This window comes from Rhopalosiphum padi, chromosome 2 (genome assembly GCF_020882245.1).
Source record: "Rhopalosiphum padi isolate XX-2018 chromosome 2, ASM2088224v1, whole genome shotgun sequence".
NCBI lineage: Eukaryota > Metazoa > Arthropoda > Insecta > Hemiptera > Aphididae > Rhopalosiphum > Rhopalosiphum padi.
In genome coordinates this window covers 88112803-88226919 of record NC_083598.1, presented here as the reverse complement: position 1 = coordinate 88226919, position 114117 = coordinate 88112803, and the positions used below count along the sequence as shown (strand labels likewise).

The 114117-nt window shown below is 26.5% G+C and overlaps 7 protein-coding genes across 13 annotated transcripts; 2 read left to right on the top strand and 5 right to left on the bottom strand.

The window, feature by feature from the left end:
* Window positions 1-1131: 1131 nt before the first annotated feature.
* On the top strand, window positions 1132-4388 carry LOC132920872 (uncharacterized). Its single transcript, XM_060983594.1, has 4 exons — window positions 1132-1153; window positions 1859-1978; window positions 3446-3619; window positions 3745-4388. The coding sequence occupies exons 1-4, from the start codon at window positions 1141-1143 to the stop codon at window positions 4125-4127; spliced, it is 690 nt and encodes a 229-aa protein (XP_060839577.1). The 5' UTR covers window positions 1132-1140; the 3' UTR covers window positions 4128-4388.
* A 1782-nt stretch (window positions 4389-6170) lies between these two features.
* On the bottom strand, window positions 6171-8869 carry LOC132920871 (replication termination factor 2). The gene is made up of 4 exons (XM_060983593.1): window positions 8663-8869; window positions 7150-7329; window positions 6606-7083; window positions 6171-6535 (listed from the first exon to the last, which is right to left on the bottom strand). Exons 1-4 carry the CDS (start codon window positions 8729-8731, stop codon window positions 6321-6323), a joined length of 942 nt encoding a protein of 313 aa, XP_060839576.1. The 5' UTR covers window positions 8732-8869; the 3' UTR covers window positions 6171-6320.
* A 5277-nt stretch (window positions 8870-14146) lies between these two features.
* LOC132921266 (DNA topoisomerase 2-binding protein 1) lies at window positions 14147-27874 on the bottom strand. Its single transcript, XM_060984194.1, has 26 exons — window positions 27633-27874; window positions 27403-27557; window positions 26223-26355; window positions 25872-25979; window positions 25608-25809; window positions 25248-25469; window positions 25028-25180; window positions 24810-24901; window positions 24577-24740; window positions 23895-24027; window positions 23191-23317; window positions 22832-22930; window positions 22552-22742; window positions 22238-22401; window positions 21977-22179; window positions 21513-21915; window positions 17767-17836; window positions 17617-17697; window positions 17219-17377; window positions 17116-17156; window positions 16960-17054; window positions 15507-15598; window positions 15385-15441; window positions 15106-15306; window positions 14820-15028; window positions 14147-14480 (listed from the first exon to the last, which is right to left on the bottom strand). Exons 1-26 carry the CDS (start codon window positions 27732-27734, stop codon window positions 14273-14275), a joined length of 3864 nt encoding a protein of 1287 aa, XP_060840177.1. The 5' UTR covers window positions 27735-27874; the 3' UTR covers window positions 14147-14272.
* Window positions 27875-34443: 6569 nt separating this feature from the next.
* Window positions 34444-85195, top strand: LOC132920232 (uncharacterized). 4 transcript variants are annotated; one of them, XM_060982462.1, is made up of 20 exons: window positions 34444-34840; window positions 34913-35125; window positions 72341-72423; window positions 72619-72726; window positions 72805-72879; window positions 73168-73256; window positions 74687-74776; window positions 75023-75101; window positions 75193-75263; window positions 75461-75665; window positions 76510-76767; window positions 76887-77060; window positions 77189-77264; window positions 77396-77496; window positions 78095-78230; window positions 78345-78419; window positions 79105-79162; window positions 80391-80696; window positions 81132-81167; window positions 84470-85195. In XM_060982462.1, exons 2-20 carry the CDS (start codon window positions 35004-35006, stop codon window positions 84638-84640), a joined length of 2313 nt encoding a protein of 770 aa, XP_060838445.1. In that variant the 5' UTR covers window positions 34444-34840; window positions 34913-35003; the 3' UTR covers window positions 84641-85195. The 4 variants fall into 4 exon arrangements, with proteins under 4 accessions (XP_060838445.1, XP_060838444.1, XP_060838447.1 ...); XM_060982461.1 differs by having other exon boundaries at window positions 34444-35125; XM_060982464.1 differs by lacking the exons at window positions 34444-34840; window positions 34913-35125 and adding an exon at window positions 48114-48323.
* Window positions 63949-69430, bottom strand: LOC132922276 (defense protein l(2)34Fc-like). Its single transcript, XM_060985708.1, has 4 exons — window positions 69273-69430; window positions 67416-67857; window positions 66512-66603; window positions 63949-64692 (listed from the first exon to the last, which is right to left on the bottom strand). The coding sequence occupies exons 2-4, from the start codon at window positions 67824-67826 to the stop codon at window positions 64536-64538; spliced, it is 660 nt and encodes a 219-aa protein (XP_060841691.1). The 5' UTR covers window positions 67827-67857; window positions 69273-69430; the 3' UTR covers window positions 63949-64535.
* A 2700-nt stretch (window positions 85196-87895) lies between the features above and the next one.
* LOC132918892 (egalitarian protein homolog) lies at window positions 87896-99414 on the bottom strand. The gene is made up of 7 exons (XM_060980237.1): window positions 97811-99414; window positions 92647-92727; window positions 91221-91465; window positions 90214-90411; window positions 90056-90145; window positions 89903-89997; window positions 87896-89827 (listed from the first exon to the last, which is right to left on the bottom strand). Exons 1-7 carry the CDS (start codon window positions 99032-99034, stop codon window positions 89571-89573), a joined length of 2190 nt encoding a protein of 729 aa, XP_060836220.1. The 5' UTR covers window positions 99035-99414; the 3' UTR covers window positions 87896-89570.
* Window positions 99415-102509: 3095 nt separating this feature from the next.
* On the bottom strand, window positions 102510-113902 carry LOC132918893 (ninjurin-A-like). Of its 4 annotated transcripts, none has more exons than XM_060980238.1 (4): window positions 113602-113902; window positions 104788-105202; window positions 103321-103518; window positions 102510-103256 (listed from the first exon to the last, which is right to left on the bottom strand). In XM_060980238.1, the coding sequence occupies exons 2-4, from the start codon at window positions 105115-105117 to the stop codon at window positions 103038-103040; spliced, it is 747 nt and encodes a 248-aa protein (XP_060836221.1). In that variant the 5' UTR covers window positions 105118-105202; window positions 113602-113902; the 3' UTR covers window positions 102510-103037. The 4 variants fall into 4 exon arrangements, with proteins under 4 accessions (XP_060836221.1, XP_060836223.1, XP_060836224.1 ...); XM_060980240.1 differs by lacking the exon at window positions 113602-113902 and adding an exon at window positions 107887-108006; XM_060980241.1 differs by lacking the exon at window positions 113602-113902 and adding an exon at window positions 105947-106107.
* Window positions 113903-114117: the final 215 nt, after the last annotated feature.

Sequence of the window (114117 nt, the reverse complement as noted above, 5' to 3'; positions counted from 1 at the left end):
ATTCCTACAAATAAATATTTTGTTATTTTGGATACCAAAACAAGGTATTATACTTGAATTATATATTTAAGGATGGGGAAAAATGTAATTGGCTAAAATAATATATTTTCATTAATAAAATGAAGATAAACTATAATTATTTTAGAATTAGAATGTTTTCAAAAAATAAACTTATTTTAAATTACATTAAAAGCTCTACTAATTAGCAGATTTAATTGTGCATATTATCAACAATAAATTCACACTACAATGCAATTCATTTAGTAAAATTAGTTTTTCTTTAGTTTTTTGTTAGGTAATAAATACTTATTATTTTCAAAAAATATATCAACAACTTTAACTAATCTAATTTTTCAATCGATTTTCAATAATGTATGTCATTCTATTGGGGGCGCTCAACATAATATACTCGAACACTATATAATGTATTTTTAGTATTATATTTAAAAATATTTAAAAAATAATAAGAATAAATTACCTACTATAATATTATTTGATATATGTGATTTTATTAAAACGATAATTTACTCAGATAGTTAATATTTGTATTTTGTATATATTATGTAAATGTAACTATATTGCAATTTTTATTTTTACTAAAACAAATACCTACTATTTGTAAAATTAATTAATACTAATATTTCATTTTCTTCTTAGAAATTATCGAACATTAAAACTATCCTGTCATGCATGATCAATCCTCCAATTTTCCTTGTCCTGTTATTTTGCAATACAAATTTGTACACTATCAGGTAAATGTGGTTTCCTAACAATTTTTGGCAAAAATGGAAATCAAACCTGTTTTAGTTTTGGAACAAACTGTTTACTTTATATAGATGCAGCATAAAGAATTTCGAATTTCTGAAGTAAATAGGTACTAAAAAAAACTATGGGTACGTGATATGAAATAAAAACTTTTTATTTATTGAAAGCACATAAAATATTTATGGTTTTATTTGGTTAACTTTTAAAAATAATATTTTCAAATAAGGATGATTCGAGAAAGATGATTAAAAATCTCAAATTTAGGTATGTAGTCCCGTACTCAACAATACGGGGACTTAAATTAAAGGATCAAGGAGGCCATCGAACGACTTCCTGTAAAGAGATCAAGCGGTCGGGGAACTTGTGCATTGTAAAATGAGAATGACGGGTATCGGCTGAAAAGTAAAATATGAAAATCTTTTATTATTCACGCAACCTAACGCGACTAACCACCTAACCTCGATTAATGATACCAAAATTATTTTTTGAAATATGAAACTCCATTATGCCGCACTATATAACCGTACCTATGTAATATTACATTATAACGTGTGTATTCAACTAAATTATCAATATTTTCAATTATCATTCTAATGTTTTTATCGTATTAGATAGTAGTATTAGTATACGAGTAGTATGTTATATTATTATAATAGTACTCGTATTAAAATGATATTAATTATATTTATTATTATATTAGACATTAGTATACTTATATTAAATCATAATGTCGTATAGTATATACAATTTGTTTATTAAAATATATTTATACATCCGCATTACAAAAAAAAAAAAATTCAAGTACATTTCAAGAATTAAAGTTTTATATTTTGTAAGTAACTAAAAATATTAGGTTATAATTAAGTAACTATATATATGCTTTGAGTATATTAAAAACACAGAATGTCATCAAAATAAACGTGATATTGTCTTTTGGTAACATTAAGTCATTAAATATATTATTGTTCGGTTCAACGATAAAAGTGGGTTTTATCAGAGTTCAAATTCAATAATAATTGTAGTTCATATGATTAAAATTAAGGCAATTAAGATTTTTTTTGTTTCACGATTTATTCATTTCACTGTATTGTAGAACTACTTATGACACAGTCTAAATTGACAAAACTATTTGAATGTGGAAGATCTGAAGCAAAAATGAAGGAAGCTACAGTCGTTTGGGCCAATTTATTATTTCTTATACTCATAATTTCAGGTGAGTTCACGGCCACTTTTTTTTAAAAATAAAATAGTTAATTTTTCTTTAAAAAAAATAGTATTAAAGAGTGTTCAAACACTATAAAAGAAACGTTCTGTCATTTGTATTCATATCCCAGATTCTGATTTCTGTAAAATAAAAACCTACTTCGTCATTTGGACATTTGGTTACGATTGATAATACGAATTTATATTTTCACAACAATAATTTCAAATCATTCAAAAATAAGTTGTAGTTTCAGTGTTCGATATGTGAAAATTGAGTGTTAAATTTGAAGTGATGAGTGGGTGCCGGGTGGGACTGTAGGAGTTGCAACTTTTTTTTAAGTAAACCATATTATATTTTTACCGTAACAGTAAATTCCCGTTACAACGAATACCAATACAACGAAAAATCCCGTTATAACGAAAGTCATAGAAGTCCTCTGCCAAAAAAATCAGGGCTTATAAAGAGCTTATTCAAATTTTCGTTATAACGAAAAAAAATTCGATTCCCTGGAATTTGTTGTAACGGGATTTTACTGTATTTTTTTTATAATATAAAATATGATAGATATAGTAGCCATCTATCGCTTAGTCTAGTTTTTTATTTTATATAATTTATTGCAATTAATAATTTATGTATTTATGTAATATCTTTTATTAAAAGCCATTATTTTATTGAAATATTTTATATTGTAATGTATACATGTATAGGAATTGATTTGATTTGCACAAATAGATGAAAGATTGCCTATATATGACTAACTTTAATGCTTAGGATTTTTGTATATTTATTTTGAACGCCTGAACAAAAGGTTAGGTTAGATCTGATCTGCCTATGTGTTTATTATGCTAATATGAAAATATCTGCAATCTATTATCATTATCACTCCAACACTTACCTCAGTTTGTCTAAAATTAGGTAATTATTCGTATAGCTAATGTTTTTATTATAATGTTTTTTTCATTATATTTAGATGTTCTCGCTAATTAACTTGTTTGAAAATTTAATGATCTGGAAGGGGGAGAGGTGAAATCCTTAGCCCGACCACTTTAAATATGCCCCTGTATTTAACATCAACGTTCGTATAAAACAAACGAAATTGAATACATACTTAACTTGGATATCTATACTCAGTACAGTATAATACGACTAATAGAAACTCCAATAGGTATAATGGATATCAATAATATATTATGAATTATATAGAGGCGAATAATGAACCATTAACCCGCTTTTTAGGTAATGTTTTGATTTTGATTAAGTCAATCAATAACTGCGCGACTATGTAATACCCAATGGAGTAATTAAATTAAAAACCAAAGGTTGGGTACGTTTATATACGCTATTATATCTTGTTTTATCACATCACAGTGTTGTACTGTACAATAAATAATAATTATACTTTATTCAAAAATTGCTGAGTACTGTATAACTATACTGGTATTATATATTATAATATGTTACTTTGTTTATTTACAGCTAAACCTCTCGGTCTTAACGGTCACAGCAGATGTAAGCACCTCGGAAACAATTCATGTTTAAGCAACACCGAATGTTGTTCTGGTTATTGTTATAAAGAACCCGGTTGGGGAATGGGAGTGTGTAAAAGACCAAAGTTTTCCAACGATGATGGTTCAGATACCGATAACGTTTGTAATTATCCATACTATTTTTAATTATTGAAAGGCTTTTACTTAATTATTAATAGAATAATAAATATAATATAGATAAATAACATAGTAAACATGATATTATGTACTGTCGTGTTTTTAATTCAGTCGAAAAAGGCGTTTGTTCATATTACAAAGGAGGCGAAATAACTGCAAACGGTGACGTATATGACGAATACGAGTTGACTGCCGCTCACCGGACGTTGCCGTTCAACACGAAGGTCAACGTGGAGATCATGGGTGCCAGTGTCGTGGTCAGGATCAACGACCGCCAGAATACATCGAGCGGGCATATGTTGGACATGTCTTTTGCGGCGGCCGATAATGTAGATATCACGAAAAAAGGCGCGGTACCGTGTCAAATAACAGTTATGAACGATGTGGGATGCACTCCAAATTTGGCAGACACGTGTCAGCTGGATCACGAATGCTGTTCAAATTACTGTTTCAAACAAATGTTCGCTGCAGCAGGGTTTTGCATACCGAAATAATGAATCGAAATCCGAGCGCAGTCCGGTCTATGATTAGCCGGTGGAAATGAAACAGAACTGCAGCGTTATAATGCACTGGTTCAATTTCCACATTTGGATAATTCTATACCATCGTAATAATTATAATATAGAGAGTAGATAATATCATATTTGTTTTAGAAATAATTGATAAATATATATATTTGTTCGAAAATCATCATAAAATATATATAATGTAATCATTTCGTATTTTCATTTGAAATAAAAACTTGGTATATTCAATTTCTTGTCAAGTACAAATATTTCAAATATTTAAGTCTTGCATTAATGAGACGCGACACTCGTCACTGCAGCTTGGCCACCCCAAATATATCTTAATTTTACGTACTTATAATTTTAAAGATATCGATTCAAGAAAATGAGTGAAACCGGTTGTAAATTATTCAGAATAATTACTCTACATGTAATATGTATACTTATTTTTATGAGTCATTTATAATAATTTTCAAAACAACGTAATTGGTGAAATAAATAGTTACCAAGTTCTACATGGAATGGTTTTCGAATGTAGAATACTCCAATAGGTTACTACTTTTAGTTAGCAAAGCCAGACAAGTCTTATTTTTTAACATAAAGCGTTAAACGGCGCGTTGTATAGGCAATAAAAGTACATTAATACTGTTTTTGTTATTAATGCGAATTGCAATATAGAAAGTACAATATTTATATTAAACCAAATAATATTTTTATTTTTATTCGATATTAGGTAGCTACCTCATACTGGATAAGGTAGTTAATTGTATACATTTATTATTTTTACTTCGAATTTTATTTTAAACATAAAAACGTAAATTGATAATTTGAATAGATATGGGTAAATCTGGTAAATCAACTATATTATTATGGTGTTTAAAGCTTATAGATTTAATTACATACCCGATTTTCGATGTTCAAATAAATCATTGTTTATGTCCACTAGAGTATTGATAGAAGTTAATATTCCATATCAATTGGTAGTTGGTAGGTTTTACTTAACCACAGGAAAACAATAAGTCAAGTTACTTTACAATTAAGGTAAACCTAACATCATACAAGTTAAGGCTTTAGGTGTTGTTTAAATTTATTTGGAGTAACTTAATAACAATAAGCATGCAAATATTATTTTATACGCTTAAATATTATGTAAATTGTATACATAATTATGGCATTCATTCGCTATTATTTGGTGCTGTTTGAAAACCTTGTTCTTGGTTCAAAGGGATACTAAGGGATTATTTTAACATTGGTACCACTGTGGTCTCAGCTGTTATCTAGAATTTTATTTTCTCAGCGGAGTCCATCATCGTTTTCTTATAGACTATAGAATTTCATCCCTGCGCGGTGGAACACACGTTTGTGCACTTAAAAGTACAAGTCTAAGCCAAAATATGATCGCCTCAAGGGGACTTCAACTAATGAGAAACTTTTCAACAACAGCAGCTCGAAATGGTCATGCATATGGTGGACCTGGATCTAATTTGCCATTTGATGTAAACAGCAAGTATAAATTTACAGCTCTACTAGCAGTGTTTTTCAGTACTGGATTTGGACTTCCATTTCTGATGGTCCGATTTGTTAAGCACAGGGCCCTATAAAAGATCTAAAGAGAACTATATATAATTGACAATGTAGATTGTTTATGAAAAAAAAAAATTCTAACACTAGTCAGTAGTTTTAAGTAATGTAATTTTCATGTTTTGTTTGTATTTTTAATAATTTCTTCTTTAATGATGATCAACTGAAGAAAATTGTACTTAATAATTTTGTTAAATAAAGTGATTGAAAGATGTTATTTACGTAGTTATTATTTAATAGACAAAATTATTTAAAAAACAAAAATGATTTGATACCTCAATTTTAAATTACCAGAAAAACACTTCACTTATTTATGTTTTGATGGTGACACACTAATATTGAGATGAAAATTAATTCCATGTTTTAAACAATATATCACATGTAATTATTATTACCTATTGTTAAATATTTATTTTTTAATAATATATAATATAATTTAAAAACAAGGTATACTAGAAAGAAATTTTCATTTTAAATGTATATTTTTAGTTAATAAATTGAATTATTAAATTAAAAAAAGAATTAGAATATCATAAAAGTAAATATTTAAAAAAAAAAAATATGATATACAAATAAAAATACAAAACACAGCTTTCATGTTTAGTTATAGAACGGATTGTAAGTAATCCAATGAGCTCGAGTTTGATTCTTGTCATCCTCGTGACTTGTAAATAATGATTTATATACATTGGTTGCAGTTTGGTCTTTAGAAATGCTGTGTGCAAGTTTTGCTTTTTTATACACAGGATCTTCTAATTTGCGACAGTTAGCAGAGGCAACGGAGGAACTTGATCCTGCAGCGCTAGAGATTGGTCCTAAATCAAATTTAATATAATTAATATTAATAATTTTAACAAAAACAAATTATTTTAAAAATTGTTATACTTTTTATTTGTTCTTTCTTTATTTGTTCCTTTTTTATTTCCTTTTTAACATCAATATTTTCTGTTTTAACAGGTATGATTGATGGAATAATTGGTTTTTCATCTTCATCAACTGGTTCTTCTTTAACTACAACTTCTTGTTTGACTTTATTTTTCTTACTCTTAATCTTATCTTTGCGTTTAGCTAATTTAGTTTTCATCAATGTTACATCTTCTTCGGTCGGATTTAATATAACAATATCATCATCTTCATATTCCATTACACAATTAACACACTTGTTATCAGCACCGAGTTTAAGACCTCTCTCTGACATAACACATCCACATTTCCATAAGAAACAGAATTTTGATCTGTCGTTCATTTCAAGACCAACTAGAGGACATATATAAGGTGAACAATTATCATCAATATATCCTCCTACACTTTGAGCTTTTCCGTTGAATGCTGGATTGGGAGTCAATTTCAAAGCTTTTATATCCTACAAAAATATCAATACAATTTAAATTATTACATATACATAAAACAATAGACAAACCAAACATACTTTTAAGCTTTTGATGTGTGCTGAAGCTTCAGGAAATGGAGTTTTATTTACTAAATGCTGTAAAACTGATTCTTTATTGTACAAGAGACCCATGCCACAAGCGACTATTGGTGGTCGAAGTGGTCCTTGAGTCAAGTGACAATTACGCCAACGGTATAACTGCATGGACGATTTGTCTTTCTAAAATTTCAATAACAAAACAACAAAAATATAAATCAAATGATACAAACAATAACTTTTATTATAAATAGAAAAAAAATAAAGTATTTCATTTTATCTACCAATATTATTATATAACATTTTAATTTAAAGGATTTTAACTCTTTCTGAGACATGTACTTCTATAGTAAATTAATAATAGCTCTAAATCCTTTACTCTAATTATTTTTATGTTTATTTCATAATTTAATGTTAATTTAAATTTCAATGTAACAACATTTTGTTGTTTTGATTGTATGACTATATTATTTGCATAAAATATGGAACCATTATGGAAAAAGGATGATCATCTTTAATTTCCTATCTTTTTTATGATTTATTTTTTATCACGACTAATGTAGAATATTTAGTGGCAAATTGAACAAATTTTGTTTAGCTTTTTAGCTTGTGTATAAGTATTTAATGTACACCAAATTCAGTGTCTTACATGTTTTTAACTCGGCCAATTCTTGGACTTCCTATATCTCCGTGAACCAGCAGTTAAGAGTCCCAGAATATAATATAAAAACATACTTTATTATACTTGAATACATAAGTACTATCTTTTTACATATGTTTATCATGCAAGTAAAATCAATAGAATTTCTGTTTTAGTGATTTATAATGTTTTTTATTGATTATTATTTACATTTTATAAATGTATGATGAAACGGGCAGGGCTGTTTATTAATTATACACATATCGTTATAAATTATTAATTAAAAGTTTATTGGACAAAAAAAAATTAATATTTACAATCTTCCAGACCTTCATTTTATTACTTATCTACTAAAATCTAAATGGCTCATTATATATTAGTATATTACCAACCTTTAACGCAGTAAAAGTTTCATTGTTTCTGAATGCTATTTTAATTTTTTCCTAATCTAAGTTTCTGCTCTAGCATATGGACCTAACTACATAAGGCACTACAATCAATTTATGCACAGAAAATACAAAGTTACACTAATTCTATGAATTTGAATTTTTAGCCATATTCTGTGGTTCTAACTTATTAGTTATGATTCAAATTGATATATTTTAGTATAATATCTATAATCTATAGACAATATTATACAGTATTACAGTATTACACTAGGTATTTGTAATGTAAACATACTATGTACATGTACTAATAAATTGAGGATTGACTTAGTTGGTTACAAAAAATTGTAACGACTACTGGAGTAACGTTGACATTTGGAAATAATAACCCAAGTGTATGACCATTGAATCATTTATTACAAAATGTACAATAAAAGACGTTACATAAACATTGGCTATGAATTAACTCTTGATGAAGTACAGTACGTACCTGTTCGGGTTTCTTTTTGGTCCGTACTAGCTCGTCCCTCTTGGGTATAGTTCCACCGTCGCATCCCATCCTAAACGATACTAATTCTTCTTGTGTCAGGAAAATATACTATTATTCGTAGTGGTCAATTAATATTCATATATACGAGTCAGACACGAAGACGAAACTCAAAAACTATATTAAATTTTTATCATTTATCATAAAATAAACATAGTCTAATGTTTTCACGTCCTGCCCCCTGATTTGTCTTAATATTGATAATGACAATAATGATTTTATGATATCACATAGTTCGTTTACTATATAAAGAATGCGCTGCGGTCGCATAGAAAAAAGCTCATGTCATAATGTCTATTACCTACCTATTAGTTATTCTTATTACTAAGGCACTAAAGAGTTATATTATTATTATTATTATTAATATAGTAATATATATTATGTAAAGTGGCGTAACCATGGGATGGCAAGACTTAAAGTAAGGCACTATAAAGGTACATCTCTAGTGCTCTACTTAGTCATGTATTGCGCCTTGAATGCATTGAAACGCAACCGAGTATACGATGTTTCTTTTCACTTGCCGTCTGAAAAATAGTCACCTACCTATAGCTTTAGTTACCCAACTTTACGCTCGTAAATAAACGAATACCTTTCCTGCGGGAATTTGTACAGTTTACTGCCGTACATTCACCCATTTTTATTTAATTTTAATTGTGAATTTAAATTTTATTAACTTAGAATTTAGATCAAAACTAAATCAAAATTAATAAAAAAAAAAAATACACTGAAAAGATTAAACTATTAAGTATGACAATGACAACTCAATTGAATTCATATTCGTTATTTTGCCTAAACCGAAAAGTGATAGCTGATGAGCCGTGTCGCAAAATGTCGGGTGATTATATTTCTATAGTGACCTATTATTACTCTATAGTCTATATATGGCTTATGTGCGGTCCATCTTATTGATTATTATTATATATTATTATTTCTACTACTGACGTGATTTTTCGAATATTTTTCACTTTTTACATTATTTTAAGACTTTTCTCGAGTTTTTCCAACCCGTTTGTTCTACTACAATTGGTATTGTCAATCCGCAAATACTATTGGAAATTGAGCCATTATTGAGTTGTAACAATTTGCTAGAATACTGAAATTAATTAATCTAAAATTACAGCATTACCTATATTGAATCTTGCTTATGTTATTACCTAATTTAATATATTTTTGTAGAAACAAAATATTTTTATAGGGGTAGGTACCTATAGAAACATTTAAATTCTATACACTGATCAAAAGTGAGAGACTTATTTTTCTGTAATAAAATATTATATTTTCAACAAAATTGAAATTATGTTCTATATTAACAAGGGGAGTCTGCTTGCTGCACAACAATGCCAGACCCCACACAGCCAATGTCGTGAAGCAATTTTTAGACTCATTTGGATGGGATGTTTTGAACCGCCCTCCGTATTCCTTGACCGGGCGCCTTCAGATTACCATTTGTTCACTTCCCCGAAGAAGCACATAGGTGGAAAAAAATTTCTACTGACGAGGAGGTGAAGGGTCAGTCGAGAAGTGGACAAAGGAGGTGGCGGCAGACTCGATCGACATTTTTCATGAGAAAAATTCTTGTGACCACAGTTTTTAACGTACCTACTGAACTTGTTGTGGTCTTGTTATAAAGAAGAGGAGTAAAGCTATATACAGCAGTGTAGACGTGTAGTGAACATAGTAAAAAAATATTCCTTACGGTCGTGAGAGCCTCAGTACTCTTACTTTCTGCGGTTCCGCGCTTGTTGGGCTATCTTTGGCTTAAATACTGGTGACGAAGGAATCTCTGATGCCGTGGGTACCAGTGCCGAGGGTAACTCTAACGCCTAGCGTACTGGTGCCAAGGGTGTCTGTGATGCCTTGCCAGGCATCACAAGGCTGGATCTACTCACCGTTTTTGGTGTTGCCTGTTGCTGCAGAATTTTTTTTACTAATAGTAATGACTGTGACCTGTTCGGTCGCAGCTGTTGTATTTGGTGGACGTCCACCGAACGGTCTACCAAGCCTCGGCGGTATACGGCCGCACACAACGGGTCTTAAAGCAGTTGATAGGTGGACATGAGGTCCACCTGAGCTGCCGTCCGCACATCCTGCTGGTTACCGGAATACCGGATGCCAGTCCTAGCTGGGAAAAGAGATCCACCACATAATTGATGTTCAATTGTTTTGCCTCCTCGTCACTGTCGGCTGATTTATCTGGAAAGGATGGTCAGTAAAGTGCAATTTTATTTATTAAAATAGAATGCGGTGACGGTAAACATTTTCGTAGCTAGCTGTTCGTTGTGTTGAATTACCGAACTACACACGCGTTCATTGAGTAATTTTTTCCGTGTAATCGACACCCGTTCACAAACCCCCGGCCGGGCCAACCTACACAACCCAAATCGTCTATAAAAATAAATAAAATTACTACAGTCTATAAAAGTTATAAGATAGTTAAATTAAAAATTATCCAAACAGTCATATCTATAGTCTAGTAGTCTAGTCCTACCATACTATGGTTATAAACTGATGTATACCTATTGTTTAATTTAATTTTAGATGTGTGGTCGTAGACCGTAGTACATAGTTACATACCTAAAATTCTGATTTATGAATTCGAAAAATAATAAGAATAACATGTTTTAAATAAAAAAACTAATACTAATTTTATACTAAGGGTAGAAACTTACAGAGGTTAAATATATTTTTGCATTTTTTTTATAAACCATTACATTTTTTTATAAAATATTCAAATTAAACCCCGATATTCCTAATATTCTAAAAATAAATTATTTACCAGATATTTTTTCATGTTCCACTAAGTGTGCATCGGCTATCTTGCTGGAGCAATCAACCGTTGAAAACAAATAGTTTTTCGCAGCGATTACGTATGGGAGTGATATAAAACCTATTGTCAGCATTGTTGTAAAGGTACGGGGTTTCCTTGCAGCGTCAAAGAGTGGAACAGCACGGCGTCATGAGTCATGACGCCGTGTCTGGACGCTGCAGGGAAACCGTACCTTAAGATATCGGAAGATTTGTACACGACCAGTATTGTTGTAATTGTTACTTCAAAAAGGTATATGCCCTTCTTGCGTTTTTAATTTTCAAGGGCCTTTTTGATTTCAGTATTTTGTCATGACTTAAGCCCTTCTTGTGTTTTAAATTTCTAAAAGCACCTTTTATTGAAATTATTTTTCGAAATTTTGTTTTTATATATTTTTTATAGTCTATTAAAAAAGGTTTGACATTAACAATATTTAGATTTGTATAAAAAAATAAATCAAATAATACAATTATAATACTAAATAAAAACTCAACATTATTAGAGTAAAACATAAATAAGTGAACAAAAAATCTCTTACTGGATAGTGATGTAACAAAATAAATGTTGTAGGAACTCCCATTTTGATTGTATTTCATTTTTTGAACATTAAAACATCATATTATTTTTAAATAAAAATGTATACTTTAACAATGTTTTGTTATTTAAAACATAGATTTATATAAAAAAAAAAATCAAACATAGGTAATAATAATAAAAGTAAATAATTTTTCAACATTAATAAAGTTAAACATAAATAAATAAATAAAAAATAAATATAAAATAAAAATATTTTTAAATTGAATGAAATATGGTTTCAATTTTTTTATAACATATAAATAAAAATTATTCAGTTTTAAAATTAATTTTAATTATTTAAAATATGAGCTTTTTCATAAAATGTAATTTAATAGGTGATATAAAAGAAAATTAATTGAGCACACCTAATATACCTACTAAGAATAAAAATGTAATAATTTGATTTTTTTTTAAATAATAGGTAAAAGGTTTATAGTAGATAATAATATTGAGATCATGTTTTGATTAATCATCTTCATCTGTTTCGGTTAACTGATCAATAATTGTAGTTTTGAAAGGAAGACTAAAATATTCCTCATAGTAAACTTCTGGAATATTTTTTTTTCACATAAATTTCTTAAGTCTTTATACTTTTGTGCTGAAAGCTGAAATAGGAAGTTTTGATGTATATAGTTGCTTAGGTTTTGAAATATTTAACACTGAAGTTGTAGATCTCAATCTATTCTGATTATTTATGTTCACAGATAAAAGCTCTAAATAATTGTCTTCATTAAGTTTGAATGTATAAGCTATTTTAAAAACATCAATGTTCTGTTTGGAAAACTCAACTCTTCTTATTGATTTAGACCTAATCGTTATTTGAACCCTTCAATTTTTGTTTCTTAAACATGGCACTTGATACAGCACTCCAGTCCAAAAAATGAGTAGGTATATTTAAAAATTATAGAGTTATAAGAACTTTGTCCTGGATTTACATTATTCCTGAATTTCTTATTATAGTGGTCAGTGGACTATTCAGATGGAACCCAGACAGTTTTATTTTTAATATTTTTGTCTATACATGCATGCACAGAATCGACTGGTATGTATGTATGACCTGGTAATAAATAATTTATGGTTACACACTTGATATTTTTTGAACTAGAAACAAAACGATGCAACATCGATAACATAAAATGATTTTTGTTTTGGCCAGGACAATTATCACAATATAGAGCAATTTCTTGGAATAGACTTTTATCATCAATACTTTTAAAATAATCATGTAAAATAGAACAAATTTCATAAGCTCCTCGCTTACTGTCAACTTCAGACCATAAGTAACAGTGACTAACTTTGGTCTTACTTTCATAAATACTTAAATTATAGTAAGCCAGTTTCTTTGAGTAAAATAACAACATGCTATTACCCATGGTGAATTTAAGACTTTTTCCAAGTCAAAAGAACAGCAAAAAAATCCATTTTGGCCACTTCTTTCTTGGTCTTTCATAAACATTTTATTAGTAAATTCCTTCTCTTCTACAAGCAATTGATAATTTCTTCTATCTTTTTCACTTTTATTTTGCATATTTTTAAATGCCTCACAAAAGCTACACTTATCTTTTTTTGGAACATGAATTTCAATATTTTATTCAGTGTTCCACCTGTTTTTGAAAACACCACTAGTAACAGCTATTTAATTTACAATCTTCTACATAAACCCTGTATACATGTTCTAAGCTTTGAAAATCATTAGTTATGTATTTTTTATGACTAGAACTTCTAGAGTAATGTGATGGGACAGCTGGTCACTTTTCGATAAATTTATCAACATATTCCATTTAGATAAGTGGGGTTTTGTTTTTTGAAGGTTTTTGACCTCTATTATCTGACTTAGAAGAAAATAAGTCACACTTATTATCTCGAGTATACTACCTTAGTAGCTTTTCAGATATATTCAATGTGTTTAGAATACATTTTCTATAAACTTTTAGTTGCACATTATCAACAGCAACATAGTAACTATAAGTACATGAGTAAGAACATAAATGTTTTTTATAACATTGCCCCTTACTTTGATTTAATTTATTAATAATACAACTATATAACTTATATAATTTTTATTAGATTAAAAATTTACAAATAATAGTATTTATAAAAATAAATAATGCATGTCTGATATAGATAAAAAAATGACAATGTTACAATATATTTAATGATCACAATACATATTACGTATTGGGCGCTAATCTGTTATAGAAAGCTTGGTACTCGGGTATTAGACATTTTTTAGGATCTGGTGATGGATCTTTAATAAGAAAATCAGCCAGAAATAAAGCTGGTAATAGTAATATACCCTTGACAGCAAGTTCATTTAGAGGAACAGGAATATTACCATACCCATGGTCAATGATACAATGAGTAGACTGCAATAGATCTCTAAATAAAAATAAAAATTGCAATCAAACCAAAAATTCAACAATAAGTGTTAACAGTTATACTCAGTGGCTATCCTATAATAGAGGTGTAACGCCTGCTACACTTTTAATTAGAGTTGGGTGAAGTGGGTTGTTTATGTCATTTTTCGTAAGCGAATAATAAAATAATACTTTGGAATATTTTAATAGTATAATATTAATTATTATTTTTTTAACATGTTGAATAAACTATTCAGAAGATGTGATTTTATATGGATGAATATTATTGAGAGTGGGTGGTTACTTTTTATGTTTCACTACACCTATATTTTTAAGGATAGCCACCACTGGTTATACTTACTTTTTATCTAATATCATCCCACCACCTGCTTGTATGAGACGCAATAAAGCTTGATATCTATTATCAGAAGTCATTAGTACAGCTTTCATACCACTGAATGCACCAGCTCTACTAGAACGAATTTTAGAACGCCATCGATATCCAGCTCCGTGTAATGGTGTTGATAAACTTAAGTCGGATAAAGGATTTCCCCATTCATACTTGTCTTCCTACAAAAATAAACAAATTAAAACACATACTAATTATTCAACTATCTTTTTAAAGTTATATATTAAATTTTACTTACTGGTAAAAAACAATTTTCCTCTAAACAATCATCAATATAGCTTGGATGTAATATCCATTTTCCAGAAGCGAGTGAACATAAATATTTTTCGCTTCTACTGGGCTGGTGCATAAGAACATGAGTAACGTCTTCACAAAAAATTGCACTTCTCAATACTTGAGCACCAAGTTTTTCAATAGCATTTTCATACTTTTGTCGTTCCTATTGGAAGAAATTGATATTTTATCATTTTTTAAATAAACTTTAAAATAGTAAGTATAAAAAAATTTATTAAATTACACTGCTATTCACACTGGTCAATATAAACTTTTTATTGCACTCGGACAGTCTTTTTAGCTGAAATATATTAAACATATTATAAATAAATATTTCCATGTGTATTCATTAATTATTTAACTTACTCTGGCTTTTTCTTGTTGTTCAGTTGGATCTTCCCATCCAACAGAACATTGTTGTGATGACTCTACAACTCGTTCTTTAAATAAAGAGTTTCCTAAAAAATAAACATTTTAATGCTACAGAAAAATAAAAAATGATTTGCAATATTTGGAGTTAAGTAAACACTATTTTAAATTTATAAGAATATGTGTTTTATTAAACAATTGGTCAATTAATCCAAAATATTATTTTATTATTTATTAAGTTTAGTAATGATAGGTTGATTGAAAAATAAAAAAAAACATACAATATAACAACATAATTATAATACAAAATTAAATATCAACAAAATAATTTTGTAAAGGGTGAGTAGTAAAAGGGATACCAAACTATTTTTAGCCTACAGGCACTATAATCTTTAATTCGGGGATACATACTATAATATATTATTAATAGTGAACGGATTTAAACTTACAAAAAAAACAAGAAAAATGCACTAAAAATGTCAAAAAATGCAAAATAAAAGTTACATTTTTTAATTCCTTGATGTATAAAATGAACTTTGTACTTGAAAAGCAATGAAAAAATTCATTTTATATTTAAATCTATTCCCTAACTATTAACATTGTAAAGTATAAATATTGTTCGAAGTAAAAGTGTTTTTCTAGAATCTAGATTAGACACTCATTTAAAATACCACTTAACTAATGTCGTTATATAAACCACCTCCATAACAATATAATTCAATAACTCATGGCACAAATTCAACACTTTCAACTTCTGCTATTAGTTGATAATTATTGTGTTATAGACTTATAGTTTAGTTAAATTGTGCTCGTGTAAAAAAATAGATATTCATCTCAATCAAAGGAAGCGTATAATCATAACAACGATTAAATCTACCTATCAAATAGTTACCCATCTTCAGTAACATTGCCTCTCTACAAGCTTTGATGTAAAATGTATTGCTCAAATAATGGATTACATTTTAAATACAATAACTCCACTTTATTGACCTATGATCACTCCAAATTCAGCCATGATTCAAATAGGTATATCTCTAAAACTGCTATAGCACTCAACAACTACAAAAATGCTCCAAGAAAAACTCCAAAGAAAATATTGAGGAGATTAACCACTGGACCTTATCTGAAGCATTTAAATATTTAAAATAAATCTAAACATTACTTATAATTTATACTAATATTACTTAATTTACTGTTTAGCTCTATTTAAAGTTATATATTTTGTATTAAGTTTTAATTTATTGTTCACATATGAATAAATAAAATGGATTGTTCAAGTACAAGATTACTAAGATTAGTTTTTTATTATTATGTATTTATTCGATGATTATTATAAGTATTATAATACAATTTAAATAAATTCTTGGAACATTATAAAAACTAACACATTTATATGTTAATTTTTGTTTTACCCTAATCTCTGAATAGAAATTTCAAACTAAGCACTTACTTGCATAATCATCTTGACTTTCAGACTCTGATCGGGAAAGAGGAATTTCTGGTTCTCTTGATGCACATAGATCTTGTTGGAGTTCTTCTATTGTTCTGAAATAAGCAAAAAGCATTTAAGAATAAAAAAATATATGGTTTAAAATAAAAAACAAACCTTCTAAATTCTTGTTTATCTAACGATTGCTGCTTAATATCCTAAAAATTATAAATTATTTAATTTTTACTGTTATACTAAGTAAATTTTATTATTTTCTCACAATATTTGGTGATACAGTATTAGATTTATTATTTTGAGCTTTTGATATCTGTGATGAGTTATGCAAGATCTTAGACACACCTGGAGATTGGTATGACAAACTTAAACTTTTCAATGTATCATTTGAATTAGCGTTAATTGAACTTATTTCATTTGGTTCCTAAACATAAAAATAGTTATACAATTATAATAAAACAAATTACAAAATGGCTATGAATTATTATAATATTAAATAGCTTTTGAAACTGTACAATCTTAGAAAAATATAATTGGCAATTTTTTACATTTATTATAATACTTTATTATGTAATAAATATATATTATAAAAATATTAATTATTGTAAGTAAATATGCAATTCTATTGATTTAATTTTAAAATTATATATCATGAATATTTACTTCTTGTTGATTAGTATTAGCATGTGGATATCGTGGATGTAAAGATTTATTCCATAATTGGCGCTTAAGCTCAGTCAGTGGCTAATAAAAAACATAAAATATTAAACAAAAAAAAAATAATAAAAAACATTCTTAGAAAAAAGAACTTACAGTGCTTTTTCGGTTTTCTAACTTGGGTTGTGATGGTTCATCTGAACTATCTGGAAAAGTGTCCACCCATCTAAAAAAATCAAAATATATCTTTACATATATGTAAAAATGTGATATTATAAGTTTTCTAAATAAAAACTTAATATTGTATTATACCATAAAAAGAGAAATCATAACTATTGCATAAAGTAAAAACATGTTATTTCTATGTCATAAACTATAAAAAGCCACAAAATTAATAACTATAAAACAGTGCTTCTCAACGGGGGCGATATCGCCCCCCGGTAGGCGGTGAAGGAGTACTGATGGGTGGTGAGTTCGTTTTGGGCGGTGAACTTTTTTTCTGTTCAAAGCAACGCACCAAGATTTATCTTGGTAAATTTTTTCGTTTTTATCGATTACTAAAATAAACTCGTGATTATGAAACGTTTTGAAGATATTTTGTCCCTGGAAGTTCCTCAATGGGTCATAAACCCTTTTATAAATATTGAATCAGCAAAACTACAGTATCAAGAAGAATTGATCGAAATTTCCACTAACGAGATGTTAAAAGCAAGTTTTAAGAATGGTGAAAACCTCACAGAATTTTGGCTCCAGTCTACTATCAGTCGAATTTATCCTGGGCTGTGGACTGTCGTACAAAAATTAATAATTGCCTTCCCTTCCTCTTACCTCGTTGAGCGAGGATTTAGTGCGGTAACAAATCTAATAACTAAAAAGAGAAATCGACTCGACATCGTAAAAAGAGGAGACTTACGCCTTTATCTCACAAACTTTGAACCAAACGTAAAAAAATTGGCTTTGGATTACCAAGCACAACCATCTCACTGATAAATACATTTAAAAACATTAATTTTTCATTATATTCACATTTACATACATATATATATATATTATATTTATTAATTATTCAATATTAAACTTTTCATGTATATTATTTTTATTTTTATTTTAATGAAGTGAGGGGGGGCGTTAAAAAATATATTGCTTCTTAGGGGGGCAGCCGTTATAAAAAGGTTGAGAAGCACTGCTATAAAACATGCCAGCATAGGTATATTATGACAATAATAATATATGTTTATGTAACATTATTTGTAAGAGTACTAAATAAAAAATTATATTGGTGAGTTAGAAGATATTGTAACACCAGAGCTATGTCATTCGGCACTTTTGGAATCTCCTAGTTTTAACTGTACAGTTTAGTATTTATCAGGGTACTAAATCTTATTTAATCTTAAACTAAAATTTATAATGTTTAATAGACATTAATATTAATAATATTATATAATATTTTATTTTATAATTTTCAGATATATAACTAGAAAACTCTTAAAAAAAAAAACTAAATGTGAATTATGTAGAGCTGGTTTAAATGTAAGTAATAGTTCATCTCCAGAAGCAGAACTTGTTAATTTAAAGTCAAAAGGATATTTAACACATCCTAATTAAAATTTATTTCTCATTCTTAAAAGTTGAGCTTTGTGAAACATGCTGACTCCATTGATGTGTTTAATGAAACATTGTCAGATTTTTTAAGTACAAATAATTCTTTGACATTTGAATGTAATATGCGTCAAACTGATATGCTCATAGATTTATGTAGTACGTTTGTCATAATGAGAATGAAACAGTATACGTATATTCAAAATCAAATGAATAAAAAACTAAATAAAACTAAAACAAAATTATCAAAACTCGTAGGTAGTTAACTAAAATTATAATTTACACTGAAAGTGACTTATAATATATTATACTTTATTTAATCATTAAAAATATGTTATTTAATATTTTTAATTTGAGTTAGAACACTTAAAACAATATTATTTAAATATCATTATCATTTATTAAATTATAAGAATTATATAATGCAACAATGCACTATGCAAAATTATAAGATATAAATTTAATAAATAAATAATTTTATAAATTGGCCTAGAGGACGTCCTAGACAGAGATGGAAGGATATAGTGGTCAAGGACTTGAGGGAACTTGGAATAGAGGATGGGGAAGAATTGGCAAGAGACCGAGACAGGTGGAGGCAAGTGGTTGTTGCGGCAATGGGCCTGAATGGCCTGTAAACACCTAAGAAGAAGAAGAAGAAATTTATAATTTGTTATTCTGTGTTTTTTTTATAACGTAAATTCATGAAAGATTAAAGATTAAAGAATAAAGATAGTATTTTATTATTATTCAAATTTGTGATTCAATATTTAAACGATTGAAGCGCCAATGCTCGGTTTTGCTAGTCATTGTGATAACAAGGAAACTCGGAGAGTCTCATTATTATGGTTCGTTGTGCAAGCATACTATCTTTAATCGCGATGAAAACGTATATTATATTAATATTGTACATATTATTATAATCTTCATAACTATTATTATATTATTATATTTTACATAAACGCATTATAAATTTAATTTTAATATTTATCAGCATGTTTATGAATAAATAAACCGTTAAGACTTTTTATAACAAAAAATGTTCACTTTTTGTTTTAACTTGAAAGATTTACACGGTATGGTAAGTGCCATTGTTAAGAAAAATATGTAAACTCTGAGTGCGAACTAATAGAAACTGAATAAAAACATTAGAATTACTTATGGTTTTCTTTTATATGTATTATTACAATTTATTTCTATTTAATTATATCTCAACTTCATAAATTCAATAGGTACTCGAAATTAACATTATCGAAATCGGCGATAATAGGATCAGTCGTAATCTGTGTTTTTACACTTAGGTACTTAATTGCACTGTGTATTGAAGCTGTTTTATGTAGTTTATATTTACATAATATGATATTACATTTAGATTTGAACTAGGATTTTTGTCCGTTATGAAATTTTTGGGATAAAATATTAGTGTCCGTGTCTGTAATACAAAGAGTTTGTTATGGACAGATCGAAATACATTGGAATGCCTATCTTTTTATCGAGACCGGGTCATTTTGTCTGTTAAGTCAGGTTTCACTGTATTGTGTTCTGTTTTTTGGTAGTAATGGTATCATATACAAAATTTATATAAAATAAAAATATTTATTATAAAACTATTTTGTGTGGGAAGAATACGAATAATAATAACTATGTTTGTCATTTATACACATTATAGAAAAGAATACAATTGCATTGTTCCCATAGGTGGATATTTAGTTAAATTTTTAAAGGGGGGGAGTAGAATAATCAAAATACAAATAATAGTAACAATAAAATTGCATTTTTTTTTTAGAGATGATATTGAAATTTCTGGGAGGCTAAGTGATAAAATAAAATAAAACTTATAATCTACAACATAATGAATATTATCATCTTATAATATATCGACATGCGCAACAAATAAGGCAGTAACTCAACTTCACAACTTTTCAGGAAAAGCAAAATAAACTTTGAATTTTGATTATATATTTCTTTGAAAGGCCTTATTTGTTGCGCATATCGATATTATTGGATACAAATTTGGTCTTTGTTAGAAATATAGAATAGTAATCATGCAGAATGGTATTTTATAAATAATTGATATGAACAACCTAGTTAATAATCCAATCATTAATCACCATCATTACGTAATTTAACTTTGATTAGATATAATAATAAATAAATATTTATTTTTTAAATTTGTTAATTTAACCAAGAAGTGATTATTAATATTAAAATTATTAATTAAAACTTATTTTATACAATAAGTAGATGAATAAACAATCAATTTAATTAGAAAGAGTATTTTAAATAACTAATGGTTAGGTACATACTTTTTCCATTTTTTTTTCGTTTCTGGCGTAACAGGATCATTACAAAATATTTGTCCATATGGAGTATCTGGAGTTTTTAAATTTTCAATGAAACTTTTAGAAGCAACAGGCGTGGAACAACTTGATTTCAAGCGAGCTATTGCTGGCTTAAATTTGTTTGAAGGCGAATCTAAAACTTGAGAGGTAGGATTCATAATTTCCATTGAACATTTCTTTTTTAGTGGTGGTTCAATATCATCCTCAGTATCTTTAAGTGGTACTGCTAATTCAGAATCAACATCATTTTCTTGCATTGCAAGTATTGTTAATTTTTGAGTAAATGATGAAGAGCTATCATTATGAATATCATCTTTAACTTTAGAAGATGAAACAACTGTAGAATCCAGCGATGAAGATTTATTAGCTAATATAAATTTAATTATTTTAATAAATATTTTAGAAACAATAATAAAATTAGTATCTACCATTGGAAATAATTGGAAATTTATCTTCTGGTAAGCGACGTTTACATGTAACACAATTAAGTAGCCATTCTTTAGATACAACTGGTACACCCCATTTAACTGAGGCTTCATATTTAGGCCCTTCTGGTGTAGAACAAATAAGATGAGTAGTCATCATAATGTTATCATCTGGTTTTGATTTTCTTGACAATGCATCTTGAAAACTAAAATATGAGTAAGTATTGAAATTAATTTATGATTGCAAAAAATTAAAGTTTTTACTTTGCTCCAAGAAGTAGTGAAATTTCTTTTAAGAAATACCGTTCAGACCCTGTATAATTAGTGATGCTAATAACACAGTTTTTTAAAGGAGTAGACCCACTAAAAATTACTGGTTTATGATAGTATTCAACAGGAATTTGTTCAACATTATTATAACAATCTTCCTAATAATAACAAAAAAAAAAATTAATTACAATTTAATAAAGGTTAAATATTTATAGGTATATTAAATTGTGTCTACACAAGAAGGGTTCAGAGTATAGTGATCAGACAAAATGTTGTCATGTTTGGATTTAACTTGACAATGTACTTACTATCCAAAGACAACTAACTATGGTGGCTTTAATATTTAAAGATTTTTCATTGAATACAATAGGAACAACAACATAATTAATTTTTCCTCGATAACTACGCGTATTAACTGCTACACCACCCATAGATATTATTTTACTTTTTATGGATGGCAATTGATGAGAATCCAAATCATGTAAAAGGATAGTTAACCCTATAAAAAAAATATAGGAGATAATTATATATAAACATTATTTTGTAATATAGTTAGTGGTAATTAATTGTTATAATAATTATTACAACCTTCTAGTACAGATTCAAGTTTACTATCTTGAGTAGACATAGTATCTTGTGTCGTACAAGAAGATTTTTCACTCTGGGTATCATTAAAATTGGTGTTTTCTAAAAATAATAATAAAATTATTAATACTATATATTATTTTATGAGTATAATGCATGTGAAATATACAATAATTTTAAATTTGTAATAATGTAGCTGCTAAAATCAATTAAATAAAACTTGAAATTATTTGCTTTTGTGAAATAATTGTAAAATATTTAGTTGTTGAGAGTTTTAATACATTTAATGAACTTTACTTAAAAAATACGTTCAAAATTTTAGTAGACAAACTGAAAAATTGTAAGCTGTATTGTATACTAACCAACATTTAAATATTGATCAATAAAATTATCCAATGGCAGATTATTGGTTACAGTTGAAGTTTGTAGTTTAGGTTTATCTACTACTTTTGGTTGAGAGAGTGTTGAATTTTTCATCATATACAATCCCTAGAATAATAATTATAAAAATTATATATAATTTACAACAGTATTATAAAACAAGCTAAAACTAGTAAGTACTAAATAATTGAAACATTTTAAGCTACTTTTGGCTAAATGTTAAGATCTGTTTGTTTAATTTTTAAATTTTAAATTAATTAACCTTTTAGCAAATAAAACAATTAGTGAAAACAATTATAACATTAAAAAATGATTAGCTTGTGAAATTGAATGTATCAAAATTAAATGAATTAATTACGAATGTAATAATTTAAAATAAAAACTTAAAAATTATAAAATATAAGTTGAAAATGTCAATCATATGCATAAACAACCCACAGAAGTTCCATTTTACATAATAATTTAAATTTTGAGGTAACCAGTACATTTATACATAATACTTTTATAAATATAATTTGAATTGTGATACTATTAAAAATTTATTTCAAAATATATTAATAACTGAACTAAACATAATGAATCTACTTCTATTGAAATTATATTTTTACCTTTTTTTTTGTGTTTAATAAGTATATATATTAGCTGCTTTAACTGTAAGCATTTTAAGTATGAATTAAAATAATACCTTTTTACTGAGAGGAGATGGAGACTCTGGTGTAAATGAATGAGATGAATCCATAGCTAGGAACTGTTCTTCTGGAGCCGTGCATTTTAAATTTATACTTTCAAGTAACCAATTAAAATTTACTACATGAGGTCTAAAATATAATGTATGCATTTTAAATAACAGTACAAAAATATAACGTTTTTAAGTTGTAATTGTGTTTATTAAGAGAACACCACACTTTTAATAGATTTGATATAGGCAATTGTAAGAATAAATAAGGAACTTATGATTGGTTCCACCCATATACTAGTTATTTTTTTGAATGGTTATAAAATTATAAAACTTGGACTACAATGTTGTTTTTACATTTTGATATCCATTTAACTAAAATAGTTACTTATGTTAATAAATAATAAAACCAACAAATTTTAAAATTATCATAACTTTTTATATATTAGTCATTGATTAAATATAATAGTATATTTAATCAATGTATTAGTAATACAAAAAATAAAATATAAAAGTAATTTGGCAGTCCTAATTATTTTCTGTTATGATGAAAATGTAGTTTCTTATAACAAGGATTAAAGACAAAATAGTTCTTACCCACTAGAAAAAGTTTTAAACAAATAATTAGTGGAAGTGAAGTGTTTTTTTAATTACAACTAATTACTACATTAAGCATGGAAAGTATATTTACTTTTCTTGAATAGAGTGTAATAATTTTGCAAGTGATGCAGAAAAATCACCAACTAAAATATGGGTTATAGACGCATTTAGCTCTGTATATCTAATTCCACCAGTAGAAATTACGATACGTTTTAATTTTTCTTCTTCACTTAAACTAAATCCACTAAAATAAATCTAATATACACAAAATAAATTTTCAATCAACTATAAAATATTTAAAAAGCATTATTTATTATAACTTACTTTACAACCATCCAATATTGTGCCTGCTTTTTTAACTTCTGCCAAACTTAAATTATTTAAAATATCTTTATAATTTATTTGTTTTGAATGATCTGTACAATATATATCATATATTATGTATCATTTTAAGATATCAATATAATTTTTAATTTTAAAAAAGTGACAATTTAAAGTACCAATTACTTAATTATAATGGTTCAATAAAATAATATACTCACATTGCCCATTATTTTTTTTCGGAGTAGTACAATTTTCTTGTGATCTATGATTATTATTTTGGCGTTTTAGCATTTCACTGTTATTTATTGTTTCTTCAATTGTAGATTTTGGTTCGGCAACAATTTCACTTATATCATTTTGAGAAAAGTTAGCTAAAATGAAAATAAATTAAAGAATTATAAATGATATTACAATAGTTTTATTTCTTTAAGGTTATACGTTTAACATTTGATAAGGCAGGAGTTGAACTTAGCATTGTATTTTTGACAATATAATCTTGAGTATCAACTATGTAACCCTTTTCAACACTGTCATAAATCCAAGATGGCTTTAAACAAAATAATCCCCATTGTTGTGCATAAGTAAACTTTTGCCCTGTAGGTTTCATTAAGATCAATATGTTGGTTTCATCTTTTTTCATTTGGGGGGTATATTTGCCACCTAAATAATAATAAAAACAATCTATGAGCACGGGATAAAAATAAACAGTGAAATCTTGATAACTCGTACATGTATTAGACAAATTTTAGATAGCTAAAAAGAATTTCTTGATTAAATAAATTATGTAATTTTTATTACCATTTTCATCAATTAGAGTGATGATTTTTTCTCTATCTTTTCCTTCTAGTCCAGAAGTAGTTATTTCAAGTTTATAAAATGGAGGACATTTGTATTTATCAAACTTAGTATCTGTAGCTACTATATTACATATTAAGCTTTCTTCCCAAACAGCATCAACCCAATCTTCAGTCATAATATTTATTCCATTTTCAATAGCTTTCTAAACAAAATCATACAATTTTAAATTGATTTAAATTTGTGCTAATATTAACGTTTACTTACAATATGTTTTTGAGATCCCGCTTTGCCGACCATTAAATGAGTAGTACTGTCTCGTAAATTATGAGAGAAAATTCCACCCATATATTCAACTTTTTCCTTTACTCTTTCCTAAACATTATAATAATTATTAATTTATTAAAAAGGAAAAGCACAATTTGAGGGGGGCTTGTGGGCTAAGCTCCCTTAAAATCAATCATAGCCCCCCCAAATGGTTTGTATATCCCCTTCCACCTTTATATATCTCAAGTACATGTGCATACACACAGTACATACATGCAAATTATAATAGCCCTCCCAAATTTAAAACTCAAATTGTGCCTATGAAAATAATGATGGTGAACTATTATTTACTTTTTCTTTAGGACTAAGATTTGAAATACTTAGTACAATGTCTCGCATTGCCATCGTATAAATTGGTGAATTATTTTCTGGTATGGAAATTGCTTCAATGAAACATGTTCTTAAGCATATTGGGCTAACAATTCTGAAAACAAATAATTTAATAATTTAATTAAAACTTCATAAAAAAACATTAAGGTAATGGAAGTTCTCTTCATGCTTAAAATGTAATAATCTATAAATTATAATAAATTATTACATTTTAAAATAATATAAGAATAAATATTACTTAACATTTGAAACTATTGTATAATAGAATTAGTATAAAAATATTTTAAGATTAAGCAATGCAGCAGATGATAATAATAAAAATAGTAATAGAAAATAACAGTATTTTAGTTAGTGACATTTAAATTAGGATTCTGCAGCACAACCAAACATTTTTTGTGTGGCCCATAATATATAGATATTTTTTTATACAAATACATTATTATTACAGTTTTGCATCAATACAAAATAAAATTGATCAATTGTTATGATTAATCATATATGGCTAAAATGGATGTCCAGATCTAGGGACCATATTGGTTGCACAGCTGTTTGAATTTACTTTACTTTGAGTATAAACTTCATCATAATACCATTATATAATGCATATTATGATATCAAATAAATAGTAAATACTATGTTAATTTTAAAATCTGAAAAATACTTTATTTATCTTTTTTTGTTTCAATTTAAACTGGTAATTCAATAAGTACAACAAGTACATGAAAATACATTAAAAGAATGAGCAAAACTACAAACAAAAATATTAATATTAAAATTATTTTGAATGACATAAATCTAATAAAGAGAAATTCTTATTATATAAAATGCATAGGAATGACACATAAAAAGTAAAAACTCATCTACTTGTATGATCCAAGACTAAAAGTGTTAGTTTAGATAACAGATCTGGATAGTAATTAATATAATATGTATTTATTAATCGCAGTAATTGATGTTTTTTATTTTTAAGAAAAAGTTGTATAAAATTAATGAAATCTCAGAATTGAAAAATTTAAATATGGTTATACTAACGAGTATAAATAAATTTTTTTTTGAACAACAAATCATAATAGGATTAATATTATAAATAACTATTGATTGATTTATAATATAAAAAAATTAATCAAAATGTTGTACTAACACAGCTTTATTTTGTTTAGCAGCCACTAAAATGTGTCGAAAAGCAGGTCCTTCAAATTTGTCGTAAACAAAAACTTGACTTTTTTTCAATGATTTCATACTACAAACATCTGATTCACTGATCACATTAGTGGTGAGTTCATGATTAATGCAATCCTATAATATAAATAAGATCTATATATTTTATATTCTTGATTTGTGAATACCAAAAATACAAACGTCACCACTTACTTGTAATGCCAGCTGCATAGTTTCAGACATATTTTCAATGTCTGTCCTGTCTTCAGTAAGGACAAAAAATACTCGAATGGTACTTTTTTTTGATGACCACATTGTTATATGAATTTAAAGAATACAATAACGTTAAATACTATTTAAAGATACCCATAGTTAAACAACACTTAAAACTAAAATATTTAATAATTTTAGATTTTTCAAATGAACAATAAACGACATTTAGCGGGAGCAGGATTGACTTCTTTTATCATAATACTATATTCATATTGTGTGATAACGTTTCTGATTATTTTGATAAATTAAATTTCCTCACCATGGTTACCAAACTATTACCGCTGTACAGTAAAAAAGTACGGCCAAATTTTTTTTTTTTTTTTTTTGTACGTTATTAATGTTTTTATTATAAAATATTTAAAAATGTTTTTGTTAAACATTACGTATACATAACGTATGGTTACTGGTTAGGTTACCTAACTTAGGTATATTGATGCTGTTTTAATTTAAATATTATGTTCTGGTCATAATTAAGAAGGGAACTTAAAAAAAAGACTATATTTTTAATTAAGAGTAAAAATTTTAATTTTTTATATTTTTGTATTATTTTACTCTGTTATACGTTTATTATTCAATTAAACTCATCTATCTCTTCTATCTTAAATCATAGTGCCTTTATTGGTGACATTTTTATAATTTATCATAAAATATAACTAGTCGTAAAATATAAAATAACATTTTATTATTGGAAATTTCTCATGTAGACTTTTCATACTTTCTTTATAATCAATAAATATATTTAAAATTTTTAAAAATTGTTCTTTTTTTCTGGGTCTTTTTTTTCTGGGATTCGAATAATTGTTGTACTATTTGTTTTGATTCATTGAATATTGTATAAAAATCTACGCTCTACTGTCTAATTTAAATAAGTCCTGTGTAGTGGTTCATAGATTCGTATCAGAATTCTATTAGCCACTTAGTTTATAAAATGGAATTTGGCAGAAAATGAATATTGCGTATGAATAAACTTTTGGAAAAGGAAGAAGTTAAATTATTTATAAATGATTTCATTATTAAAGCTGCAACTTTAGTTTGTAAAAAAGTTCCAGAAGGTAAGATAGTAAATTAAATTGAAAACTATCTAAGATATCATTATATAATTAAGTACAATTATTGTTATTTATAGATATGATGTTGTTGATGTAAGTGTGGTTGTGAGACGTGAGTACTAAAACAGGATTGATCTTATTATTTGTCAATTGTCATAACTTGGCAAATTTTCGTTCCGTAGAATTAATTTTGTGTGTTTAGCTTAAATATTAGAGTGAAATAACCTATTATTAAATTTAAAAGTGAGAACATTATCTGTGCTTTCTTGTCAGTTTTTTAAGGTATATTAATTTTTAAGCTAGTCGTGAGTATGAAAATGCTCATAATTTGCTTAAAAATAAAAATATATTAAAAACCCGTCGAGAGAACATATATATTGTTATACATTATATTGTTCTCACCTTTACACTGGATATTTAAAGGAGTTACCTATCACTGGGCGACATTAAAAAAAAATTCAAGCTACATGTCATAAAAATTAGCATATTATGAGTCTTAAAATACTTTCCACACCTTCATCTTACACCTTCCCGTCATCATACTCGTCCAAATTATTGTTGTCAATTAATGAAAACAATAATAACCAGTTTTTTATTTATCGTGTATTTTAATAATTTTTTCGATCATACGTCGCATAAATGAATCATCGGCCGTACAATAAAATAATTTACTTACTGGATCTATTTATTTAGAATTATAAAAGATTTTTTTGTCTGAAATAATTATTAATCCTCAGTTATTAAAATGTAAATTTTTTCCAAACAACACTGTTTGGAGCATAATATTAATAATGACGGTATAAAAAAATTAAATTTTTCCATTTAACACTATCTTTGTCTTTTACTCTGTGATTTTTGATAAAAATTCTTCGACATTTCGTAAAAGTATGGACACTATGGACTTAGACGCTCACTTATTGCGTGACACTACAATTTATATTTAAAAGTGTAGAAAGTAGAAGTGATATGAATTTGTACGTACGTAAGAAAAAGGGTAAAGAAAGGAGAGTTTTACGTTGCTTTTTTGTCTTTTGAAAGATATGTCGGAAGTTTTTATGGAATAATGTGTATACTTACTACTTAGAGCAATTGCTACACAAATCAACAAAAAATAACACAATATTCTAAATTCTTGACAACAATTTAGATATCTACAATTACTTAAAATTACCTATATAGTTTATAACCTAAGTACTATATTTTTTTTAGTTTTCAAATTTTTTTGAATATTCCTTCCGAAGTTTGCTATTAACGTTTTTATATGGATGCGCACAACGCTGTATTTTATTGCCACGCGCCGTGTCTATAACGTATTTTGCTATGTAAAATGTAAATGTACTTAATATATATTATATAAATTATAAACAATAAACATAATATAAAATATGCAATTTAAATAATATAAATCGATGGCCAAATAAAAATGTACATTATACAGGTAAGTATAAAATATACTAAACAACGTATTCTGTGAGTATAATGAGTATATAATTAACATTAAGCTTATAATTAATGAAATTAGGTTATTATCCTACCGAAAATATCAGGTAAACAAATATTAATTAAATCGTGCGTAATTATCGCAATTCTCAATATTCTGTGATTGTGCGAATCTCCAGTATAGGTACTCTCGCTTTCAAATTTGATCCGTAAAGAATAGAATTTAATGGTACAATTTTTATTTTGCATTTTTAAGGAATTTTATGCTTTACGGTTTAGTATTTTTAGTGCATTTTATTCATTTCTGTATTTTTTTTTTTACATATATTTGTATTTTTCTTGTTGAAAGTTATATTTTATTGTAATATATTCAGTTTCCATTAGCTTGTCGATTATCGACGTTCATTATCTTTATCGTTTATTGTCGCGATCTACGATTATTTATTTAATAAACTGTAGGCAGATACTATATTTTAGGCCCGATGCACACGCGTGTTAAAATTTAATTAATAATAAATGATTATTAATAAAATTATTTATGATAAATGATTTGTATAAAACGAAAAATTTTTTAAAAATTTTAAGTCATTATAAAGGCATTTTTGGTATTTTTGTGGTAATTTTTTAAGTCATTTTTTGATGTTTATAAGTCATTTTAACATTTTTTTTGTGTGCATTTTTTAAAGATTTTTAGGTCATTAAGTCTTGAGACCTAGTTATTTGTTTTATTAAAATATTTTTCATTTTAGTAATAGACGTGTTATTATTATTATACAGTGGCGTAGATAGGGGGGGGGATCTAAAGGGGCTATAGCCTCCCCCATTAGCCGTATTTTTTATATTGTTTTGATATATTTAAATTTAAATATGGAAATTGTCTAACAAATTTTAATTATTTAAAATAGTAAATACGTTAATGGGTAATCAACGTTAGCTAGTATGCTATCAGTATTTTTGATTTTCAGCAATAATTCAAGTTAAAAGTATTTAGCCCCCCCCCCATAAAAAAATCCCGGCTACGCCACTGTTATTATATATTATTTTTATTAAATGTATGCGAATAGGCGAGAAAAAATATTGTGTTATATAATATTACTCAAATGAATATAATATTTTATAGGTATTTGAACAGGGGGTGTAGGAGCAGAGCATCCTACTAGTCTGTTTCATTTAAATACAAGTCAAAAACTGAATTGCACCTATGGCCAACATTGTAAGAAAAAGAGGTATAGTTAACATTTGTGGATATAATATGGACCCAAAGTGTACCTGTATAGTATATATTATAGTGCTTCTAATACGAGAGAGTGATTTGTCCACCCAATGCCACACAATAACAAGTAAGATTAAAAATCTACTATATTTAATGCTAATAGTCACAAACTATATATGAAAGTCATATACCTATAGTAATACATACTATGTATGTGGTTACTATTATATTATGTAAGATTTGATGGATATTATGTATTGTTTTACAATGTATTATAATCTGTCAGTGTCATTTCCTCATACGTTACACATACTCGTATATGTTTAGTAAAACTAATGGGTAATTTAAAAGATGATATGATTAAACTTACATCTGGGTGCTGTTTACGCAATAAACTATACAATTATTAAAATGTACAGACGATGAAAATATGTCCGCTTAGCCAGCACTGCCACTTTCGAATTTTAATATCAAACTTCGGTTCTCGGCAGTATTATGTACATTTTTGAGTTTTTTTTGTACAATTTTGTACAAGTAAAACAAAAATTTTTACACCCCCATAAACACGACCAAAACCGTTTTCTTATGCACATGCATGGGGAAACGTAAATAGGTATATACACCAGGTAGCACGATTGTAAATTGTCCGTGTCAATTATATCAATTATACCTGCAATGGTTAAAACGGCGGAAAACGATATTGGCCATTGGGCGATTGTAAACTCTCCCGATGGTAAACTTCCATGGTGGTAAACTTTCCCGGGTCTACTCCAGTACTACTTATTAGCTATTTATAAATTTAAATTTATAATAATATAAATAAATGCCTTTAATCTGCTATGAGCTATAATATTATAGTCAAAATACAATAAAAAATAAAAATTCATAAAATAAATCTAATATACCAAATAAATACAAAATATATAATAAAATTAAAATGTTTAAATTTATTTATTTTTTTGATAATAGAAACACACAGATTTTAAATACTATCTATTTCTTTGTCTTTATAATCTAATATTTTTTTAGATATAGGTTTTTAATTATTTTTTGAATTACAGTTTTTACTTGTTTTGTTTAATTTATTGCAGCTTTGAATTTTAATGTATATTTCAGTTTGAAAATGTTGACCCGGAATAGTTTACCATTGGGAGAGTTTACTATTTTTAAAAATTGGGAGAGTTTACCCACTACTTTATCAGCACTAGGCACGACTAACTATTAGTCTTATAAAAAAATTGTATTTTTACATTTTTCAAACAATTAAGAAAACTACTATTATCGAAGACTATTGTAGGATATAGATTATAGTATTATTATAACTTATAATATGTATATAATTATAGTTGATAGATTTACAACTTATAAAAAGTTTTTTTGGCGTATACTATTTTTTAATTTTTCAATTTTTGTTATTTTAACGTAATGAATTTTATTTCAAATTTTGAGCGAAGTGATCTTACAATCATAGGTTTTTTATATGTAGTCATACATTCATGATATGTATAGTTGATAAAATGCATCAATTTTTAACTTTGTGAGTGATTTTGGATCTAGATTTTCTTTTAATAGATCAAAATTAAAAATTCTTTGTACATTTTTTTGTAATTGTAAAAAACAAACAAAAAATAAAATAAAAATGGAAATTTTTGTGCTAAACTAGTTTCTTTCGACTTAATTGATTTTTATATTGTTGAAGATACCTTCCTTATTTATTTTATAGTACATAATAAAAATATATATTATATTATATTTTAAACGAAAACGACATAACGAGTTTAATTTCAACTTGATTTTAAAACGAGTATAAAAACAATGACAACAAGCAGACCACGCCACACAGGTATAATATTATATTGGTAGGTACCTACGACTTACGAAATAATATATATTTGAGCATGTAATATAAGACTGGTTTAAAATTGTATACGCGCGTAATACCTGTATTATACACACGTTTTAATATTTATACTTTATAGGTACGTGTTTAATAAATTGTCATTGTTATGAAATTATACTGGAGAGTGAATTCTGTTTTTAATCTCATTATTCATTAAACATAGGTAATATCACATAATCATATTATATTTTTACTACCTTTAGGTATAATAGGTAGGTATAATATGCGTGATTTAAAATTACGGAAATTAAATCGTTTTGATGGACGGCATAACATTTTGTAAGTAATGCAAAAAACAAAAGTTCGGTTAGTTTCGGATTATTTTTAATCAAAATTTGCAATAATACAAATTTTTTTTTACTGCCTTACATTCAAACTTGATTTAGTTATTAATATGGATTATAATAGAGTAATTATAATTGTTATATACTTTTATTCAAATTATAAGTACGTGGGAAAATTGCATATTGTTTAATAATACATTACCTACTATACATATTACTGTATAATACCTCTATATATGTATATAATATATTATGATTTAGAATATTTCAGATACCTAAGCGTGAACTTTAATTATCTCATCGTGAACTGAAAAACAGCAAAAAACTTATTGTTATGATAAATTGTGGAACGTTCAAAAAGAGTTCAGAAATATTATGCTTATCTATTATTATAATATATTTATGTATGTAGATCGGTAAGTGTACTGGCGTACTGCTTTATGTAGTTGCAGCGGAAATAATTTTGCAGAGTAGTTGCCCTTAATTTTTTCTTCGTGTAGTAAACGAAGTATCGTGCTGTTTAAATATAGAATTTTTTTTTTATTGACTTTAATCGTTGAAAAATGAATAAAGACAAATACAAATGTAGAAACATTATCGATCAGTTTAGGTGTGCATACGTATATGTGAATCATCGTAGTGGCTGTGGTGGTGGCGCTAATTAGCAATTAATGTCAATTTTTTTTTAATGTTTTCAAGGTATCCCAAACACGTTTATTTTACAATCGCCAGCGCGCGTGTATATTCATAATCATAATGCATGTGTATATATTATTATATACACATAAATAATGATGATGGCCAGTAGGGGGCAAAAAGGGCAACTGCAGGTATTATGTATACTTATACTGTCAGTTGCGAATGAAAACAAGTGGCGAGCGCTTCTAAAAAAAAAAAATAATAATAATAAATAATAAATTATTCAAAACAAAATGTAAGAATAATCTAAAATACAGTACAGTTCGCGTAAATCGTGTTCGGACTTTCGATCGAATATTTTTAATTCTATGCACAATTACAGTTCATGCGTCATATATGAAATATATTATTAATAAAGCTTATTATCTATACCTACATAAATTGTGATCGGGTTTCGTATGTGCCGTTAAAGAATAAAAATAACAATTAAAATTTCGATAATATTGTGTTAGTGACAGCAACCTATACTTGTCAGTATGCACATTACTATATATGTCTACCTAGGTTGATATTATTTATCATCAAAATTGTCGGTTATCTCGAGTGTCGCCGCCGCCACCGCCGTTCGTGACTTAACGTTCTACCTCTTATATCATATTATACCGGCTATTGTACCAATCTACTTCTTTATATAGGTACTTCAAAACAACGGCTTTACGACCGCGCGACGTAAATATAATAATTACTATAATCCTACGAACGATCATCGTCACCACCTCCGCCGTCATGTTGATCACCGCCGCGATCGAATACGCCATGGTGTCCGTATGCATGTTCGCGTCCAGCGCCGGTGTAGCGATCGCCGTTGTCGCCGTCATCGCGTACACGGTATACGGCAGGATCAACAGGTGAGTGCTTTTTTTAAACTTAATTTTCAATATAAAATGCAAGCATATGTTGTATCTCAAGTCAAAATTATATGTTTGTAATAGCCCTATGGAAAAGAAGTTTTTAAATATCTACTTTTTGCGGAATTTGAATGAATTTATATCATATAGGTAGCTACACGTATACTAAGCATTTTCATAAAATACTTGCACAAAAATAGGGATTGATGTATGATATATATAGCGCAGTGGCGTATCCACGGGGGCCATGGACTCCCCTATCGGCTGTATCAACTTAATATAAAAATTAACTGTTATTGTTAATTGTTGACCATGCTATTTTAGTATTTTGGATTTGTTTCCGTCATTTTAAAATCCTAGTTACGTCACTGATATAGCGTATATACTATATATAGTAGGTACATTGGACAGTGGGCACTCAATTTAATCAAGATTTACGACACATATAAAAATGTATCTAGTTACGAGGAATATCTGGAACTAATTTTTTAGATCTAACTAAGAGTAGAATTTCAGGGACCATCTTATGAAATCACCCTCTCACCAGCCACCTCAAAAAGAAAAATTGAAATTTGGTTTTGAATTAATTTAAATTAATAGCCTATCAGACCTTATAAACATGAAAACATGTCTATGGATTATTAGCTGTAATAGCAAACATTAAATATGTATAAATGACTATAAGTGAACACGGTCGTTGGTTTCAATATTAAACATAATTATTATTATTGTTGTAACTTGTCGCGAATTGGACTCTAACCAATAACTTCCGAGTCCCCCACGCGTACAAATTGTCCAAATAATAACAATAATATTGTACGTATAAATCTATAAAATTATATTTATTCAGCTGTGTTCGTCTACCACTCGTCTTTATAGAAAAAATATAATTAACTAAATATTTTAAATTATATTTTAAGATGGAAACTTTGAAATTGGTTTATTTAAATTTTTCGATATTTTTTAAGATTTATTTACAATTTACATGACGTGTTAAATAACGGAAAACTAAGAATACAAAAAAAAAAGTTCAGACATTTTTTTTATCATACAACGTATTGTTTAAAAAAAAATGATTAATGATATAAATTGTGCATATACTTATACCTTATTTCTCTATTAAAGTTCATGTTAGAGAATAAACTTTTGAAATACCTACCTGGGCTACTAGATACTAATCTAAGTTGATGAGTAATTACGAAACTGACTGTTCTTTTCCTAGTGTTTTGTCGATTTCGCCGGACATTTGTTTATGTTGGTTCCAATGATTATCAATCCCGTGTACATAAAAAATGGTAGAAAAAAAACAATAAAATATTCAATAATTATAACAACGTACAATAATTAATACTGTGGGGGTTATTATTTTATTGTAATTTTTTAATATATAGAGACTTTATATCAGTTTACCTAATAATTCAAATAATTGTGATCCATTTTTTTTTTTAAATAATTGTCAAAAATTATTATATATATTCTTAATTTCATAATTTTGGTTTTGCTAATTTTAAATATGATTCGTCCTCTTATTATTACATTTGAGTTAGTTTGTATTTTTTTTAAATTGTTGTCACATGAACAAAAATATAATAGAATGGGCTTTAGTGAATTTTGATTTTTTGAATTAAATGTTGAATGAAACGTTTTACTTATTACTTCTGTTATTGTTCGTTCGATAATATTGAAGACGATGCTAATATTTTCGGATTAAACTTATATGTTTCATCAATGTAATTATCACGTAAATAATCACAGATATTTTTGCCTCTCATTATCAATTTCTAGTGAGAGCGTATAATAATATACGAGGCAACGAATCAACATATAACAAGTTTCAACGGAGTCTGTAGTTATTAGCGGGCGCGATAAGTTTCTTAAAAGTTAAAAGTTTATTTCGTTAGGATAGATATAATATGCCTTTTTTCCTCTCTACTTACATAATATTATATTGTACCTTTATGTAGACGGCATTTTCCGATTGTAAACTTTGGGTTCCTCTGCACTGTTACAGGCTTGCAGTTGTCCATTTCAATGCAATTCATTGGCTTTGCTATGTCCGCGTGTCACGTGTACACTGTACAATGTACATGCATTGCACGCTGTACATAATTATAATAGTTGGTATATTAATTATATAATGTGTAAAATTGAAAACACCTTAGAACGCGGTTTGTATACGCGTATAATATATTTTGATATACCTTCATAGTTCTTAAAAAGTACAGTTAGATTTAATGTTAAACATTTTTCCCACGTCTCGTCTGTTATAAACACGATTTGACGCGTCTTCGGTGTAGTGGTATTTTACTATTTGAGGTCTCTAAACTGATTAAACTAGAACCTATAAAATATATTCAATGAATTAGGTATATAATTTATGACATTTAATACCTCCGTACATCTAATTACCTTGCTTAAAGTACTTTTTATTCATTAGGTAACATGAATTATACTATTTTATTTCTCAAAATTAAAATAATAATGCATACTTACAAACTTAAGATAAATCAATTATCAAGTTTCAAATATTTATCATTTGTATGGAATGAATACGAATTAATTCCTCAAATTTTCAATTGATCTTAAAATATATACTAACTTTAACTTAATAATTTATATTTTTTAGAATACATACCTTTAATAAATAACGTAGTATACTAGTATAATGGATTGATTCATGTATCGTTTTCATGTCTTTTATTTCGATAATACTTGATTTCATTATTAGCAAAATGGTGAATTTTGTTTTTGATTTTAAGTGGTTTAATGTTCTTTCATTGGGAGGATTACTTATTTCGTGAGAAATATCTTTTTTTCTTCATAAAGTGTCTTACTCAATTATATTTTTAATTATTTATAAATATATTATTGCAACGCATAGATTGTAACAATAAAATATTTTGAGTAAAGTGGAGAACGTATTTTTAAATTAATATATATATATTTATTATCTATAATAAATTATTAAGCTATTTAATATTTTTATTTCTATGGACTATATTTTTAACAAAATAAAACATTTAGAATTCTCAAAAATGTATATACATATAAGTTTAGGAAATGTATAGGTATATAGCAAATTAAACATTTGGTGTATATTTATTTTGATGTTGTATGATTCACAGTAATAAAATCACTTTTATTTGTTAATTTCTATTTTATTTAAATATATACTCGTTCATATTATTTAAACTGAAATATATAAAATCTATGACCTAATTACCTAAATATAATTAATGAGGATACGATTCAATATGATTGGGGGCTACTTAAAATTACACAAAATTAATTTTTTATTTTATAATGTTACATCAATAAAATATATGACTTTAATTCTAAATAATTGTTTATTTATACTTTAATTCAAATACAATAGTAACGCATATATTAAGCTAATTTCTGTTAAAAATATACAACTTAGAAAATGTAGGTTAAGTAGAACATATGTTGTGTTGTTAGTTTTAATACTAGAGTTTACCTATTATCAAATTTAAAGGTAAGAATATTATATTCGTTTTTATATAGGTTTTTAGGATATTTTAATTTTTAAGTTAATTAGGAGCACTTATGTAAAATATTATAATTTAAAACGATTATAACTCGCTTAAAATTTTAAATAAAAAAACAATGTTTAAACACATTTTATTATCTCGAAGTTTGGTAATAAATAATCTCACTTAAATATTATTAAATCTAATTATTTACATACAATGAATAATGATTTCAGTGTATTCAGATGAACGAATTGTTTGTTGTACGTTTTTAATACCGAAACAGCGTATACGGCTATCGCGTCCTCTTTAGTTTATATTAGATCTTATAATTATAAGATATTTAAATCATTATATAATATTTTATATTTTTATTGATGAATATTTAAATTTTTAAATGGGCAGATGTGTTGCGACGATCTTATTTCAATAAATTAATAAGAAAGTAATAAATAGATGTAAGGTGTACCTATTTAAATAATATTGTTATATTTTTTTGTAAATATATTAGGTGTAGTTGCGTGTCCTATGTAGTTTTAACGTTTTCAAGTATAATAAAATAATGCGATATGATATGTTTATTTTACGCGAAAATAAGAGATAAGTTTTGATGATATTATCCCCTACTATACAAGGCTGCAGTGTTGCGTTATTAATGTTACCTAACTTGTTAACGATAAGCCAAATAGGTACAAATACAAATTAGGACCATTTGTTATTAAACTTATAGTTACTAAATCATTTTTTTTTTAAATTGCATGATTAAGCAAAATTATTTCAACTTTATAAATTATAACTTTTAATTATTAGTTAAGACTTTTGTTGTTGATGAGTAATTTTTCTGCTTATTATAATAATATAGTTTTAAAATTATGTGATGCGGTGTCGATATATCTTAAAAATAAAATTATAGGATTGGAATCATTAATAATTAGTTTAAATTGCAGTTTTTCAATACTCACATAGAATCTATAAATTGTTAATTTAATAAGTGTTAAAATAATTTATTCATAATATATAATATGTATATATATATATATCACATAAAATAGTCTGAGAATTTATTTAATATATAACTTATAAAGGTACTTATATAATGATAATTGATAGCTTTATAAATAAATTTGTTACACTACGAAATTAGACAAATAATATAATAATAAAGATGGTCTAAACTTTAAATATTATAATAAAGATAATTATTTAAGAATATCAAAAACAATAATTTATTTTAAAAATAGTTTTTAATGTTTTATTTGTCTTCGTATTATTTTATAAGTACTATTTTCTTATTTTGTACGGTATTCTATAATATTATATTATGGTGTTTGTAATAAGACATGTATCTCTCATATATTCGATATATAATAATTTATATTAAAACATAAATGTATTAAAAATATAGTGTATATTATGTCTTATAAAATTATAAGCTTAATATTATGTACGTGCCAGGTACCTATTGCATATTAATATATTATAACTACTTTATGATATAATTCAGTGGTGCCCAACCCGCGGGCCATATGTGGCCTGTCACAAATTTAAAAATCAGTTTTTTTTCATATATTGATATACTGATCTTTGTACTTTTATATTTGGTGGCCCGTTCAGAGATGATTTTTTACCAAAGTGGCACACTGAATAAAAAAGGTTGGGCATCACTGTGATATATTATATATTAAGATTTCTAATGACTAAAAAGTTTCTTTCGTGATATTTGACAAAATAAAAAGTCCCTAGATAAAATGTGTTTCTGTTTTTACCGTGTGGCATGTGTAATACGCATGAAGCACAAATATAAAAATATTAAATTACGGTTTACAAACAAAGTTAGCATCTTGTATCATCGTGAAGGTTTGGTGTTACCGTTTCGTTCCGGGTATCCGGGTATCAGTAACCTTCGCGGGGCCAACCGTAAAGACCCAGTTAGACAAGTTTTGTGATAGTTATTAGTTCCTATAATATATTAATTTTTTCAGGGTAAAATATGTTTATTCTGTACATCGTAATATTTAACCGGAAATTCAGAAACAAAATTAGCATACTACTTATATTAATATTATACGTACCAATACAAAAAATATATTTTAAATATGATGTAAATTTGAGAAAAAAATTGTCCCTTAAAAATGATAATTTTTTCATAAAAGATTCAATATTTTACAATGTATTATCAATTAGTAATTTTCAAAAATTATCTAAAGATTTTTTTTTAAACCTAAACAATTTTTTTTTATTTAAAACATATAAATAGATAATTATTTATAATAGTTGATTGTAAGTTGTAAATTTGATAATTTAAATAACAAAACAGCATAAAGTTATATGCGGAATGAGTGTGGAAATTCTTAAATTTTGTGGAGAAACGTTAATATTAAAACATTATATTTTAATAATAGTGAAATTATTATGTTATTTTCAAGGAGAACCATGAACTAAATTCAATATAATATTTTATAGTAATATAGTTACTATATTATTTTGTGTATTATCATAATACCCCAAATTTAAATTTAATTGTGAATTTTAGTGTCATACATATTTTTATACTATCATATATTTTTCAAATCAATTTTTTTTTTTAATTCAAACGTCAACATAATATTTTCTCAGATAAGCAAAATAACTAAAAGCTTTTTACAATCTTGAAATTTATTTTGAAAAAGTATTCAACTATAACATGTTTATTTATTCTTATTTTTCTTTGCCCTTCACAGCTATATACCTAGTGTTAGATACACTTATTTTACACTGCATTGATTGCATATTCTAAAACATTTTATAATTGATGTTTTTAAATGATAATTTAAAATTTTACGGAGGATAGTGTATATAAATATTTATTAATTATATAATACCGTCAATACCGAGTATCTCCAGATATGTATACCATATTATGCAATTTTTATTGTTTTCGATGAGAATTCAATTAAAACAGAAATTAATATTTATACAATTAGTTCATAAGTATTAAATAGTAACTATGAACTATGTAATTTAGGTTTTGATTTATCAAGGTATAATAAAAATATGAATGAAAATCGGCGTTAAATTAATATTTATGTTTTTATGGTTATCAGTGTTATCACTTATCATGATAAATGATAATTAATCATGTGTTGATAACTACCTAATTTATTATGTAAGCACATAAAACATGAAGAAGAATGTAAATTCATAATGATCTTATTTTATTGAAGAAATATATTATATAGTCTTAGTGACTCAATTTAAGACTAAATTATTGTTAACATCTATAACAGAAAGATTTTATGATAGCTATATTATTTTAAAGCCGTTACACCTATGTATAAATTATACTTATTGTGTACAAAATACAAAAAAATAAAACTAAAGTAAGTAGGTAGTATAATTATTTTAGTAATTATAAAATTAAATTAACATTTAACATTAAACTAAAGAATATAACTTTAATTGATTTACATAATATGTAACTATAAAACCTAAAAATGATAAGTTATATACTTAATTGTATTAAATTTTATTTTTTCTTTCATTTTGAAACCTATTAATAAAAATATCATAAAAACAATAATAATTAAATACCTACTTGAAAAGTTAACATTACAAAAAATATTTATCAAATTGTTCAAAAACATGCACGAAGATGAAATATCGAATTTAAATAGTATAACTTGAAAACTTTATCAGTGAAATAATGTTGGTTGAATTAATTTAAACAAGAAAATCGGCTTTTTGTAGTTTCAATAATTAAATTAAACATAAAACACACACACACATATTATATATATTAATTCCTGTATTATACTCGATTTATTACAGAATGTATACCAATTTGTATAGTAAACGTGGTAATGCGCATTAAATCAATCAGTACATACAATGTCCATCTAGGAGGTAAAAATCAGAAAATATAGAAGTGTTAAAATATCAGGGAGACTGTTAAATTGTAAAATAAGTAAAAAAAATAAAAATAACTTAGAAATATAATATCCATGATTGTCTTTTGTTGGATTTTGAACATCCAACTCTAGGTTTAAAAACAATTTATCTAAGTCAAAAAGTCATCATTTTTATTCGTGTGATAAACGCAAGTACACACGATATTGGATTAATTTAAATAATTAAAACTTGCAAATCATGTTACAGTAAAATATTTATTTACAATAATAAATATTAAAATTATTGAATCAAATTATATATTCAGTTTATAAATTTATTTTTTAACTTTTAATTAGAATGCGAACTGAAAAGTAACTAAGTTATGTTTAATGTTTAGAGAATCTATCAGTATGGAATTTGTTTTAAATATATTTAATTCTTTAATAACCTTTAAATGTATGATAGGTAATTAATGAATGGTATTCATTCTTTAAAAATTGAGTACTTATATCCAATATTTATTGTTTATGTATTATTATTCATTATTTTTATATTTTATTTTAATAAATAAGTTTATTTATTTTTAATTTTAATTATGAAATCGAAAATATACGTTACCGCTTAAAAATTTAAAGTTTTTAGTGATTTCACGTGTTATACTCGTAAAATGGTAAAATACTAAAATAATAATTAGATTATAACTAATAAAGAAGTGTTAAATGTTGATAACAGATTTTTATAATATTATAATAAATACATAATATGGTTACATTTAGTTTTTAAATATTATTGTATCGTGATATTATCATCAATATTTTTCTTAAATAATTAAATAATGTTTCAATTTTTGATGTTTGGTAAAAAACTGAAAACAAATTTGTTAATTTTAATAGTATTTTAATAGTACGTTATAATATTAACTTTTATTAAGCAACCAGTTAAAATAATTCATGTTTATTCTTATTTATTTAATATTTAATATTTAAACTTTAAACTACACTGCACAGAGAAATTAAAAATATGGTAATGATCTTTTCTAGGAATTATACATTTAGTAAATTTAACTGCTGGAAAATACTTTTTAAGAAATATTTAAAGGAATTTATTATTTAGAAATTATGTAAGTTATAAGTACCATAATATTATCATTGTTAAAAATGTATTAAACACCTATAACATTAGAATTTATAATATTTTTGTTACTCCTTATTATTGATAGATGATATTATACATTATGATAAATTTACAAGTTGTAAATTAGATATAGATGAAATTAATATATTTTTATTGTCTATAATTTATAACATAGATAAACATAAATAATATTTTTTATTGATAATTTGATATACAAATCGTGGTGAAAAATATTTTGAAATAACACTATTTTTGACTTTCACACGTGACAATGCTGTTAAATTACGGCATATAGTTTTGTTTTTTCCCGCAGTGAAGGGAATGTTAATGTTGAAATTGCAGTTATTTCTACCACGATTTTGATAATGAAAAGTGAAAGGTGAATGTCCCGAGCACGATCGTTATTGTTGCCGCATGCATGCGGTCATCAATTTTGATTTTTGATTCTGAGGGTTCTTATAAATATAAACATTAAACTTTTAATCTGACACATCTTATTATTTCAATTCTCCAGTAAAATTAATAGTTACGTGTATTATACATTACATGTTATTATATATACCTACTGTAATTTCGTTGAATATTCGTGATAAACTTATAGAACAAGTAAGAATATCTAGTATATTTGCAAGGTCAAAACAATAATAATAGTATCATTGATATAGTATATTACATATTAAGTAGAACACATTTTGGGGTTGTTGTGTAACATAAATAAATACATACAGGCAAATTGAAAAATAAAACTTAAAACCGAATATTATTTAATTTTTAATAAATAAAAATTGTTTAAATAAATTCGTCTACAAGTTGGTAATAAATAATAATAAATTAGTTTCAGTACCATTTAATTTGAAAATGTAAATGTTTATAATTTAATTAACACTAGTATCTATTGCTAATCAATTTGACGTTACATAGACTACATATGTATACAAAAGTGAATTTTGAATGCGATATTTATATTGTTTAATTTCATACATCTTAAACCTATAAGGAAATAAATACTATATCAACTTTCTTATACATAATATTATATAAAATAATATAATATGTATTATGTATGGCCGTATGGGATGCATAGTAGATTGTAGTATTGTACATATGTAATTCCAATGACGGTTTTGTCAAGATTTACTAAATATTTATTGTAGATACATATTTATTATAATAAATATTAATTATATGTATTTAAATGTTTTTAATGATTTACAATTTTATTGTAATGACTTACGGTTGTTATATGATTATAATAATTAGTTCAAGTGGTATAATTTAATTTTACAGTTATATTTATTAATTATTTCTAAGTGCTTTTAAAATTGCACTATTAATCAATAAAATATTTTAATGCATCGAATATTAAGCTTAAAGTGATAATAATATTTAAATCATTTATTGTTGAAAACTGCAGTCTTTGAATTTTTATATTTTATTTACATACTTTTAGCTATGATTCGTAAATTAAAAAGACATATGTACTTAGAGTATTCGAGTATACTAAATTACTAACTGTAGTTTATGATGCGCATTTATGGTGTTTCCACACCCATTTCTTTAACATTGTTCATCAACTTGAAGTCTTCTGCCCTGAATTGTAGAACGAACGTGTACAAATAATTTAACAACTGTTTACTTAGGTCTTAGACCCACGTTTATAGGCGAGGCCTATTTCAGTACAATGGTTGGAAATATTATGTATATTTATATAGTGTCATAGACTCATAGCTACGTAATAATAATAATATGTTTAGGTAAGTTGAATAACATAATAATTGTTTAGGGAAAAGTACATATACCAAATATATTATTTTATATATATATTTAAGTACAAATAAGTTTACTTGAAAAATGTCTGCTTAGCATAGCAATGTGATGAAAACTTCCAAATGCAATAAAGCAATAATGAGGCGCAATCCGCCGTTTCATTTTACATTGATATATATCCTGCTATATTACTTATATAGACATATAGTACATACATGTACCTGTTGTTTTCGGATGATATGATATTATAACGAATTGAATTACAATATTGAATATACTATCGATACTTACTGTGTTATTTACTTTATAGTTTCAATTTTTGTCTTTTCTAAATAAAATTCAATACAATAAAATTAAAGCAAATTAATCATGCTTATATACTAATAAAATCTAGGTGAAATTTTGAAATATGATACCAAAATACAATGTTCAGTATACTAATACGTTGTATAATATATTTCTATATTGCCCTATATATAAATGTAAATTGGAATTTCACAAATTAATGTTTTAAAATCATAATTTATATAGGTTTATTCGCCTAGCCCATTCATGAGAATTTTGCCATTTAATAATAAATTTATTCAAATTATAATTATTGGAATATTTAAATTTACTTTTCAAATTCTTAAATAAAAAAATAAATATTTCTGGTTTTCAAATGAGACAAGAACCTATTTTTCACTTTTAATAATTTAGTGGATAATTTTTTTTTTGAATGGAGTGATGAATGTATTGATTTTACAACGATTTGTATTTTTTTTTTTTCATTTTTGTGTCTATCATCACATTTTGGAGTAGTAATAAATAGTGCTTTGATTTTTGACTTCAGCCCCGTTTTGAAAAGGAAAGTAAATCTAGTTTGTACTTTGGGGGTCAAAAGTAAAAAATTAGTTTTCAAAATCGTCAGGAAAAACTAAACAAGCGTAATGGAAAAACGGAAATTTTTACACATAACCAGTTTTCGATTAAATCAATTTTTTTATTTTGCTGTAACTCAAAAACGAATCATTATAAATATTTGAAAATTTTAACAAATGTTTATATTAGCATTATCTATTTACGATTATATTTTAAAAATATTTTGAATTTTTTAAGCTATTTATAGATAATTGAAATATTCGATTTTTCTAAATTTTTTTCTTGAAATGCCGATAAAAAATTTTTTTTTTCCAAAATATCTTTAAAATTTATTACAAGGTTTATTGTTAGTTGTACTTATCGTAGTAAAAAAAAATCAAAAATCGTTAGTCACAATTTTTATGGGACATAACTTATTAAGTGGTAGAAAAATCATATTTTGATAACTGCTTAATAAACTGAGGTAAACTTATTTGATGAATTGTCCTGTATAAAATATATATCTTAAAAGTTTATTCTTAGTTTCTTATTAGTTATTTTAATTAAAGTTTAAAAATATTTTAAACTTAAATTGGATAGATAATATTATTTATTTATTTTTATTAAAAAAGGGGGAAAGAATATAATATATATAAGATAAAAAGTATGGTTTTATACTCTTATTATAGAACTAGCTTTCTTCCACAAATACTTATTTTTATTTTTATTTCCCATTGCCCACAAAATAATTTAAACATTTTTACTTTAATAGATATACTTGAGACTATAGGTACATCATATATTTTTTAAACATTTACCTTTAAAACGCAATAAAATAAGATATCCCTTTTTCAAATCGTGTTTGTCTAATGCTTACAACAAATTTTTTGTTTGGAAAACATCATAATAGGGGTGTCTTGTTATATAAGAATACTATAGGAGCGACGGCTCTTGCCCCAAAAATGGGAAAAATGTTATAAATTGAACAGGTTTAATCAGAATTTATCACAGAAAATTGATTATTCAAGTAAAAAATAAGTGTATCTATACTATATCATAAATTGTAAAAGTCAATGAAAAATTTAACTAAAGAAAAATCTAAAAATATTACATTAGTCCTAGTAAATTTAGTTTGTGGGTGGGTGGGTTGTTTTGAAACTTGCTCCTTGAGTTGTAAAGACTTAAGCCGCTACTAGGCATCAACAAAATTCAATATTTTTTTCAAACGTAAATTTTGGTCTCTATAATTTAAAAGCTAAAGAATTAATAATATCTACGTCTCACATATAGCTATGCATAAAAAACAAAATATTCAAATTTATATTCACACAAACTGACACGGTAAACACTACGTGTAATTATGTGTATAATTTTAATATTATAAATTTTATTAAATATATTGTTATATATTAAACCATTCATTTGTCTAATTTAATGTTAGTAAAATAATATATATTTAAAAAAAAATAATATTATCATTATATAATAGTGGATATAAAAGCGTATGCAAAAAATACCATAGTATAGTATATTTTTATAATATAATTCGTATTAACGTCTCAACATCTATAAATTATTTTTAAAGGTGTCGATTTTACATAAAATATAAAAAAAAACAATCGTATACTTTAAATGTGCGTTTTGCGACTATATCATACAATAGGTACTTAAATATGTTTATATACATATTATAATATATCTGTATGCACTGTCATCATCGCATCACGCACCATTTGTTACCGTTATTATTATTATTCATTTTTTTCGTGCTATCCCTCCGCATCGATATTATATTATTATTATGTATCGTATAACTTTACCACTGCTACTGGTCATCATTAAATGTGAATGCACTCGGCTGTACATATGGCGTGTGACGGTGTAGGTACCGGAGATTGTCTGCAGTAGTCCGCATCACCACAGCCTGTTCAGAAGGAATGAGTATTCGGTCAGTTCCTGAAATAATGTTTTATCATTAAATTATGTTGTGTAATCAATTTTCAAATATTTTGGGTGAATTATCTGTTTGAATAAACGTGCGTGTTATAAATAACTTTTTCGCCAATCTTATTTCCGTTTGGAATATCCTTCCACGAGACGTAAGTTGATTTTTGAAAATTCACTTAAATATAGTTTACGTATAGAATAAATGCTTAAAAATACATCAATTTGATTACGACTGTGTTGCATATGTATTTCAAACATTTTATTAAATAAATAAGTATTTGGTACCATATTTAAATATTAAACAATATATTTACATTATGTTACGACTTTACGAGTTGTTTATTCTAATTAGTCATAAGTTTTAACAAAAAATATATTGCAGTGCACATTGCACATCTTATTAATAAGTTTAAAATAATAATAAAACTAATACATTTAAAAACAAATACATATACCTAATGGACTTAATGTTTAAAAATTGAACGATATAAGATACATTGTATAAGTTTTATTTTAAAGTTATTGAACGTGCATATATATATTATTATTAATAATTAGATTATTGTTTTTATATAAATACTTACGTAATTTTTAACTAAAATTTCGATTGATGTACCTACAACTTTTTAAAAAAAATACCATAAGTATATTATTCGTTTGATTGTAATATAATTGTATATTACATTATTACGATTTACGCATAATCTACTAGTATCTATATTAATATAAATATCACGTTATATTAAGCCTATGCACGCGTAACAATTTAGGGTATGGTTTCCTGTATCCGGTGTTCCGGTTTCAGAGATGAAAATATAGTGTTAGTATATTTATTGGTTGGTTAATGTTAATTTAAGTGAGGTAAACAAAATGCATCAAGGAAAATGTGTAGGTAGCCACTAGCTACGGTGTACTTTAATTTTATTATTAATAATAAAAGGTGAATATAACTAATGAAATAAATACAGTTATATTTATTTTATTTACCTATAATTTATTATACAGATACTATAATTAATTCATCTAAAATTAATTGGTAAATCAATAATCTGCGATATTATAACATTTAAAAAATAATCCACACGCAAACACTAATTGAAGAATACCTATAATTATATTATATTTAAATAATATTTTTGTAAACGGTTTTTGTAAATAGCTTACATACTTTTCCGATTTATTTTTTCGATGTTGTTGTTTGTTATTTAAATATATAATTGTCAATTGATTTCTCGAATTTGACCATAATAATTTCCATACGTGTATGTGAGCGTACGTGTGTGAGAATATGATATATCGAGGAAATATTGGGCGATTAGTTGCGAACTACAGTAATAGTCTTATGCGGTCGTCGTCCGAAATAGAAAAAAAAATATACAAGAATGATTTCCTCTCTTGATCGGTCTGGGAAAGGAATAGTAGCGCATAACAATGAAAGTCAATTTGAGCGAGTTATTATAATAATAACGATGTTTACGGATAGAAAATTGTAATAATACGTATAGAATATAGATGGAATATAACCACCATGCAATTCAAAGTACGATATTAATTGTGTTATAAAATCGCGTCTATGTGGTTAGTCTGCAGGTGGTTACTCAACGACGACGACTGAATCCTGCTAAAAATTAATCGCCGAGAAAATCGTTTTGTTAATTTCTCGGTGTAATTGTATTAAATCGTAACATTATATGTTATACAATATGTAATATTTTTAAATGCTTTTCGTTATACCTATATTATAATTTTTGTAATTACTTACTACAATCTTGATATTCCTTATATTGCGTTAAATATTTTCCTAACAAGTTTTTTTTTTAAATTATATGATTATTTAAAAATGTTAGTACCACAAAAATAAGTAAGTGTCATACTGTCATTGCATATCCCCCTTCACACCTGACACACCTCCTTTAAAAATTTACTGATTAATAAAAATACATATTAAACCAAAAGAAAACCTATAAACCTAATATTTGTTTTATTTACAAACAGTTTACACTGATGAAAAGTATACAAATAAACAATTAAGTTTAAGTAAACTGCAACTTGCATATTTTAAATAACAAAAATATTGTATGAAAATATTCAAGTTATTCAAAAACAAGAAAGAAAATTAAACTGTGGAGACATTTTTCTAAGGTACAATTAATAACAAACTAAACTGTATAATTTTCTTTTACTTTAAGCATATATGTGGAACTTAAAATTTAAACCCGAGAAGTTGCTCTGTTATATAGTATAGATTTTGTGTACTTATACATCAGTACATCACCATGGAATAAGTCATTGTAATGGATAAATTTAAATTCAATAATAAACTGTTGCACATGAAAAACGATATTGAGCGGTAACGGTGAGTAGCTTTTGCTTCTAAGGATATTTTATGATTTAATTTTATTTCTATTACTACATAACTTATTTATTTTCTGCTAGTAATAACTAATTGATGCCATAGGTTAAAATTATTTTAGCCCAAAACATACTTGAATAACTTTTTAGTCAATACGTATCGAATGAATGGGATGGTAGACGGTAGTAAAAATATTAAATAGTTTAAAATATTTTGATAATTATATATATAAATAAAATATGTATATGTGTTATGTATACAATGTATATAATAATATTTGTAATAGCAATCAGTTTTGAAACTCTACGATTAATATTTATTGAATAATAATTTACAACATAATAACTAAAGTTAGTGGTTTTTCATTTTAATATCCAATTTCACTAAACTTTAATCATAAATATATAAAAAAAAAAAAAATTTGTGTCTTTGTTTCTTAAAAAAAACTTACGAGGAGAATGCTATTAAATTATTAATATAATTGAAAAATGTATATAAGAGCAATTTAGAAAATATTCGTGTACTAAATTTTCACTCATAGAAAAAAAAAAATTCTAAAATTTAAAATATTTATAAATAGCTCAAAATTAGATGATATATTGATGTATTATGAAAATTTTATTGTGACACTGTGTATATAAAATAAAACGATAATATAAGTAAGTAATAGTTGAATATTTTAAGTTTTAATAGTTAATATTTCTTTTTTACTGCTTAATAAGAATAACAAAAATTGCCTGAGAAAGAATCGTTATAATAACTTATGAGAAATCATGTATTATACATTTTAAAGCTTAGGTAAGTATGATATTAAGATTGAAAATATTATGCATTTTTTCACTAGATAGGTACATAATTATTCAAAAATGTCCGTGATATAAAAGAATATCAACAAATTATATAGTTTTAAAGTTTAAAAAAAAAGTTGTGACTACATTTTCAAATACTTTTATTTGTTATAAGAATAACTTATAACTTATTAGAAACCTTGAATTGTATTATTTTCAAGCTTTTTATTAAGAAAAAAATGTGATAAACATAAATCTAAAAAAAAAGCTAAAACAATCTATAAATAAATCAAAAAGATTTAAAATATTTGGAAAATTATATTAATTCTAAAATATGCTAATTTAAATATTTAAAGAAAATGTAATGTCTTTATGGTTAATGGTTATACATTTTTCAATTAAAATTAAGAAAATTTGAAAACTAGTGTTATTGGATACCTAATTATTCCTTTTTATCATTAATTTTATTTTAGTTTTTAATTATTTTAAAAAGTCCCTGTGATTTTTACTTTTTACCTCATAAAAAAAATACTTACTTATGATTCAATATTACTAGAAAGACACACAAAAAAAAAAAAAAAAATAAAATGAGAAAAGCTCATCTTTGTAAAACTATACATTAACTTTTGCTCTATTTAGAATCTATAATACGAGTATTATAAATAATTATAAATATAAATATATCGTATACTTAATACTTACATTATTTTCTTTTAAGAATACCTAAATAATTTTTGTTGTTTAATTCTCACTGAACAATCTTTATAAAGTGTTATACATTTTCATAATTAATTAATTACAATTTTTATTACTATAAACAATTAATAAGATATATAGTAATAATAATAGTTATGAATTTTTTTATTTAAAATTTTGGAGCTGACCTGATATAGGGGTATTAAAATTAAATTATTAGGTAACTTATTTTCATCAATCATCAAATCTTAGAAGAGAACTAAAACAATATTTGGTTATGTTAGGTTCAATAATAGGTTCAATAATAGGTATACATGTAAGACGTAGGTAGTAGGTACACAAATAAATTAAATTTTGTAGGTATACATATAGTTTTATTTTAGTTTTAAAGTTTTTTAATCATTGTCACTTGTATTTAATCAAATCATTTAAAAACTCAGTATCAGGTATGTTTACCTATCTAATAATAAATTAGATAATACGTATTATCAATAATATTCAATATTAAACATTTATTTACACATATTTAATTATACGCAACGTCAAAAATCATTAGTTCAACTATTATCGCTATTAAGTTATAACTTATAAGATATAAGTAATAATTATTAACAATATTTTTTTGATTGTGCAACTAATATTAAACTAATAACAAATATGGACGTATAAATAATATAAAAAGTGTGCAATATTATCTAATTTAAAATTTTGCTACCTATCTAATTAAACGTAAATATTACTAAATACATTTAATTGTTATGTTTTATCAGCGCTCGTCGATTATAATATATAGTTATTATCTATCTATAAAAAAAACTAATAGTTTTTTAAACTATTATTATGTATTACTCTTCCAACAAAATTTTAATGAATTTTAAAATAACATTTTTAAATGGCAATTTTTTTTTTTTTAATTTCAAGGTCGCTCGTATTTGTAGTAAATTACACGTGTCTGTTATAATACGCATAGCCGCATATAGGTGCATTCAGCCAAAGGTGTATACACAGATGTGTAATAAATACATATATAATATAATATTTGTGTGTAATACATGACGTATCTATATAGCATTAAATCCACCGACCGCCACACTGACCTATAGAAATGACCCATTGTAACGATTGTTTAGGCCGTCGCAGCCGTCGAAACAATAACCGTGTAATTAGGTATACATGTTTAAATTAACATTTGAATAAAACGTAAGTATATAATATGTATATTTTTGTGTGTACTACTATATATATAGGTACCCCCGCATTTATCCGTGTCCTTTTACAAACGCGTGGCTCGTGCGCAGCAGTGATCTGCTGCAGGCTCATTCTAGCGTATATATACATGCATAAATTATTATAATATACTCGTATATTGACATATATCGAGTTGTTTTAACGACCCGCTAGTTGCAATGGCAGCGATCACGCTGTATGCAATTACAACGCATAGTGTCAATCGTGAATTCACGAAGGGGGACAATTTAAGGCAATAACTTTTGTATATTATAATATAAAAATTTTTGCAAAATATACTATCTATATTGATAAATAATAATTTTAAACTGCGGACTATAAAATATTATAGTATTTTATTCATTACGTAAGTGTATATTATTTATATAAAACTCTATTCCTTCGTCTATAACAGTATCAAATCAGAAAATCTATTTTTGTTTATTTATAACTATACGGCATATATATATATATATATATACACACATTATTATGACTTGTATGATCTAGGTACTTGATACATATATTTTAATAATAATAATAATATATACATATCCTTTACATGTATGTATTAGCCTTGAATTTTCTTATTAGCTCACATTGTAAATTATATAGTACGTATAATAAAACTCAATAATATAATAATATCATTAATATCATTGACGCAATAGAAAGATGATCACGAGAATCGCTTAAATATTCGTCAAATATAAAAGGAATACATAGAGGTATTTTCTATATAGTAAAATAAGATTAATTAATAAAAAGTCCTCAAGCGTACTATGGTATCATCAAATTTAACAGTCATTTAATATTTGCTTGAATCGATATTATATGACGATTTCTAAATTTTAAAATGGTCAAAGAGGTTATGGGATTTTGAAAGCACTCTCTATATTCATATTATACACTTTCCGGATATGTATTGTTTTCTATATATGCTGGATAGAAACCACGGCTTTATATGAAAATATAAATCATAAATAAATATAATATGCATTATCGCTAATATATATATACTATCATGAGACTGAAGAGTTTGTACTATGTTTGAACGCGCTAACCTTAGAAACGATAGAGAACCGATTTCAATACAAGTTTATCAAGATATAGATTTATTGAGACTAGGAGCGTGTTTTTAGCTTTTTTCTTCTCGAACCCTATAGGTTAGTGGTTTTTATGGGGTGACACACTGATATACACACGTGCACTTTTTTTTATTGCTCACAAAAATTGAATAATTTGTTGATTATTTATATAAATATATAATATATATAGAGTTGTTATAGGTTACGGGAATAAAACTAATAAAAAAATCGTATTAATTAGCCATTCGTTGCTATGTGGGATTTTTTTTTTAAATAAATTCAAATATTTAATTGTTGTTTGGTATTCAAATTTACAACTTTAACTAAAAACAATAATGTTTTTATTATATTTTATCTTATATTTTGAAATACACAAAAACCATTTGATCTATTTTGACTAAAGTTTCAGAGATATCCTTAAAGATACCATGCAAGTTTTCATGATATCTTCAAAGAGATTTTTAGCAATTTTTTAAATATATCAAGTGTTTTTTTTTTTAGTACATTAGTTCACAAAACGAGGTATGCTCATGTTGTTTTTCTTATAAGCTAAGGTACACTAAAATGTAGACGAGATAGCGCCGTATTTTATGTTAATTAATTTTTTTTCGGATGAAATCTGGTTACACAACTGGTATAGTATAAAATAAATAAAAACAATAAAACATTTAGGACGATTAGGATGTTAAAAATAAATGTTTATACATTATACTTGGATCAAAAAAAAAGTTGTAATGTTTTCAATTATAATATTATATACTACTTACTACTTACCAACTCGGGCTACAGGTTAACCAATTAAATAATAAAAAGCTATCAGAGTTAAATAAAAAAACCGCAACAATCTATTTCAAATATAATCTATTTAAAAAAAAATCTTCGTTTGGAACTACTAAGGTCGACGTACCAGCCCATGCAGTTCTGGTTGTGGTTAACCAATTTTATAAAAGTTACTATAAATAAAAAATAAGAATAATACAATATTTAAAGTTGTACAAAATATTAATACAGTTCTATGTAATGTTGAATATATTGATTTTATAATGATGTTTGTTTGTTTTTGTAAATGCGTACGCGGCTTATTGTAAAAAAAATTCTCAAATTTTAATTTAAATATCTTTTCTGCCAGAAAAATGTTCTTATTTTATCGTAATTACAAAAAAAAATTAATACCATAATAGATATTTGACATTTTCATCAAATATTTATTTTAGTATTTTATATACATTCTTATACATTTTTAAATAACACATTTTTTCTTTTTAATTACATTTTACATTTTCAAATTTTTTTGAATAGTTAAGTAAGTAGGAATATTGATAAAATAATTTTCGCTTATTCAAAATGTATGAAAATTTTAAACAAGGTTCCTTATAAATTGTTCTTTTATAATATTATTTTAATCAATAGATCCAAAGTGATAGTTTTAAAATTGTATTAGAAATTACGTTAAATAAAATAAAAATATCTTTTGGTAGAATTTATCAATGGTAAAGTTATAAAAAAACCTTTTTCTTAATTAGTTAAATAAGTGATTTATTGATAAATCACTAAATAATAAATATTATTACAGCCTATACGGTATTTCACTTGGTAGTTGCCACTATTTTCAGTTAGGGTAGATAGTCATAAAATGTATAGGTAATTTAAAATTAAAGTCTTCACGTTCTTATGGATAAATAATTATTTTATGTAATGTAATTAATAATTGTAATATTAGAATTTACAACAATAGAAAGTACTTGGTAGTTAATCTTAATTCATACTTGAAATTGAAATGAAGTATCTCAAAATTAATTTTATTATGTTGTGAATTTTATGGAAATAATATTTGAATGTATATATCATTAATCATTATACGTAGATAAAATGATTAAGTGAGAGTAATAAGTATCAACAAGCTATAGTTGAAGTATTGAAAACAAAAATATCTATTATTGCTCTAAGTTATAACAATATTTCAATTTTACTAGTTTAACTATCTAAAAATCAACTCGATTAATTTTTAAATGATAATATATATTTTTAATTTTAATTTTATATTTCGAAGTAGTATAGTATTATTTCTATACATTAAAATTATTTATTTGAAGTTTAGATGAGTTGAGCGTAGTGAACCAACGTTTTTCTACCTATATTAAAATAAAGTTTTCATAAACATAACTAATTTTTCAAATAATGAATGTTACTCGATAAATGAATAACTTGGTCGGGCTGGCGTGCGGCAGTGTATGTACAATACATCATATGTTATACGGACATTTCTTCGTTTCCTGTGTGACCCACATAATATGGAACCGTTGAATGTACAAATGTATATTGTATAATAGAAATTATGTTGTGCAGTGTTTATTATTATTATTATGAGTGATGAGTAGGTATTATAATACTATAATGACATTATATTAATATATTAAAATATTCTATTGGCGCGAAAACTCATATACGCGTGTGTGCGACACGTCACGAATGACATTGATAAAATACAATATTTAACTGTATATTATAAATTATTATACTATATTGTTAATACTATATAGTTATTTATTTATTATTTAAACAGACGTTTACAAGAGACATTTTAATATGCACGGCGCACTTTGCGCGCAATGCCCGAATACATATTATTAAATATACCGACGGCATTGTTATATTATCAAATTATAGCGGTACTTGTATTAAACTATTTAAGTGTTATTATTATTATACGTATAATTAAGACAATAAATGCTCAAGTCGGTAGATAAACCGACAAATCGCTATGACGATGATAATAATAAATACAAGTTAATAGTGTTAACAATTATAATTTATAATTGGCTAAACTAATAATTATTATTGGCTGAGTGGCGTCAAGGTTATATTCATTATACGAGTACCCGGAGTACCTATCCATAAAGTTTACAGAGTAACCAATAAATTTTATAATTTAAATGGATAATAAATAACTATAAGTCTATACCCATTGGTATTCAATATTTGTTTATAAATTTATAATTTATTTTGAAAAGAGCCAACGATTTTTTGCTCAATGAGGATTTTTATTTTTTACTCCCATAAATCAGACCTATCTGAAGACTTATCTATCTATATGATTGTTCTATTTTACAAAGCATAGCTTATTTTTTTTACTGTTAGGTATTTAAATAGTTCTAAATCCAAAAAAAATAAATAATAATAATTGTTTTTAATATTAAACACACATGGAATAAATTATAAATATATTATTGACTATTGTAAATAGTCAAATTTACGGTTTTATCTAGTAGTTAGGACCATCCTTCAAAGGGGAAGGATGTAATTTAAAATGTTTACTTTTATATATCATATTAATATACTTAGAAAATATAATAATTAACTCAAATTGTAAACTGGCGAGAAGGGTTCTAAGCCATATAACGTATTATAAGCCATTATAAAGCGATTATACAACTATATCCTTTCCACATGTTTGTATATGGTAGTAAATTATGTAGGTATAGTGTACAGTAGTAGTATAAATTGCATTAAAATAAATGAAATTAGAGCGACAAATGTGAGACTTTTGGTTACAATCGACTATAGAGTTTAAAACGAATCACCAGAAATGTTGACAATATAGTATATTGCTTAGTATATTATTTAATGTTTATACAAAATTTCAATTATAAATGTAAGGTAATCGGTACCTAATTTTATACTGCAATTTTAGTATAACTAGTATAATAAATGTATGTATTCAATTATGAAGCAAAAAATCGTTCCACCTTATAACCGATGTTTACAAAAATATTAAAAATTTTTTATCTTATGAATTGATAAAACATATTGCAGGAACAACTGGCAACGGCTTGCGGGGCTAAGCCATTTTTTATTCAAGTATAATTTATTTATGATGCATTGTAAAAAAATGTATTTTCAATAACGATAATGGTATAGTATGATCACTGATTACTATAGTAATACACAAAGTAACATTAATAAGTAATACATTATTACTAATAATTAATATCTTTTATACATGACGGTACGGCCAATATTTGTCGTAGCTCGGGCTAAAAATATATATTTAAATGACTGAGCAGTGGACTACGAGAAGTTCGGGATTATTTTAAGATAATATAGTATAAATATTGTTCGGATAAAAATCCTAATTTTTAAATGATTTAATGGAAAAAGTCCACCATTAATTTTTGTTAAAAACGCTGTCAAATGTTTTACAACACATTTTTGTGTTTAAGTCATTCCATGCATATAATATACTCATATAATTCTAAATGTGGTAATACAAATGATATGCGCACATTTAAAATATATGAATATTGAATATTAATGAACACAGTCTATATTAACTGTCCCGATTCCTTTCACATGTGATATATTGGCAAACGAAAATCGGGACTGTATTAATCTGCCATATTATGTAAATATACGACTAAATTCGCACGACCTCGATCGAGATTTAGGTTCATGGGAAAGACATTTTGCTAAGGTCAATCCGGAATCTATGTGAAAATATGTTATATTTTTAAATTTAAAACTAAGAAATCGATTTTTTGGTTATCATTTGAAAAACATCGTTCTATACATAAACTGTGAAAGTTAATAATTGTAATAGTAAAGGTATATAATTTTAAATTTCTATTTTATTCTATTTTATAATAGTAATATTGTCAATTCAATTCATACAAGTGTAAGTAAAAACACCTAGAAAATATTTTTTAAATATTCGAAAATACCAAGTGTATAAAAACATGTACTTATACCATTTAGTGTATATTTATTACTATATTATTAACTATTTTAAAATCAGCAGTAGCATTTTGTTTCGTCTGAAACTTAAAATAGCAGTTCGTGGTATTAAATAATAATGCTGTAGGTGCATAGTAAATAGTGATTCGTATCTAACGTATTAAAGTCAAAAATCTTAAAATCGTCTGGTTAAAATGAACAAAAAATGAGTAACTTTATACTATTAGTTATTACATAGTACCTACTATATTATGTAGCACGAGCGCACGTCACTATTTATGTGTGTACTATATACGTATAGTTTAATTTTCTTTTTTATTATTTAAATATTTATCTATTAGATAAATATTATTTTTTATTTCTTATAATTTTTCTATGACATTATTATATTTAAAATTAAATATATTCATATAATTTATTATGTGTTATAGACACTTATTATTTGCTATACTTGACATTTATTATTGGATTGAATTAAATCAGTTTTGAGTATGCAATTTGTCAACGTGGTGTTTAGAGTTTTTTACGTAAAATTATTCTTGTGAAAGTTTAGCTACTCAAATATCTTCGGTTTCTTTATTATTTTAAAAATTTAACACAATAGTGAACCTAAAAATTAGTAAATATTTTTAATTAATAAAAAAACAATTATTAGAAATCTCAAATGTAATAAAAGTATTCTTTCATAACGTTTTTGATTTATAACCTTTTATTTGTTGACTATTATGTATATAATTTTTTTTAACGATATATATTTAATAAAATTATATTTCCAGAACGATATGCACTTATAGCAGGATTTGACTAAGTATTTGAGCTTATAGACTGTTGTACTGATTATATATAGTTTTTGGTGTAACCAAAAATAGATTAATCATTAAAAATTATATCTACATTATCATTATAGGTACTACAGAGTATAGATCAAAAGTTATCGTGTTGATTACATTACCGTGGTAAAATCATATTGTACTGAGAATTAATTAAAGTTTGTTTTTTCGTAATGCAGCATAGCATTATTATTCAGAATGTGAGAATTTTTTTTGCCAATGACTACAACCGACGCTAGAGATAAAATTATAAGAATAACAAATAAAGCTGAGTTGAGTATTAGTACTATATAAAATATAAAACTTGAAGTCAACATTCTATCATTACCACTTATTGAGGAAAAAATTTAGAAAAATTAAAAAAAATTAGCTTTTATCTGTGGCTACCGTTAATGATGGTACGTAAATCTTGTAAAAATATTTAAAAAGCACTTTGAAATTTCATATCCTACATAGCCATAATATGATAAAAACCACCATAATACTCTACCTCAGATTTGGTGTCAAACTAAAAATAAACAAATGCTTTAATTTCTAAGTCCTGCTTGTAAGTTATAATTTGAAACGGTATAGATTCATAAGTGGCTGATTGTGTCTATAAGAGGTGGATGGGTTGGAAATTGGAATAAAAAATAGGTAAAGAATGTTTTTTTTTGTAGGATGGAAAGAAACATTGAAATATTTTAGTGGGGGATCTAAAGTTTATTTAAGGGTTATCGTAAATACTTACAGGCTCTAACTAAAAAGCAAATTGGGGTTTAAATATTTTTTATATTATATATATTATAGACTATAGAGGGTACTATTAAGAAGAGACTATAGAGGATGTAAATACGTATAGTAAAATTGCGATGAGTAGGCAGCGGGAGTATATCAAAGATTAAACAACAGATGTGGATGAAGTCGTGGGATTGATGTATTCGATTTTAAATAAAAAGACTGCAAAAGAAAAACAGTGGTTCTAAACTCTAATTTATAATCTATAGAATTGTAAAGTCAGTAAATGTAGTAGCTGTAATAGGTACACAATGTTCCATACCTAGTTAATTACTGTACGTTAAAATAGCCTACGATAATTAGTACAATTCATTTAAATTCTTAAAAATGTACTTTTGTATAACCTTAAGTTTGATGAAGGAATGAATCGACAACAATGATTTACTCACTGAAATCGAATAAATCCTTTAAGTGATAATGGAGCTATCCACATAAAAGTAACTTTCATTTTAAATCTGTCATTTAACTGAATTACTGTGTTCTATATGTATGTAAGTTTAATTGAAGTTATTATGCACATATTGTTTATAATTAGGTTACAGCTGACTATTAACCTTAAATTCTCAATCTATATTAGTATAAATGCATTACTATTTGTATACGATTGGTTACAAATTATTTAATGTGTTAAAGAAGTATAATAATTTATTATTTTTCTTGAACTGTACTATAAACGGTATGATTACAATATAAATAATAAATAGGAAATAATTAAATAACAATAAATTCCGAACTAAATTTTACATAATAATATAATATAAATTGTATTAGACATTAGTCCTATCTATTATTAACCTAATAAAACATTATGAGTTTAATGATGTATTTGATATCAGGAAAAAATTAATCAATTATAAATAATGAGGCGCGCGTGTGTGTGTGCGCGCGCGCGAGATAGATGAACAATTAATTATTGTCAATTAACATTCAATCTTTGTAAAAGAGTTTTTAATACGGTTAAAAAAATATTTGGTGTTAGGACACTAATTAATAGGCAGTGGTCGAAGTGGCTCATAATAAGTGGAGGAATGCCTATACTTCTATACTATTGTTACATAACGCTTATATTATACCTATACCTTATTTTTATTTAATACAGTTTTATACATTTCTATACATTTTTGTTTTTAGTTTGGTGTTTTATTTGTTGATATTAATATATTTAATTGTTTATATACATATAATTATATTTTTTATTTAAAACGTAAAACATATTTATATAAATATATAATTTATGCACATACACAGTAGGTATAAAAATAAATACAAAAACTTAATTATTTATATAGTTTACTATAGTAAAAGGAATATAAAAAAAAGTAATTTAACTTTAACTTAAATGTATTTTTTAATTTTTGAATATACTAATAATGAGTATGTATTGTTTTGGACAAAATAAGTAGAGGGGTGAAAAATGTAGATTATAATAAGTGGTGGGATGCCATCCCCTCCCCCCGTATTCCTCCCCACTACGACCACTGCTGATAGGTCGTACATAGTATAATATATAAAAAAAAAAATATATTTATATATCAAATATTTTCAACGTTTGCGTAATGCTCACGGAGCGCCGCCCGTATATGCAGCAGAAAAACGCAAGCTTTAAAAACTTATATATATATATATATATATATATTATATATACATTATACATAGGTATTACAGTATATTATAAGAATTCAAAGCTATAAGTCCGATGGCTAAATTCTAATTTAATGGTCGTTCTTAAAAATCAAAATCCATGCTAATAGATAATAGTGAAATCGAAAAAAAGATTTAAAAAAAGTCTTTACAGCGATATATTGTCCTATATGGGAGGGGGAGGGGTCGATTACCTTGGACACCGAATATCGAACCCTCGCAGCTGTCTCTCGATATAGTGAAATATATTGCGAATAACCGTTTCGAGTAACCAAAAGAAAAATATCTGACTCGCGTATTTGGCTCATCGTTACCGTTGGTGCAGCTTATCACGTGATATTGCAAAAGGTTCCGGCATTTCCGTAGAAACGTGCCGATCGCTCTTCTGTTGACGTCCCGGGTCTGCATCATGAACCCCTTGAACGGCACGTCCTGAAATTCGGACGTGAGTGTCAAGTTCACCAGGTCATCAGGCGCCACGGACGTGGACGGGTTCACAGTCAGTTGGTTCATGCACGGTCGGCACCGCTGTCGTGTCGGAGCACTCGATTTGCAGCTCGTCATCCGTGACGTGAGGGTCCGGGCGTCGGTGCGGTAGTCTGGAGCAGGAGCACGACCAACATCAATGCCGTGCTCGTCGTCACACCTGCACGAAGGGTTTCTACCGTCATCTCGATTACCGCGTGGTATAAATGGTATATTCGATGGCGTTGTTATTATGTAATGTATTAGGTACTGCAGTTACTGTGGTACACCGGCGATAATTATTATAATAATAGTTATGCTATGCGTTTTTTTTATAATGTAAAATGCGATGGTCGTACGACGATCACGAGTATTTTGCGGCAATGTCTTAATTGCAGTTGCACTAGTTGCAGTCATCCCGAAACGCACCGCCAGTTAACAATTTCTCGAGTACAACAATAAATTCCGTGCGATGATACGTGAATTTTATTATTTAATTAGTCTACTACATCAGGCGTGCCCAACCTTTTTCGACTTGCGGGGCACATTTAAAATTCATATTTATTGATTGAGGGTGGTATACTTCACGGTTTTATTTAGTTTATTTTGATAACATTTACAGTAGATATAAAATTATCTTTAACCGTACTTAGGTATATAAAATTACAAATCTTTAAAAACCAAAGCTTAAAACAAAGTTGTTTTGCATTTTAAAACGTATAAAGAATTTGAACAAATTTCTTTTATTGACGTTCCAACGAATCATTTTGCGAGTATGTTGGAACAATTTTCGGTAAAATTTGAAAACCGTTTTCAAAACTTCAATAATCACATATGATTTCATTACGGATAGTTGAAAATCCATTTCTGTCTGATGAAAATAATTAGGAAAGTACAAGAAACTTTTAAACTTAAACTTATTGATTTAAAAACAAATAGTAATTTGAAAGATTTCTTAAAAGAAATCACAGGTAAAAATACAAATTTGATATATTTTTATAAGACCCTTTCCTGAAGATTTGGATCTACTTATTTGTATTTGTGAATAAACGGTTTCCCGTATGAATTATGCAAAATATTTAGAAAGGTCTTGTTTGATCGATGAAAACTTACATTCTTTATTAAGAATAATTGGCATTAAACATCTCACTTCGAATGTTGAAAGATTAATTAAAGAAATATAGGCTCAAATTCCACAAGTATTTATTTATATTAAATATTCTAAAAACTAGTATACATTTTTTTATATACAAACTTCAAATTGTAATATATTTTGTAATTTTTAAAAGCTTATTAAAAGAACATTTTTTATTTTTAATTCATACCAATCAGTGTATTTAATACTACCTATATTATATTATTATTAACTATTATAAAATTTGAAATAGTATTTCGTTTGATCGTTTCGTCAAATGACAGTTCGTCTTATTAAATAATAACGCAGTATATAATAGATAATTATTTGTTTTAACATCTAATCATCTAATGTATTAAAAGCAAAAATCATAAAATCGTTTTGTTATTAAAATAAATAACAAATGAGTACGTATATATACAGTAATAAACGTGGCACGTGCGCTCGAAACTATTTAGGTGCATATTATATGTAGTTTAAAATTTTTCTATGACTATTAGAATATTTATCTATTTTATAAATTATAATTTTACTATGACATTATTAAATTTAAAATAAAATATATTAATATATATTATGTATTACAAGCACTATTCTTAATATTTACTATTTTACATATATTTTTAGATTTAATTAAACAAAGCAGTTTTGAATATACAATTTATAAATATAGTATTCATGATTAAAAGAGCTTTTTAATTCGAATTCTTCTTGTGAAAGTTTAGCTACTGGAATATCCTCAGTTTCTTGATTAGTCCAAAAATGTTCAAAATTTAACACAACTGTGAACCTAAAAAAATAATAAATTTATTTAGTCAATAAAAAAAACGATTATTAGAAATCTCAAACGTAACAAAAGTATTCTTTCATAACGTTTTTGATTTGTAATTTTTTATTTGTAGACTTCATTTATCATTTTTTTATCAATATATGTTTTTTAATAAAATTATATTTCCAGAACAATATGCATCCATAGCAGGATTTGACCTAAGTATTTGTGCTTATAACTGGTATTGATTAGGTATATATTATATTTTACGACTAACAGTGTAACCAAAAATAGATTAATCATTATACATTAGTACATTACATTATCATTGTAGGTACTTTACATAACTAGTTACCGTGTTACTTACACCAATGTGTCTCAAACTGGAATCCATGGCTATATGACTGGTAGGCCATGAAATATACTTAACCTAATCTTGGCAGGCCATAAAATAATTAATGATTTTGATTAAGGGGGCTTTGACAGTTTCACATTATGTTTATGGGAGCCCCATGACAAAAAAGTTTGAGAAGCACTGGCTTACACCACCAGGGTAATATTATATTACTTATTTTTACTTTTGGTGTACCGAAAATCAATTAAAGTTTATATTTCGTAATGCAGTATAGTGTTATTATTTAGAATTTGAGAATTTTTTTTGTCCATGGTCACAATTGACGTTACAGATAATAATAACAAATAAAAACAAGTTGAGTATTACTACTATAGAAAATATAAAACTAAGTCAAAATTTTATCACCACTTATTAAAGAAAAAATTTAGGAAAAAATGTAGCTTTTATCTGTGGCTACCATTTGCATCATATTAAAATAAAAAGTTTAAAAAATATATATCAACAATTAAAAATTCTTGTAAAAATATTTAAAAAAAACAATTTTAAATTTCATATTCTAAATAGTCGTAACATAATAAAATAAACCTTAGTACTACTTTAGATTTGATGTCAAGCTTAAAAAAATAAACAAATGCTTTAATTTCCAAGGCCCTTATACGTTATAATTTGAAACAGTATAGATATAGATCAATTACATTAGAAAAAAACACAATGGCAATGTAAGCACACCAAAATTATTTTTAAAATTGCTTGTGTATTTTATTCTAGATCGTAATGATCTTATTACATTATAACCTGTGTTAGATGGCATTATTAAATACAAAAAGCGAGCCTTGAACTAGTTATCTTTGAAACAGTGTATTAGGTTATTTAGTTTAATTACATTATTAAGATATAATTAATGATTATCTATAAAAAAAATATAGATTAATTTAATCAACTAATGTTTAATTAAAATGAAGTGAAACAACATTTTAAGAAGTGGCCTATAACTTATAAGAGTTGGATAGGTTGGCAATTGAAATATTTTAGTGCTAAAGCTTATTTAAGGGAGATGGTAAAACTGGTATCATAAATACCTAAAGGTTGTAATTAAAAACCAAATGGGGGTTTAAATATTTGTATATTATATAGAGGGTACTATAGAAGAGAGGATATAAATACGTATAGTAAAATTGCGACGAGAAGGTAGTGGGAGTATATAAAGATTAAACAACAGATGTGGATGAAGTTGTGGGATGGATGTGTTCGATTTTTAATAAAAAGACGGCAAAAGAAAAAAAAGTGGTTTTCATTTATAATCCATACAATTGTAAAGACAGTATATGTAGAAATTGTAATAGGTATACGATTAGTTCCATACCTAGTTAATAAATAATTACTCTACGTTAAAATAACCTACAATTCATTTAAATTCTTAAAAAAGTACTTTTGTATAACCTTAAGTTCGATTAAGGAATGAATCGACAAAAATTATTTACTCACTTAAATCGAAAAGATCCTTTAAGTGATAATGGAGCTATCCATGTAAAAGTATCTTTTAGTTTATATTTGTTATTTGACTGGACCACTGCGTTCTGAAAAAATAAAATGCTTACCATTAGGTATATACTTGTATCTGTATGTAAGTATGCACATATTGATTATAATTAGATTACAGCTAGCTATTAACCTTAGTTCCTCAACCTATATTAGTGTAAATACATGTTATAGTATACTATTTGTATATGATTGGATACAAACTATTTAATGTGTTAAAGATGTATAATAATTTATTACTTTTTTTGAACTGTACTACAAACATTATGATTACAATATAAATAATTAAATAACAAAATATATTTCGAACTAAATTGGACTTGATAATATAATATAATATTATAGTGGTCCGATCCACTACTAAATACTGATTTGATAAAACATTATTAGTTTAATGATGTATTTGATGCTAGGAGGAAATTGATCAATAATTGCTTATAGTTTGATTTGAATGTAACTAAATTCAAATAACTTCTTAGTTAAAATACACCATTGAAATATAAATGAAAACAAACCACGCATAGGTACTTCTGCAAAAAAAAAAAAAAAAACTACCATGATATGTCAGTGTGTGTGTGTGCGTGGGGGATAGAGTGCAATTAATTATTGCTAATTAACATATTACAATCTACGCGAAAGAACTGTAAATACGGTTAAAAAATATTTAGTTTGCTGATAGCTTGTGCGTAGTACATCCAAAAATATAGTGCCTTTTTTTGTCGACTATACCTCGTACACCTATAATACAGAAATCCACGCGGTATCGCCCTGCAGCTATTTCGATATATATATAGTGAGACACGCGAATAACCGTTTTGAATAACCGATTGAAAAGAAATAACCGACTCACGTATGGCTCTTCGCCGTTGGAACAGGTGATCATGTGATGTTTCGTCGCGTTCCGGCATTCCGGCAAAAACGTGCCGATCGCCCGTCCGTTGACGTCCCGGGCTTGCACCATGAACCCCTTGAACGGCATGGTCGTGCCGACGGACGTGAGCGTCAAGTTCACCAGGTTACCGGGCACCACCGGCGTGGACGGGTCCACCGTCAGCCGGTACGGGCACGGCACGCCCTGCACGTTTTCCGCCTGGTAACCCGGATGTCTGGGCGTCATGTCCGAGCACGCGATCTTCAGCATCTCGTCCGTGACGGCTCGGGCTCCGGGAGCCTGGAGCAGGAACACCAACAGCAATGCCGTGGCCGTCTGCACGGACGTCCTCTTCGCACCCGCACGACGGCGACGGGTATCTACCACCATTGCTATATTACCGAGTGGTATTAAACGGTACCTATATATACAATGTTATTATTATTATGTATCACCGCGGTTACCGCGGTATCAGTGGCGGTAAACCGACAATAATTTCGGTTAAGCGTTGTTTTTATAATGTGATGCGATGGTTGTACGATGATCACGAGTATTGCGGCAATATCTTATTAATTGCAGGTGCAGTCGTCCCAAAACTCACCGCCAACTAACAATTGCCTGCATACAACAGTTCTGCACGATGATACGAGATTTTTATTTTATTTAGTCCACACGATAGAGGTACCTCAATTATTAATCAATCCCCCAATCAAAAGTATATTTTTTATAATAGTTGTAAGTTAAAAAAATTGTTGTTTGTTCACTAATTGTATACTTAGTTAACCTTAACCTATGTTATATGTATCTTCTGTACTTTTTGCCTTGACGGGAGTTACTATCAATAAATAAATTAATATTATTAATGGTGTAGCTACAAAGTCCAACTTTTGTTTTAAGAAGAATATTATGATAATTTTAATTTTAAATCTAAATGTATCTTGATCTACAATATAATAAATTACCATCTATATTATGAATTTATTAATGTATATTACAATATTATAAAAACTATTTCTATATTTTTCACGTCTAAAAATTATTTTTCTTTGACTATTGCATAATTTTGTTTCTTAAATGGTGTTCGGAAGACTTGAATTTACAAAACAATTTGCGCTCACAAAACACGTACCCACGTTAACATTTTTATATTAAAAGTTTTTTTTATTGTTTTACACAAATGTAAATAATGTAATCCATATACATTGATTATTTATATACATAAGTATTGTTAATTCGATTACGTATTAGTTCTAGTAAGAGGATGACTCTCTTAAATTCTAACTAATATTATATAGATCGATAAACATATTTATTAAAATAATATTAATAATTTTCAGTAATTCGTATAGCTACCAATTATTAAACTGTGTCAACAAAAATTACTTAAAAAAGGAAAATTTCAAATATCCATAGGCATTAAATTGTCCAGGAAAGAGCCAAAATATTTTGAAAATTATATTTACATATATTATGTTTAGTAAATACTTATATAAATATTTGAAGTATACGGCGCATCAGTGTTTGATGATATAGTATATGATCTTAAAAATTTAAAAAGTACTCAAATATTTTTTTATTAATTATTAAAGAAGGTATTATTCAGAAAATCTGAAGTACCTAGGTACTAACTAGATGGCATATAGAAATAAGCTTATAGAGATAATTTCCATTTTAAGAGCCTTTTTAATTAGTAATAATTTTCAAAAAAAAAAAACTAATTTTTAAATCATTAAGTCTTCATTTCGCGATTCTAAATAACGATTAATATTATAATTATATTTAAATAATAGGTATATAATAATATGGTAAACAATTGCTTGAATGTAATTAACTTACCTCGAAGAGTAGGTACGTTGTGTTACTAAGTATATATTATATTACGAATAGTCCGTTTGACACCAGAATTTAAACTAAACTAGATCTTTCAATATTTAAGATTCAATATTGATAAAATTAGAATTATTATCAATGATAAGCAACAAATAATTATGGTTAACGTTGCCTAATCAAAAGGAAATAATCAAAGAATTACAACATTAACGTTTCGGCAATGAATCTATAGATATCCTCAGCATAATTATATAAGTAAATGAAAATGAATAGCATTTATTTCAATGTGCACACCATGGTGGGAATAATAGTATTTATTTCTTGTAAAAATACATTAATAATAGATTTTAACGTAATATTATTGAGTAAATAAATGGTAATATGTATAAAAGCAACGTAGTCTGTACTAAATTATCAAGAATAGACACTATTAAAAGAGTATTATTTGATAACTATTTTATCAAAAAAAAAAAACTATTCAGGCACGTAACATATTATAATCGATTAGAAGTTTTCATTCGATAATCAAAATTATTTATTGTTTGTTATTAATTATTATCATACCATCAGTATAGTATACGCCCGCCGTCCATAGTACACGGATTTCTTTTTAAGAACCGAAACGAACATTGTATGCAATATGAAATAGATAGGTAGCATTTAAAAACTACTAATGTTTTCATATTCATAATCTGTAACCATTAATTTAGATTTTGGAAAAGAAATATCTTTAAATCAAAATATGTTAATATAAATATTTGGTGAAAAATTCAAATCTCTATAGTAGTATAGTTATTCGATTTTATATTACAAAAATAAAAAATAAAATACAAAATCGATTTTCTTGAACGACTAATTTGATACAAAAGTTGTAAGTGTTTAAACCTTATCTTATAAGACTCAAAATAATTGTATAATTAACTAGTCTAGACAATATTAGTCAATATACGTATATTAAAGCTCCTGAGCTCTCTTCTTCTGCCTTTATTATATATGTTATGATTAATATTTCTATTAGATTAAATACTAATATTATATTATGCAACTATCGAAGGATTTGCATCCAAATAATTAATTTATTAATTAATGTATTTATTTATCAGTTTATTTCGAGTTTTTATGTTATTATTAAATGTAATTTTTAGTAAATTAAAATTTAACTTGTTATTATTTCTAATAGTTCATATATAGTAATAATATGCCAATATCACAGAATATATGATTTCATCTATTCTGTGGTAATATAGTATACATAGTGTATCATTACCTATAGATAAAGTAATACAAATGATAAAGTTATATCTGATTATTATTTAGTTTGGTTATACTAATGGTGTTTAATAGTGCAGTAATACATGAAATATATGTATAACCTTAAGTGCTTAAAAAGACACCATATTCGTAGATACGTGTTGTCTTCGTCTTACATGCATATTGCATACAACATAACAATTTTGCGTTCAGTAGAACACATTATAAATTATTTATAATATGTGGTTGGCTTTAATAAAAGATGAAATTTACTTATTATAAATATTAAAGGTTAGAACATTATCAGTGTCGTAACATTGATTTTTTTCAATATTTTATAAGCATTTATATATAAGTATTTTAAATTTGTAATATTATCATACTCATATCTTGTTTAAAAATTAAAATATGGAAAAAAATCATCGTTACGATACTTATAATGTTCTAATAATAGGTAAATCCACTCTAAAATTAAAGTTAACAAGACACATAAGTTATTAAGTTGTTCTACTGAACGCCAATTTGGTATGTTGTATGTATGTTATGTATGACGAGTACAACACAAGCGGACGAAGTATTTTTTTCACCAAAATTAATTTTATCATATATTTACTAGTTTGAGAATATTTTTAGTATCCATAAGGTTTAACTTCATTCTATAATAGCATTGCAAGTTGTTGATATAGTTCGTATTTAATATGTGCTTAATCTGAGAATTAAATATATGATATTTTTGAGAAAAAGAAAACCATAGTGCATTAGTAGTCTATCAAATATTATATCCTTATTATTATTCGTATGTTTAGTATACTAACCTATAACGTTAATTAAATGTTTATCGCATTTTTTATTCAAATAAAAATATTAAATAGGTAAGTCTATGACAGTTTAATGCTTTGAATTTCTAAACAGGGTATATAGTTGGGCATAATATTTGTATATTTGTCCAAGGTTAAATTAACATTATAATACAGATATATGTATATGTTCATGGCATTATGCAATAGCTAACTCCCAAACTCTGCATTACCTGAAGCAGGAGTATTACATATTGTATAGAACACTATTATTGTAGCTACGTGGATCAGAGTAGATATACGACTATACGAGACTTGAACTGTTTCCAGTCGAAAAGAGGGAACAAGTCGCAAGCCGGTGCATAAAAATCACGCGTAATTTTATGCTTTATGGCATAAGCCATACATATTATGTAGGTACATTATTATGTATTATGCATTGGAGTGGCTGGGACGTTCTATCGTTGTACGTTGTATTATGTCACTAGCGGCAATATAAATATTATATATGTATAGGGATACGCGGAGAAAGTACATTTTTTCTTCCGGTTCTTCCGATAGGTAGATGTAGTTTAATCTTGATTATTTATTATAAGTCTCGTCGCCGTCCGATCATGAGCGTCAACGCCATACCTATGGCTGACCGGCCTTTTTTGTCGGACTATACTGACGACCAAAACGATATGGACGTGTTTACGTTTATGTTTTTTACCTGTTGTTTAGAATTGTTTTTGTTTAAGTTTTTCACCGCCGCTTTCTGATATAATTATAATATAATAATATTATACCGGCAATCGGTAATACAGTATAGTCGTGTAATGACGACAACGCCGTTAATCGAATAATAAACGAAACAACGACACAATAATATTATCATCAACCCATTATGCGATCGTGAGTGTCATCGACTATATTATACATTTATACGTATTGTATTTTATTTGTACCGTGCGAAACGTCAAAGACATGGATAACCGGAGACAAGGTTATATTAATGTTATAATTTTTCTTCTTTTCGATTTTCAGACACAAATTGCTGTACATCCAACAGCGGGACATTTTAAACACCAAATTAAAAGCGAAAGTGGCGTCCAAGGCAGAAAATGATCGTAAGTACACGCACGAATTTTGCTAAAAATGATAGTATGATACATAATATTTTTCTTTCATACATTTTTCATGTGGATATTTAAATTTACGATTTTGTCTATACTTCTTATTATAGACGTTACAAAGCATTATAAATTGTTTTTAGGTTTTAATAACTATTATCGGTTGATTGAAATATTTTTTATGTTCTATAGAAGACAAGTTTTTTGAAGTCCGCGATTATTTGGAACGGCTAGTGGAAGGGCTGGTGGATGGAGGCCTAGATGACGTATGCCTAACGCCTCTGTCCACCCACCCGCTATGTACGTACCTATCATAAATCTTCTATGTAACTAATAACGTATACTAAAATTAATATCCAATACATTTTTCCGGTTTAGACATGTCAATATGTTGGAAGTACCACGAACAGTTGGCCACCACGCTGACAGCAGCCATACACTCCATCATAAATGGTAGGTATTTATTTATTAATAATATATATGTCTAAACGGATCGTTAGGATCTATTAAAAACATATTTAGTGTATTCGAAAGTGAAAAATAAACGGCTGTCTTCTTATTTAAACATTTTTAGTACACGAGTATTATAGTCTATAGACATGATTACATGAAAACCGTTATTTATTATTTTTTTTTTTTGGTTCACTGCTAATATCTTACACGTTATTATTTCGATTCAATATATTTTTAGCACAAACTACACTTAACCTAAATTATATATTAGTATACACTTTTTTTCAGAGTCGGATGAGTTTGATGATATTCCAATAAAATTAAATACAATTTTGCAAGAAGTGTCTTATGACGTAGAAAATCTTCCAGAACTACAGGTCAGTTTTTACAGTGATTGGAATGCTTTTGCTACCACAATTTTATTTTAAATCTATTTTTAGGTTTGAATACATATTTCATTTTCATCTTTCATATAATATAATTGATATGGCAACCAATAAATAAATAATTATTAATAATTATTATTAATTAAAACTTAAAACTCACTGTTATTTAAAAAAAGTTTTGTAAATTTTATCATTCTAAATTATTTAATATTTTAAATAAAAAATACTAAATTTCAAGATGCAAAGAGAGACGATGTCTCTGTAGGGATCAGCATGGGTCAACAAGGTTTTTGATCCCCTCTTCTCCCTTCAGATATTTGATTAGCAAAGCCTTCCAGTTTTTACTAAAATAATATTATAACAAAAATATATAAATATTAGATACCTTTGTTTCTAGGTCTCATTGAATTTTATAAATTCTGTGTGTTCTACACTCTCTTATAACCTAAGAAAATAATGTATTGATTTAAAATAGGTATTTACCATTTTAATTAATCATTTAATTAGTGGGTTTATTTCTGTTACATTACACCGGCCTATATATAATTACTATATATTATCAAATCAATTTTATTAATATGCTATAGATAACAATATGCGTGCTATATTATTTTATTATTAAATACCTATAGATTGTACTTTGTGCAACGATTTGCTAAACTGTAGCATTTATAATAACAATTCATACTTTATAAATATATACATATTTACTGAAAATACAATTGTTTTAATTTAAACTTTGTGAATTTTAATTATACATTTTTAATATTACAATTTGAAAAGTAGGTATAAAATGTATAATAACATTATCGCCATTATCTACATATTCTTTCAATACATATTTTCCATATTACTTTTATTGATAAGATTATTTTAATAACTTAATGTATAGGCTTACCCTGATAGGTATACAATATTTTTTTCGCTTGCATAATCATAATACTCAAAAAATATTCTGAAATACACAAGAATTACACAAGTCGAGTATTTAACTAATGATTTTTTTTTTTTATTAATATGACTACTACATGATAAATATAAACCAATAATGGTATTATGTTCGAAACCCGGAGTAAAATTTAAAGAGTAATTTAAATAAATGGAGTGTCACCTCTCAACTCTCACCATTAAAAATCAAAATATGAAATATCCTATTTATATAGATGCCAACATATTTTATTATATTTAATGTTGTTCAAACATATTGTATGATAATTTATTATGTTCATGTGGAACAATAAGAATAATAAGATACATTTATTATAGTTTAAATTTTAGTAACATTTTAATCAACAACAATAAGTTCAAATCAGGTGGATAAAATTATCCTACATATGGAATTTTTTTATATTAAAGATGAGAATGGATTAATGTTATATTAAAATAAATATAATAAATTATATTAATTATAAATATGTAAGGCTGCCCAGAAAAAGTGCGCTGTTCCATTGGCAGAAGATTTAAACGAAAAAAATTACGAAGATCTCTTGGCCACTGCTATTTTAAATAAGGTACGATATTTATTTCCGTTACACATTATTTACTTCCGTAGGTATTTATATTAAACACATTACATGATGTTATGTGGAAACCCTTTTTCGTTCATACTAAGCTTGGATATGGCTTCTTGCCATTCCTTTATAGTTTAGAAGGCAGTTGTTTGTTAAACGGTCACGGTGAACTAATAATAACTATGTTTGTAAGTTATAAAAACTGTTTTTCATCACACGTTTAATTAATTTTTTTTTTTATTACAGATTGTCGCTAATAGTCAGACGAAGAAGAAAATCCCAATTGGGAGGTCTCGAATTTCTAAATATCCTCCTAAAAAAACGGGTATGTATTTTTTTCAAGACTTTATGTAAAATTCATAATTAATGTGAATATATTACATTAATACGTTATAATAATACTATATATTATGTAGGTTCAAATCAGAATTCTTTAAATTCGAAAAAGACCGAAGAGCCGCGGAGAACTCCTAGAGTGTCTTTAACTGTAAGTGTGATATAATTAATTGTAAAATACTTAAAATATAAATAATTTACATATTCGTGCATATTAATACTCGTACAACAAGTAGTTCCTAAAATGTTGAGTTTGCCTAAATAAAGTAATAAAAAACACGAAGATAAAATATTAATGTAAAGTTTGTATAATATTATATGTATACGTATTATATTATTCGTGTTTAGGTAGAAGAATTCACGGAAGAAGTGACGACGACTAGTTATAATACATACTCCGATATTGAAGGCGATTATGATGATGGGTACAACGAAGGTGACGAGGAAGACGATGAAAGATCGCAATCAGCCATCGGAATGTTCATGTCAAACGCGAAATTACTTCGCGGGCACACTGCACCTTTACCAGAATTCGGATCTGATTCAATTGAGGGTAGGTATAGGTACTATAGATAAAAAAACGCGAGTTTTTAACCCTATCTACATATCCGTCATATATTCATACGTATAATTAGATAATAATAAAATAAAATATTACAAAGCCTCAATAAGAAATATTCCTGTCATTTTTCTTATCGTGAATATTTCAGTTATTTCGAGTGTCTAGCCATAAAATATGTACATACAAGTAAACAACACGTTTTTACACGCGTTGATGATAAATTAATAATAACGGTATATATATATATATATATTTTAGATATACTATTATAAATTATAATATATGGACATTAACTCTTTATATACGTTTTTATTACCAGAATAGAGTTATTGGAAGGTTTTTGCAAATATTATAAATACTTTTATTATTACGTATATATATTGATAAGTTTGAATTGACCACTATTACGTATTCATACTTAGTGCTGTGCATATTCATATATAATTTTTACATACCTTTCACTTCTTCCAACGATTCAACGTCGCGAACAGGATTGCACTCTATTATACCGTGCGTTTATTAGTGTATATTATATATATATATATAATATATATCATTATGATTGTATTTATTCTATACTTATTTTAGAACCTAAATCTAGTTTGTTTGTTGCTTTTTATATTTTATATCTATTAACAATTTTTATCTATAATCGTTTATAGTTTGAACCTATAATTATATGCAAAACGATTATTTTATAGCAAGATCTTAAAATATACACAATATAATATAATAAACTCAACTTGATTTTTAGCTCTAGATTTTTGTTAAGTATCATAGTGGTATACTATGCTCTCGTCGAATGTATTTAGTAAAAACCTATCGATTTTTTCAGATAGTAGTACCATTGATCCTGACGATCAAGGGATAAGCGCTACGGTGGACTCGTGGGAAGACAACTGGTTGTTTCAAAAGAAAAGGGTCAATCGGATTTCTGGCTCCAACAATTATCATCATCATCCTGTTCCTGTTCCAATGTTAGTGCCAAATCCATCCGAAGTCACCAGGCCGCTAATAGGCGATCGCGATGCCGATGAAACGTCTGAACTGTCCGACTACTCAAATTCGGCACTGGACGAGCTGCTCGAACTCTGTAACTTAATTATCATTTATTATTATCTCATACATAATTTGTGTTTTATCATTATTTATTTGATTCATTTCGAGGCTTTTGATCTTATTTGATGAACATGTCTTATGTTTCCGTAATAGCTGATTTTGAATCAGAGCCGCTGCAGACGAAACATTCGGACGTCGATACAAACTCTACAGATGGTGGAATTTTATTATTTGAAGGCCCTAGCAGTGAAGAAGACAACCCACTCAACTGGGATCCCATAGTGGAGGCTTGCAACAAGCACGTCGCACTTTCCCAAGTAGACTCCGGTAAGATATTATTGGAATATACATAGATTATAGGTATCGCATCGCGCGATCGCGAAGTCTATATAATATAATATGTGATATTATAGATATATATATACATTAATTTTTTGTAATTTTATACATTCTAGGCCAAGGTTCTATGGATCATCAGAGGGATTTTGATCAATCTCTAGAAGTCAATGAAAAACCAGTACCTAGGCCAAGGTAATGAAAAACATACTCATTTGTGTTTAATTTTCTGATATACTAAAATATTATATGTATATATACTATTCAATTCTGTGTTAGCTGTGTATTACCTATTTTAATTACACCAATCACGTATAATTTTACAGATCTAGTTTAATGTCGAACACCGCCGACAGCGAATTCAACTCGGTGTCATCCGACGAAGTAAACGTAGCACAAGAAGACGAACCGTTACCTCCCAGACCGGGTATGGTACATAAATATATATGTTAATAAATTCCTGAGTTAAGAATTTATGCATATTTTGCATTTTTTCTTCAGGAAATAAATAAATAGGAAAAAAAATGGTTAGATACAAATGTGTTTCGTGATGTCTGGATTTCAAATTTAAAAATATTTAATATATAAGTTTTTATATATACTTGGGTTATTTTTTTTTCACGAAATCATATTATAAAGATTTATTGTTTTTTTACAAATATTTTAAATAGCTTATAAAAAAGACAATCAAATTGTTATATAAAATTAACAAATCATTTTTCTTCTGGACGTAGTATAAAATTATTTAACATTTTGAAAACTGATAAAACTAGAAAACTTTTCAGTATCATACTTAAATTCCTATATTATCGATGGTGCATATTTGAAAGCATATAACTTTATCATTTTAAGTACATAATATCATGTTAAAGATTTTGTCTATTAAGTTCTCTGCTAGTTTTTGGCCTTGAGCACTGCCGGTATATTATATAATAATAATAATACACATCGTTTCTCATCGTATCAGAACAATAAATCGTTATATAGAAGGAATGAAAGGACATTATTCTTATTTTAATCGGCAGGTACAATAGCAGAACGAGAACATTCTAAGTGGGAAAAAGCGGCGCCACTGACAAACAACCCGTACTCCGCAGAAAACATCGAAAAGCGCAAGTACAAGTCGTTGTTTGGCAGCAGGAGCAGTAGCGAGGCATCATTGTGAGTATTTTTTTATTTTCTTACAAACAACCTGGTTGTTAAAATTGTTTGGTTTACTTTCAACAGTTGGTTTAATAACATTATTTATCGTATACCTACACGTTTTTCTTGCAGGAATTTAATCAATGGAAACGACACGTCTGGTCCGTTAAAAATAGTCTGCAGCCCCTCGTTACCGGACACGCAGCGGTAATTATCATTTGCTAGTCTAATAAAAATAAATTATTAATAATTAAAACAGTACGTGATGATTCGCACATATAGATACTGTATCCGTTCATCTTACGAGCATTATATATTTTATATAGTAAAATTTCACCAAGCAAATTCGAAATTATGATGTCTAATGTATATATAAACTAAAAATTATCAGAGCTTTAACATTGCTTAATACCAAACTTCAAAGGAGAATATTTTCGAGATAATGTAAATCCCTTTTTTATCTATTAAATATTGTTTAACGTAAAAATAACTGCGTTTAATAATATATTATATTATTTTAATAATAGGTACAAATAAAATTAACTTCAAATGTAGTCATGGAATTTAAACTCTAATATCAATCTATAGACGTCGCTATTTTGATTTTATTTTATTTAAATTTTTTTTATTGATTGTGAGTAATATAGGGTGCCCAATGGTGCTATTTAAATTTAAAAAATGAAGGTGTTGAAGCTCTTCTACTTTTTTTCGTGTTTTTTTTCTTGGTTATGGATACCTATTACTATTCAAATCTAAATTAAAAATAAAACAATTTATGTGTGCTATAAGCACACCCAAGCCTCCCCCAAATTGCGCCTATATAGGTACCATGTACTAATTATACTAATTATTACAATATTAAATTATATCAAATTGGTTTGGTTTCATTCAGGTACGGTCGAGATTACTACATCAATCAGTCCGGAGAATTGAAAGCCAGACAAAAACAGGTTAGTGTTGACGACGTCAGTACTCTGGAAAAATCAATAGTGTACGGAACTTTGCCCAGAACTGTGTTTAGGAACAAAACAGGGACAGACAACTTTGTTAAAAATCCCATTTACAGTGAGGACGTTGTTAGACGTTTTAGCTGTGCCTATAATAACTAAACGTGCCATATTCAATGTGCTGACGTTTTGTATATTATTTATTCATATTTTATTTTTTATGATGACCGGTTTATGGTCCAAGATTGGAAATTTTGGCTTTATGTGATATTTTTCATGGGTATAAAATCGAAATAAGTTACCATATAATATATTGTTTTGTTACTATACTACTTCAAATAAAAAATATCGTTTATAAGAACTTATTGCAGTTTTTATTTGAGTTGGTATAAAGATCCTACATTTATTCGCTGAAACAATACATAGTTTAAAATAAATCCATTGTAGGAAATATTATTATATATAGGTAACATTTACGCTAAGTGTATTGGTTTCTCTGAATTTTGACGTTTATATTGATTACTTCTGTTGTTATTTGCATAATCATTTTCTTTTATGTCATTGTTCGATAATAATATGTATCCTACCTACTATTATATTAAAACTACATTTTAACTTAAACACCTATCTATGTAATAAGTTAATGACTTTTTAGGTTTTCGATAATGGCAAGGTGGCATCGGTGGTTAAATAATAATTTCATAATTTAGAATACTGAGCAGGACTTAGCCAGACGAATTTTTTATCAATTCAGCACCTTTGAGATTTTTTCTCTACAATAAAAGCTAAAATTAAATTGGGAACTTAAGTGAAGAGCCACACTTATCACATACATATTTATTGGTAATTTATATATTTTTATATACGTTTTTTTTAATACTTAAATCATTTTTAGATTTACAGTATTTTAGTTTGAATTAAATATTGTTAATATATTATTAAGTTACCTTTACATTTATACGGGTACTCCAATGGATTGAGCAATATTAAAATCTCTGACTATATATTTTTTTTTATTGTGGGGGCCAACAATCAACTTCGCTCTTAGGTCTCTACTCTGGTAAACTTAATCCGGGCTCACGTCTCTAGTCGCAAATAATATATTTTAATATGCAAGCTTCTCGGCCTTAACGCTGAAACAAATTCCAATTTGATGATTATTGAATTTATTATAAATTATAATATTGTAATGATGCGTAAACACGTACCCGCGATGTGTGTTGTGTGTCAGACGAAGGTATCCAAACTGGTAGTACAAATCGGCGGAGACAATTACGACGGAGACGTGCGGCGAACCAGCGGCGCACTGCAGGACTCCACGCCGGTCACGCCACAATCCCTGTCCAGTAGCGACTCGTTCGCGACATTTGGCACTTGCGGCGGCCCGCAGCGCCAAGATAAACTGGTCCAATTGTGCTCGTGGACCGACCGGCGGGAGAGCGGCGTCGGTATCCCTAAGGGTTCAATCGCGGAATCAGCCGAAGACGTGCACTGTATGCCTTCGGTCAGAGAATTAGCCAAACAATTTTCGTCTAACGTAAGTGCAATCGAAATTGTTATATTGTTTATACCTAGTTAGGTACTATAGTTATAAGTTGTGTGATTTGTATCCATAATATTTTTCTCGGTGGTGGCATATCAAAAGAGAATCTAACATGATCGATGGAATATCAATTTACTGAAGCCGAGCTCGCGTTTTATATATTATAATTAATAAATAATTACCATTACAAAACAAAATTTTTTCTAAAATATAATTAATATACTGTCTGGATTCCATGAGAACAGTTTAAAATACTATTTATCAAGAATAATAAGTTTTTTCCACTTAGTTGATTCCGTTTTGTTGGTAGTTACTTTTTGCTCTTGAATCCCCTTATTTATTTTTTATTGGATATGCGCTTAAATATATTATTATAAATTATAATACAATTTTCAAGTTTTTAATTTAAAATGTTTTTCACACTTTTAGAACGCTGAAAATACATGCAAGAACTCAAGCAGACAAGTAAGTAAACCACCTGTATGTTACGCTGCAAAGGTGTACCGCCTCCAAAAGAGGTTTGATTAGTATTAAATGTTTAGTGTGCGTGTGTATATGTATATAATGTATGTATAATGTATATAAATATAGACAGGTTGACGATGACTGATTCGGCGTATATAAGTTTACGTTCTCCCAAGTACTTGTGTATTATAATTATACGTGTAATTATCGATATTTTTCTGTTATTATTATAATATTGTTATCTGCAGTTTTCTTATGTGTTCATCTGTATTTTTATTTTTATTAGACATTTAACATTAACAACATGCTACAAAAATATAAAATAAAAACATGTTGTGTACTTATAATGTATTCAATTCTGATATACCTATTATTATATATTAGTTATACTTATACAGCAATATAGTTAATAGTGTACAACATGATATCATAACATAAGCGTTTTATAGTATAAGAGATTGTGCATATAGGTACAGAAAAACGCTGATTATTGTTATTAACTTTATTATCAATAGTATTAAAATAATAAAGTTTAAATAACACTTTTGAATTTTCTCGTGGCGATGAAATTTAACATTAATTTTTAGTTTTCAAGTATAATATAGCTAATATAGTATAAATTTTATAATAGTTTATAGGTATACATACTATAAATATAAATGTATTTAAATGGTGCGTTTCTAAAAAGAATTTTCTCAGTACTTGCTAGTGTTTTTTTTTGTATTATAATTTCTGATTCATTGAAAGTCTGTATTATTTAGAGTTTAAAATTAAAATACATTATTGTTATATATTGTTAGGTATGAGTATATATATAATGATGTGTTGTAACTTGTAACAATTAGTTTTTTACTATTTTCACTGCACAATTCAGTGAGCGTGTCCTCGTTTGTAATAAACTAATAAATTAATAAATGACCGTTACAAATTTTCAAGAATGCATACCTATCTTTTATCTATGGATAGGTATATTTATACTGTGCACTCACAGAATGGATTGAATTCGTATCGATGATTATGTGGATATGTAACGCATAGTAGGTACTTTTATACCTGTGGTATTAAATGATAGCATTTTTTCCCCTAAAATATTAATACTTTTTTAAAATATTTAAATAAATTTCTAGTATAATAAAATACGTGCACGAGTACCTATTTATTTATTATTGGATACCGTATCTAGGTATCTGTTGGGAATTTGAATTATTATGAAAAGTGCACTTTAGAAAGTATTTATTAAGTATATAAAATATGAAAACATCTAACAATAATAATATAGTAGTAGGTACACTAGTACCTATGAATTAAAATCTAAACCATATGATTTCAGTTATCACTTTATCAGTATTATTTTTACAATATACATAAATAAAGGAATATTGTTATCGTATATTAAAATGTTTTCTTTTTAGTAGGTACATAATAATTGGATATTATATTTTAATAAAATAATGTCGAAAATTTAAGAAGAATGAAAATCGAAACAATACGACTTCACTTCTAAACCACTTTAATATTTAATACTATATATAAATACACACGAGCAAACCTATGGTTTTGTAACAAAGCTAATGTACGCCGTTGATTAACCGTACATTGGTCAAACGTTAAACCACTACCATTTTCGACTACTAGACAAGGTCACAGTTTCACATTTTCGAAATTCGTAAAACCCTATAATTACGATAGTATTATGTGTGATATACCTATTATAATAACGAAAAACCATTTGTCGGCAATATAATATACTATAATATAGTATTATAGTGTATACTCAACATATTATAATATATGAGTAATGAGCATGCTCTAATAATATAAGTCAGATGATGTACTAAAATAAAACTCACCGTTATTATATATTACATATTAACTTATGTATATATGTCCTAACTTGACTAAATAATTAATAGTAACAAAATTTTCTGATACTAAGTCTTCACACACAGTCCCGTTGGCCATATAGTGTGATTAAAATCGTCCTCCTTATACTTCTAAAGTTCTAACATAACATTGTTTACACAGCTGAAATTATAAGATATCAGAAGTAGAAAATCAATAATAAAAACTATCGGAGACGATTTTATTTGTGTCTTGTCCAAAAGTTTTCTCTTAAAATGTTGATGTTTTAGTATAACTTTATAAGAATTTTATAATTGGATGATTTTTTATGAAAAAAAAAAATTAATGGTATAATATAATAGGTGTGGTGATAATACAGTATTATTACACGTGTGCAACTCTGAACTCGGTATATAAGACACTAATAAGACGGATTGACAACTGATAGTATAGATTTACTGTTGTCCTGTGTATGTAGACATAAATGCAATTTAACACTGGGCGCGGCCGATGGGCAATAAAATAATAATATTATAGTATAGATATTATATAGATGGATATATACGTCATTGAAGGTCTATCGCCGACTCTGACATCCACCTAATCTACTTTAAAATTTTAAATATACATTATACATTTATTATAGTGCACATTTTTTGGTATACATTGACAACAGTGAGTGGGGAGGAATCGTAAGGGATCACTATAACAATACGATTTACGATTACGTACATAACGATGCATCTCTACATGGGCTACATGCCTACATCCTATCTATCACATTGTTTTCACAAACTAATATTAATATATTATATAAATACGAATATTTAAATGGTTATTTACAAGGGGATGGCAGAAAATTCTTTTATCAAAAGCTTTAACCCTCCTTTCTCCACACGCACACTTACCACTGTCCGATTGCGATTTCCCAGTTCACCGATTATCAATTCTTTGATTTTCAATGTTTACTTCGTTTTATTTAAAACCATGTGTATCCATTAGGAGTTATAACTAAGTTAAAACTGACACATTTATTTTTTTCTCGCATAACGGCCATAACGCTACCTAGTACCTTGTATTATACAATGATTTTATACATTAAATACACTATTACTTAACATTCTTAACGTTAAGTTAACTTAATTTACTCAAGTTAATTTTTTTATCAACTTTTGAAACAGTTAATATACTAACCACCGTATATATTCTTGATAAGATAACTTCACAAATTTCAATTGCCTAGGTATAATTGTTTATAATTTTATTTAATAAATCAACCACATATATTATTATTAGTTATTACGATACCAACACGGAGATGTCCACAAATTAGGAATGTGTTAAAAACTATTAACAACTTTTTTATGTCGGTGAATTAGGCATGTCACTGAATATTAATATTATTATATTGACGGGGTGTGTAAATTATCTTATTTGTTTCATTTTTGTACTTTTTAAAGGTACACAGTTTGACGGCCAGGAGCCTTAGCAGAGAGTATCGCGAAGGATTGGGATTGAAAGTGCGTGATAAAAATGGACACGCCGTTCAAGATTCCGACGACAGCGGCAACGGATCTGCTAAGTCTGAGGACGCTATCACCACAGTCACTCATCAGCTGCAGAAGGCTTAGTGCAGAAATCCGCTGTAACAGCGGGTCTACAACTTTTATTATTATCATCATCGCTATGGCTGTAATGATATAGAGATTTCTATATTTTATAGTCATCACACAATTACTATTTTTATATTATATTACGATATACATATCATATTACACCTATATAGTGTAGGATATTAATATAATATTTATATTTTAATATAATACGGTATTTGTGCTTTAACATTGATTTTACAAACTAAAATATTATAATTTCAATGGTTATAAGTACATATACCTAGTACCTATAATATGGGGTATGAATAGAACTGCAGTTGTTGTATTGTTATAATTTATTATCGTATAATAATATTAATTAAACTGTTATTATTTTTAAATAATAAGTATAATTAAAAACTATTAAAAACGTAGTTTTTTTCAATAAGTAATTTTACTTTTCTAAATTGAAAAACATAAAACAATTATTAATTTAATTAAAAATATATATCATTTGTTATTTGTATTCTTTATACAATTTATAAGAAAAATATTTTGAAATAATAAATATATATTTTATTATACGTTTAAGTTAATGTTGTTATTTAAAATACTTGTGTTTATTTTAATATACCGAATGTTCATGAGTATTTTACATCTGTATATTTTTGGCCTGTGTTAAGTATGTATTTTGCAATATTCACTGTTCAGCAACCAGTATTTGGCGATTTAATTTTTCCACCAGATAATTAAAATCTACTATTGCGTCTGAACTTAAATTAATCAATTCATCTTTATACTCGGAGTATATAAATACTCTGTACGTTATAGCCTATAGGTCTGGAATATTTTCTGAAGTCTCGTTTTATATTGTATGAATAATTTTTATAATATTTTAAAAACCATATACCGAAAACCTTGATTTTTTGATTTGACACCGAAGTTAACATTACGTGACAAAATCATTCACATTTTTTCCTATGCTAGGTTCTTTGTGAATTTGAACAACAACGAAAAAAAACCAAATCGATTTTTCGAAAACCATGGTTACTGCGTAAATATTCCCGTTTTCTTCCGGTTTTTTTTTTTTAATGTATTTTTAGGTAGGTACCTATTAAATAAAGTATTTACAATTGTTTACCTTGACCTTGTGGGAGGGGGGAGCAGGGACACTTAATATGTTACCAGAAATCAACCTTAATAAATAATATTGAAGCATTTTTTTCCCCAAAAAGTATTGCCATCGTATATTTTATCCCGTAATATTGTTAAAAAAATAGGTAGTTTTTTACTTAACCAAATCTCCAGATCTGATGTAAAAAAGCCAATTATCTATGCTGTGCGTGCGCTCACGACCAAATATGAGTTGACGATTTGAAACTTTTCTAAAATATACGGCTTCTTATTGTCAACCATCGGTTCCTTCATCCTATCTTTTACCGGATACCGCATGGTCTTTGTGAAAATTGTTTTAAATGTTCCATTTAACTGTGCTGTTACAACACTACAGTGTACATTATTATTACCATAATATCATGTATCTACTTACCTGACACGCGCCATTTTCATCAATAGAAGTACTGAATAATAATATCATTAAGCATTGAGTACATGGGTACGGCCTACGCGTCATGTCAGTGAAAATAGACAAATCGCACTTGTCAGTTTCGCGCGATAAGCCACTGCGATATTAATATTTTACGTTCGCCTGTCGGCATATAGTAATATCAATACGCGAAATAAAAATGCGTCGAACTTAGGTATACTATGTAGGTATATTGTATTTACGACGCGTCCGGTAAATAGTTAAGTTATGAGTACTAAAATATTGTGTAGAGTGTAGACACAATACCAGAGGCGGCCAAACGGTCGACGGCGGACCGCCATTTAGTTAGATTTTATTATTATACATTTTAGAACCTCCTCTAAGAGTTTCCATAATGAATTCGTATGAATTGAACGGCTTCTCAGTCTTCAGGGGAAAAATATATTCTCATTTCTCGGTAGATATTTATCAAACAAAAACGCATTGTCCACTATACCTGCCTTAAGGTAGTACCTCCTACCAAGTATACCGTATTACAGGTACGGGGTATTTGGTCAACATATTCAACCAATGAAAACTCTAGACGACGGAGTAAAAATAATTGACTATTTTAAAAAGAGAATAAATGGGTTAATTCAACGTGAAGGATTGTGATCCCGAAACCCAACTTTTTAAAATTATCGGTTTTCAAATGTACCTAGTGAGATTTAGAATTTGTAGTGTTAGTGCGTCATATCATCAAATTATTTTTACCTAATTAAATTGTATTGACCTAATCTACATTTAACGAAAAGAAAATGCGCAGTGATTGTAACCATCGAAACCAAAATTGCTCAGAGTTGGAGATATTGGATAGGTACGCGTGGACAGTGGCGTGTCAAAGTAAGCTTTTTTAAAGCAATTGCTTATATTTTTATTGTTTAAGTAATTATCAGTTTATTTATTTATTTGTATAAAATAATTTTTGTTGCAACTGTTGGTTTTTTTATCCGATGGATATTTTGACCTATATTCATATACATATAGGTAAATATTTCTGACTAGGTACCTACCGTTGTAATTTATTACGACCTATCCGCAATGGCAAATTACTTTTTTTTTAGTGTTGTTTTAAAATTTTATTTAGCAAATAAGTAGATAATAATATGCTTTTTGTATACTTTATTGTTTCGGGAAACAGCTACATTAGTCTCGTACCTTTCATATTATGACATACTCCGTGAGCTACACTATTATGTACCTAGTATAGTAGTACCGACCTATTGAACACCCATCATTATGGCGTAATAATAATATATTTTTTACACCGTTACTGTGTTAAAAATATGTGTTTTGATCTGATCCTTCTAGTCATATCGATAGACAAAACCACCTGACGATCGTAATAATCAAAAAACGAGGAACGGCTTTTGAGTTGTAGGCAGGGCTGTATATATGTATTACCAAACTTAGGCTGATTAAGGTATTATTTCTAAGAGTGACAAATCCAAAGTTGAGGAACACAAATACACAATACCAGCAACTTTTTTTTATGCACCTATTGGCTATCACCGGTGGTATAAAACTTTATTCCGGGATTGTTTTTAGAGGTTATGTTTTTCAAATAATATAATTTTTAGCTGTGAAATTAAGAAAACTACAAAAAAATATGTGGTTAAGTATTGTCAATGTAGCAATATTACATAACATAGGCAAGTAATACTATTGGGATTAAAAAAATTTTTTTAAGAAAAAAAAACACTCAATTTATTTTGTTTTTTTGTCAAATATACATTTTATTTTTATAACTCTTGTTAGTAAATCAATAACACGATTATTTTCAATTAAAACTTGTAAGAGTATACATTTAAATACAACCAATTTTCTTTATGTTACATTTTAATATTTTTCTAACGATAATAAAATAGTAATACTTAGTAACATTATCAACACTGACACATAAATATTATAATATTAAGAATATTGTTAACAATTTATAATAACACCACTCAAGGAAGACAAATAGAATTATACCAGGCGAATGTAGGACATCTTCTCACTTAATTTTAAAATTGTTCATATACATAATAATTATAGAATAATAATCAGAAGCGTGCGCAGGCCTCTTTTTCAGGGTATGCAAAAGGCCACTGTCGCCCCTATAATTATTTTTCTTGTGCAAAAAAGGATTATTTTCAAGAGTTGATTTTTGCCCTTTAAAGAACTTCAGAGTATGCAGCTGCATACCCTGCATACCCCCTGAGCACGCCTATGATAATAATAGAATATATAACTGCCAAGTGAAAATAAATGTATATCGTTATTAATTTAAGAAAAAAAAATATAGAAATAAATGCATAGTTAAACAAATAGGTATGGAATTAAAATACAGGACAAATTGTATGTACTTATATCCAAATATCTATCACTTGTATACCTATACCCTACAGACTACTAGTCTGGTCTCAGTGTAGAATTGTACATTGTTTTGTATCACTCATATAGTGTTCATATATATATATATATATATATATATATCTCACAGTCAACCTCGATCATACAATCAGTAATTATCATAAAGATTTATAAGATAGACAATAGTTAGTCAACAAATTTATATAATTATGAATAACTGTGTTTAAGATATAGAATAAAAGAAAATGTCCATCTACCATATCACACGCCAGGCACATTTACAGAGGGAATTCGTTGTTAGAACCCTCGTATCCACAATGTTATACAAAATCATTTTTTACTTATAAAATATAATTTTTAATTTGTAATTTAACATCAGTTATGATTAATGAATTCCCCCTTTTCAGAAAAATAAGTATGACTTACATGCTTGGGTTACTCAAGTTAAATAAGTGTACAGTACAACATCTACGTTTAAATCCCTAACAGGAATACACATACCTTCTACTCCATGATGGTAGTTCATTAGTTGAAATTGTTATTATTTATACATGGACTTCACAATGCAATACTATCGTTTAGGTTAATACTGTTTGAGCAAACAAATTTAACTATAATTAATTTATCTAAAATCTACATAGGCACGTCGTGATGCTAGCGCAAATTTAATAAAAATATAATATTTTTCAGTCTAATTTGTCTAACCGTCTTGCGGTTTTTTTTTTTATTGCTGTCAAATTTTGAATATTATATATAACCTATGCTATATTGTTAATCAAAATATAACAGGTATAATAATATTATGGACGGATATTGTACAGACTCAACCCTGTTAATTAGTTTCTTTATAGATATTATATACACGGATCCAGATTTTCCAATACCACTTTTTACTTTAATCAAAAGCAATATGAAACCTGATCGTAAACTAAATATTTAGGCTCAAAAGCCATGGCCAGGTATAAGATTTAAAAAATCTTAATAATAAACCCAAATTATTACACTCTCATTTCCAACAATAATAGATTATAGTGGTTCAGTTTGTGTGGACATATCAATGGTGTCGGTAGCAAATAAATGGCATGTGCATTTGCAACTCATAGGTGAAGTATCTAAACTATCTGTTTGATCTGGTTCTGCATCCATGGCCATAGTCAACAACGATTCTAAACGCTCGATTTTTTCCAAACGATCCATAAGTTTATCTGATAATACATCATCCATCATTTGCATAGATTCAGTAAGACTTGGCGGTTGTTCGGATACAATAGATTGAAATTCTCCTAATTAAAATATTGATGGCAATTAATAAATAACAGAACATAACAAAAATTAAAAAAAGATGTATTAATATTTACCAGATGCAGAATTATCTGACGATGTTGATTTGCCACTAATATTACTGTCTAAACTGAGAAACTCGTTGGAATCGCAATCCTCTCCGTTGTATTTTCTATAAAACATTACATAATATATCATTATTGATAAATAAAATTATTTTCGCTTCTTACATATTTTTTCCTTCCATTTTTTCCAACTTTTTTGCAACCTTCATAGATCCTTTTAACTTTTCTTTGTCTTCATCAGTTAATTCCAAATGTCTACAGTCATAGTTTATATTTAAAGAATATTTTAAGTAAACATATTTAATTTATATTAATAAAAATACCTTAATAATCTCAATTCTCTATTACTAAGAACAACATTCTTCCCATTATCAGAAGACAATTTTTCTTTAAGAACTTGCAATTCATTATCAATTTTACGCTGGTGCTTACGCTTTTGAACATTATCTGGGACAATGTACAAAAATGCTTGTTCTTCACATAACTCTTCAAGTAATTTAGTATTGGACGGATGAATTTGACTATAAGATAATAATAATAATAAAAATAAACATTATTTTAGTGAACTAGTCATTTTGAAAAATAAAACATATAAATCATAATATGAAGCTTATTCTATGACTAGTACAAAATAGATTTATAACATTGAATAATAAAGAATAAAATAAATTATAAAGAAATTGTGTATAACATTAGGTAGTTATACAACTAATAGGGACAGGAATCTGAATACAATTGAAACATAAAGTATTACCCAGGTGTCAAAATCAACTAATGAATTTAAAAAAATGAAACTAAGGATTTGACAGATTCTTTAGAATTATTGGAATATTAACTTAATAATCATCAAGCTAGTTATAGAATACTAGAAGTTTACAAACAATTATTTAATTAGATTTATTTATTGAGTTTATATTAAAATAAATAAGTGAATTGCTTTTTTATATTTTTTCTTAAAAAACCTTTTTATAATATTATTAATAAATAACAATTTTAAAATAGTGATAGATCATAATTCCATTACTTGAACATGAATATTTCTATAATAATAATAGTAATAATTATAATAGTTTTGATATTTATATATTATTACAAGGCATACAATTAATAGTTTATAGGTCTACTATGCATATTATATATTACAATATAAGAAACTATAATGATAATGTGCCGGGTCAATTTGTCAGTGTATGAAACCATATAATATCATAAACTCTTTGTATAATGAACCCTACAAATACTATTATCGAAGTACATAGGTATTCATTATTCAAGGGATTATTAAAATAACTTGTTTAAAAGTAACATAGACTATATATTTAATACTTACGCAGATATAGTTTTATATAACTTAGGCATGAGAGTTAGCACATCACTAGCAGCGTAGGCAAGCATATCCTTAGATAAAGGCCTTCGTAGCCAATACCTTTGATCTTTTTTATTTAGAGTTCTTAACTGATCCTTAGATGAGTTTATTGGCAAACCATACTTTTCGCATATGGCATTTAGACTAAAATTTTTTGCCTTATACACTGGTTGTCCAGTTTCTTGAAATTGAATAATAGCAATCGCCGCCTAAAATTTAAAAACATATAATATAACTTGTATATTTTAATTTATTTATATTGTTGAAAAAAAAACTGTATAAATTGGTTATATGTTCAATAATAGATAAATTAATATCACAATTAATATAATAGTGCAACAAAATTTTTTTCAGATTTATTATAAATATTGTGTCATAGTACACTAAATATTAAACAGTGTAACAGGTAGACTTGACCAAAAAAAAAAAAAAATATGCCACTTAAACATATGACAAAAATTGTTAATTTGATGAGTAAATAATTTAAGAAATTTACTCATGTCAGAAAATTCTTAAAAATCATATTTTTAAAAAAGTTATTACGTCCCAAATTAATTTGATCAAAAAATATTAATATTTTTAAAAAAAATCTAAAAAATAAACTACTTGACTTAGATAAATATTTTTACATTCAAAATTGTTCTTATAATCAGATTTACAAAATGGCTATTTTAAATTTATCCAAAAAATTTTTAATCAAATTTAAATTTTTTATTTTCAGTACTAAAAAGTAAACATAAAAAAAATTAAAATATTAATTAGAACAAAAGTTATTCCAAAAGTCAGTTCTATCTGTTACACCCAGTATACTTAAAAATTATAGTTAAATAAAAATGAATACATTTTCATTATAAATACATTTAAATCAAACTTGCTTAAACGAAAGAAATAAATATGAAAATTCCCATGATATTTGCTCCCGATCACAAATAATAATCACTAATCAGTAATCACATAACATCGTATAAGTATTACTAATTATACTCAAATGAGTTTCGGAAATTCTACTATACGAATTAAATTTTATTTAGAAGGTTCAAACGACAATTTAACAAAATATTTTAATTTCATACCGATCATAACCATACCATTATTTGCACAAATCAGATTTAGTCACGAATATTCGTGAACGTAATACAATTTAAGCAGATCAATTTATTATACCACACGAAACAAAAAACTGTTACAGGTTACACACAAAACACAATAAATGAAACTAGGTATTTCATTTATTCTGTGCCGGTTGTTTTGTGCCATAAAAATATTGTGATAGACTAGAAGTGATTAGTTGACATAGGTAAACGATAGTTTATATGTTACAAAAACACACAACTCTACTTTAAACTTAAATAATATTTTTTTCAATAATAGCATTCCCAGGTAAACTTACTTGAATATCGAATACGTTTTTCATTGCAATGCCAAACTGGTTGTACAGGTTTAAGCTTTCATTTCGACAATCATTGATCACCTGTAAATATAATGTATTTATAGTTTTGCAGAAGATTATGAATTAATTAATACATTTTCAAAGTAATTTCTAATTATCTATAACAGGGGGGTCTCCAAATTACGGCCCGCGAACAAGTTTTAACCGGCCCGCAGCACCCATAAGACGGTAAATAAAATATAGATTATTATATAAAAAATTAAAAATTATATGTTTTAATAAACTTTTGGCCCACTAAGAGCATTTGATATTTTTTGTGGCCCTTGAATAAAAAAGTTTGGAGACCCCTGATAATATACTAATTTTTATCGAATTATAAGTCACATAATACGAGTATAGGTTAAAATACAAATAAATAGGAAACAGGTAGTACTTATGGTTGTTAACCAGTAACACAACTGTCATAACTCTTATTAAAATCAGACTATACTTTAATCTTAAAACCTAGAATAGATGGAGTATTAAAAATGTAAAATGTCCCTCTCTCTTAACTTGAATACAATTTTTTATTGTACAACTTATTTTAAATTTATATTTTATGCAAATTGTAAAATTATTGAGGTTTTATTTAAATATATTATAAAAAAAGTTGCAATTACAAGATTATATATTATTCCATCAATTTAATTTAATCATGTATGCGCAAAGCCAAGCAATTTGAATTTAGTTTTTTTGATTAGTTATAATATTTACATAAAGGTATAAAAAATATTATTTTATTGATTCGTGGTCTTTTAAGATGAGTGAATAGACAGAGTAGCTTTTGAGAGTGACGTACAAATTCGTTTTCGATGCTTATTTGATGTCACGTAGCAAAATTTCCTTTGGTACTAGTAGGTGGACACCACATCACACCAAAGAAAAACAACGTGCTTGCGTGGTTTATGTCACATCTGTGAAGACGTATTTTCAGCAAAGCCACGCGGTATTAATATTTATTTATACAAGATTCAAATAATTTTTAAGTAACTATAATGGCGGAAGGAATTTTTTTATTTTGTTAAAATTTTGATATTGAAGATTTTCGGTTTTAAAAAATACTCAGATTGAGAATGATGTTTCAATATCTTCAATTTCATGTTTATGATTATATACTAGTATTTATAATCAATGGTAGTTGGTAGAAAGAAATATAACAACTAGTGTCGTAAATAATATTGAATACATTTAAATTCCTGTAAGTCAACTCATTTTGAACTAAGAGAGTTTAATCACTAAAATGCATAAAATAATTAGTAGTAAAAAAAGATTATTGCCATTTAAAAAACAATAACAGTATACATACACAAATTTAACGAACAATAACAAATTTAGCCACAAAGCTAATAAACATATATATTATTAAACATAATTCGAGTACAATGGTTCAGTACATAGATATTGTCATATTGAGTATTTTAAATTAATGTTTACACTTTAAGAATTGTAAATTATTTGACTAAAATATTAGGAAAATGTTTATAATTGTATCAACGTTATTCAAGTTCACAAGAATACAATTTTTAATTTAAAAATATGACTGATATAAGTATATAATAACTTGATGGATATTATTAAAAATTTAGTGAAAATTAAAGTTTTTAAATCGTTATAGGTAATAAAGAGCACGAATACGTAAAATAAAATATTTTAAACTTGTTTATTTTTAAATATAAGTATCATTGGTCCCAGATGTAATCTTAAAAGAATCTTACATGAGATTTCGAAGGGAGCATGTATATTTAACCAACATTAGCACACGTATTTATACGATATATTATTATTTATTTATAATTTGTTGGTTTAAAACATAACGCAACAGATAAGTAGGAAAATGCTTAACTATTACACACTTTACTATTTGTATAATCATAAGGTGAACTCGGTATATCGGTTTAATAATATAACTAACATTATTCCGAACATGCTAAAACACAATATTTGCGTTTATAGGTACCTAGTACATATAACTACTAGATTTAATATTTTTTCTATATAATAATCACTACATTCTAAAATAATTGTTTGATTTTCGATGTATCTATGGTCTAAACTCTAAAGCATACTGTTTAAATAATAATGTATTAGTATTCATTTTTGTAATCAAAAGTCAGCACACGTCACATAATAACCCACACACTCAAGCGATATATACATAAGAACTCGAATACCCTAGACGCGTCACACGTCCTACTCGACGTTTAATACCGTTTGTTGTCGAGGTTTTCGTAATCAAGTCGATTGTTTTCATTAACAATAATTATCATTCCCACTGAATAATAACTAATAAGAATGCAGTTTTCGCCTGCCAGTCGTCAATGACCTCGACAAAGTTATCACATACATTTTTACCGATCCCCGCTTTAGAGTGCGAGCACGGATATTTGCCGCGCGACTTAACTGGACAACTTCCGCACATACCTACCACGCGAATTATAATGCTATGATATATGTATACACATTACACACCCATTCGATATAGCAGGACATAATAACAGTTTCATAACATTTCTTCAACCTACTCTAGAACTCTTACACTCAACAGCAGCACGATAGACATAAACATGTACAAGAAACGTATTTCCATTAAAATCACACTTGATAGAAAGTAGGATGATTGAAACTATAATCTAATCATCATAGACATGATGAATTGAGATATAACATATAACCATAGTAAATTTTGTTTATTCCATAGTAAATAAAAACCAAATAGATTAATATTGTTTAAATTTTAACAAAAAGTTTAAAATCCCGTTATAAATAATAGCTAAACCATTTTAAATACTAAGCGAAATTATAAATGCATTAGTTACACGATAAGTTTATTTTATTTGTAATTTCTTGTCTACAAAGCAGTATTTATGCTTTAGTTTTAATTTAAGGTAGCCAATTAGATTTAGTTAGTACTTTGAAAGGGTTAAAAGTAAAAAGTACACAATACTTAAAAAAATAAAATTTTTTTTACTATAAAATTGGGAATATTTACACAATATTTTCAGTTTTTGACAAAATTATTTTGTTGTAATTTAAAAATTAGTTATATAAACTTCAAATTGTATTATTATTACATGATTATATTTTCTACACACAATGACACTTCAAAAAATAAAATTAATTATAAGTAATTTATTGTCACTTGAATTTTTTAAATTTGTTTAGGTTCAGTATATTAAAGCTTGTAAATCAAATACTTACTTTGAAAAACACCTTTAATATCTATTTTAATAGCTGTAGGTATACTCATATTATTTATCAATATTATATAAGCTATATAAGCACACTAATTACATTATACAGCTGTAAATACACACTTAATAGCTTATCTCATTAAATATGTAATTGTTATAGCCTATAGTTAACTATATACTACTAGAGTCGTTTTAATTTATAATATTTACAAAATAAACTAATATTTATTAAATAAATTAATAAAAATAATTATTTATGAATATTGGGCAATTGATATTAATTAATATATTATGTAAATAAAATTTAATAAGTTTTATCTCAAAATAGATGAAAATAAAAATGCAATAATATTATAGTAATAATAATAAACATAATAGTTTTATTTTCAACATAAAAAATCAAAGATTTTGTTAATAGTTCTAACTATAGAGAGATAGAAAATAATTTTCAGAGTTAATTTAATAAATACATTTTATAAAATGTTATTTTCTAAAAACATAAAAAGTATAGAAATATGATCAATGCATTAAAAATTATTAAAGGTATGGAATATTTTTAAATAGATATTAATAATAAACCTAAAACTCCCAGATAAATCTACCTACTCTTGTTATAAAATATAAACTTAAATAAATAAATATAAAATGTATTAACGCTACTAAGGTGATTAGTACTTGCTATATAAAAATATACATTTTTAGTAGCTGAAAAGTAAAGTTTGCTTTAAACCAATGTTATCTAAAGTTATTTAAATTTAATAAGGATTAAAGACTAATTTAGAATGATTTAAATGTTTTACATAACTAAACATGGCCTACATGGATAAATTATAAGTTTAATAAGAAAGTTATAATTAACTTAATACAATTATCATATTTCATATTTTATTATACATAGTAAAATAAAAAAATAAGGGTTAGATTAAAATGTGATTATGTATCAGTAGTAAACTAAATTGCCACATGGCATTTTATTTTATTCAAAATAGATAGATACATAATTTAAAATAATAATTGAATGTAAAAATTATAATACTAGGTATATAAGTACTCCTATTTCACTTAACTTTACCTAACATAGTTTTATCAAAATACTTAAGCACCTTTTAAGTTATTCCTTTAGTAATCAGTTATTCAATTGATAAAAAAGTAATTTCTCAAGAAACTCTATTGTCGCTGTTATCTTTAAGTATTTCTGTCAGTTGCATAAAATACCTAATTTAAGATAAGAAAAAAAAGGAAGTAGCTAAAGAAATAGAAATAAGTAAATATTTTTAACTAATCTAATTATAGTATTATTAGCAATAAATAATTGTTGAGTGAGAAAACTGAGTTAGGACCAAAATTAGGATGTACATACTTCTCTCATCCCCAGTATGAAAGACACTCATCTCAATGACATATTTTTTATCCATCAATTGACTTTAGGTATATAGATATTACATATATTGCAATATTTTGTGATATAAGTTTTGTCAGACCATTGAGAAGGATCAATACAATTTAATTATTATATTTATTGTTTGATATTTAGTTAACTACCCTAACCTACTAATTATTAGTGGTGGCATGGCAAATAAAATAATAGAACATTCCAATAATGTTCAATAAAAAAATTCATAAATATGTTACCGATCTATTATATTCATCATCAAAATAAAATATACCAAATAACAATAACATACTAGGTATAATAATAATCAAAGTAGTATATTATTATTAAGTAAGCCATAAAAATATCAGTTTTTATATTGTCTTTATTAAAGCCTATATTTTTTCTTTAGATATTGATTTTAAACAAAAACCTATAAGAGTCATAAACTAATAATATACATCAAATTTTATTTGATTTTATTAAGTAGGTAATATTTATATATGTTGTACTGTGATAAAAGAGTTGACATTAACTAAAGTAATAGATTTATTTCACTAACCTTAAGTATTTCTTCACTTTCTAGTAGACTTTGTAATCCACCACTTTTAATTAATTGTGGACAAGCAATTAAATCAAATATAAAACATAATCCATCTTCGGTTACCACTTGCATTAAGCTTAATTGACCACTAGCTCCAATACATACACCTTCAAAATCTATACCAATAGCTGATTTTCGTGCCAAAATTCTATCAACAATATTTGAACATTCTTTAGTATTTGTTATTATTGCTTTGATATTGTTCAACATTTTTCCTTTCCATGCATCACTATCATCATAACCATTTGGCGTTTTGCTATTTCGCTCAGTGTTTTCTGCGATTGTTTTCATAACCAAATTATTAATTCTTTGTTTGAGGGATTGATTATTATTTGGTGTTGGTTTAGGTAGAGGCGGCGACATAGGAGGAGTTAATGGTACGACTTCTATAGGAACTCGAGCAATTTTAACTTCTGGTTTAGGATCATTTTTTGCTAATGTTATTAAATTGGACTGTGTGTTAAATTGATCAGGATGCATTTTCAAAAATGTGAACAAATCTGAAGGAGTTTTAAAAATTGGAGACCAAGTATTTTCTGTAAAACGTAAGGAAATACTATGAAACATTTGATCAGTTAACATTGGTCCTTTGCATTCCAAGCATTGTACACAAAATGTTAAAAGACGCTTTGTGATTTCTGGATCAATTTTGACTTCACGTTGATCGCTATCATCATACATTTTACGTTCTAGTCCTGCATACTCTGTAAGTATAATGGTGTCTTCACTTACAGTAAATACATCAGGATATTTTAGCAGAAAATCTCTAAATTCTTTGATATGAAGACCAGATATTAATCGGATTTCTGGTGGCGCTTGAGAACGGTGCCCAAGTAGGCATCGAATTGGTACTTCAGTTCCAACTCCATATTTCAACAATTTATCCTTAAAATAATGGACAGCTTTGTGGTTATAATTGGTATCGGATTGCACTGGTGCAACTATCTGAGACGCGGCAACTAAGTCCCCATCCAATGTGAATAAAGACGGATGTTGTGACAGGAATTTCTTCAAGCCTGATTGTGATCCACCAGCGATCTGTCGCATCTCTTTAGTGAATCCTTTCGAACCAAATTGGCAACTTAGATCGTGCAAGGATCGTGGAGTGCCCTTGTCTACCAATTTTTCAAAAAAGAACAACAGTGTTTGGTTTCTTACCGATTCGTATTCTGAACTGTCCATTATGTTATATCCAATCCCAGTGGAATTATAATTATTGTTTTGCTATGTAGCTGCTGGTAGATGTTATGGTGTCAATATATTTTATTATTTCCATCGGTTGGTAAGTAGGCAGTTGCATTCTTGTTAAGATTGTTGTGTAGGTCGTCGGGACGGCCCGAACAGCTCTGACTCGCTGAGCTGATTCATTTTCGGTTGCTTAAAGAGAAGAGAAAAAATAAAAACAAAAAACTTAAAAAAATAACGTTTACCTAAACTACACAGTACACATCGGTCACACCGGCCGACGGTACGAATACCAAAATACTACGGGTATTGGCTAGCGGGAACGGCGGCGCTAGTGCACTGGCACGTCTGGCACAAAAAAATGTTAAAACACCGTCGCCGAGTGTCGACCGCCGTCGACGACGATTATCGCGTGTCGCGACGTCTGTGGCGGTGAAAAGTGGGGGGTCGACCTTGAACATCAGCTATCGACGTTGGCAACTCTATGCCAGGCAAGATAATACGCGGCGACTTCAACTCGTACACAGCACTACTACTAAACTACATTTACTAATTCGACTTTTAGTAAGTTGATGATCGAAAGATTTTCGTTGAAGATATGTTTGGTTAATTTTTGTTGGTTCACGAGTTCAAAATCGACCCTTCGTTGCGATGCCGATTGAATTTAATTATTCAAGCCCCCAATACAATTTATAGTAGTATATAATTATGTCATAGTTCTATCGCATTTGATGGTAAGTACGAGTTGAATTCATTTTTTTTATTCTTTGGTCTTGCACGCACTGTACTTACGTTATCAATCGCGTGCACAGGGCAAGAGTCGCAGGCCAAAATATCTTTGTTAATTTGTCTAATTTTTTTTCAACAATAAGTTTACAATTCACAAACCAATTCTCAAATACTCCGTTTCAAATTTGAACCGTTTATATTTGATTATATAATTATGTTCCACGCTCCATTGTTCCATATTCACTTGATGTCCATATTATTGCTTAATGCGTACCTGTCTACAACTTGCAAGAGGTATTTTGATATTGTACCTACTACCTACTGTCCTACTTTGTACAGTGATAGTAATTAATAGATTAATAGATAAATACTAAATACATTCGACCATTTTCATAAATTGTAATATTTAGAGCAGGTATTAAGTTTTCAGGTATTAGTTTTTGGGTTGATACAAGTGATACAACTAACTTAATTTACCCATAGGCTATAACTGTATTATATTCAATATGAAAGGCATATAATGGTAAAAACGTAAAAGTGAAGGATAATAATGTGACGTATTACCTATCGAACACTTGACGTGTCACTGACACTGAAAACGAAGTGGAAATTCTTTTAAAATAATTTTTACATTTGGTACATTCTGTGGACACGCATAATATAATAATAATAATATTTAGTGTTGATATAGGTTATAAGTTCGTAACAATAAAATTATACTATAATAAATGTATTTAAATTAGTAGAACAATTTTTCATGTAAGAGGTAAAAATATAGAGAGTGAATATAACTATATGAGTTTTTTTAACTCGTCATTTCCCCTTCCCTACGAAACGCATATAGGGGAGCTTAACCCTCTTATCTTTATTTTTACTCTGTAGACAGTGCTTGAAATGTAAAATTTACCGAATCAGAAAACATAATGTTTCTATTATATTTAATTATATATTTTGTAAATTTTTTAAAAATTTGCTTGACAATTTTTTTTACATATTTACTAATTATAGTGCTATTTTTGGTGTTTTTAAATGCATATTAAAGTGCTAAAAATATATTTTTGGTGCTATAACTTCCAAGCCCTGATAATAACAATATAGATACAGGGTTATAATACATTTAAGAACAATGAATACTATAATAGGTTACACCCGGATATTCATTTTTCAGTTCAATTTACCTAGCAAAATCTGATTTTGTGTTATTCTCAATTTTATTTTATATTTTAAATTTTCTTGATTATATATTTTTAATGAGAAGATCTTGGTATTTTTTATCTTGACCCCTTTCCCTCATTACCCAAAGCACCAACTATATACTGCTTAGCGATAGAACACGAAGACTGCGCAATGCGCATCCTTACACGACACCTTGCTATCGAAACATTCGAAACCAGTTTCACTATGCTACAGTATCGCGTAGAGATGTACTTACAGAAGAACAGATTTTTGTCAGGTTACAGCATGTTATCTTGCTGAACAAAGTATATAGATCCAATTTACTACCAGGTATCCACGTTTAATGATAAAGATTAAAGCCAGATAGTAAAAAGTTGTCAAATGTAATTTAGAAGAACTAAAATAAATACATATTGTATATAGGGACAATAAATGATAATACTCATTAGTCATTAGTCATTACTCAAATACTATAAATACTTTAATATAATCTTAGCAGTTGCTTACAGAATATTATTAATATTACCCATTTAATATCTTACTTTACAAGAAACATTTAGTAACATACATTACTATTAGGTATACGACATACGTATACGGTAAAAACTAGATAGTTAAATATACAATTTTAATTTTGAATACATCAAATACATGTTTATTATATTTTTAATAAATATAACGTAACTTAAAAAGTACCTATACAAGTAATAAAATCTAAGTAAATGATGGTTATTAAATATTTATTATGCAAACAAATTATTTGCATTATTTCATATAGTTAACAATTTAAAAATATTTATATATGTATTGTATATATGTATATATATATATATTTATTGGCTATAATTTATAAAGGTTACAATTCAAAAATTAATTTAAATATTAATAAGTGTAATTAACTATAGGACACTAATAATTTTTTTTATTAAACATATCTAAGTAGATAATATATATTTTTATTATTATAATCTTTTATTTATAGTATTAATAAGAAATTATAAAATATTATTTACCTACCCAAATTATAAACTAATAACTAATGCATAATAGGTTATTCATAATTATGTAATGTATTATAATTTCATGAATATATTTTAAGGGATTTTTAAATTATCTTTTATTTATTTTAAACTAATGATTTATTATATGATTAGAATTATTAATATATTAATGATCTGTGAGTAATGCCTTTTTATTTAATAGAGCACCTATATGCAATTCTAAATTACTTAAATATAGACATGTCTTTGTTTTATATTCCTATGTTCATTATATTAACAGTGAATACCTACTCATTAATTCGAAGTATTTAATTTATTAATTTTTAGAAAAAAGGTACATCCAATTCTATAACATTTTATACTGTCAATATACTATCTTACCCATATTTATGGGTAAAGCCGTATTTGTAAGGGGATCCAGACCCATTCCAAAAATATTGATTGTTATTAAATCACAATTAAAAAATCTTATTTACATTCATAGTTAGAAAAAATATTAAAAAATATATAACTATTAAGTAATGACTATACGTCTATAGTCTATACCTATGTCAAAATGACAACAATTTTTGACGAATCCTTCTCCCATTTTTTATGTATGACCTTGCTTATGGATGCATTGCCCCAATGTTGATCGATAAACTTTCTGCTATAACTTTTTATTTATTAATTTCATAATTTGAAGCAGAATATTTTTATAAAAATATTGAACTAATAAAGTAGGTAAGTACATAAATATAATTTTACTATTTTAGTCATATAAAACGATAATATTTATTAGATTTATACATTTTTTATTTAAATAAATTGTTTAGTTGAGCGAAATAATGGATTACTGTATTTTTTTTTTTTTTTTTAGTATCCCTTATCCAATTATTTATTTATTTATTTTTATTGGGGTTGTTAAGGCTTCAACAACTCAGGTAATTAGTCTGCCAATTATTTTTATTAGTCTAAACTTTAGTCTTTAAAAGTCATAAATTCGTATGCATATGGATATTTTATTATATAAGTATAATATAGTTTATTTATCAATAAAATTTAAAATACTATTAATTTTAATATTTTACGAAGATAGACACTATGGCCTTGATCTATAATAATAAATTTGGGTTCTCAGTCACAGAAGTTGACAACACTACTGCAGGTGAAATTACTGCTGGTCCTCCAAATGATGTTATGAAAATATTGACGACCGTTATAAGGAATATACCAACTATGACGTAGTTACCCAATTTAAATGCCATTTTTCGTTGGTCACAATTAGTCACATTATACCGAGCACTTAGTAAAAGCGCTACGCCAACTAAAATCTAGTATGACCAAATTAAATTATTAGAAAATCTAAAATTAATAATTTGTATAATTAGTAATTACCTGTAAAAATATGCTAGTCAACAAAAGCACGATACAAATGACGTAAAGGGCGCTACCATCACTGTTTTCTAATACGTATCTTAATTGATTTGCATTTGCAGAAAACAGTGCAACATCCATCATGCCATGAGATAATAACTTTTTATTTCTGTATATGTTAAACGCTTTTGGAGTATCGTCATCTATATTTCCGATCACCTGGAATTACATTTTTTAAAATTATAATATCATTAGTTTATGATTTAATATAATTTGTTTTTAATATTCCTATTAAGTTATGTAATTTATTTTTCTATTAGTAATTCAGTAGATTGAATTATTTTTTTCCGAAAACATTGTTCTTGAAAATATCATTGTTAATGTTAAATTTAATATTATACGTAAAAGTTTTATGTCCACACTAATAATGTTTTTAAAGTATAACAGAATCATAATTATTTTTAAAAATAAATTGTACATATGTATTTTAAATATTTTTACATATTGTATTTAATTTGTAAGTATTTTTATTCAATGTATAGTGTTTTAACATTTATAAGAATAAAAAAATTTAAAATGTCTGTAAATAGCTCAAAATAATTTAAAATATTACAATATTTAAAAATTATATATTGTGTATATAAATAAACATTTAATTATTTGGTGAAAGTATCTACGATTATTCGTTTTTAAAATAAACTAAAAACAAAATAAATGTTATCAAAAACAGGAATTGCGTAAAAATTTGCATTTTCCTTAATTTTTTTTTCTTTTCCGATGATTTTTATTCATTGGAAATTTTTACTTTTATTTAAATAAATGTATGTGTAGTATTGTTATATGCATATAGCATATAATACAATTTGTATATCTTTAATGTAAAAACTAGATCCAAGTTTTTATTCAAAACAACCCTTAAAGTTAAAAACTAAAGCATTTTTCGATTAGGTATACTTATCATGTACACATATACAAAAGATAAAAAATAAAAAAACATAATTGTAAAATAAGTATAATGTTCATCGCTTCCCTCAAAACTTAAATAACGTTCGTAAAGTCCCCCCCCCCACTTACGGCCAGACACTTCAAACCTCTTCAGAAAATTTTCTATATATTTGTTAGAATTTACTATGTAATTTTTAGAATTTGCATGCCTTTACTGTTTCCGGAAAAACATTTTCTTACTTTGAGGGTCAAACTTCACGGGCGTCTTAAATCTATGGACCAATAAAAATATCGAACAAAAAATAATTAAAATTCTTCAATCCCGTAATATTACTGGCTAGGCTATTATCCTTGTATAACTCCTTCTTATGAATAACCGAAACACTTCTTAAAGATACCTCCTCGCTCATTATAAATGCATAATAACTGAGTTACAATACTAACAGTTTAGAAATTGATTAAAAAATTATGAAAAGCCACATATCTGTACTACATGTAGTACAACATATAAAAACATAACGTGTATTAATTTCACTTTCATACCTCATTAGCTATAACAGATTGGTCCGGCAATAAACTGTCATCATCTGCCGGGAATCCTTTGTCATTTTGATTATTCACTAATGCCATTTTAGAATCATTTGTATTACTGTGACCATTCGAAAAATTTATTGTTGAATTACGATTTGCAGTTACTATTTCGTTCATCTCTATTTCTTGGGTTTTAATGTTGGTCGATCCGTTAGGTGTTTGTGCTGCAGCGTGTTTTAATTTTGGCTCAACGGTTTCGCAGTTATTATTGGTGTGTACTTGATCTTGATCCTTCAATATTTGTCGTTCGGTACTACAGTGAGACGGAGGACATGCATGCATTGTTTTAGATTAACTACTGATTGATTCTAGTTTCAACTGCTGTCCATCTGCAGTCGACGGTAATTTCCGATTTCAGTCTGTATTTCTAAAAAAAAAATCTTATATATTAGTAGGGGATTCCTGTATTCAGTTGTTTTATTCAAGCATTATCATCATTTATCAGCCTTGAGAACACGTGTACTTAATTTATATTTATAAGGAGCTATAACTTAGTGAGCAATACGCTACGTTATTACTTATTAATTATTACAAATGATACATTCCATTAATATATTTTCTTAGTATTTCTTTAATATAAAATAATTACATAATTTAATAAACAATAAATTATTTTTTTAAATTCCAGGTGTGCGTTATTATTATTTTCTTAACAACATATTTTATGAAATAATAAATTATTTTGTATTAAAAATTATTAATTCGTATATATTTAATATATTTTTGAGATTTTTAACTTGTACTCTGAAATAAATATATATATTTATTTATTTTATAAACGTTTGTATAGGTACTTCAGAAAATAAAATATTTTTTGTTTTAAACAAAATTTAACAGTAGATATTATAATACTAAGTGTCAATTGGAGTATTAAATAAATATAAATAAAAACAAATAACAATATTATACGATTTAAGATTTTCGTGAAATCCCTTTCGATTTTGAATTAAATTATATGGAATGATGGCATGATCATATTATATTAGTAACGGATGTTTTATAGTTTTGTAAGTAAATATAATGCTTTATCTGTCTGTATTATATGTAATATAGGCACTAATATTAGTCTATTTTCTATATTATAACGTAAAATAATAATTGTAGTTAATACCTTCAGGATTCAAATAAAATCATAAAACTGCAGGCAAGTGGTTGGTATACAATGAGGCACGGGAGAGATGCCCCCAAATTTTCCCCAAAAATGTAATTATATATTATTATATTTACTTTAAATAATAATATAAATTGTATAATTGAGTTTTTACTGTTGTTTTATATATATATATATACATATAATATAATTTACATAATTTTTTTTCTTGATTATTTTTTAAGCACGGAATCGATAGTCATCAATGTGTTTAGAGTTTAAAATGACTCTACATTTTAAAGTTATTATTTAATAGTGATCATTACAATAATATCTATGATAACACTTACATTTCATAATTATTTATAAATAGCTTATAACATATCATAAAAATAATGCAATACACTTATAGGTTATAGAAAGATATATTAAAATTAAATAAACACAATATAAATGGTATATATTTTATTGTAAAAAAATTATATTTTCTAATCGCTAAATTACATCAATGTTTTGATTTCATATTATTTATTTAATTTTTTATAAATTATAACAATTAGATAGGTATAATTATTATTATGAACAATCAAATCCAACAAATAACAGTATAACACTGTCAATAATTAGTGCATTATAAATTATAATAATCAATTCAATAAAAGATAAAACAAATAGTATTTGAATTTTCAATTACATTGTTTAGCTTAGATGCTTAGGATATTGCATAAGTTATTAGAAATATTAATTACCTCTTAAAAAAAATTAGTCTTAAAAAGTTTAACCTTTATTTAAATTTTAAATATATATTCTTATGGAAGAATGAATTTGAAATTAACATGTTAAATACAAATAATAGTTACATACTTTTGAATTTATTAGTGAACAGTTAATAATTGAAATAAGTCATTCGTTAATTAAATAAAAATTATTTTTAATTTGTTAAATTCCAGTTTTATTATCAAAATTCTAATAAAGTATTAATTTTGAAAATTATTGTCACTATATAGTAAAATTTTATTTTTTGCATTGTGTATTTGTGTTATATATTTAAGTTATTATATATTTGTAAATATTCTACATGATCAATAATTAATAATACTTATATTACCGACTAATACTTGATTTTGTATTAATGATTAAAATTCATAAATTTTACTTGACTAGTGTTAAAATAAGATTTAAAAGTATAATTTATTATATTTATACAATATAAGAAAAATTGTAGAAAAATGTAATTAAATTAATTATTATTCATGTAATTATATTAGCAGTCTTAACTATATATACATATATGTACAAAAAAAGTATATTATAGGTCAAATTTATATAAATGCAAATTGTATCCTTATTAAAAATATTTCCCGAATGTTAATTTAATCATTGATACTTAAATATATGTCAACAGTACATTTTCATCAAGAATACAGATACTGAGATATGTAAAGATTACAGATGAACACTGTCGTAGTTTAATAAGTATCTGCCACGTAGAAGTTGACCATCAATAAGTAAATATTATATTATATTATAATGAGTTAATACGTTTTTAAATAAACACATTTTTTTTTAATTTGAAATGTTTTCAATATTCAAATTGATATCATTAAGTTTCATTTGGTACTTATTAGTAGTAATATAAATAGTTAATAATAAAAAATAATTAGTTATAATTAATTATGCATAAGATGGTATAAAATGTTATAGGTATATATATTATATAGGTACATTGGTGAAAATAGGCGGAGGAGGTGGCTTGTGGGGACTCAGTCCTCCTAATTTGAAAGTTAATACTCAATACTAATCAATAAGCATAATATATCATTTTTAGATTTGAGGAAATAATAATAATAAAAAAATAATGTAATAAAAATAGATAAAATAATGTGAGTTATTTGAGTCTATTTATGTATAAAGTAGTATGATTATGCTGGTTTTCCAAATGCAGATATTAAAATATTAACCACTGTTATGAGGAATATTCCAACAATAACGTAGTTTCCGAACTTGAATGCCATTTTTCGGTCATTGCAATTAGTTACATTGTACTGAATACTCAAGAGCATAGTCATTCCAACCAAAATCTAATAAAAAGAAATTCATCAATAAAGACAGCAAGTATATAGATATATTCAAAAATACTCTAAATTTAATTTACTTGCAAGATTATGCTCATCGATAAAAGTACTACACAAATGTATGAAATGTATTGGCCATCAAACGTCTCTAAGACATGCCTCAGCTGATTTGCATTTGCGGAAAACAACGCTATGTCCATCATACTTTGAGTTAAAAGTTTCTTTTTTCTATATAAATCAAAAGCTTTCAAAGTGTCATCATCAGAATCTGCAAGTATCTGAAAAAAAATATAAATTATTTATATTTTATAACGTGAATTAAATATTGTTAATACTATATTTACATTTTCAAAAATTCCATTTTTATTTTTTATAATAGGTTGAAGTTCGTTGTCTTCAGTAGGTTGAACAATTTGTGTCGAATTATTACCAAGTTCTACATCAGAAGGATCAGATAAACCATTAATATTATTTTGTATCTTAGTAAAATTTGAAGAATCGGTTTGTTCCGAAGCGGTTTTTTCTTGCCTTTTCTTGTTTTCAAGCATCCGACGTTGTTCTAAAATAGAATTATCCATGTCCTATAAATTTTTTTCTGAAACAAACAAAATACAAAGATAGTTAATGTATTAACTAATACATAAGTAATTAAAAGCTCCGCTTTTGAAAAGAGAACCAATGTACGAAATTTATTATATTTTGTTACTAATAAATTTTCTTTAATTTTTAATTTGGTGCCAAATAAATATTATTTTTATTATTCTGTATTAAGATGTAACTATTTATGCGATAGTCTATTAATTTTATTGAAATACAAAAGTATTAACATTAAAATAATATTGAAAATCAAATAGGTTTGTAAAAAGATCAAATAGATAGATAAATAGATTATATTTCTATAATAAAGTACTTTAAGAGAATATATATGCAATAATCAATCATTATTGATTTCTATCAGTTTTATAAAATTGTGGTCTAAACGAAAATTATATCATTATGATGCACAGCTGTCTGCCTATTTTTACGCCTACTAGTTACTACATATCAAACCATTCCAATGGTTTGTGCATATAACATAGGTCATTTTCTTCAATACAATTAAAAACGAACTTGAAAACAGTAGTCATCTTCTAAATCTGAATTTAGCTTAGAAAAAAGTAAAATACATTTTTTTTTTCAAAAATGTTGATTTGTAAAATCAAAATACACATTGTACTATATTATTACTATATTATTTTTATTTTATTGCTATTTTGAATTACCGTTACATCATATGTATTTTTACAATGATGCATTAATGCGATTTGTGTGTATTTACAGTTATTTATATATATACCTTTATTAGAAGTCTTTACAGGTTTTAAGTTAAACTACGTAATCAATAATTTAGTGAATAAGAATGTATAATTACTACATGTATGGTCAGTGGTGCCGATCATGTATGGCAAGTGGGGTAAATACCCCAGAACTTTTTAATCGGTCGTGAGTAATTTTTTTTTATATAGTTGTAATTTGTAAATACTAAATAGTAAATACAAAAAAGTAGACAACACATAAGCAAAATGCATACCTTTCTCCCTTAATCAGATTTGGGTGGGGAAGTTAGGTGGTAATTCAAACAGGGTTTACCTCAGTGGTTTAAAAAAGGATCGGCGCCACTGTGTATGATATTTAATTAATTATTAACAAAACATGCAATATTTTGCTATAGACATAAATACATAATATACTATGCAGTTTTTGTCTTAATTTTAAAATTGTAATACTATTTATATTGATAAAATATAGATACATATATTTATGATAATCGTTTGTTATGTTTTCAATACCCATAATTTATTATTGACATTTCTTTAAACATTAATAACCAAAAATAATGTATAAAATTATCTTTTTTATGACTTTAGTAATTAATAATTCGTGTGCGCCAGTAATGAAAAAATAATGTTATGGTTTGGAAATATATAATAGTATAATATTATATTTATTTGTATACCTATACTGTTTTATAGTTCACTAAGCCCTTGATTATTATCCCCGTAGTTAGCATTTTTTATGCATACAAATAAAAGCTTAATCTATGATAAATTATCAATATAGTAAAAAATTAAACCAAAAATAAATATAAGAGTACAATTATTATACTTACCTATTAAATATTAGAAAGTAGATCAAAATATAATAAAAATAAACAGTATTCACTACACTATTTTTGAAATATATTCACAACTACATTAACATTAAATATTATACATTTGAATAATCAAAAAAAAAAAAAAAAAATTACCAATTCAATTTTTCAATATATAAGGATTTAATAAAATATAACATTTAATAGGTATTGCCTTATTTATGTTAACAAACAAATATTCTGAAGAATCATGATTTATAAGTTATTAGAGTTTATTAAGATTTATTATAGACGCGTAATGTTTAAATAAGTATAAACAATTAATATAATTATAAATTATAATGCATATTATAATATATTGAATTGATTTATGGGACTGGGTTACTATTGATAAGAATAAGTTAAATGCAATTAACCTTAAAATATATTATTCTCAGTAAGAAAATAAGTCCAAAGTTTAGCCCTATCATATCTTTCGTAGCACTCGTAACTAATCAACGCCATTCTCCTTCATCTTTCAATTATTATGGCGTATTACACTTAAACATAAAATAAAACCTATTTTGCTTTAAGTATCTTTTTGTTTTACCTAAGTTTAAAATCAAAACTTTTACTACTAAATTAAATAAGTTTGTATTTAGTTTTATAAATTATAAAAATAATTAAGTTACGTAAAATTAATCACAGGTCTTTGCGTCCGTTCAATTGACACAGTTTAATATCGCATTTCTCCTCTTATCTTCTTCAAAACGAGTGCCAACAATTTTAATTGCTCATTGAACATTGCCAAAAATCAACAAAATAGTCCTTTCTCCAATGATTCCCAAATCGTCAAACCATAACAGACATTTTTCACTCATTAGCTTCTCTGATAATGAACCTGGTGCAACAATCTCATAATTTTTCAATCTATAACACTTATTTTATGCAGAGATTAAAGTTGATGTTCCATAAATAATAATATCTTCATTCTTAAATGCACGAAATGTGTGGTTATCTGACTATTTACGCACATTGTAATTATAGCGCCAACTGTATATTATGTAAAATTGTTAGCGCCTTAAATTTGAGTTATTCACTTCATCAGTATATTTTTTTAATTTAAGTCAATGTAATAAATTACTTGTACCTAAATTAATTACAGAATGCACATTTTCAAATAAGGCAATATTAAAATAACCTTAAAGTCTAAAGTAAAAGTACCTAAAAAATAAAAGGAATAACTCATTTATGAAAAAGTGTAAATATCATTTGTGAAAGAAATTAGTATTCAATTAACTATTTCATTATGTTGTTTCATTTTTAATATTTTGAAACTTTGAGGGACGATGCTACTAAACATATTAAATAATTTTTTTCATTTTTATTTTTAAAATATATGATGTACAATCTGTAGTGTAGGAAATAATAACTAATAATAAGAATATATGTTAATTAACTAAGACAGTGCAAATGCCTGTTTGACAAAGCCAAAAAGTTGTAACACTTCTTATTTTATTTCGTTTAAAATAATATTTTTAAAAAAATATACACCTATTCATATTAAAATCAATGCTTTTGATTTTATGAACTACAATATTAAATATGTAGTACAAATTATACAAATTAGGAAATGCAAGTAGGAATAAAGAATATACTAATAACTAGGTAGTAAAATATTTTATGTATTGGAAAAACCGGCCCAGTGAGTAAGATGTATAACTTCTGCCTACAGGTTAAAACGATTATTTACGTATATCTATTATTTATCAGCGAGGTTTGAAAAATAATTATTTTAGCACTTTATTAGTCATACATTTAAATATTTAATAAATTTTGGAATTAAACTTAATAAAAAATACAATAGTAGAATAATATAGGTATTGAAATCAGGTAATATTTAAAAAATATATATTTTTTAATAAATTACATTAGGTATAGATTTTAATTTATTAAATATACATGGTATAGAGGTTTATAGTTTATATAGTACAGACGTACAGTTATCCGTGATCGAACAATGTACCTACTTGTAAAAATGTAGTATTAATGAAAACAAATTATTTTTTTGTTAAGAATGAAAAAGTAAAGTAAATTAACAACTGTACGTAAAAAACATGGGTAGTTGAATATATAAAATTGTTATAAATTATAATTGTTTGTAAAATCAATAATTCTAAAAATAAAATATTTTTTCGTGAAGCAGCGTCTGTTTGAATTAATTGAAAAATAATGAAGATAATGTTAATTGTATAATAAATAAACAACTTAAAGTAATATTATAATGATAAATAAAATCATATAATTACACACAAATTGTGATTTTGTATTAATTGTATATTATCATACACAGATAGATAGTTTTCTGGTTTTCATTTGCTTTTTCTTTATAATGTAATGATAGTAGAAATTATAAAACTAATTCAGTGTAGCAACTTTTAATATTATACTTACTTAACATTTTGTAACTGTGATCGTATTTTAAAATGTAGTACCTCGAGCTATACAAATTAATATACGAAGATAATAATACAGAATAGAAAATATTATTACAAAATACTGCACGAGCGGTTACATTTTAAATATTTAAAATAATCTATCCAAATATATCCCATAAAAAATTCTTCAAAAATATTATCCTCCTCCCATTACAAGCTCATAAACATATATAAAATAAAAATCAATTTTTAAGCTGTTTATGTACATAATAATCTAGTTTACACTTATTAAACCGGATCGATGGACGTAAATTCGTTTAAAATGTCACATCGACGATATAAAACACAAAGTTAAATTGAGCGAGTGGGTGGGGGAGTAAGGGTGATATGAGATGGCAAAACCATCACGAGACACGAATGATAGCAGTAGGTAAGTATAGTTAACTCACTTGTTGCTATATATCTACTATATTATATATATATATATATAAAGCGTGCCCGGGATATTTGATGGGATTTTAAACGGTTATTTAATTAAAAAATATATATTATATCTTTCTAATATGACGTTTTATAAATTCAAACGTATTAGTTGTCAAGCGACTGTTTTAAAATTGTTAAATTACTAGTCTATGTATAGTCGCTATATAAAAGCTACAGATTTAATGTAAAAATATAAAAACAATCGATAATTGAAAACGAATAATAAACTCATATCATATTTAAAGTGACATATACATTTACTATTAGGTACTCCAATATTAAAAACCACAAAACTGTGTTTTAAAATATATTAAACATAAATTCAGTTTGTTACGAGTGCACACTCTGGCAGAGGCATCAGAGAAAAATATCGCGTGTGTAGCGTCCTCTTAAAAGTTTCGTATTGGAGGATAGGTATTTATTATAATGATAGACTTGTGCGCAATTTCATAGCAGTACACATAAAATAATTAGAACATTATGTTATAATAACCATCACGGGAAATTGTCATATTATTACTGTGTGGCGTGAACAAATACAACGAAACAAAATTTACCGAGAAACTTTACCTGATTTACGATCGCTTTTCGTGTTTATCGTCCAGGTAAGCGATGCCAAACTTTCGGGGACAAATGTGTGCGTTATTGCGGCTAACGTGGCAAAAACCCAAAATAATAATAAAAAAAAGTAACAACAAATAAACAAATGAACAAAAAAAAAGTTTATAAAAAAAATATTTTTAAGTCGCCTATGATTACGAACTGCACGGACGCCGTACGAACGGGTTCGTCAAACTAAATAAAACCACTGCCGCGATATCATATTATTATTATTTCGTCTGAATTCGCGGAGGTGGACGTCCGATTTCGTGTTGGTTGGAGTATGAGTCGTTTGCTAAACTAGTCAGTTCTCAGTAGTTGGAGGGGACTACTACTAGCAGACTAACGGATGATTATGATATGATCAACATAATACGGCGGACCGAGAAAATATTTGGCTTAATACATTGTTCAATGTACCTACAATAATATTACAGCGTAGTAACTGAAAAATGTATTATATTATTTTAATTAACGTAATAACGA

Excerpts from the sequence above, each read along its gene's own strand:
- LOC132918892 (XM_060980237.1), bottom strand. The coding sequence starts at position 99,034 with ATGGACAGTTCAGAATACGAATCGGTAAGAAACCAAACACTGTTGTTC. Across the intron at positions 91,466-92,646 it reads AAAACGTATTCGATATTCAA|GCGGCGATTGCTATTATTCA; the intron begins GTAAGTTTACCT and ends TTTAAATTTTAG. Across the intron at positions 89,828-89,902 it reads GTCAGATAATTCTGCATCTG|GAGAATTTCAATCTATTGTA; the intron begins GTAAATATTAAT and ends TATTTTAATTAG.
- LOC132922276 (XM_060985708.1), bottom strand. The coding sequence starts at position 67,826 with ATGGTGGTAGATACCCGTCGCCGTCGTGCGGGTGCGAAGAGGACGTCC. Across the intron at positions 66,604-67,415 it reads CCAACGGCGAAGAGCCATAC|AACGCAGTGGTCCAGTCAAA; the intron begins GTGAGTCGGTTA and ends TTATTTTTTCAG. Across the intron at positions 64,693-66,511 it reads AAAGGATCTTTTCGATTTAA|GTTCACAGTTGTGTTAAATT; the intron begins GTGAGTAAATAA and ends TTATTTTTTTAG.
- LOC132920232 (XM_060982462.1), top strand. The coding sequence starts at position 35,004 with ATGTTGATCACCGCCGCGATCGAATACGCCATGGTGTCCGTATGCATG. Across the intron at positions 77,061-77,188 it reads ACTTTCCCAAGTAGACTCCG|GCCAAGGTTCTATGGATCAT; the intron begins GTAAGATATTAT and ends TATACATTCTAG. Across the intron at positions 78,231-78,344 it reads AGCAGTAGCGAGGCATCATT|GAATTTAATCAATGGAAACG; the intron begins GTGAGTATTTTT and ends TTTTTCTTGCAG.
- LOC132920872 (XM_060983594.1), top strand. Across the intron at positions 1,979-3,445 it reads TCTTATACTCATAATTTCAG|CTAAACCTCTCGGTCTTAAC; the intron begins GTGAGTTCACGG and ends GTTTATTTACAG. Across the intron at positions 3,620-3,744 it reads TTCAGATACCGATAACGTTT|TCGAAAAAGGCGTTTGTTCA; the intron begins GTAATTATCCAT and ends TTTTTAATTCAG.
- LOC132918893 (XM_060980238.1), bottom strand. The coding sequence starts at position 105,117 with ATGCATGCATGTCCTCCGTCTCACTGTAGTACCGAACGACAAATATTG. Across the intron at positions 103,519-104,787 it reads AATCTGTTATAGCTAATGAG|GTGATCGGAAATATAGATGA; the intron begins GTATGAAAGTGA and ends ATGTAATTCCAG. Across the intron at positions 103,257-103,320 it reads TGACTAGCATATTTTTACAG|ATTTTAGTTGGCGTAGCGCT; the intron begins GTAATTACTAAT and ends TGGTCATACTAG.
- LOC132921266 (XM_060984194.1), bottom strand. The coding sequence starts at position 27,734 with ATGTGGTCATCAAAAAAAAGTACCATTCGAGTATTTTTTGTCCTTACT. Across the intron at positions 22,402-22,551 it reads TAGTTAGTTGTCTTTGGATA|GAAGATTGTTATAATAATGT; the intron begins GTAAGTACATTG and ends TGTTATTATTAG. Across the intron at positions 14,481-14,819 it reads GGGATGATATTAGATAAAAA|AGATCTATTGCAGTCTACTC; the intron begins GTAAGTATAACC and ends ATTTTTATTTAG.
- LOC132920871 (XM_060983593.1), bottom strand. The coding sequence starts at position 8,731 with ATGGGATGCGACGGTGGAACTATACCCAAGAGGGACGAGCTAGTACGG. Across the intron at positions 7,330-8,662 it reads CCAAAAAGAAACCCGAACAG|AAAGACAAATCGTCCATGCA; the intron begins GTACGTACTGTA and ends TTGAAATTTTAG. Across the intron at positions 6,536-6,605 it reads AAAGAAAGAACAAATAAAAA|GACCAATCTCTAGCGCTGCA; the intron begins GTATAACAATTT and ends AATTTGATTTAG.